The sequence below is a fragment of the Haemorhous mexicanus genome, chromosome 19 (genome assembly GCF_027477595.1).
Source record: "Haemorhous mexicanus isolate bHaeMex1 chromosome 19, bHaeMex1.pri, whole genome shotgun sequence".
In the NCBI taxonomy this organism is placed as follows: domain Eukaryota; kingdom Metazoa; phylum Chordata; class Aves; order Passeriformes; family Fringillidae; genus Haemorhous; species Haemorhous mexicanus.
The window spans coordinates 9,400,913-9,536,158 of NC_082359.1; the positions used below are offsets into that span (position 1 = coordinate 9,400,913).

At 56.6% G+C, this 135,246-nt stretch overlaps 9 protein-coding genes across 16 annotated transcripts; 4 read left to right on the forward strand and 5 right to left on the reverse strand.

Moving 5' to 3' along the window:
- Nucleotides 1-4,260: 4,260 nt before the first annotated feature.
- On the reverse strand, nucleotides 4,261-10,724 carry LOC132336334 (uncharacterized). The gene is made up of 2 exons (XM_059863732.1): nucleotides 8,731-10,724; nucleotides 4,261-8,465 (listed from the first exon to the last, which is right to left on the reverse strand). Exon 2 carries the CDS (start codon nucleotides 8,094-8,096, stop codon nucleotides 7,176-7,178), a length of 921 nt encoding a protein of 306 aa, XP_059719715.1. The 5' UTR covers nucleotides 8,097-8,465; nucleotides 8,731-10,724; the 3' UTR covers nucleotides 4,261-7,175.
- A 1,681-nt stretch (nucleotides 10,725-12,405) lies between these two features.
- CRYBA4 (crystallin beta A4) lies at nucleotides 12,406-13,536 on the reverse strand. Its single transcript, XM_059863616.1, has 5 exons — nucleotides 13,498-13,536; nucleotides 13,274-13,392; nucleotides 12,932-13,073; nucleotides 12,706-12,848; nucleotides 12,406-12,575 (listed from the first exon to the last, which is right to left on the reverse strand). The coding sequence occupies exons 1-5, from the start codon at nucleotides 13,534-13,536 to the stop codon at nucleotides 12,428-12,430; spliced, it is 591 nt and encodes a 196-aa protein (XP_059719599.1). The 3' UTR covers nucleotides 12,406-12,427.
- A 4,169-nt stretch (nucleotides 13,537-17,705) lies between these two features.
- CRYBB1 (crystallin beta B1) lies at nucleotides 17,706-21,353 on the forward strand. The gene is made up of 5 exons (XM_059863465.1): nucleotides 17,706-17,846; nucleotides 18,606-18,724; nucleotides 20,288-20,420; nucleotides 20,544-20,686; nucleotides 21,021-21,353. Exons 1-5 carry the CDS (start codon nucleotides 17,706-17,708, stop codon nucleotides 21,199-21,201), a joined length of 717 nt encoding a protein of 238 aa, XP_059719448.1. The 3' UTR covers nucleotides 21,202-21,353.
- An 871-nt stretch (nucleotides 21,354-22,224) lies between these two features.
- On the forward strand, nucleotides 22,225-38,042 carry TPST2 (tyrosylprotein sulfotransferase 2). Of its 7 annotated transcripts, none has more exons than XM_059863375.1 (8): nucleotides 22,234-22,293; nucleotides 29,639-29,704; nucleotides 32,417-32,509; nucleotides 33,091-33,993; nucleotides 35,424-35,622; nucleotides 36,301-36,351; nucleotides 36,467-36,515; nucleotides 37,483-38,042. In XM_059863375.1, the coding sequence occupies exons 4-7, from the start codon at nucleotides 33,158-33,160 to the stop codon at nucleotides 36,494-36,496; spliced, it is 1,116 nt and encodes a 371-aa protein (XP_059719358.1). In that variant the 5' UTR covers nucleotides 22,234-22,293; nucleotides 29,639-29,704; nucleotides 32,417-32,509; nucleotides 33,091-33,157; the 3' UTR covers nucleotides 36,497-36,515; nucleotides 37,483-38,042. The 7 variants fall into 7 exon arrangements, with proteins under 7 accessions (XP_059719355.1, XP_059719358.1, XP_059719357.1 ...); XM_059863376.1 differs by lacking the exon at nucleotides 22,234-22,293 and adding an exon at nucleotides 26,677-27,525; XM_059863377.1 differs by lacking the exon at nucleotides 22,234-22,293 and adding an exon at nucleotides 27,960-28,500.
- Nucleotides 38,043-38,167: 125 nt separating this feature from the next.
- TFIP11 (tuftelin interacting protein 11) lies at nucleotides 38,168-47,274 on the forward strand. The gene is made up of 12 exons (XM_059863203.1): nucleotides 38,168-38,511; nucleotides 38,867-39,020; nucleotides 39,699-39,855; nucleotides 40,338-40,465; nucleotides 40,933-41,085; nucleotides 41,792-42,301; nucleotides 43,095-43,201; nucleotides 43,435-43,603; nucleotides 43,795-44,038; nucleotides 44,625-44,767; nucleotides 45,249-45,414; nucleotides 45,974-47,274. The coding sequence occupies exons 1-12, from the start codon at nucleotides 38,315-38,317 to the stop codon at nucleotides 46,327-46,329; spliced, it is 2,484 nt and encodes an 827-aa protein (XP_059719186.1). The 5' UTR covers nucleotides 38,168-38,314; the 3' UTR covers nucleotides 46,330-47,274.
- SRRD (SRR1 domain containing) lies at nucleotides 47,208-49,061 on the reverse strand. The gene is made up of 7 exons (XM_059863204.1): nucleotides 48,896-49,061; nucleotides 48,785-48,825; nucleotides 48,575-48,705; nucleotides 48,401-48,499; nucleotides 48,170-48,324; nucleotides 47,890-47,935; nucleotides 47,208-47,607 (listed from the first exon to the last, which is right to left on the reverse strand). Exons 1-7 carry the CDS (start codon nucleotides 49,042-49,044, stop codon nucleotides 47,401-47,403), a joined length of 828 nt encoding a protein of 275 aa, XP_059719187.1. The 5' UTR covers nucleotides 49,045-49,061; the 3' UTR covers nucleotides 47,208-47,400.
- A 1-nt stretch (nucleotide 49,062) lies between these two features.
- On the forward strand, nucleotides 49,063-63,314 carry HPS4 (HPS4 biogenesis of lysosomal organelles complex 3 subunit 2). The gene is made up of 13 exons (XM_059863205.1): nucleotides 49,063-49,209; nucleotides 49,985-50,075; nucleotides 50,719-50,862; nucleotides 51,819-51,926; nucleotides 52,986-53,102; nucleotides 53,211-53,305; nucleotides 54,487-54,559; nucleotides 55,244-55,277; nucleotides 56,231-56,327; nucleotides 56,794-57,670; nucleotides 60,048-60,180; nucleotides 60,459-60,567; nucleotides 62,123-63,314. The coding sequence occupies exons 1-13, from the start codon at nucleotides 49,175-49,177 to the stop codon at nucleotides 62,292-62,294; spliced, it is 2,085 nt and encodes a 694-aa protein (XP_059719188.1). The 5' UTR covers nucleotides 49,063-49,174; the 3' UTR covers nucleotides 62,295-63,314.
- Nucleotides 63,315-65,182: 1,868 nt separating this feature from the next.
- On the reverse strand, nucleotides 65,183-73,554 carry ASPHD2 (aspartate beta-hydroxylase domain containing 2). Of its 2 annotated transcripts, XM_059863490.1 has the most exons (4): nucleotides 73,464-73,554; nucleotides 70,013-71,084; nucleotides 67,726-67,839; nucleotides 65,183-66,649 (listed from the first exon to the last, which is right to left on the reverse strand). In XM_059863490.1, the coding sequence occupies exons 2-4, from the start codon at nucleotides 70,890-70,892 to the stop codon at nucleotides 66,540-66,542; spliced, it is 1,104 nt and encodes a 367-aa protein (XP_059719473.1). In that variant the 5' UTR covers nucleotides 70,893-71,084; nucleotides 73,464-73,554; the 3' UTR covers nucleotides 65,183-66,539. The 2 variants fall into 2 exon arrangements, with proteins under 2 accessions (XP_059719473.1, XP_059719474.1); XM_059863491.1 differs by lacking the exon at nucleotides 73,464-73,554 and having other exon boundaries at nucleotides 70,013-73,228.
- A 4,922-nt stretch (nucleotides 73,555-78,476) lies between these two features.
- Nucleotides 78,477-99,750, reverse strand: SEZ6L (seizure related 6 homolog like). The gene is given in 19 exon segments (XM_059863863.1): nucleotides 78,477-78,905; nucleotides 79,160-79,262; nucleotides 79,415-79,529; nucleotides 79,653-79,685; nucleotides 80,021-80,215; nucleotides 80,437-80,628; nucleotides 80,793-80,987; nucleotides 82,069-82,265; nucleotides 83,884-84,022; nucleotides 84,108-84,302; nucleotides 85,285-85,451; nucleotides 86,157-86,322; nucleotides 87,082-87,267; nucleotides 87,763-87,955; nucleotides 91,731-91,864; nucleotides 92,471-93,190; nucleotides 93,193-93,232; nucleotides 93,235-93,287; nucleotides 99,705-99,750. Coding segments are annotated over 19 exon segments (3,099 nt in total). The 3' UTR covers nucleotides 78,477-78,875.
- Between the last annotated feature and the right edge of the window lie 35,496 nt (nucleotides 99,751-135,246).

Sequence of the window (135,246 nt, forward strand, 5' to 3'; positions counted from 1 at the left end):
ACCCTGGGGCAGGAGTTGGGCACACAGCCCTGCTCCCTGACCCCTCTAACCATGCAGGGGGACACTGCTGGCTCTGATGAGCACCCCAAGGTTGGGTTCCAGGGCTCAGGACCCAGTGGAGGATCCCTGTCCTTCACTCAGGGGCCAGCAGCTGCCTTCTCCAGCTCCCAGCCCCTGGTGGCACCAAGCAGGGAGCCTGCCCACAAATCCTCCACCTCCTGCCTACTAAATCTCCCAGTCTGTGCCTGCTGCAGGGCACTCTCTCCAGCAGGCAGGAAATACAGGCTGGGTGTGGGAATTTGCAGCCACTCAGCTCTCTTCATCAGTGCCAGGCAGGGCAGGGGGGTCAGGGAGCATGGCACAGGGGCTGGGGGCTCAGCCTGGCAGCTGGCACACCTCTCCCAGGAGAAGGGGATGCAGCCAGCCCTGTCTGCTGTCCCAAGGGTGGGTCTCCCATCCAGGGGGTTCTGAGCCCCAGGTGGGCTGGATCTGCTGATGGAGGCTCTTGGTATCTCAGAGGGTGCAGCCCATCCATCCCCATCCCAGAAGGGGTTTTGGGGTGTCTCAGCAGCCACCCCTGCTGGAGGTCTGTGTACCAGGAGGGATGCATCCCCCCAGGCCCCTAAGCTCTCCATCCCTGTGCACGGTTGCCATGGCAATGAGGGATGAAGGCTCCCTCGCTCCCTGGCGTTCCTCCACATGGCCACGGCCGCTGCTGAAATGCTCAGAGTTCATTGCCAGGGAGCCACCCCCGTGCTCTGTGCCAAGTGCCAACCCCTGGCTTGTCCTCCGTGGCACTGCCCTGTCCCCAGCACTGTGGCCTGTCCCCAAACCTGGCCCAGACCAGAGCCAGCATCATCAGGTTGGTCCCATCACTCTTAAACATCCACAGAGCTCCACACACCCTCTGCCAGAGAGCCGAGGCATTTCCCACATCTAAAAAAAAAGTAATTAAATGGAAAGGTCGTTCTTATTTATTCTTTTGTTACACAACCCTCGAGCTACCAAATAGCGAAATTAAGTCTTGGAGTGTTTAATGAAGGATCAGGGAAAACAGCTCATCATTTCAAAAAAGCTATTCCCGGTGCAAAGGCACCACACGGAGCGGGGCTGCTCCGCTGGGCACTGCGGGAGCTCCCGGGAAGTTGCCCCGGGGCACCGGGCAGGGCTGGGCACCGGCAGCGCCACGGCCGCGGCCCGGTGCTTTCCCTGCTATACTCACAGGGGAAGGATTTTTTTTAATAGGGCCCCATGGAGACATCAGAGCAATTTTCAAGGAGGTTTGAAGCCACCGGGAAGCTTATTAGATCCGTTCTGCAGAGTTAATTTGATGTTGGTAATCAGCGAGCAAGTTAAGCAGTTAAGGAGATGGTGGCTGCTGAAGGGTTGGGGTGTTTAGCCGCCTTTTAAGCAGTGGTTACTAATGAGAGGCTCATGAATATGGATGAGGGATGATTACAACGTGGAAAGGGCAGTCGGCAAACCATAAACCTAATTTTAATCTTTTTATTATCAAAGTCACGTTATTAATAATGGACTTTACCTTGAGACCGAGCTGCATCTGGCAATTCCTGTGCTCAGCAATGCCCAGCACCAGGGAGGGGACAAGGATGGGACCCACCACGATGTGATGAAGCCCCATGATTGGGGACCTCTTCCATCAGCACAGGATGGACCACCAGGGACCCTGACCCACCCTCCTTCCCTGTGCTTGGACAGGGGCACAAGGAGCCAGACACTGAGACCTCCTTGTCCCCTCCTTGCCCCAAGCACAGCCAGTCCTGTCCCACCAGCCACAAATCACTGGCACCATGGCAATGCCACATCACATCTGGGCACTGTCCCTAAGTCCTGGAAAAGGACAGTCCTAATTGTCTCCGTGTCTAATTAATTGTAATTATTTTCTTATGGCACCACTGATAGGGGCACTGGTGTAACGAGGCAGCAGCTCCTGTGTGAAATGCTGAAGCAAGGGATGTAGAACATGTTAAAAGATATTAATCTACAAATGAAAATGATTTTAATTGGATTCTGCTTTTGGGGTCGGGTCACTGCTCCATTTTCAATCAGAGTTGTCCAGTCAGCAAAGCAGCAGCACAGCCCTTTCATAGGGAAACAGCGAGTGGCTCGCAGAGGTTAATAGGAATGTTGGAAAATAAATAGGTTATTGATTGATAATAACAATAAGCTGACTCCAGTCCTACCTTGGTGACCTTCCCTCACCCAACTTAGAGAAAACTCAGTTAGCATCTAATTATGGATCGCCTCACAATCCCACATATTAATGAGAGTGTGGCTGCACGGGCCTGGAGCTGCTCCCAGTGGAGGGAAGAGCCCAAACATGGTTGATCCTAGAGAAATCAGGATCTGGGACCCTTTGGCATGACATGGAATCACAGAATGGTTTGGGTTGGAAAGGACCTTAGAGCCCATCCAGTGCCACCCCTGCCCTGGGCAGGGACACCTTCCACTGTCCCAGGTTGCTCCAAGCCCTGTCCAACCCGGTCTTGGACACTTCCAGGGATGGGGCAGCCACAGCCAGGGCTTCACCACCCCTCCAGGGAAGAATTTTTCCCTGGTACTCAACCTAAACCTGCTTTTTGCCAGCTGAAAGCTTCATCCTGGTGCCCAACCACGCCCCAGCCCCTGCCTTGTTCTGCAGGGTGGAAGAGGGAAGGACCAGAGGCGGCTCAGAGCTCTGTAAGTGATACTTTAATTGCTTCCAGATGTGCCAGGATGTCCTGCCTTCGGCTCCAGCCTCACTCAGTATTCCACATGTGACTCTTGGCTCTGCTCGCTGCAAGATATGGAATGGACAGAGCTAACTGGGGGAAAATGGACAGAGCTAGCTGGGCACGGGTGGAGTTAAGGAGGGTTTTGCTTGCACTGCTCAGCGGCCCCAGGGGAGCTACTGGCAGGGGGGATGCCCGCAGTTAGGGACTTTTCCCGCTTAAGGTGGCTCAAAGCCCCGCTCTGTCCCTGTGAGGTGCTGGGGACAGCAAACACATGATGCTTCCCGGGATAAAGCTCCAGGATCTAAAAACCTGGATAAGGGCGTGACTGTGTGAGAACTGCTGCATCGGCCCGCCGGCTGAAAGGGAAGGAGGGGAGAATGGAAGATCTGTGGGGTTTTCAATGCCCTATTTGCAGAAGTGGGAACAGAGACGCTGATCCCGCGCAGTGCAGGGACTCGGGCAGAGCTGTGGACATGGAGCTGCTGCCTGGGCTGGCTCCCTACCTGCTTCCCTGGCTCCCTCGGCAGCTGCACGGCCAGCGCTGGGGCATTTGGGAATGGGAACCGGGGCATTTGGGAAAGGGAATTGGGGCATTCCCGATCCCTCCGGCAAAGCCCTTCCCGCTGGGCCCCTCTGTGGCAGAGCCCCGCGCTCGCAGCCGCTCCCCAAAATGCCCCGGATCCATTCCACAGAGCCGCAATTTGATGGAAATGAACATCATTTCTCCTGCTCGTACGCGTTCTCTGTCACCACGGGCTGGGGGCACTGGCTGTGACACCGCAAAATGCTGGGGAAATAAACGCGGCAGCTCTGCTGCTGCTGTCCCGCTCGGCCGGGAGGGGATGGAGCCGGACCCCTCCCCACAGCCCAGGGTGTCCAGCCTCCCCCTCCGCAGAAAGGCAGGCAGGAGCCGTGTCCTGCTCTCCGTGTGCCAGGCTGGAATCGCAGAACCGTGGGATGGTTTGCGATGGAAGGCGAGAGGGAAATTGAATCCTTCCATTTCCCGCCCGTGGGCAGCGGCACCTTCCACTATCCCAGGTTGGCCGCTCCAAGCCCGGTCCAGCCTGGCCTCGGGCACTTGCAGGGACGCAGCGGGGCCACCGGGCTTTCCTGGAGCACGAGCTCCACCTGCCGCCGCCCTCCGAGCCCGGCCCGGTACCGCCGGGTGCCCCCGCAGCGCTCCCCCCGCCGGCCCCCGGGGCTGCCCCGGCTCGGAGGCTCCGTGGGCTCCGTGCCCGCCCTGCTCCCCGCGCTGGGTGATGGCACCGCACCCCCAGAGCCACCAGCCGGGGTGCCCGGAGATGCCCAGAGGTGCCCGGCCTCCTTCTCCCCTCCGCCCACCCAGGACCCCCCCCGGTCCCGCCACACCCCCGGTGACTCCGGTGCCTCAGCAGGATGCTGAGGTGGCCGCGGTGAGAACGGCCTGTCCTGGCCCCCCATGCCCCCCATACTGCACCCCCAGCCCAGCCTCACACGGTTCCCCTGTCCCCCATGCTGCTCAAAGACAGAAGACAAAGACAGCGAGGTGGTTGCACACTTGCCATGTTCACAGTAGACTTTACAGGCAGGGGGGACATCCTCGGGGCTGTGGGGACATCCTCGGGGCTGTGGGGACATCCTCGGGGCTGTGGGGACTTATGGGACTCGTGGCCAGTGCCCAGCCAGCGTGGCTGTGCCCACAGAGCAGGGGCAGCCCTGACCAGCTTGGGCTGGAGCAGCCTGGGCAGGACAGTGTCCCCAGGGCTGCACCTCTGCCCGTGTCACTGCTGGGCTGCCCTGGCCACACGTCCACCACCACAGCTGGAAGCCCCTCTCCACACAGCTCTGGGGACACCAGCAGAGAGGGATGGACAGACAGACAGACCAACTCCTGCCAGCCACGGAGACTGGGGAGCAGGGACAGGGAGCCCAAAGGTGCAGGAGCAGAGCAAAGAAGTGACCTGGTTTTTTGGTGGAGCCTCTCTGCCCTCCTGCCCTGCTCTGAGCGGGGAGCAGCCACCCTCAGGCACTGGGGGCCTGTCCCCACTGTGCAGGCTGTGCAGGGTGACATTGCCAGCTGCATCCTCTTGTGGTCCCACAGCTTCCCTGGATAATCAACCTGGGGAGGTCCCCCTGGGCACAGGGGGGCTGCTCTGGAGCAGAAAGGGGGGGTCTGTGGGGTGGGGAGGAGAGTCCTTCACAGAGATGGGCTCTGACAACTCCAACCCAGTGCTGGTGATGCTCCTGTCCTGTGCAGGAGCCCTGAACCTGCCCACTCTGGGCCCAACTTGGCTTGTCCTCCTGTCCCATTCCTGTCCCATTCCTGTCCCTGTGCTCCCCACTCTGCCCCGGTCTCCCCCTTCCATCAAACACAGGAGCATCAGTCCTAAAACCCATCCTGGTGGCAGCTGTGATGGGGGATCAGTGGGATAAGGTGGAGGTTGGACAGACATGGAGCTGGGTGGGGAGGGGACCCCCAACAGCCTGAGAGAGACCCCTCAGCTAAAGGAGCAGGCTGGGCTTAGTGCCTTGCAGGGGTGCCCAGGGGAGGTGACAGTGTCACAGGGTCACCCAGGAGACTCCTCTGGCTCTGCCTTCCAGTGCAGGCAGGAGAGCTGTGACAGTGACATCAGCCAGTGATAGTGGGTGGCCTGGGCAAGCCCTGGCCATGGGAGAGAGAGCTCAGGGCAGAGCCAAGAGAGAGCAGCCAGAGCTGGACCTTGCCTGGATCTGCCTCCCTGACAGAGCTGCTGTGACCCTACAACAGCCAGGTCTGGGATGTCCTCATGAGCCAGCAGCACAGGGCCACCATCCTCTGCTGGCACACAGGGACAGCTTGGCTCTGTCCTCCTGGTCATGGCACTCTGAATGCTGTCAGTGCCTTGTCATGTGCCAAACCCCCAGCAGCAGGCCAGGGCCTGGATCCTTCACCCTGGCAGGGTCCCTGGAGAGGCAGGGGACCTTCATCTGGCTGACAGATGGACAGAAAGCAAAGGCCAGGCTGTGCCCCCATCACCTGATGGCAGAGCCCCTGTGACACCCACTGCCCACCCCTGTCCTTGGCTGGGCCCAGGGGAGCCTGCAGTGGGATGGTGACACAGAGCTGAGTTAGTCAGGGCCACGCTGCCAGCAGCGGCTTCCACATGCACCAGGCACAGGAGAAACTGTGGAGAGACACAGGGGGGGAAGAGAGGAGCCCAGGAGCACCAATGCTGGGAGCAGGACGAGAACATTCCCCATGACAGGTGACCTGGGGCCTCAGGAGAGCCCCGAGCTCAGGCTCATGGCAACAGCTTTGCTCTGTGGCTGAATCTCTTTGCAAACTGGGTTTGCTGGGCCTCTACAGCCATTAATGGCTTTGTACTGCCCTATTGCCACTCAGCCTCTTCTCCTCATTGTGCCCACGTGAAATTTGTTGGAAAACAGGCCAAGAGGGAAATATTCAAAGTGCCCCAGGCTGAGCATCTATCTTCTTTCCCATGGTACCAAACAGGAGCCAGGGATGCTCAGCAGCACGGAAAATCGAGTGCTGCAGGTGAGTAAGTCCAGGAGGAGCCACTGTCACTTGTCATGGCAAACAGCACCCGAGAGGCAAAGTGCAAAGAGAGTTGTTAGTAGCAAGAGAGGAACAGTCAGGGAGAATTAGTACAGTGGGAACAGAAGTACAGGTTAGTAACAGAAGCAGGGCGCTGGTCTGCCTTAGAGGACACACACACTGGAAGAGAAATGAAGAGAAAAGCAGCAATGGTTAGTTTGTTTAATTCAGTTCAGGAATGTGTTAGTAACAGAGATCTACTGGCTTAAAAAGGAACTGAAAAGCTTCTGCTGATAAAACCGTTTTAGGCTCCTAGTCAGCAACAGGCTCCACAGGCAGGGCTGGGCAGGGCGTGTGGGGAGAAACCCTCTCCTCGTGCTGCCGAGGGCTGCCCGGGCCAGGGGCTGCTGGTCCCTTCTCCTGACCAGGGCAGGGGCTGCTGGTCCCTTCTCCTGACCAGGGCAGGGGCTGCTGCTCCCCTCTCCTGACCAGGGCAGGGGCTGCTGGTCCCTTCTCCTGACCAGGGCAGGGGCTGCTGGTCCCCTCTCCTGCCCAGGGACCAGCAGTCCCCTCTCCTGCCCAGGCCAGGGCTGCCTGCACAGGCAGGAGCTGCCCAACACCCCTCCTGCCCAGTGCTGGGCAGCCAGTCCTCTCTCCAGGGCTGCCCCTGCCTGTCCCTGCCTGTGCAGCCTGGCTCTGACACCTGGCACCTTCAAACCCTTTTCCAGCTTTTCTGTTCCCCTTTAAAGGCAGCGCTGCTGCCGTGGTTAGTGGGCATGAGGCAGGGCTGCTGTGGGTTAGTAGGGCATGCGCTGGGCTGGTTAGTGGGTTAGTCCGTGTGCCAGGGGCTGTGGCAGCCCCAGCGAGGGCACAGGAGTCCCAGCAGGTTAGTAGGTTAATATTGGCAGCATGCAGAGCCAGGCCTGTCAGCAGCAGGGCTCTGGCTCACAAGAGCAGGAGGCGGTTTTGGGCTTTGGCATTTGGGAAGGTGTTAGTAGAGGGTTTAGCTGGTGTAACAGAACCTGTCCCTGGATGAAATGCTCAGCAGGCATCTGCCCCTCTGATCCCTGCCAGGGAGGTACCAAAGGCTCCTCACAACACGGGCTTCCCATCCCTGGTGCTGGGAAAGGTGTGAGACAGGATGCATGGAGGACACAGCCCCAGCAGTGCCTAAAGGACTCCAAAGGAGCTGGAAGAAGCAGAGGAGGAGGGGGTGAAAGAATCACTGGTGGTGTCTGGGGTAAGGCTCCAACAGAGACCACGACAGCTGCTCCAGGACTGACCCAGCTCCCACTGCACGTGCAGGGAGGAGGAGGTCCAGCAGGGAAAACCACCATAGAGCAGAGGAAAGGTGACCCACAGCTTACCCCCTCCCCATCAGAAGCTGCCTCTCTGTGGGGCTGAGCAGTGCTCCAAGGGCTGCAGGAGGACTGTGCCCCAAAAAACAGGGCTGGGACGGGGCACCCAGGAAAGCCTCTGCCCCGAGTCCCTCTGGATCCCCTCCTCCCACAGCCTGAGCTCCTCTGGTCTCCAGGAGACACTTTTCCAGTTTGGGCTTCAAGGCTGTAACACCTGCCATGAGCTGTGTCTGCCCCCAGCCCACTGCACCCCCTGTCATTGTGCCTGTGTGGGGACACGGGCCCGAGTGGCTGCTTGGTGAGGACAGGGTCCCACCCACTTACAGGGCCACTGCAGAGGCCATGGCAGGAGGATTCACTGCCCCTGCTCCTCCCCAAGCCCCAGGATGATCCACACACCAGGTGTTTCAGAAAGCACCAGGACTTCACCAGGGCAGGATCAGTGGGGACAAACAGAGCCCCTTTGGGCTCTGCCCATCGTGTCACCATGAGGAGCTGGCACAGCTCTGCCCCCACTCCCTTTTCCTTCTTCTTCCTCCTACTCTGTGCTCAGGGGAGGGGACAGGCCTGGGGGGAGCAGTGGGAGGCAAGGACACCCCAGCACCTTGCAGGAGAACCGTGTGCATGCTCAGCCCCGTGTCCTCAGGTGTGACCACCGCAGTCTCCTGGGCCGTGTCCCCCGCAGTGGCCAGGCTGGTGGCTCCACGCCATGGCAGTGGGTACCAGGGTGCTCTGCTGGGGCCAGCCTGGCTCTGGCATCATGTCCTGGTGGTGATGGCAGCTTCTGAGCCTGGCTCCCCTCTGGACATGGTCAGTCTGGCCAGGCAGGAGCTGGGCCATGCCCCTGGGGTGGTGGCACTGAGGAGCAGAGATGCTGTGAGACCCTGGGCTGTGGAAGCCACCCCCTCCCCACTGCTGGGCACATGTGGGGGACACATCCTCTCATGCAGGTGGCCCTTGGGATGGTGTGAACCCCTGCACCCCGTTGGGGCCTGGGGAGAACCCTCCAGGAGATGGGGCCCTGAGGGGGAAGGATGATCCCGATTTCCCAGCACCTCCCTGCTCATGAGGGGTGGAAGAGCATGGGGCTGGCACTACCTGTGTCCCCTCCCCAGAGTCCTACCTGTGGTCACCAGCTACCGGAGTGCTGTGCAATGTCCCCTGTTCCACGTGGCTCTGTGCCCTGGGGGCAGCGAGGGGACTGTGTGAACAGACCTCAGGTCAGTCATTAGCAGCTGCAAAAGAAACAACCAACGCAGCAAAGGGAGAGAAACAGGGCACTGTCCTCAGGCACAGCCCAGCCAAGCAGGCAGGAGTCTGGCAGGAGGGTTGGACATGGACCTTCCTGTCCCTGTCCCCTTGCAGGGTGAAGGAGCTGAGCCAGGCACAGGGGGGGCATTGGAACCACCACACCAGAAATGGTGGCAATGCCCCAAACTGTCCCTACCTCACTGGAAGCAGGGATTGATTGCCACTGCCACTTCTGCTGCCACCTCTGCCCCTGCCCTGGGGTAAAGCTGAGCCACGGGGACCCTGTGGTTCCACAGGCACTGGTTAAACTGGGACAACTGGCAGTCACAGCCATGAGTGCTGCTCCATCTCCTCGGGGATTTGGGGACACGTGGCCGGTGCCAGCAGCCAGCCCACATCTCTGCCCTGCCCTGCCCTGCCCTGCCCTGCTTGCCTGGGCAGACCAGGACGGCAGCCGGTCCCGGGGGAGCCGGGCCGTGATGACTCTGCAGTTCAGCTGCGGAGCCGCTCCTGCTTCCCACGGCTCGTTGTCACCACACGCTGCAGGCGCTGCCGGCAGGACAGTCCCTGCCGTGGGGACATCACGTCCGGGCGGCGTTTGCAGCCCAGCTGCGGTGGGGCCGAGCAGAGGGAATGAGCTGTGGAGATGGCACTGAGCTTCTGGCACATGGATCCCCTGCTGGATTCGAGCGGGAGGTGCCTGTGCTGGGGCAGGATGGCCTCTGTGGCCTGGGAATGAAGCACATCCCAGGGGACAGGGAGGGAAAAACAATTTTGTGCAGACAGGACTCATCTAAACACTCGTCTTGGGCGTGAGCTTCAGCTGCCCCTGCCACAGTCGTGGGTGCCACATACAGTGGCCCTGGGGGCTGGACACCCGAATTAAATGGGGCTAAACCCCCTCCTCGAGTGAGGAGAGAGGGAGGAAGAGGAGCACAAGCTTCACTGCGGGCAGGAGCAGGGAGATGAGGGCACAACAGGCGAGAGATCCCAGAGAGATGATCTCTGGGATGTGGCATCCAGGCACCCTGAGCCCCACATCCCAGCAGGGTGGGCAGACACCCCGGCCCTGTGCCCTGCCAGCTCTGCCTGACCCTCGCTGCCATCCAGCAGAGCCCAGGCTCTGGCACAGCCCAGGCTCCGGTGCTGCTGCAGGGGTGCCGGGCACTGCTGCCTTTGTCTGCAGCTCTGGGGCTGGGCAGCCCGGCAGAAAAGGGGTGTGAGGGTTGTGAAAGGCTCCTTGCAAGCCCACAGCGCCTGAAAATCTGATTATTTCTGGGCTCCTTCTGGCTCCCAGGCAGGACCTAGCCGCACACACAAAAGGCTGCGAGACAATGAGGGAGAGAAAATGGCTCCGCAAGAAGAGCATCTGCCAGGTTAACGCTGAGGAGAGGGAAGGGCTGGGCTGTGCCCTGGGGCTGCTGGCCCCAGCCTCGCCTCTAACCCCCGCCTAGGATCATCAGCTTTAGGAGAAAATGGGGGCTTGGAGACAAAGCACTAAAACAGCATTTTGGCTACAAATCCTCCCAGGAGCATTGAAAATCAGGCAAGAATCCATTTACCTGGCAGGAGCCCTATTCTTGATGAGGATTCTGGAAAAAAAAAAAAAAAATACAAACAAGCGGTGCAGCAGTTAGTTCTGATTTGGGGGAGGGGGCTGCAGTCGGTGTCCGGGGGGGGGGCCAGGCTGCCCAGCGCTACCACAGGACCGGGATCACCGGGATCGCCCGCCGGGCCGGGATGTGCCGGGAACACGCTGCAGGATGCGCGGCTGCTCCTGTCCTAACAAAGGGAGGGGGCCCGGCCTGGCACCCCCGGGGAAGGAGGGGATCCTACCGGGGGGGAGCTCTCGTGGGGTTATTTATAACTAATGAATATTATATTGAGAAGGGGCGTATTTTCTGGGCATGGAGAGGAGGCAGCAGCCGCATCCGCCTGCTCCGCACCTCCCGGAGCGATGCCCGCAGGACCCCCCGTGTCCCGGGGCGACATCACCCCCGCTCCCGCCCGGAGGTGGGGGCGGTCCCCGGGCTCCCCGCTCCCCCAGACCCCATCCCCGTCCGCAGGGAGCGGAGCCATGTCCGCGGTGCGTTACCTGCTCCCGGGGGGCCGGGCTGGGGCTGGGGGGCGCCGGTTCCGCTCGCTCCTGCCCGCCGCGCCGCTCCTTTGTGCTGGAGCTTTCCCAGAGCATCCCTGAGGAAGAGGCGGCCAAGCAAACTCCTCCTCCAGCAGCCCCCGGCCCCCCCGGCCCTACCTACGGATGCTGCAACTCGCATTAAATTTTAATGCTGGAAATGCGGCCGAGTCACCTTTTCCCCGCACAGCTCCCGCGCCGCTCCCGCTGCGGGAGACCCTGGGGACCCTTTTGCTACGGCAGCCGCTGCAAATGCCACTGTCATCCCCTGCCAGGCATCGCTCGCCGTGAAGTCACGGGCTCCCCACAGCCATGGATGTGACCCAGGGGACGCGGGACAAGGGGGGGCAGGGGCTGTGGGGCACACCCCTGGGGACACGGTGGCAGGATGAGCCCGGGCTCGGTGGGGACAGATGGCAGACAGACCAGCCCGGCTTGGGGACACAGCCCTGTCCAAGGACAGCCCCCCCATGCTGGGGCCAGCTCCCCTCCCGTCCGGGGCTTGTGACAGCCCCTCCGCAGCGCTCTGCAGCTGCTGGGCTCCCGCATTGTTCTCCAAGTCCCCGCCGGCTCCCCGGGGACCCCCTGGTCTCGCCGCCAGCTGCCCACCGTGCCTGGCCATGTGCTGGCCCCGCTCCCGGACCCCGGGTCCCCCCAGGGCTCTGGAGCTGCGCAGAGACGGGGGGGTACCCAGGGCGGGGGGTGACAGGAAGCTCCGCTCCTCGGGTCTCCCTGGCTGCCGGCCCCGGCCGGGTTTGCCCTGGGGAGCAGGAGGCTTTCATTCAGCCCATCCCACAACTTTTTGTTTCTTCTTCTATTTAGCCTTTTTTAATTGTGATTTCCTGCGGAGAGAATCCCTTGCTGGGCAGCATTCCCTCCGCTGGTGGCCTTGCTGCTGCAAATGTCATGGATGGGACATTTTCACCACATCAAACATTTCCTCCAGAGCTCTTCTGAAATGAGGATTTTTTCCAGAGCAGCCTTTCCCGGCTGCATTTCCAGCTTTGGCTGCACACTGGGTGTGCAGGAGTGAGGGATGGGTGGCGGGATGGGTGCAGAAGTGTGTACAGGTGGGTGAGAGTGCTGGGATGGGTACAGGGTGTGCATGGACACAGGCATACGTTCACACTGGCTTGATCCTACAGCTCCTTTCAGCGCCTAGCAGGTGCTGGAAGAGCAGATGGTGTCTGTGGGGTGGTGGGATGCGGGGGTCCTGCAGAGCCCCTGCACCTGGGCAGAAAAATTCCCCTCCACCTCATCCCTGCCGCTGCAGAGCCCCACTCTGCCCCCGGGAGTGGCATCACTCCCGGCCACGCTCCCCCATGGCCCTCATCCCCAACTGCCAGCGCCGCCTTGGACAACTGAGCCTTTATTGAGCTTTGTCCCCGCTCAGGGGACAGACGGGGCCCGGGGCGGGGGGGCTCCGGCACCGCGGTCACTGCTGGACCCTGCGGATGGACTGGACCTGGCCCGTCTGAGCGTGGGACCCCCACTCCCGCACGTGCTTGTACTCGCCCGCGGGGCTGTCGCTCTCCAGGAGGTACTGGAAGCCCCGGTAGCCCGGGTACTGCGAGCAGACCCACCTGCGACAGAGCAGAGAGCGGCGGTGGCTCGGGGCTGGCGGCACCGCGGAGCCCCCGCAGCTGCCAGAGCGTCCTTGGCCCCGCTGCGCGCCCCGGCGGTCCCGGCAGGCTGCGAGCCCCGGGTACTCACGCTCCGGAGCGGACAAGGAAGGAGCCCACGGTGCTGCTGCCCCAGCCCAAGGCGGGCAGCGAGGGGCAGTCGTCGCTCATCTCTGCCCTCTTGCCCTGGAAGTTCTCCTCCTCAAAGAGCATCAACCTGCTCCGTCCGTGGTCCTGCGGCCGAGACGGGCACGGCTTTGGCACTGCCACCCTGGCCAGCGGTGGGCAACGGGGGGAGCCGGGGCGGGGGCACTTACGGCGCAGGCGATGGGGCGGAAGGAGCACATCCTCTCCACGTGGTAGGCGTTGCTGCCGCTCCACGCCTCCCAGCACGGGTACTCGCCGCGCTCCAGCACGAACTGCTGCCCCTGGAAGCCGCAGTGCTCGAAGCCTGCCCACCTGCCGGGGCGGGAGGGGTGAGACCCACGGCGTGCCCAGAACCCCACTCACAGCCGGGCTGTGCTCGCTGCGCCCAGCGGTGCCCACAGGAGGCAGCTCGGGTAGCAGAAGGCACTGGAGGCCTCCATGCTCCAACCCCCCTGCTATCCGTGGGGCCCCTCAGCACCGTGGGGTGGCAGTGCCCCGGGACCCCCACTCACGCCCCGCTCTCGATCTTGCAGGAGCGGACAGTGCTGAAGCCGTGCTCTGGGGTGCTGTAGCAGTCGGTGGTGAACTCGTGCTTCTTGCCCTGGAAGAAAGGCTCATCCCACACCACGATCTGGGGGGAATGGAGGAAGTCAGGGGGCTCTGGGGGTGCAGATATTGCAGCCCCATTCCTGGATGTTCACAGGGCATGGTGCTGGTCCTGCCTGGGCTCCTGTACCTTCCAGAGACCGGAGGATTTCTTGCAGCGGTGGCTCATGGTGGCTCTGCCAGAGCACAGGGGAAGGGCACAGTTAAAGCTGCCTCTCTGCCCAGATGAAAATGACATCAAGAGCCCTCGTTGTCCCCCTTCACCAGCAGCGTGGGGGACAACAAGGGGGTTGCTCCCTGCTGGAGTGGATGAAGAGCTCTGTGGCTCTCCCTGCCCAGCTGGAGCTGCAACCAGGGCCATGTGGAGCAGTGGGCATGTGGCCCAGTGGGCACCTGGCCCTGGCAGACATCCCTGCCCGTGCCCAGGGAAACTCCTCCTCCCACTGGCAGCTCCCTGAGCCAAAGCCCCGATGCTGGCAGGGCCGTGCTGAGCCGGGAGCACTGCAGAGGCGTGCCCACAGTGACCATCAACCCCTGCCACTGCTACAGCCAGGGACAGCCCCCGATACCCCAACCCCCACCACAGCTCCCGGTGCTGAGGAGAGGTCTAGCCCTGGATCTTGGATGTTCCTCCATCTGTTCCCACAGCTGCTCACTCCCAGGCCCCACCATGGGCATGGGGCAGCTGCCCCAGGCTCCAGCGCTTACCTGGGGTGAGGCACTGGTGCCCAGGGAGGTGACATGTCCGGCAGCCTCCGGCTGGGTTTTTATAGCCTCCAGATAGAGACAGAGCCCAGGGGAGCATTACTGAAACCCCTAACTCAGCACATGGCGGGGAGGAGGGACCGGCCAGAACAAAGGCGCCGTGTCAGAGACGCTGATGAGCCGGGACGTCGAGCTGGCCCACCAGGCACGGGCTCTGACCCCCACCCCACAGCTCCAGGGCTGGGGCATCGCCCCCAGGCCCTGCCAGCGCTCCTGCCATGTGCCCTCCTTGGCGTGGGGCTGGGCTGGGGCCGTGTCCCAGCTCTGGCAGCGCTCCCCCTGCCCGCAGGCAGTGCTGCCTGCACTGGGGGCGTGGGGAGGTTTCCTCACCCCTTTCTGGGAAGTGGGAGGAAGGACACATCTCCACTTGCTCTCCCTGCAAGGGCAGAGCAGTGCTACCCTAAATCTGGGGTGGCTTGTTGCAGGCTGGGCACACAACAGCCATGGACACCATAAGAAGTGGGGACCAGGGGCCTGGAAAGTGGTGGTGGGGGGTATAAAAGGCACAGGGGGGGGGGAAAAGGCACATGACTTGGGAAGTCATGCTCCCTGCAGCATCCTCCTGCCTCTGTGTGCTGGAAAGACCCTGCTGCCCCCACATTTTGGGGACTTAACACCTTCCAGCTTTGCTCACAGTGACCCATACACTCACAAAACATCCCGGGGTGGTGCCAGGGCTCCAAAGGCTGGGCAGAGGCACCCACTCAACCTGCCCCTCAGAGCAGGCAGCAGGCAATGGAAGGTCTTGAGTCCAATGGGAAAACCCGTGTCCACAGGGAGTGCTGTGTTTTGGGACAGAGTTTGCTAGAAAACTGCCAGGAGGCTGAGGCAGAGTCCCCCTCATGCAGCTGCAGCAGCCCTGTGAGCCCTGGGCACCATGGGGGAGGCAGAGCAGGGCAGCTGGGGAGGCTCAGCACAACAGGCTGCCCTAGGGCACAGCAGGGCTGCACGGGCTGTCCCTGCCACCTGCAAGCCCAGCAAAAGCCCTCTTGGCACTGGCACAATTTGTCCCTGGCCTCTCGCTGTGGCCTGAGCTAAACTCAGCTTGTGCTGGTCAACAGTGACCACCACTCACTCGCTGTCCACGCCATGTCCTGGCAGTGTGACATGGTCACTGGAGCCTGTGCCCCCACGGTGGCACTCAGTGCCAGGCAGGGATGCAGCAGCAGGAAATCCACAGGCAGTGGGACTCACCAGGACAGAACAAACCCTCATGCCCATGGCCTCTGTGGCCACACTGTGACAGCTCTATCTGCTTTTAGGGCAGCTCTTTGCTGTGTTGATGCTGTGCATCTCTGTGCCAGGGAGGGATGGGGCAGTGAGAACGCAGGGTCCATGGCAGGGCAGAGATTTTGGGTCTGGGGTCTCAGGAATGGCCAAGGATTGATCCCTGCTGTCAGCCCTGGCTCAGGGAAGCCTACAGGGATGTTGGGTGCTCAGTAAGGAGCAAAGCAGCCTTCAGGAGCAGAGCTTGGCCCCTCTGAGCTGGTTTTCCAACACCAAGGTTCAAAGGTGCTGGGGATTGGGAGGGGAAGCAGAGCCAGGAGCAGGGGGTGGGTGAGACCTGGTGATTAATGCCCAGGAGGCACAGGGGAGGCAGCACAGGGAGAGCACCCATGCTGGCTCTGGGAGGAAGAGAGGGCAGATTAAATTAGAAATCTGGATAAAAACCATGGAAACGAGCACAAATTGAGATCGTGAATCATAAAACACTGCTCAGTATCAAGATGAGAACCAGAGTGATCCAGTGCCCAGGGTGACGGGGCAGCAGACCCCACACCCAGCCATGTCACAGGCACAGCACACCTCCTGAAAAACCTCGGGAAAAGAAGGGCTCAATACATTCTTTTTGTTGGGGATTTTGTGCAATGGCCCAGAGGGTGCAGCTGGATCCCACCACTGCTGGGTGGCACATGAGAGGAACAAAAGAGGAGGGCAGCACACGGGGCTCTGAGCCCTGTGCCTGCACACCCCCGGGTGAGGCACTGCTGGCGCTGGAAGCTGCGGGAAGCTGAGGGTGCTGGACGGGGTGTGGAGATGAAGAAAAACTGATCAGAGGCTCAGAGGGACTCAGGGGAAGGTCCCCTCGAGGTGCCATGGGGTGGGGGAGATGTGGCACCAGAGCTGCTGCGGGGACTGGTGCCAGTGCATCCCCAACCAGCCACCTCATGACCCTCCTGCACCAGTCAGTCAGAACTGATGCTCCAAAACCATGAATGTGGTGGTGGCAGAACCAGGGGTGGTACAGGGTGACCACATCACGGGGAAAATGGGCTAAAAAGCAAAGGAAGAAGCCTGCCAGTGAGCAGGGATATTCCCAAGGGAGAGCAAACACTGTTTTCAGGCACTCAGGTGGTTCGGAAAGTGTCAGCTTCGATTACACATCCTTTGGAAAAAAACCTGACTTCTGAAGCATTTCAGAGCATTTCAGGTCTCTCTTTCTGGCATCTTCAGGGCAGCGCTGCCGGTGCTTGCGGGCACGGGGAGAGGTTCAGTGTTTGGAGGGGAGGACGGGGCACAGCGCGGCCTCAGGCCGGGCACGGCGGGGCTGGGAGCGGGGTGTCGCCGCGGGCCCGGGGCCGGGGCGCTGGGCACGGGAGGTGTTTCTGTGCCGGTGCCGGCGCTGGCCGGGCCGTGCCAGGGCTATATATGCCCTGCCGGGGCGGCCGCACGCGGGGCAGCGGGTGCCGGGCGCGCTGCAAAGTGGCACGGTCAGGTCTTCTGTTGTGCCGGGGGCACAAAGGAAAGTGCTGGGTTCAGCGGCTGGGCACGGGGCCGGGGAGAGGCTTCCAGCTCGCCCAGCGCTTTGCAGGATGTGATGACTGGGCGGCCGCGCAGACACTGATGAGCTGGCAGTTCCTTTGTGAGCCCGCCCGGGGGTCTGCCCTTGCCAGGCTATAAAGTGGGGGCCTCGCGGCGCCCCGAAACACAAGCCCGCTCACTCCAACAAGAAGCAGCAGCTGCCCAGGTAAGAGGACTAAGTCCCCGGACACCGGGCTGCAGCGGACCCGAGGTGGGGAGAGGGAAACTCAGGGTCTAAGCCATGACCACCGCTGTGGTGGTCACGTCTGGGAGCACCTCTGTGCCCAGCGTCCCACCGCCCTCCACTCCCCGGGGAGCTGCTGCTGACACTCACCTGCGGGGCCACAGCAGGGTGCCAGCTGCAGGGCCTCAGCAGATCAGGGCTGTCCCCTTCCCACTGCTCACATGCTTCCCCGGTGCCCCCCGGGCTCCCAGGTGCACCCCGTGCGGGATGGCCCTGGTGCCCCGCACAGCATCAGGCCCCATCCCTGGGCACTTCTACAGTGCTGGGACCATGCTCAGGGCTCTCCTGACCACAGAAGGAGAGTGTGGATTCCAGGACCTCCTGTGATTCCCCTGGTGAAGGCAGGATCCTTGCCTGTGCCTGCTGGAGAACCTTCCAGCAGCTCCTCTCATGGCCCTGCCCACCCACCCCATGGAGAGTCCCCATCCAGATGTTACCGTTCCTGGGGTGGGTTGTGGGTGCCCACATCCATTCCTCCCTCTAACCTGCTGCTGGTGCCCTGTCACAGACTTGAGCCCACCACCGCGATGTCTGAGACCACAAAACCCGCTGCTCCCGGCCAGGCTGCGGATGACAAGGAGAAGGCAGCTCCTGCTCCAACCCCATCCCTTGACCCTGCTCCTGTCGCAAACAGCAAGGGCGAGGAGCCCTCCCCAGAAGCCTTCAGGGTAAGCCCTGTGGCTCCCCATGTGCAGGGACACGCTCCGGGCTGAGGGACAAGGGCAGGAGGAGATTGTTCCAGGGGGAAGGACTGAGGAAGTGTGGGTGATGCCATCCCTGCTCTGTCCCTCTGACAGCAGGCACGGGATTTGGGCAGCTGCTGCAGGAGGAACAGTCTGAAGATGCCTTGGCCAGGACAGCTTGTTGGGGACCTCAGGCTTTGGAAGTGCTCTCCCCTCGGTTGTGGTGTCAGGGCTGGCTCCTGTCACCTGCTCCCTCTGGTCACCCCCTGCATGCAGGGGTCCTGTGGGGAGGTGGAGGGGACACTAGGGGTGACAAGGCCAGCACTGAAATGCTACAGTGATGGCAGCATGCCATCAGGGCACTGCAGCAAGGCTGGCATGTTGGGCGAGTGATACGAGGGCTCCGGTGACACTGTGCCAGGCTGAGAAGGCCAAGGTGCAGACAGAGCACCTGGAGAAGCAGCTCCTTCCCACCAGTGTGGGCACCAGCAGCAGCAAAACCAGGGGTAGGATGAGGCCATCTTGGAGCAGGATAAGCTGTTGGGGGGAGCCTTCCTGTGCTCAGCCTGTGCTGGGCATGCCTGTGCACAGAGCCCAGCTCAGCATGGGTGGGCACCAGAACTGAGAAGCTGCAGGAAGGCTTGGAGAGCCGAGGAGCAGTGGGCTCAGGCAGTGGTCACCCAGGACCAGCCTGCCCTCCCTGTGAGTGCCTGTCCTCATCCAACCCTTTCCTTGCACCCCCAGATTGTTGTCTTCGACCAGGAGAACTTCCAGGGCAGGCAGATGGAGTTCACCGCCGAGTGCCTGAACCTGGCTGACCGTGGCTTCGACCGGGTGCGCAGCGTCATTGTCACCTCCGGACCGTAAGTGACCCCAGCCACGGAGGGGGCTGTGACCCTGGGGATGTTCCCGGTGGGTGGGGACACAGCCCTGGGTACAATGTGATGTTCAGGGACATTTCCCTGCTGCTTGGGCAGAGTGCAGCAGGGCCAGAACAGGAGCAGAGTGGGCATCCCGGATCTCCTTCGAGGAGAACGGGAGGGCCAGGATGGGTGGGAAGGATGCCAGGGCCACGTGCAAAGCAAAGGGCACCAGAGGCAAAGCCAGGGGCTGAGGAAACATGTCCATCATTTCAGCCACCTGGAGCTGTGCATGGAATACAAGGGACCTGAAGATTTTAGAGAAGTCAAGGTGAAATGAGGTGGGACCCTTGGGCCAGGATGGAGCAGGCAGGGACGGGCAGGGACAAGCACCCGCCTGCACCCAGGCAGCTGAGCAGCAACAAGGGGGCTGGGCAGGTCTCAAAGCCGTGGGAACAGTTGACACAGGCAGGGACAAAAACGATCCCCAAAGCAGATAACTGAGCAGACAGATGATCTCCATGTTGAAAGAGCATCCCACCGTGCCGTGCCTGGCTGGAAACAGCATACCCAGGAATGCAGGGGGCCTGGTAGAGCTGTGGGGAGGATGCACAGGACATGGCTTGTCCTGACAGTATCCCTGAGGGACCAGGAGGGTGACCTGGAATGACACTATGCAGAAGCTATGACTTTTTTATTAGAATACCCAACTCTTCTTGAAACAAATGGGGGATGGAACAGCCTGGAAGGAGCTCAGATATGATACCTGGGAAGCTGCATTAGGCATAGAAAGGGTGAAAGTGGGAGGAGAGATCTTGGGTATCACTGGGGTCCTTAGAAGCTTCTTGAGAGTCACTGATGGAACTCTGCACCCAAAAATGTGCTTAGGGAAAGACAAAAGCAAAACAACCAAGCTGAGCTTTAGCAGCCAGCTTGAAGCTGTGCAGCCTGAGGTACCTGAACACATCTCCTGCCAGCAGGAAAACCCCTGCTGGCATCTGCAGGAAGAGCTGTTCTGCAGGGAAAGGGGAAGCAGCAAATGCAGAACTGTTGTGGTGCTGGGGGCTTCAGGAGCCCCACACCCATGACATTCCCAGCACCACAGCACCTCGTGGCTCTGCTGAGGAGGTGACATTGCAGCTGGGTGAGCCCCACTCCCAGCAGTGGGATGGGTGCCAGTGCTGGCTGGGCTGGAGCAGTGAGGCGTGTGGGCTTGCCAGGGTTACACAGCCCAGGCAGGAGGGACAACAGAGTCCTGAGCTGACTCTGTGGGGTCACCAGCTGTGCAGGGGTCCTGCTGCTCCCCTGCTGAGGAAGAGGAGCACTGTGAGTGCTGGTGCCTGCTGCAGGTTTGGACACTCACACACCAGTGAGCTTCCAGCCAGGAGCCCACAGATCAATGCTGGCTCTGCACAGGCCACAGTGCCTGGTCCATGAGAAAGGTGGGAGCAGGGTGGTGGGGCCTCAGCCTTTCTGGAAACTCCTCCACTGTCCTGCAAGCTGGCTGAGTAGGAAGGGAACACCTGGGTGGCACCTGACCCACTCTTTGCCCACCTCTCTCCCCAGCTGGGTGGCCTACGAGCAGGCCAACATGCGTGGGGAGATGTTCATCCTGGAGAAGGGCGAGTACCCTCGCTGGGACACCTGGTCCAGCAGCTACCGGAGCGACTGCTTCATGTCCATGCGTCCCATCAAAATGGTGAGTGCTGGGGAGCAGAGATCCTGGTGGGGTCTGCCCAGGGCTGTGTGCTCGATGCCTCACTGCAGCAAAGCTCCATGGCTTTGGCCACACTGCCCAGCACCCTCCCTCTGTCTTCCCCAGGAGGCTGAGGACCACAAAATCTCCCTCTACGAGTCTGCTGACTTCAAGGGCAACAAGATGGAAATCCAGGAGGACGACGTGCCCAGCCTCTGGGCTTATGGCTTCTGCGACCGCGTGGGCAGCGTGCAGGTGCCCAGTGGAACGTAAGCTGGGCTGCACTGGCAGCTGCCTCGTGCCAGGCTCCCTGTCCTCCCTAACCAGCTGCTGTGGGCTCTCTGGCAGCCAGAAAATGCTGCATGGCTGGTCTTGGTGGCACGGCTGTTTCTGGTGGCATGGCAGTTTCGGTTGGCGTGGCTGTTTTGGGTGGTGTGGCTGTTTTGGGTGGTGTGGTTGATTCTAGTGGTGTGGCCCATCCCCCAGAGGTTGGTGGCCAGCACAGGGATGCCCCACCAGCCCCCCTGAGCACCCACCAGCCATGTGGCTGCTGCCTGGAGTGGCCGACCCCACTCAGGTGCCCTGTGTTTGCTTTTCCCACAGTTGGGTCGGGTACCAGTACCCTGGCTACAGAGGCTACCAGTACCTCTTTGAGACTGGAGACTTCCGACACTGGAATGAGTGGTCTGCCTTCCAGCCCCAGATCCAGTCCATCCGCCGCATCCGGGACATGCAGTGGGACCAGAAGGGCACCTTTGTCACCCCCGACGCGCCCTCTGACTGAGCGTGCTGCCTGCTAGCTACGAGTCCCGGGCCCCGTGGGGCACCCCCGCCTCCCCTCGCGCTCGCCTGCCCAGCACTTTCCTTGTACATTGCACATTCCCTGGATGTACTCTACCTTGTGAGGCAAATTAAAAAAAAAACAGAAGATTAGAACTGCTCGGGGGTCGGTGGTGCATGAACGCGGCTCCGCTTGTCCGGGATGTGCCAGCCTTGCGCTGGAGCCGGGGGGGACACGGAGGAGGGGGGTTTTGCCAGGGAATTGTCTCATGCAGAAACTCCCCGCGCTGGGGTTGGGACACAGGAGATCCTCGATGTGGGGGAAGGGTAGGGCAAAGGCTCTGCAGCCCAACCCCATCAGCCTCCGTGGGTACCCTCTCAGTTGGGAGACTCGGGGTGCCCCGGGAGCTGAGGAATCAGGGCGGGTTCCTGGCTCTGTCCACGGAATCCAGGACGGGCTCCTGGCTCCGTCCACGCCTGCGGGACCGGGGGGATACGAGGGGTCCTGGGTCCCTGCCCGCGGGATCCACCTGGGCACGAATTAACAGCCGATATTGCAGTCAATCAAAGACCGATTCACTTTCAAGGAGGTTGTTTTTACCCCTCGGATGCTGTCCCTCCCCACCGAGCACTTCTTTGCGGCCTCATTCCCCCTTCCCATCCCGTTGCCTCCCGGTGGGGCACCTCGGGTGGCATTTCTTTGCGCTCCCACGCCGCTAATTAGCGACGGCGGTGATTAATTACAGCGATAGCAGTGACGGCAGGGCGCTGCACACAGGCAGCACCGGGACTGGGGCGGGGACCGGGGATAACGGTGAGGCCGCGGCAGCGCGGTGCGGAGCGCTCCCGGCAACTGGCGGGGACGGCTGCGGAGCCACGGCCGGTACCGGCAAGGTCAACAGGGCAGGGGGGGGGGGGCGGCAGGCAGGGGGACGAGCAGGGACACGGCGTGGGGCTCGCTCCCGGGCTCGGTTCCCCGGTGTCGCCCGCTGCCCAGCGCGCGCGGCGCACGCGCGGAGCGGCGGGCGGGGATCCCGGGCCCGCGTGCGCGTGACGTCGCCGCGTCTCGCGCCGCTCCGGGCCGGCGGCGGCCCCGGTGAGTGCGGGGGGCACCGGGGGCAGCGGGGGGAGCGACCCGGCCCGGCCCGGCCCGGGAACCGCGTGTGCCTCTGCCGTTTGTCCCCCCAGCGGCGCCGGCTGGCAGGTGACAGCGGCCGGGCTGTGCGGCGGGCGGTGCCTGGCACCGGCGGGCGCCGCCTGGTAGCGGCTCGGGGCTCGGTGGGTGGCGCGGGCGAAGCGAACGGAGCGCGGAGCGGCGGGGGATGCTCGGTGCGCAGTGCGGGGGGTTCGCGGTGCGCGGTGCTGGGGACACCGGGTGATGATGCGTGATCGGAGCGGTGCTCGGTGTGCGGTGCTGGAGACACGGAGCGGTGCTCGGTGTGCGGTGCTGAGGACACGGAGCGGTGCTCGGTGTGCGGTGCTGGGGACACGGAGCGGTGCTCGGTGCTGAGTGTTCGGTGCAGAGTGCTCAGAGTAGTGCTAGATGCCCAGGACAGGATGCTCGGTGCGGAGTGCTCAGCGCAGGATGCTGGGTGCAGGGTGTTCAGTGCAGTGCAGGGTGAGCTGAGGTGCCCACAGGGTGCTTAGTGCACAGAACACAGTGCAGGATGCACGGCAGGTGGGACAAGGTGCTTAGTGCAGGGTTCTCCTCGTACCTTTGTCCTCCCATTCTACTCTTTGGCAGACAGTGCCCTCTCCTCCCTCCCGTAGCTCCCCTCTGGCAGCCCGGCACCAAGCTGTGCTCCCATAACCTGAGCACTGCCATACACAGAGGCACCCATGGGCTGGGACTGTCCTTCTGTCCAGGTGTCCAGAGCTCAGTCAGGGTTGGGACTGCCCTGCTATACCAGGATGAGCATGGTGGCCTGGGCAGAGTGGGTGCCCAGTGAGAGGCTGCACCTGTGGGTCTTGGGCAGCGTCAGCCTCTGCAGAGGCTTGAGAGGTGTTGGCAGCACCGAGGTCAGGGTGGCTGTGGGATGTGGGTCCCTTGGCAGGGGGTGCAGACGGGCTCCTGAGCAGCTGTGTTGGCACCTTGCAGCCCACACAAAGCACTGGCACTCTCCTGGCAGTGCCCATCTGTTACTGTGCCCTGTGTGGCAGGGATGTGAAATCCACGCTTTGTCCGGCTCAAGTTCCTTGGGACTCGTGGCTGGAGTTGCTGGCACTGGGGCCAGCAAGCATGAGCTGGGCTGCCCTCCTGGGCAGGCAGGGGATGGTTTGCATCACAGAGGCCTTTGCTCTATCCCTCTCTGTGTTTGTTTGCATGCTCAGGCTCTGTCCAAAAGTCATCTCACAGCTTGAAACCCCTTCAGACACCTCCCCTGTGCCAGGCCCCGCCGGCTGCTTGGACTCTGTTTCAGGAGCAGAGTCCCCCCTCAGCACAGCCGTGCTGCTCCCTCCTGCTCAGGCACTGAGCAACGGTGAGTGGGGAGATCCCAATGATTGGTGCCAACAGGTTTCCAGATTTGCTGTGTGTTTTGTGGGGATGCTGCAGGCTGCTTGTGGGGAGCTGTCAAGTGCCAACGCGGGCGCCTGCGAGTGGGGTTTGCCATCACATGCCGGTGGCAGCTGGTGCCCCGAGGCTGCTGCATGTGGCACCACAGGAGCAGCTGTGCTGCAGAGCCCTAGGGGAGCCCAGGGTCTGTGTGGAGTCACACGAGGGAGGCAGCCTGGAATTTGGGGGACAGCAGCTGAACTGGGCACTGTGTGAGTCCTCCCCAGCATCACCCACAGCAGCTGGCATTGGTGGGCTTCACTGTGGGGGGATGTGGCAGGCTGAGGCTGGGCTCTCTGCAGGACACTGGTGGGCTCACCAGCATGGTCAGGCTCATGCCATGGCTATCCTCTTCCTGTAGGCTTTACAAGCGGTATTAGTAATTTCTGTCACTATTTTAAGGAGATTTTTCCAAAGGCAGTTTGCATTCCGGGTACGCTGAGCCTTTGGGGATGTGTGGGATGGCAGGAGCGCTGTTAAAATGCGGGGACTGTCAAGAAGATTTTTGGAGAGAGAAAACAAACCCCCAGCAGGTGGTTTTATTTGGCACCGTGCAGATGTGCCTTGTGATGAATTTGTGATGCCTTAAGGAACCTCAGCCTCACGCCTCGGCCCAGCACATTTCCTTCCAGATTCCACAGGCAGCGGGCACACAGAACCCAGGAGAAGCTTGCACTGGTGTTGGCTGCCCACTTTGGTTCACTCTGTTTTCCAAGCCCTGTCTGCCTCCAGAATTCCTGCAGGAATTCTCTCAAAGATTTCCCCTCTCAAGGTGAATGATGCCTTTTTACCCTCTTTTGGTCCCCAGTCCGTGCTGTGGTGCCTCACGGTGTGGCTGCAGGCAGGAGGGTGGCCCTGCCGCAGGAGCCCCTTGTCCCCTCCCAGGGACATCAAACAAGAGCAGCAGTGGGGGTTGCTCAACACAGAGAGCTCGGAAGTGAAGCAAGCAGCTGCTTCCCACTGTGCATTCCCAGGCAGTGACCCCAGAGTGAGACTGAGGGCTCTGAAGGGGCTGAAGCATGCAGGTGCTTCTCCACGGAGGAATGGCCACAGGCACATTGGCTCCGGAGCCACAGGCTGCTGTGCTGGGGCAAGGGAAGCTTTTCCAGCACTCCTGTTCCTCGGTGCTGGGAGGGATCCTGTGGTGTGAGCAGCTGTTGCCGGCAGTGGCTGAGCTGCCAGGGGGGTGGGATAACAGCAGCCTCCCTCAGGCAGCTGTGCTCACAGCTGGCTGCGAGCCAGCATGGCCGGGTGGCACTCAGGGCATGGGCACAGGCCTTGGTGTCCCAGCGTTTGCAGATGCAAGTGGCAGCAGAGGAGGAGCAGGGCTCCAGCTGGGCCGGTGCAGACAGGAAGGAGCTCGGATGTGCTGTGCAGGGTGCTTTGGCTGATGAGGCAGCAGCGGCGCAGGCTCGGAAGGACCCGGTTCCGTTTCTTCCACCAGTGGTTTCACAAGGGCTTCACCCATGCCAGAGCCTGGGAGTGGTCAGTGCCTGTCCTCGGTGGAGCTGGGAGTGGGAGGCCACAAACACACATTGCTGAAGTGGGTGCTGGTGCTTCCCAAAGTTTCTGGCTTTGTGGAGATGCCAAATGTTTGCCTTTGTGGCATCCATTGTGCTGAGGATGGCTGGGCATTGCTGGAAATCCTGAGGCTCGTCTGTGCTTGGGTCTGTGCTCCTGAGAGAGCTGCAGGAAACAGGACAAGAACGAGCAGAGGAGCTGGAGAAGATGGGGAGCAGTGTCCCCTCTCCCATCCCTGCATGCAGGGTGAGCAGTGGCACCTCCATCCTTGCTGCCCTGCCCTGCCCTCAGGCAGTGCTTCCAGGGCTGCTGCTGCTGCTGCATGGGGAAATAAAGCACTTTGATTTTGTTTCTTAAGCAAATTTGAGGTTTTGGGGTTTGTCTTGCAGAAACAATTTTTTATTTGCAGATCCTGATCTTTGTGCATGCAAGAATGGAGCTTGTTGAGACTTAGGGTTTGGCGTGTGGATTGGGAAAATATTTTTTGAAGATACTTGGTGTTTTTTCTAGCAGTTCCTCTGACTTCTCTTCCTCCCTCTTGTATGGCAGGCTCTGACCACCCACATTCCTGCAAGGGAATATTTGTGCAGTTTTGTGAGGGCAGAGCTGTGTTTGCATCAAGCGTGGTGAGTGAACAGGGGGGCTGCAGCCCTCGGCAGCCCTCACCCAGTACCCCTCTCCCATGAGGATTCCCAGGACATACCCTGGACGAGGGGTGAGAGTTGGAGGGACCTGATCAGAGACATGGAAAGGAATCATAGAATCATCACAGAATTGTGGAATGGTTTGGGTTGGAAGGGATCTTAAAGATCTTCGAGTTCCACCCCCCTTCCTTGGGCAGGGACACCTTCCACTAGACCAAGTTGCTCAGAGCTCCATCCAGCCTGGCCTTGGACACTCCAGGGATGGGGCAGCCATAGCTTTCCTGGGCAAAAGGAGCTGGGGGAGAGCTACGTGCTTTCCCAGAGCTCCTTCCTCCAGCAGGACAATGGAGTCACTGGTCAGGGCACAAGGGGAACCAACGTAGGAATGTCACCATCAGTGGACCTGTGCTGGCTTTGCCTTTGTCCCCCTGAGGCAGCAACTGCAGAGTAATTACAGAAGGCTGAAGCTCTGTGGGTTAATTAAAAGTCAGGAGCTCCCTCTGAAGTGCAGAGCTCGTGTCCCATTTCAGCACAAGCGTGTCTGACGTGCCTGAGCCTTGCTGCGGTGCAGGCACACGGTGCCAGGTGCTGGGGAGTGGGTAGGTGCCTCCATCCCTGTGTCCTGCCAGCAGCTTTCCCCTTGGGCATTCCATAATTAATCTGCCACTCTGAGCTGAAGGCCGTGTCCCTGCGAGGCTGGCAGGGTGAGTGCTGAGGTTTCCATCTCCCAATGATAAAATGCTGTTGCCGTGCTCAGAACGAGGGATGGGCGGAGGGAAGTTTCTGTAAATTGGTGGGATTTTTATTGTTTGAGGAACACTGTACCACTGAGCAGGATAATAAAATGTTTTGCTAATCATAACAGCCTTGAGGCGATAAACCAACAGTCTGTTTGTGCTGTGAAATGTCTGTGGATCCTCTGCTGATGTGATTTAGAGCCTGTTGGAGCTGGCTGGCACACAGTGCCCCATCCCTGGCTGGGCTCTTTGGGATGCTTGGCTGGAATGATTGGTGTGGCTCAGGGCTCTCACCTTGCAGGCTTTTTTCTGAGCCAGAAAGTGTTTGAAACTGACACACGCTGCCTTAATCCTCAGGGCAGCAGGTTCTGCTGGTTTATTTTTCTTGGTACTCAGCAGTGAGAATAAATTCCCCTTTGCCTCCTGAGCCTGTTGGGTGCTAAGATGCAGCTGGAGCAGCCTCTGTGTGGTTTGGGTGCTGAGGTGGCTGCTTGAACACTCATCCCTGAACTCTTTTGACTGTTATTTTTCCCTGGGATGATGGTGGCGGTGCAAGTGTAAACCACAGGGTTGTCAGTGCTGTTTGGGGATTTTCCAAGGGACACAGAACTCCAAAGTGCTCCAGACCCAGGTGTTTTTGTTGGGATTGGTTGTGTTTTCACTGGAATTGGCCTCTGTTCCAGTGGATGCCCTGGGTTCATGACCTGCAGTGCAGCTTCAATTTTAGTCACCAAACCCGTCCTGCTGTCAGTGGTGCTGCTCTTGCCACGTGGTGGCTGACAGCAGCTTCTTTTCTGTTGTGTGTTTTTTTTGAGCACTGCAACCTAATTTTCATATCTTCTTTCCAAGGCCATGGCACACCTGCAGCAGAGGTAGGTGCAGAGCCCCTGTCCCACCCCTGGGGTGGGTGGGTTAGACTTTGTTCCCACTGTCCCATGGGATCAATCCCGATCTGTGCTGGGGTGGAGGAGCATGAGCTGGGGGTTGTGCAACAGGGCTGACGCTGCACTCAGTAACCACAGCCACCCCCGTGGTGCCTCTGTGTGCTCCTGGTGGAGATTGGGCTGGCCCTATGCTCTATGCCCCATGCCCTGTGCTTGCTGCCTTCCAGTCCTGCTAAGAGAGATACTTGGGAAATGTTTGGAAATGTGCTGTACAAGGTGCCAGCAGGAGCATCCAGGAGGAGCAGAGCTGCCATCAGCAGTGCCAGCGTTGGACTGAGCTCAGGTTGGGATGAAGCAGTGGCCCTCAGGCAAGCTGTGTTTATTTTTGTAAATGAACTGCAGACTATCAATTCAGTAATTAAATACTGCTGATTTGTAAAGATGTGAGTTGGATATGTTGGGACATTTCTTGCTGACCACAGTTTCTGCTGCTGTTCTGCCACAGGGGCGTCTGCAGATCCTCATCCTTTTATTAAGCATCAACAAATTGAGCTCAAATTTTCCAGGCCACACCTATGTGTTTTGGGGAGGCTGCATTTCATGACACTCATTTCTGGGAATGGTTTAAAGAAAAATGCAGCCTTAGATCTTATGGGGCTTCTCATAGAAACTGTTTCTGTGGTTGTTTGTAACACTTTAACAAATATTGTTTCCTCATTGCTGAGGGTGCTGTGCCAGCTCTGGGGCTGTTCTGGGGGTGGTTTTTACCCGTTCCCAGCACAGGTGCCAAGGTCAGGGGTTTCTCTCTGGGGTTTTGGTCGGGTTTCGGTCAGAGCTGCTGTTGGAGCCCAGCTGGTGGTGACGCCCTGCACAGCATCAGGAAGGAAGTCACAAACAAGTGCGTGTCTGTGTGTCTGTCCATGTCTGTGCCTGGGCAGGATCTGGAGCTGTTTCTGGAGCGGGGTGAGTCGGGTGGGCTGTTGGACCACCTCTGTCCCTGCACCTCAGCACTCAGGGCACTGCAGAAGCACATCCAGGGATGCAGCTGCTGCTCCGTGGAGCTGCAGCCTGGTCTGGAGCTGGAATCCTGTAGTCCATGGAGGCCAGGCTGAGCAGGAAGCCTCGCAGGGAAGCGCCTGCACTGCGGATAAGCCCTTGTAGAGTTCCTGCTGGGTGGAGTTTCCCTCTGGTTTCTCTTTAGTGCTGAGGTGGAGGGGCCGGTGACACTCGATGGCACGAGAGGAGACTGGAATAGCCATTAGTGTCACTGCTGGAAATGTTCTTAGGGACATCCTGCAAGGCCAGGACCTGCTGCGCAGCCAGGGGGAGCTGACTGGGAATGTCCCAGCAGCAGTGACCCCAAGATGGTCCCATGTCCATGCTGTGATCCTGCGAGCAGAGTGACATCTGGTGATCTGCCAGGTCCTGGCCCCTCGGGGTGCTCTGCTGCAGCTCCATGTCCCAGACTGTCCCCAGGATGCTCTTGCTTGCAGGATGGCTTCAGCCAAGGCTGCTATGCTCCCTGGAATGGAGCAGTCCTTGTGGGAAACCCAGTGTCCAGGGGTTTGGTTCCCAACCTGGAGGTATTTCCAGGCCTGCAGGTCCTCTGGGGTCAGTCTCCTTTCACTGTCACTGATTTGGGGGCTCTGGTCATAGTCTGACGTGTGCCTGATTTCAGCATTTGCAGCAGGCGAGTCTGGAGCTGCTTCCTCTGGTCAAGGCTGTTGTGCCAGCCAGTGTGCACTGGAATTGTGCCCAGCTGGATTGTCATCCCCTGGGCTTTAGACATCCAGGCTCCTAGGGTCCCCCTGAGACCTCTCTCCTTTCCAGCAGGCTGCATTTCCTAAGAGAGCAGCAGCCCTGCTGCTTCCCTCTGTGTCTCCTGGCTTGGCTGCGCTCTGTCAACAGTGCTGGTGTCTCAGGACAGGTGTGCCAAATCCAGCTGCCAGCGCTGCCATGAGCTGGGGCCACCAGCTCCAGCAGGAACACCTTTCCCTGGGGCTTGGAGGAGGCTGTGGGGAGGAGTGGAAGGTGCTGAGGAGGAGAGCAGATGTGTGTGCTAAATAAACAAATCAGCACTGTGGCTTCTCTTCCCCATCAGGTGTTTTGATGGCCACGGGTTCAGCATGAAGCTCAACTAGAAGCACAATGACCGTACGGGGAAAAGGTAAGAGCAAGCTGCTGGATGTGTGATTCCCCTGGGAGCTGGGTGGCTGCTGCACATCTGTCTCATGATGTTGCACATCTGTCCACACCACCACTGGTGCCCCACTGATCCTGTGCTGCTTTCACAAGCTGGCACGACACAGTGTCAGTCTTCTTCATGTTCAAGTCCCATCAGTATGGGAATACGGAAGACTTGCTGCCTCTAGGACCTCTTGTCACTCTGCTGTCACGTCCCCACTGGTCCCCATCCTCCCCCATGCTCTGGGTGCCAGCCTTGCAAGTGCTCAGCCTAGGGTTAGGGTTATGCCTAGGGTTAGGGTTTTGAAAACCACAAAGCCCAGAGCTCCAGGCTGCAAAAGGCATCCCAAAGGGAACACAAAACTGCCACAACATGGCTTCCTCCACGGCTTCTTCTTTGGAACCAGCCTTGGCCCCGTGATGCTGGCCAGGGACACAGCCCCTGCCCCTCTGTGATATCCCTGTCCTTCCGTGTCCAAGCTGTTTCAGCCCTGGATTGCTGCTGGCACTTTGCTTTCTGCTCCCGTGTCACTATTCCCTGCCAGAGTAGCCTCTGAGAGCTCCCTAATCCTGTTCAAGTGGGAAGCTCTCAGAGCCGGCTTGGGCATTTGAAAGGGTGCTGTCTCTGGAAAGGCTGTCTTGGCTCAGACAGCCCTGCACCTAATTACACCCTGAATCCTGTGCGCGAGTGTCAGTAGAGTGCAAGTGTGCGTGAGTGGGAGCAAGTGTGAGTAGTGTGCAAGAGTGTGCACGAGTGTGCGAGATTGTGTGAGAGTGTGCGCGAGTGTGAGTAGTGTGCGAGAGAGTGTGTGAGTGTGAACAAGTGTGAGTAGTGTGCAAGAGTGTGAGTGGATGTGCAAGAGTGTGAGCAAGTGTGAGTAGTGTGCGAGAGTGTGCATGAGTGTGCACAAGTGTGAGTAGTGTGCATGAGTGTGCAAGAGTGGGCACGAGTGTGCACAAGTGTGCACAAGTGTGAGTAGTGTGTGCAAGTGTGCACAAGTGTGCAAGAGTGGGCACAAGTGTGAGTAGTGCGCAAGAGTGTGCATGAGTGTGCAAGAGTGTGCGACAGTGTGCACGAGTGTGAGTAGTGTGCGACAGTGTGCACGAGTGTGAGCGTGAGCGGCCAGACGCTCTGCGTGTTGTTCAGCCCTCCCAGCACATTGGGGTGATCCCAGGGTGATCCCTATGGAGAGGTTTGTCCCATTCCAGCCCTCCTGGGCCCAGGGGCTGCCGTGCAGGAGCAGAGCCAGTCCAGAGCTCAGCAGTGGAGAGTGGCCATGCTCCTCTGGGCACCTGCCTTCCCGACTCCCCACACAGAGTGAGAGCTTCTCATGCTGGTGGCGTTGGGTAGGAGCACTGAGGACTCAGTCCCTGCCTGCCGGACAGGCAAGGTAGTCCCCAGGGACTTCCAGAATCCCAGGATGATTCAGGTTGGAAAAGCCCTCCCAGACCATCCAGCTGGAGTCCAACCTGTGCCCGGTCCCCACCTTGTCACCAGCTCAGAGCACGGAGTGCCACATCCAGGCATTCCATGGACACCTCCAGGGATGGGGACTCCCTGGGCAGCCCCTCCCAAGGCCTGACCTCTCTTTCCATGAGGAAATTCCCCCTGATGTCTGACCTGAACCTCCCCTGGCACAGCTGGCAGCCCCATCCAACATAATATGAGAGTCCCTTTGTTCCCTCTGCAGCTCGGCCGGAGCTGCTGGAGCATCTCGGTGGGAACTGCTCCCTGTCAGCTGGCTCTCCTGGAGAACAGAGCACTTCTGTGCTCCAGCCTCCTTTCACGGTGCAGCCTTTGCTGCTAATTAGCCTGTCTTGGTCTGCATCGCCCTAATTATTCCAGTTGGCCCTAAATCCTGCCTGCTCCTCTGCCATCCATTGAAATGGGTCTTGTGGCATTTGCAATTATTTTGGGGTGAATATTTGAATATATTTACATGACAGAAACAGATGAAGAGAGCAGGAAGGAGCAGCACTTGTCTTGTTAATGGCCCTGACTCTGCTTGGTGCTGCAAAAATGCCAGAGCTGTTGGGTGTCCCTCTGATCTACATCCCAACAAATCCACCCACTTTATCTCATAAGTGGGGATGCAGCTGAGGTTGTTCAGCTTCAGATATGTTACCAAGCAGCTGGTCAGGGTGGACCAGGGAGTAAAGAGCCACAAAAATACTTTTGGTGGTGATATTGCTGTGCTGCTGGGTTGTGGGAGGGCATCTCTGGGCCGGCAGAGAGGCACTGCCTGTGCAGGAGTGGATACAAGCCAGTGGGTGGAGTCCAGGATGGTGGAGTGGGATGTCAGGGACTGGAAGGGGGGAGCAGAGTGAGGCACTCCTCCTGAGTGCCTGGCAGGAGGAGCAGGAAAGCTGCCCAGCTCCAGGCTCTCTCCTGCCTGCTCCCTGCTCTGCATGGGCTGCTGCACAATGTATTCCTTCGTTGCGGGGGGAAACTCTTTTCTGGAGCAGCTCTTTGGCATGTCAGCAAAACAGAATCCATGGACGGCCCGTTCCTTCCACTCCATTCAGCTCCTGCCCCAGCCACATAATCACAAAGAACTGGAAATCCCGGGGTGAGCCCAGGGGAGGATTGCAAAACCTGCACTCTCAACTGGGGCGGACGGGGGGAGGGGGCAGGAAGCGGTGCCAGCATTCCCGGGAGTCCCTCCGGGCACGCAGCTGAGCTGGGCACTTGCAGAGGCTGCAGCCTTCCTGCTGGATGTCCTGCCGAGCCGTGGAAAACCCCGAGAAGTCTCGGTGCCAGATGAAGTTTCACGGATTTCTCTGTCAGGTCAGTTCCCAAGGCAGGGCAGGGTGGTGAACGCTGCGTGTGGCTGTTCACTCTCAGATGGTTGAATCTCTCAGTGTTTCATTCTAACGGTTTCTCCTGACTCAGATCCTTAAAGCTGGCATGAGAGGCTTTTGTTTTTCTCTTATTTCAGCTTCCCCCTCCCCTGTGACCGTAGGGTTAAACTAAACAAAATGTAGAGAGGGTGCAGGTGGCTGGGAGGTGATCAGTGCTGGAGTGCTGACTTGGGTTTGGGAGGAATAACCTCAGCTTGGGTCTGGGCTTCATCTGGGATGGAGCAGACTCTCTGTAAAGATTTTAAGGATCTCTGAATACAGTGCTCCTCCTCTCCAAAACGTTCCTGGAGCTTTGCTCCAGCTGTAAACCTGTGTTTCTGGGAGCACAATGCAGAAATTCTCTCTCTGGGTGTGCACTGAGGCAGACTTTAATTACCTGCTGGGTGTAGGGCACCAAGCCTGGGAGGTGCTGATAAATGAAAGAGGTGCTGATAAGTGAAGGAGGTGATGAAATCTGGGATGGTGTCAGCATCCCATCGCTGCTCTGACAGTGCTGTTCTCTTGCAGATGCCCGTGGGGTTGGACACTCGCTAGCGGAGAGCTGAAGCCCCCAGCCTGTGCCCAGGAGAGCAGGATGCGGGTCACCACGCGCAGGGTGCTGCTGCTGGTGGGTTCGGTGGCGGCCCTGATGGTGACCCTGCACCTCGGGCAGCAGGTCCTGGAGTGCCAGCAGGTCCTGAGCGAGAGGAGGCACAGGCTGATGAGGCCGGAGAACGAGGAGCTGGTGATGGTAGACGCCAACCACGTGGAGTACCGGTACAGCAAGGACATGCCCCTGATCTTCATCGGCGGTGTCCCCCGCAGCGGCACCACGCTGATGAGGGCCATGCTGGATGCCCACCCCGAGGTGCGCTGCGGGGAGGAGACCCGCATCATCCCCCGCGTGCTGGCCATGCGCCAGGCCTGGTCCAAGTCGGGCCGCGAGAAGATGCGGCTGGACGAGGCGGGGGTGACGGACCAGGTGCTGGACGCGGCCATGCAGGCCTTCATCCTGGAAGTGATCGCCAAGCACGGCGAGCCCGCCAGGTACCTGTGCAACAAGGACCCCTTCACGCTCAAGTCCTCCGTGTACCTGTCCCGGCTGTTCCCCAACTCCAAGTTCCTGCTGATGGTGCGGGATGGGCGCGCCTCGGTGCACTCCATGATCACACGCAAGGTGACGATCGCTGGCTTCGACCTGAACAGCTACCGGGACTGCCTGACCAAGTGGAACAAGGCCATCGAGGTGATGTATTCCCAGTGCCTGGAGATCGGCCGCGCCCGCTGCCTGCCCGTCTACTACGAGCAGTTGGTGCTGCACCCTGAGCAGTCCATGCACAACATCATGAGGTTCCTGGACATCTCCTGGAGCGACACGGTGCTGCACCACGAGGAGCTCATCGGGAAGCCCGGCGGGGTGTCCCTTTCCAAGTGAGTCTCGGCTCTTTCCTCAGCTTTTCGTTGCACAAAGCAGGATAAAACTGGGGGCAGAGCCGCACTGCTGGTGTTTGTGTGTGATTTTGGGGGAGGAGGGACAGCACATTGTACTGCAGTGGGGTTTATGTTCCTGAGTAAGAGATGGCTTTAATGCTCCCAATCTGTTGTACTCCACAGAGCAGCTTGTCAAGCAAGGATTTCAGGAGCAGGTGACTGTTTAATCTCTCTTGACACTGCAGAAATTATTTCAGTCTCTAATTTGCAAAGAACTGCTTGCTCTGAAACGTGAGCTCTTTAATGTCTCTTTCTCCGCCCGTCCTCAGATGCCTCCTTGATGTGATTAGTTGTGCTGCTAATGAAGATGAGCTGCAGTTCTTGCCAGGTCTGGGGTTGGTATTGCAGAATAAAAGCAATACCTGCTCAGTGGAGGCACACCCAGCCCTCCCTCCTGCCCTCTCCATGTGTAGGGGGTGTTTGCCTTCTCCCACTTTCTCTTCCTCTTTTAATGCTTTTTCTTTTCAAATGGAGGCTTAAGTCAGGCTTAGCAAAATTTAATCAGCTGTGTAAGGGAATTATCCAAGTCTCTGTATCAGTTACTGGTGCCCCGGTGGTGAGGGCACAGGAGGCACGGGGGGATGTGCAGCTGCTCCAGTTTTCCAGGATGCCCTGGGAGTGCAGCCAGCTCTGCTTCCCTGTTTGCTCAGAGTAAATTGGTCCTGGTTGCTTAGATCAGGTTTTGAATATTCATAGGGGTCACCAAGTGTATCTGTGCTACAGCTCACACATCTTACATTGTTTTCCTCTGCTAAGCAGAGGTGTCATGGTGAGAGCCTCTGTCCCAGTGCAGGATAGATACCTCCTGTAAGAAAAGAGGAAGCAGCCTCAAGTTGTGCCAGAGGAAGTTTAGGTTGGATAAAAAGGAAAATTCCTTCCCTGAAAGGGTAATTAAGCATTGGAACAGAACGGTGGTAGAGTCCCCATTCTTGAAGGATTTAAAAGCTGTGTGGATGTGGCAGTTGGAGATACGGGTTAGTGGTGGCCTTAGGAGTGTTGGGGGAATGGTTGGACTCGCTCATCCTAGAGGATTTTTCCAGCCTTAATGATTCCACGATTCTAAACAGGAGGACCCAGCCTCTGGGGCTGTGGAACCCCCTGCCAGGGTCTGCTTTCCCAGAGCAGGGCTGTGAGGGACAGAAACTGTGGCTACCCCATCCAAGGAAGTGGCCAAGGCCAGGTGGAACAGGATTTGAAGCAACCTGGGATAGTGGAAGGTGTCTGTGCCCACGGCAGGGAGTGGGACGGGATAGGATTTAAGATCCCACCCTGTGGTTCTCTTTGGAGGTGGCAGCGAGCTGTGTGTGAGCCCAGCAGATGTATGAAATCCAACCATTGTGTGTTTTGCTTTTTTCCTTTATTTTCCCCAGGATAGAGAGGTCAACAGACCAGGTGATCAAGCCGGTGAACATGGAGGCTTTATCCAAATGGATCGGGCACATCCCGGGGGATGTGCTGCAGGACATGGCCCACATTGCCCCCATGCTGGCCAGGCTCGGCTACGACCCCTACGCCAACCCCCCCAACTACGGCCACCCCGACCCCCTGGTTGTCAACAACACGCACAGAGTGAGTGGCACTGCCATGGAGGGGACAGAGCAAAGGAAGCTCCTGAGCCGAGTCAGGATGGAGCAGGGGGGGAAAGAGCCTCACACAGGGAAAACAGAATCACAGAATTCCAGAGTCATTCAGGTTGGGAAAAGCCTCTCAGAGCCACTGAGTCCAACCTGTGCCCGATCCCCACCAGAGCACTGAGTGCCGTATGGAGCATGTTCCTTGGACACCTCCAGGGATGGGGACTTCAAACCTCCCTGGGCAGCCCCTTCCAGTCCCTGACCACCCTTTCCATGAGGAAATTCCTCCTGCTGTCCAACCTGACCCTCCCCTGGTACAGTTTGATGCAGTTTCCTCTCCTCCTGTCCCTGTTCCCTGGGAGCAGAGCCTGACCCCCCAGCTGTCCCCTCCTGTCAGGGAGCTGTGCAGAGCCACAAGGTCCCCCTGAGCCTCCTTTTCTCCAGGCTGAGCCCCTTCCCAGCTCCCTCAGCTGCTCCAGCCCCTTCCCCAGCTCTGTTCCCTTCTCTGGACACGCTCCAGCCCCTCCATGTCTGTTTTGGAAAGAGGGGCCCAGAGCAGACAGGGCACTCAAGGTGCAGCTTTTTCCCTGGGAAGGCTGGGAATGGCTGGCAGCAGTGACCCAGAGGTGATTCCACTGCCCCAGGAAGTCACTCCAGGTTCTCTTTCCCACAGGTTTTAAAGGGGGATTATAAAACACCGGCCAATCTCAAAGGTCACCTGCAGGTAAGAGCACCCTGAGGGTTTGGGGGTTTGGGACACACCAGGGTACCTGGTCGCTGCTGCCTTCCCTGGGGAATGCTGGCTCAGAGCTGACCCTTCTCTTCTGGGGCTCTTCCAGGTGACTCAGAACACGTCATCTTCTCACTAAGAAAATTAATGATTTCCAGGTAAGACCCTGTTTACTTAATTTTGGGATTTGGGCAAATCTGCCTGTGTTGCTCCAGGACCAGCAATTGGTTTGCGTGATTTTTGTGGATCTGCTGGAGTTCCAGGCACACTGCTGGTGCCAGGGATCCTTCCCAGTCGCCTCAGATCTTCCCACACAATGCTGCTGTGTGGGACCATTTGTAAGGAATTCTTTTCCTGAGCTCTGGGAACAGGATTAAAGCTGCAAAATGAAACTCAGCCGCCTGGGAGGGTTATTGCAGCCCATCCCCGCGGGCAGCAGGGACACATGGAATGTGTGGATGAGCTGAGCTGCTCCCCAGCTGCCTCCAAAGACGTGCCATGGACCTGAGGAAGGGGATAGAAAACAAAGGAAAACATGATGGAAAACAAAGCTGCTGCCTTGGGCTGCTGCTCCAGAGACAACTGTTGATGTGTTGGACGTTCTTCCTCCATGCTAAAGCATAAAATACCATTCTTGGTACTAAAACCAATCCTTTAGGAGCAACTTTCTGTGTACAAGCAGTTGGTTGGGTAGAAAAAGATCAGAAGCACTGAGGGAAGATCAGGAATTGTGTGTTCCCTTGTCCTGGGCTCAGAATTGGTTTGTTTCTGGCCATTTTTTGTGTCACAGGGGCTTTAAACCCTCAGTCGGGCCTTGTTGTGCCAGTCTGAGGGGATCCTGCTCCGGAGGGAATCCTTTTCTGAGGGGGTCCTGCCCCTGAAAGGATTCTGTTCCTAAGGGGATCCTGTTCCCAAGGGGATCCTGCCCCTGAGGGGATCATCTTCCTGAGGGGATCCTGCTCCCGAGGGAATCCTGTTCCTAAGAGGAGATCCTGCTTTTGAAGGTCTCCTGCTCCTGAGGGGATACTCTTCCCGAGGAGATCCTTCGCTGAGGGGATCTGCCCCTGAGGGGATCCTCTTCCCTGAGGGGATCCTGTCCCTGAGGTTCTGTTTTGTCTCTTCCAGAACGCTGCCAATGGCCTGTTGTTGCCCGAGAAGGACGAGTGTGCAGTGGGCCCGTGGAAATCTGTTCTCCAAGCATATTGCTTGCTCCTACTGTTGCCAAATGACTGCGCTCCAGGAATGTATTTGCATTTATTTGCAAAGGCCAAACGTGCTCCACGGCGGGAACGTCCCCGGCCCGTCCCAGCGCTCTGTGGGGAAAGCAGCTGTGGAAACCCGGGCGCGGGGGGCACGGGAGGAGATTACCTGTGCCCTGGCTGGAGGACTCCGTACATCGCGTTTGTGTCTCGTGATCCTGTTCACCGTTCCCGGTGTGGGGAACAGCCCTCCCATCCCCGCTGGTCCGTATTCCTGGGATCGGGAAAAGCCACCCCGGTCCTACTATTCCCAGCTCCCAGGGTCAGGAACAGCCCCCTGGCCCTGCAGAGCCTTTGTGGTGCGTGTGCCCTCCCCCCAACCCCGTCCCCGACCCTGCAGAGGCTATTGCAGAGTTAATATATGCCCTCCCCCCCTCCCCCCATCAACGGTGTCGGACACCATTAAAGTGTTGATTTGATATTTAATATTTTAATTATTTATCGCGCGGGCTCCGCCCCCTCTACTCCGTCGGGCCACAGGGCGGCGCTACCAGCGCGACCTGGCAACTCTATGGTTTGGGCGGGCGGGATTTGCGCGCTGCTGGGAGCGGACCGGAAGTGAATGAGGCGCATCCGGTGTGGCGGCGCGGCCCGGGCCGGTGCTGGGATCCGTGAGCGGGGCCGGGGGTCCCAGGTCAGGAGTTCCTGAGGGAGCTTGGGGGTCCCTGAGCGGGCCGGGGCATCGCGGCGGTGCCACGATGTCGATGTCGCACCTGTACGGCACGGACGGAGACGATGGCGTGGAGATGGAGAGCTTCGAGGTGTCGGACTGGGACCTGCAGAACGAATTCAACCCGCACCGGCAGCGACACCGCCAGACCAAGGAGGAGGCCACCTACGGCGTGTGGGCCGAGCGCGACTCGGACGAGGAGCGGCCCAGCTTCGGAGGGAAGCGGTACGGCCGGGCTGGGACCCCCGGCCCGCTCAGGGACCCCAGGAGCTGCCCCGGCCACGGAGCTTTCCCGTTCCCTGGAGCTTCCCCCTGTTCCCTAGAGCTTCCCCCCGTTCCCTGGGCCTTTCCTGGCTGTGAATACCCACCCGAGCAGCACGGGCTACTCTCGGGACCCCCTCACCTTTAGAGATTTTCCCTGTGCTCTCTCCCTGCAGCGCAGGGGGGAGGATGGGGATTGCCTGGTAAAAGCAGGGTTAAACAGCTCGTCGGCCTTTAATATCGCATTTTTGGGGGGGTATATGGCACAGCAGCCCCCAGGCTCCTGCAGGAATGAGCAGAATTGCCTCTCGTTTTGCAGCTCCAGGGATTACTCGGCCCCCGTGAGCTTTGTGAGTGCTGGGCTGAGGAAGGCGGCAGCCGAGGAGCTCTCGGATGAGGATTCAGATGACGACGAGAAGCCTGTGAAGCAGGAGGAGATTCCCAAGGAGTTTGTGCCCAAGAAGTTAAAGACAGTGAGTTCTCCAGGAAATTTACTGTTCTCTGTTTTACGTTTATGAAATTCAGGCTGCGGTTGAGGGCAGTGAGACTGTAACAGAGCCTTAAAAAAGGGAGGAATAATTAAACCAGGGACCCAAATGTGTCAGTAAGAGAATTGTTTGCTCTAGATTTTGTATCATTGATACAAATACATTGATAAAAAAAATCAGGATAATAAATCATTGGTACAACTGTACATTGATACAATAACTGTGTGTCCTTGGGAATCAGTCCTTTCATTTTTTCTCAATATTCCCTTTGGTCAATGGAGGTTTAAAGAAGAGAATTCCTGTGGTTTCCTGCCTTTCAGAGACTTTATTTTTCTGCTTTCACAGAACAGACAAATCCAGGCATGTTATTACAGATTAAAATTGAAACCCTTATTTTCAATTAAAACCTGAAAGAACCTGGATTTAGCTTCAGCTAAATCTGGTGGTGGACCCTGAGAACTGTCAGGTTGTCAGCTGGAGTTTTTTCAGGATTTCCCTTTCCCATCTGAGGAATTTCAGGGATCTCCACAGGTGCTTAATGGATGCACAAGCGAGGTTCCAGTGAGCTGGGCGGTGTGGGAAGAACCTTCTGAGGGGAGTTTTGCACACTTTGGTTATTTGAAGCCTCAGGGCTACAGGATTTTGTGTGTTTGTTTTTGACAGGGTGGAAATTTCAAGCCCAGCCAGAAAGGCTTTGTAGGGGGCTCCAAGTCCTTCGTGGATTTTGGCAGCTGGGAGAGACACACTAAAGGAATTGGGCAGAAGCTTCTCCAGAAGATGGGATATGTCCCTGGAAGGGGTCTGGGGAAGAATGCTCAAGGTACTGTCACTGTGTTTGGTGGTTTATTATTAACTGGGGATTTGGGGGAGAGGTTGGATTCCTTAAAGAACTGCCAGCCCCAGGTGGCTTAAACTTCCTTCTTGTTTTCCTGCCAGTGATCCGGGCCCTGTGGTGAGAGTCAGGGATGTTCAAACTGACCTGTGGTCATTTGCAAGAGAAAAAGAGCAAGAAGAAAGGCAGTAAATTCCAAAGGTGGTCATCTCATGGGAAAGGAGATGCTGTTTTACATGGCAGAATAACAAGGCAGTGAAATGTGGCTGGGAGTAAGGCTTTGGCAGTTTGGTGTGTGCTGGGAGGAAGTGATTTTACAGGGAATTGGTGATGTTGAAAACACTACAGTGCTGCAGGCAGTGCCAGGGAGGGTGTTGGTGCTGATCTGGTAACTCATAGGGAAAGCCTGGCTGTTCAGCTCTCTCCCAGCACACAAACTGCTCCTGCTGACCCCATTCCCATCCTGCCAGGAATCATCAATCCCATCGAGGCCAAGCAGAGGAAAGGCAAAGGTGCTGTGGGTGCTTATGGCTCCGAGAGGACAACGCAGTCCTTGCAGGACTTCCCTGTGGTGGACTCAGAAGAGGAAACTGAGGAGGTATTTCTGGAGTTCTTGCTGTTTCGCTCCTGTGCTGTGTGTCCAAAATTCAGTTTTCTTAATTTCTGTGTCAGAGAACTGTTTGGGCTCATTTTAGATAAGAAGCCAAACACAGAGCATGTTGGTTTCATTTAGGCAGATCTTCCTTGTCACTGTAATGTTCTTTGTTGTTTCTGACTCACTCTATTTCAGTAGCTTTGCTAGAATCCCTCCTTTGAGAAGTCCCCCACATAAATAGTCTTTGTCCTTTGTTTAAATAAAAAAAAAGACCAGAACATCCTCTTCATTTAATCCATAGGATGGGTGACTGGCCCAAAGCATCCAAGCTGGTTTGGCATGAGCTTTTCCACTTCCCATTTATTTCCTGTACAAATTCCTCATTCATCTCATGGTTATTTTCCTGTAAAAAGAGGCAGATTTGGAGTGTGACAAAGAGCAGCCACCTCAACTCTGCTGGTTTTGTCCAGGAATTTCAGAAGGAGCTCAGCCAGTGGCGGAAAGACCCGAACGGAGGCAAGAAAAAGCCCAAGTACAGCTACAAGACAGTGGAGGAGCTGAAAGCCAAGGGCAGGATCAGCAAGCAGCTTGCAGCCCCTCAAAAGGAGCTGTCCCAGGTCAAGGTGAGGTTGATGAGCCAAGAGGTGACCCCTGAGGAACCCCTGAGTTTGGGCCCTTTAGTGTCACCAGCACATTTTAGGCACTGGTAACCTCAGTAAAGCCAGTCCTAGGAACTGCCTGTGCAGCCTCATGGAGCTCATCCCTGAGCCATGTAACAGCTCTCTGTCACCTGGATGTGGTGACAAGTTATATTAAATGTCAGTGTGTGTAGAGGGTTAATTGCAACTTAAGTTTAATTGTTTCACATTTGTCATAATCAACACTCACCCACTTCTGAAAGCACAGTTGTCCTTTTTGGGATTGTTTGAACCATCTTCTACCTCAAAGGGACAGTAAGGGATTTGTCTGGTGTGCACTCAATAAAATTATGAATTTGATATTAAAGTATCTTTATAAAATTATAAAAGTTCTAAGTGCAGTAACTAATGGCAAGATCACTGCTTGTAGAATCATTCAGTAAAACTGGGATGAGATGAGGAGATTCCTCTGGCTCTGATTCCAGACTGGCTCTTATTTGTTCTGACTCCTTGTGTCTGGAGAAGGCCATTGTGGAGGCAATCCCCTTGTTCAAATACAGTATACACTAGTAGCCTCCTGGAGTAATTAAAGTCCTTGGAAATCTCCAGATTTCAAATTGGAGTCAGGGATTTTCTCCTTTTTTGAAGATGAGAGGTTTTTTGTTAGAGAATTTGTTCTGTGTGCTGGCAGGTGATCGACATGACAGGCCGGGAGCAGAAGGTTTATTACAGCTACAGCCAGATCAGCCACAAGCACAACATCCCAGATGACAGCCCCCAGCAGCCCCTGGGCAAGGACTCCAAGCCCCAGGGCTTTGCCCTGCCTGAGCTGGAGCACAACCTGCAGCTGCTCATCGACATCACGGAGCAGGAGATCATCCAGAGCGACCGGCAGCTGCAGTACGAGAGGGACATGGTGGTCAACCTCAGCCACGAGATCCAGAAGATGGCTGAGGTGCTGTCCCACGAGGAGAAGGCCATCAGCAACCTCAGCAAGGTGCTGGACATGGTGGAGGAGTGTGAGAGGCGGATGCAGCCGGGCTGTGAGAACCCTCTGACCCTGGATGAGTGTGCAAAGATCTTTGAGACCCTGCAGGACAAGTACTACGAGGAGTACAGGATGTCAGACAGGGTGGACCTGGCAGTGGCCATAGTTTATCCTCTCATGAAGGAATACTTCAAGAATTGGGATCCCCTCAAGGTGTGTGTTGGTTTGAGTTATCTGCAGTTCTCACTTGATGGCTCCAGGAATCTTTGTTACCTAGTCCCTGGTGTGGTCTAGTGGGAGGTGACCCTGCCCATGGCAGGGGGTGGAATGAGGTGAGCTTTAAGGTCCCTTCACATCCAAACCAGTCTGGGATTCTGGGATTCTAAATTCCTGATCAGTCTGGAGAAAAAGAAAAGAGAAAATGAAACTCTGTACTGTCCCCACTCTCAGACATTTTCTGGGTAAAAATTTAGGCATTTGTAAGGCTAAAACCAATCCCTTTTATGAGTGTTGGGATGAAAAATTGGTGAAAAACAAATCTCTAGCTGTTGTTCTTTAGCAAAAAGCAGAGGAGGTTTGTCTGTCAGGTACCAGAGGTGCGCAGTCTGTTCTCAGTGCCATTTACACTGGAATAGAGTCTGCATCTCTCTGTACACCTGCAAAAGTTCAGACTGTCCTCTCCCTGCAGGTGTGTTAGTACTCTAAGGTGGGATTTTTCTCTGGCAGGACTTTACTAAAAGTCATTTAAGAAATGACAGATGTGGCACTTGGTGCTCTGGGCTGGTGACGAGGTGGGGAGGGGCACAGGTTGGGCTCAATGGTCTGGGAGTTCTCTTCCAAATTCAGTGATTGTGGGATTCTGGAATTAAGACTGCAAGCTCCTGGCTTGCCCTGAGAGGAGGTGAAAATGCTGGCTGTGCTCAGCACACCCTCAGCCTGCTCTGTGCAGATCCCAGCTGGAATTAATGGGGAAGGATATGGATCATTTGTGCCCTGTCATTCCCAGGACTGTACATATGGCACAGAGATCATAGCCAAGTGGAAGAGCCTTCTGGAAAATGATCAGCTGTTATCCCACAGTGGGCAGGACCTGTCAACAGATGCTTTCCACAGGTAAAGAACAAATGATCTGTACTTTGTGCAGCATCTTCCTGTGCTGCTTCCTTGGGGATGGAAAAGAGCAGACACAAGGGAGCTTTTCCTGAGGATTCCCTTGCTGGGTCTGTTTAAATCCAGTTTGCACCTATAGAAAAGAAGCAGCTTTAGCTAAAAGCTCCCATTTCATTTATTTAGGCCCAGGCTGTAGCTTTGAGCTTCACATTAATTTATGTGGGGTTTCTTGCCAGGCTGATGTGGGAGATCTGGATGCCATATGTCAGGAACATCGTGGCGCGGTGGCAGCCGAGGAACTGCGGATCCATGGTGGATTTCTTGGATAGCTGGGTGAACGTTGTCCCTGTGTGGATACTGGATAACATTCTGGATCAGCTCATCTTCCCCAAGCTGCAGAAGGAGGTGAGAGAAGAGGGCAGGGGCGAGCAAAGCCATGCTCTGAACCAGTGTTTGAATTCCAGCTGGAACTCCGAAACACCAGTGTGCAACTCCTGCCGATGGATTGAGGAGTCGGGGGTTGCAACAGAGCTCTTTATGCTTCAAAAAAACTTGCTGCTGGTGGCTGGATTTAATCTTTGCTGTTGTGCCCCAAGGTGGAGAGCTGGAATCCTCTGACGGACACAGTGCCGATCCACTCGTGGATCCACCCCTGGCTGCCGCTGATGCAGGCGCGGCTGGAGCCGCTGTACTCGCCCATCCGCAACAAGCTGGCCAATGCCCTGCAGAAGTGGCACCCCAGCGACTCCTCTGCCAAGCTCATCCTTCAGCCCTGGAAGGATGTGTTCACTCCTGGCTCCTGGGAGGCTTTCATGGTCAAGAACATTGTGCCAAAACTCGGTGAGACAATAGACACTGCTGGCAGTGGCACCTTCCCCCCAAAAGGAAAGGTCCTTGCTAATGTGGGTGCCAGTGTTACATCAGAGATTGTTGTTAGTGAGGTTATACCAAGCTTGCCTCTGATTTTCTGCTACCAGTCCTGTGCAGAAGCAGAAAGATAGAAAAATACAAGGAATTACTCTGGTTATTCTCTAGGTTTTCTGTCTTATAATAAGTCATCCATCTTCAGCTGGTAGGAATATCTGAGAGCTGTCAGGTAGGACCAGGCTGTAAGATGTCTCTGTTACTCTTGAATTCTGTGGTCTGTTCTAATTTTTTTCTTTTTCACCATGAGTTTCATAATGCAAAGAGGCTCAAAGGTTAAAAAATAGTCAAGTGCTTTTAGTTTCTCAGTTCTGGCTACAAATTGTAATCACTGGAAGTGGAAATGCACCATTTTGTGGCAGGAATAGCCAAAGATCCCCACTGTCCTTTAGGATAACAAAAAGGTGCTGCTCAAGTTCTGTGTGTTGGTGGTGAAAGAGGTCAGGGCACTGAGAGATAAAACTGAGTGAGGCTTTTTTTTAACTGTCCTCTCCTTTCCCAGGAATGTGTTTGAATGAGCTCATCATCAACCCTCACCAGCAGCACATGGACGCTTTTTACTGGGTGATCGACTGGGAGGGGATGATTTCTGTCTCCAGCCTCGTTGGGCTGCTGGAGAAACACTTCTTCCCAAAGTGGCTGCAGGTGAGACACTTGGGGCTGAGGAAAGAGGTTTGATTAACTGGGGAGTGTTTTAGTGATTCCTGTCCAGGAACTGCTGCCCTGGTGCTGAACTGGGCTGGTTCCCACTCACAGCTCAGTAGTCATTGGAACAGTTCCTCCTTTTACTGACAGTAATAAACCAAGTGGTACATTATGCCAGGAGAGATTCAGGTTGGATGTCAGGAGCAATTTCCTCATGGAAAGAAAGGGTGGTCAGGCACTGGAGGGGGCTGCCCAGGGAGGTGATGGAGTCCCCATCCCTGGAGGTGTCCAAGGAGTGGACACCTCCAGGGATGTGGGACTCAATGCTCTGGGCTGGTTGATAAGGGGGTGATTGGTCACACATTGGACTCAATACTCTTGGAGTCTTTTTCATGTTAAATGACTCTGGGATCCTGTGGCAAAGAGGCCTCTCCTGCACAGATGTCCCTGTGCTGCCTTTGACCAGTCCCTTGCTCTGCAGGTGCTCTGCTCTTGGCTCAGTAACAGCCCCAACTACGAAGAGATCACCAAGTGGTACCTGGGCTGGAAGTCCATGTTCTCAGACCAGGTGCTGGCACATCCCTCCATCAAAGACAAGTTCAATGAAGCCCTTGACATCATGAACCGGGCCGTGTCCTCCAGCGTGGGTAGGTGGCTCGTGGGGGTGGCTCTGCTGCTCTGGGCTGGCAGCACTGGGAGGCTGACTGGGGCATGGCCCTGCTGGCACCATGGCAGGAACTCCCATGAGCAAAAGTCAGTGAGCTCTGCCTTGCTCTGTCCTTAAAGAACACCTCTGAGGTGCTGCTCAATAGTTCTGGACTGCACTGAAGCACTGAAACAGATTTTTGGTGGCTTCCTGAGCTGTTGAACTGATCCTCTTCCAGCCTTGCCCTGTCAAGTCAGACATCATCTTTTAGGGCTTGACTTCTGAGGCTGTCATTATTGGGTATTTTTTTCTTTATGGTGAGGTGAAGGGAACCAGCAGTTCCCTTCCACATGATTCTCCCTACTACCTATAAGTGATAGTTGGGAGTTACATGGTGTAAAAGAGAAGGGCATGCCTGAGGGAGCATCACCTGAAATCTGCCCTCTTTCCAAAACTGAGAACTCTTTCTGAGCCCAAACTTGACCACCACACTCCCAATTCATGTCCTGGGTGGAGCTGCTTCCCTCTGGCAGCAACTCAGGACCGTGTTCTCTCCCCAGGCGGGTACATGCAGCCGGGCGCCCGGGAGAACATCGCATACCTGACGCACACGGAGCGGCGCAAGGACTTCCAGTACGAGGCCATGCAGGAGCGGCGCGAGGCCGAGAACATGGCCCAGCGCGGCATCGGCGCCGCCGCCGGCTCCGTGCCCATGAACTTCAAGGACCTCATCCAGACCAAGGCCGAGGAGCACAACATCGTCTTCATGCCCGTCATCGGGAAGAGGCACGAGGGCAAGCAGCTCTACACCTTCGGCAGGATCGTCATCTACATCGACAGGGGCGTGGTGTTCGTGCAAGGGGAGAAGACCTGGGTGCCCACCTCGCTGCAGAGCCTCATTGACATGGCCAAGTGAGGCCTCTGTGCAAGGGGAGACCAACTGGGTGCCCACCTTGCTGCAGAGCCTCATTGACATGGCCAAGTGAAGCCTCTGTGCAAGGGAAGAAGATCTGGGTGCCCACCTCGCTGCAGAGCCTCATTGAAATGGCCAAGTAAGGCCCTGCTCGGGACTGAGTCACCAGCCAGGAACAGCCTCTGGGTAACCCTAGAATAAAGTTCCAGGTTTGTAAATAGTGACACTGGAGCTGGATGCCAGGATGGTTTTATTGGAAGAGGTGTTCAGGCAGTGGTAAGAGGGTGGAGGACCAGACTTCCCAACCTGAGAAGCCAGGCTAAGGGAGAACAAGCAGTGCTGACACTTGTAATTGCCACCTGGGACAGAGGTTTACCAGCAGGTTAGGAGGGATCACATTCTCTGCTCAGTGAGGGCTGGCCTAGCTGAGGCCCCTGAGTCTGTAGTGACAGATGTCACAGCTTGTGCTGGCAGTGAGTTACTGTCCCCACAACATCCCTCACACAGTGGGCTCCTCTCTTTGCAGCACACAGCCAGGACCTGTCCAAACTCTCTCTGCTGTGGTTAAGAGCACAGAGGTGAGGGAAGGAACCCTAAGGCTTTTTTTTCCTGGAGGGAGCCAACCTGGTAGTTCTCAGGACTGATCAAGAGCTGATCTCAGCAGCAATGAGAGCTGGGAGCTTTTTCCAAGCATGCAATGGGAACCAGACCCCAACACTTCCCACTACAAACCCCACTGATAATTTCCCTTTCCTGATGCTTTGCAATGTGTGTAGGACATGCAAATGCCTTGAATTGTTATGGAAGGTGAGGGAATCAGAGCAGTCACTGCAGTGTGAATGGCTCCCAAGGCAGGTCTTGGTGGAATTAGTTTGCTGCAGTTTAGTGAGTGTAAATCAAAGCTCTGCTTTACTTTTTTCTTAAATAAAATACAAAAATGTCCTATCACCTCAGCATTCAGGTGCTGCCACTTTGGACAGAGCCTGATGCCACAGTTGCTACTTGAGCTCCATCTTAGCTGCACAGAAGCTTCCATGGGAAGAGATGTGGATCCCAGCCCTGCCACAGGGATGGTCAGGACTTGGCAGTAGCTTCCTCCCCCTTCCTGATGATCTCCAGGTCCTCACAATCTTGGTACATTGGCTCCTCCATGAAGTCCCAGACCTCAGGGGAGAGCTCCTGCAGTTTATCCAAGGGAAACCAGTGCACAGAGGTGTCATTGAAGGTGTCCAGGTAGCGGGGGTGACTGGGGAGTGCCACTTCCTCCACTCCTCTCAAGACCTAAAGATCATTTGGGGAAAAAGTTACAGACAATGCAGTAGCCCCTTCCTGCAAAGCTGAGCCAGTGAGGATGAGAATGGTGTTACATTACCCTCAGCCCCTGTGTGCAGGATGTTCTGCAGATGTTCAACAATCCTAAAGTGATTAGCTTTTATATTATAGTGTCTAGGAAAAGGGTTTTGAAAATAACCCCCCTGTTCTTTCCAATGGCAACTCATTTCCTTTCTCATTAAAAGGTGTGTTGTCAACATGGAACAATAATGTTAAACTCTTGCCTCATACCTTTGCTATGTAAGAATAATCTCTCTCCAAGATTCTGGTCAGCAATCTGCAATAACAGAAGATGTCCATGTTAGACATGACATTCCTGTGGATTTAGACAGGTTTTCTGCATGGGGGTGGGACAGAGGAGTGGGGAGAGGGTTCATGACTGAAAATTTTATGGCAATAAAAATGCACAAAACAGGGAAATTGCTGTTGGAAGCAATAAAATTAAAGTGGGGGACAGAGAAGAGGAAAGCAGGGTGGGAGGCACTAGAGCCTGTCCAGGCTGTGCCCAGACCTCTCCTCGATTCCTCGGAAGCTGTTCCCGATGATGACCAGCTTGGAAAGCGCCGCTGGGCTCCAGTTGCTCCACAGCAGGTTGTTGTACAGGGCCTTCCCGCAGTGCACCATGTAGAACAACGTGGCCGCGCCCTCGATGCCGTGTTTCCCCTCCTGCCCGGGAACCACCGAGCCCGTCACGGCCGAGCCCTTCCGCGGGCCCCGCGGTGTGACCCGGGGGTCTCCTCACCTCATTCTCCGGGAGCAGGCACAGCCCCAGCGCTCGCAGCGCCGCCGCCTCCCGCGCCGAGAAGGCCGGGTCGAACAGTGCGCAGCGGGCGGGCGGCACCTGCGGGGACAGCGCGGCGTGAGCGGGGAGCGCCCCGGTGCTGCCCCCGCTGCTCCCCCCGGTGCCGGTGCTCACCCGCAGCTCGTCCAGCAGCAGCAGCAGGAAGGCGAGCTGGTACCGGGCGATGGGGCAGCGCCCGAACCGGCCCAGCCCGTAGCACACGCAGCGGGCGGGCGGCTCCGCGCTCAGCGGGGCCCGCACGGCTCCTGCGGGCGGCGGGGTCAGCGCGGCGGCGCCGGGGGTCGCTGTCCCCGCTGTCCCGCACCCCCCGCTCCCCGCACTCACCGGCGCTCGCCGCCCAGAAGCCGGAGCTCAGCAGATCGTCCCTGCGGGGAGAGCGCGGCGTTAGCGGGGCCCGGCGGGGAGCGAACACACGGACCGGGGCCGGGCACTCACCGCGCCTCTCGCAGCCGCCGCAGCACCGCTTCGGTTCCGGGACCCCCTTCCTCCTCCTCCTCGTCCTCATTCTTCTTCTCCTCCTCGCCCCGGCCCCGCCGCCGCCGCCGGGCGCGCCCCGCTCGCCACCCTCCCGCCACCGCCGCCATGCGCGCGGTCACGTGCGCGGTCACGGGACCGGGGGCGCGCCCGGAACCGGCGGCGGGAACGAGCGGAGGGATCCCGGAGCATCCCGGAACAGCGCCGAGCATCCCCGAGCCGCCGCAGCCTCCCGCAGCCATGTCCCGCCCCGCCGCGCCCGGCCCCGCGCCATGGTGAGCCCCTTCCCCGCTCGCCGCCCCCCGCCCATCCGTGCCGGTGCCCCGGGAAGCACCTCCGGCCCTTCGCTGATTCTGTCCCCGGTGGTGGGTGAGGTCTGGCAGCTCCCGGGGCTCAGCAGCTCGGTCCCGGGCCGGGGAGGGGCGGTCCGGGAGCGGATCCAGCCTTCCCCTCCTGGCCCGGCAGCTGCGCGGCTTCCTCGGTGCCACCTCTGCGCCAGCCTGTGCTCCAGACCCGGGCTGTTCCTAGGGCAAAACTCCCGCACGAAGCTGGTTCCGAGCCTGTGCTGACTGACAGGACAGGATGGAGAGTGTTACTGAATACGTGCGCTCAAGAAATTCTGAGCAGAATGATATCACATCGTCAGGGACCCTGCTGTCTCCTGATTTTTGAGTGCAGACAGCACCCGGGAGCTGCTTGAGATGCACATGGATAATAATTCTCGATAATTATAATAATTATTGTACTCTCTTAATTATAATTATCCCCTGTGCTGAGGGTGCAATATCTCATAAATCCACTTTCTTTCCAGTTCTTCCACGTGTCTGAGAGTTGGAGTTATGGAACCTATTTTGAACTCATAGAAGTGGTCAAATTTAGTCCTGAGGAACCTTTTTGGTGCTGCTTTTGGGTGTAAACTCGGTGTGATTGTGCAAAGAACCACGTCTCTCCATTTGCAATAACTTTTTTTGCTCTTCTGTAGAAATAGACAGGAGAGGGAGAAGGGTAACAGTTTTCAAATACACAGTCATTTCTGCCAATGTTTTTTAGGTGGAATTACTTTTTCCTTTATGATGGCTCAAAAGTGAAGGAAGAAGGGGATCCTACAAGTGCTGGCATCTGTTATTTTTACCCTCCCCAGGTAATGTCTGCTTTAATTCAGTACCTGTAAAGTAGAGCTGATGGTTCCTGATCGGGAGGGGTCGGGCTTCCAGGTGGTTTGAATTAATCCTTACTTAGTAGTCACAAGAGTTTTAATAAAATTTTTAAGAAATCCCAATTCTCAGTTAGGTCCAGGTGGAGCAGGGTTGGGCTCTCGGGGGTTAAACTCTGCTCCCTCCCTGAGGAATGGGCCAGCACAGCCCAGCTCTGTCCTGGTGATGTGAACAAGCACACATCAGGGATGGAAGTTCCTCTCCATAAGCCCCAGGACCTTGTGCTGCCTGGAAAAAGCAATCCAGTTATTTTTCTCCCAGAAATTTGCCTGTTCAACTGCGTTTGATTTATAGAATCCCAGAGTTGTTAAGGTTAGAATAAAATCAAGTCTAGCCATGAACCCAGCAGCCCTAAACCTTGTCCCCAGGTGTCACACCCACACATTTTCTGAACACTTGCAGGAATGGTGACTCCACCACTGCTCTGGGCAGCCTGTGCCAATTCCTAACAACCCTTTCTCCAAATTGAGTTGAAATTATGATTACTTTTTATTTATACCTGAAAACAGCAGTGATTTTTTTTTTTCTGAGTTCTTTCAATGGGAAGTTAAAGCCTTTGCTCCCTGGCAGACCATCCCAGAGCAGCAGGAGCTGCTGTGTGGGCAGATGGCCGGGGTTGTTCGCTGCCTCACCGAGATCTCCGGGGCCCCTCCCAGCCTCGTCCGCCTCAGGAAGCTCAAGTTTGCCGTGGTGGTGGATGGAGACTTTCTGTGGGTGAGTTCAGGAGCTCCAGAGCAGTCACAGAGTGAAAACAGCCAGGGGCTGAAGGACGGGATCAGACAAAGAGATCTGATTCTTTTTCAGGGTGTGAGCTGCACCCAGGGAGAGCTGGGGAGGGTCCTTGCAGTGCACAAGTTTCATTTCATTCATAACTTAAATTCTGTTTTCTGTGGCCTGGCAGTCGCTTCAGCTTCCTGCAGATAAATTTCCAGTACTTCCTTTCTGTGCCCACAGCCAAGGGAATTTCTTAAGATGTTCCTGGCTGGAAACAGAATCCCAAAATCCCAGACTAGTTTGGGTTGGAAGGGACCTTAAAGCTCATCCAGTTCCACCCCGTTTCACTGTCCCAGTCCAACCTGGCCCTGGACACTTCCAGGGATGGGGGATAACAGGATTCCATGTGCTGCAGTTTGAAAGGACACAGTCACTGTTTGATAGTCTGATTGTTCTTTCCTTCTAGCCCTCAGCATCCCCAGAGCTTTGTCAGTGTCCACAGACATTTAGAATATAAAGAGCAGCGTGTGGCAGTTGTGACAAAAGTGCCCCAAACCATCCCCTGGGAACTGGGCTGAGGCCAGTCAGCCCCATTTAATTGGCACTGCTGCTTCTGTTCAGCAATTCAAAAACTAGATGGAGCATCCCCATAACATTAATAATGAGTTAATTTGAATATTTTGAAGTACTTAGCTATTAAAGCACCAAGTTAGGTCATCTAACGTGGGAAGGGAGTGTGTCTGAAGCGCTGCATTTCTGATATTTATTTATCCTGTCTGTGCCAGGGCTCTTGTGTGGGTATGTTTGCATTTCCTTTTCCTGTGACTGTGATTCCGAGGGGTGTCTGCTGGCACAGAGCTGTCTGTCCTTGTGTGAAAGCGATGAGAGCTGTTCTCACTTGTCGTGCCCGAGTTCTGTCAGGCAACCTTCTGCATCCCCTGCTGTGTCTGCTGCAGGTTCTGGGCTGTGCTGTGGAGCTGCCTGACGTGAGCTGCCGGCGGCTCCTGGAGCAGCTCATCGGCCTCTTCACCTTCTACCACGGCCCCGTGCGCCGCGCGTACTCGGTAACCAGGACTGGGGACATGGGGACAGGGTGACAGGAGACTGGGACACAGTAGTGAGTGACTGGGGCATGGGGACAGGGTGACAGGAGAATGGGACACAGTAATGAGTGACTGGGGCATGGGGACAGTGTGACAGGAGACTGGGACACAGTAATGAGTGACTGGGGCATGGGGACAGGGTGACAAGAGACTGGGACACGGTAACCAGGACTGAGGACATGGGGACAGGGTGACAGGAGACTGGGACACAGTAGTGAGTGACTGTGGCATGGGGACAGGGTGACAGGAGACTGGGACATGGTAACCAGGACTGGGGACATGGGGACAGGGTGACAGGAGACTGGGACACCGTAACCAGGGACTGGGGGCATGGAGGCAGAGTAATGAGGGACAGGGACATGGTAACCAGGGGCAGGGACGTGGTAACCAGGGACTGGGGGCATGGGGACGAGTGATGAGAGACGGGGACACAGTAATGAGTGACTGGGGATGTGGGGACATGGTAACAAGGGACTGGGACACAGTAACCAGGGACTGGGGGTGTGGGGACACAGTAATGAGGGACTGGGACGTGGTAACCAGGGGCAGGGACATGGGGATGTGGTAAGAAGAGGCTGGGACATTGTAGCAAGGGACTGGGGACATGGGGACACGGTAACAAGGGACTGGGACATGGTAACAAGAAACTGGGGACATGGTAACAAGAGACTGGAACATGGTAAGGAGGGACTGGGGACATGGTGACTTTTGGGGAGATTTAAACACTTCCTATGATGTTGGAGCTCTGCAGTGTTCCCTTGTGTTGCCTTCCTCCTGCCAAGGGTCACAGATCCAAGAAGTGGGACCTGGAAAAGTGAGCAGGTCATCCCTGCCATTGCTCTGAGGTCCTGGGGGGCTCTGCTGAACCTTTCCCAGATGTTCACCCTAAAGAGTTTCCCCTCCATATTGTCTCCCACCTTTTCCTGACCTTAACCTGGCAGGCCCTGTGGATTGCATCTCCCATCCCAAGTGCTTGGACACTTTGCAGTGACAGTGTTTGTGGGGGCTTTGTCACCACAGGCATTTTCCCAGGAGGAGCTGAGCAGGGAGTGGGACAAGTACATTGAACACATCCTAAAAAACACCAGTGAACTCCACAGGATTTTCAATTCTCTCTGGCATCTGGACAAAACCAAGGTAAGAGCCTGTCCTCTGCAGTGCCCCAGTGCCACTGTGTTTGTTTATTTGCTGCTTGGAGCTTTCCCAGGATGCTGTGGCCTCACTGCCCTGGTTCTCCCTGCCCAGGTGGATCCCCTGCTTTTGCTGAAGGCAGCTCTCATCCTGCAGACGTGCCAACGCTCTCCCCATGTCCTGGCAGGCTGCATCCTCTACAAAGGCTTGTAAGTAACCAGGTGTTTGTTCCCTGGAGGGTTAAATCCACCCCTTTCCAGGGCTTGGGTCCTGGAGTGCATCCAGGGAGCAGAGCAAGGGCTGCTCTTGGTTGTTCAAGAGCTTCAGGCCAGGCAGTCCCTGGCTGTCTGTGGGTCACTGAGACTGAGTGGTTCATGGAATCATGGGATCATGGAATGGCTTGGATTGGAAAGGATCTTAAATCCCATCCTGTTCCATCCCCTGCCATGGGCAGGGACACTTTCCACTAGCCCAGGTTGCTCCAAACCTCATCCAACCTGGCCTTGGACGCTTCCAGGGATTCAAGGGCAGCCACAGCTTCTCTGTGCATCCTGTGCCAAGGTCTCACCACCCTCATGGGAAGAATTCCTGTGGCAGTTTGAATTACTTGCCTCCCTGTCCTGCCACTCCAGACCCTTGTGAACAGTCTTTCTGTGCTCATCACCGTGAAGGAGTTCAAGACTTGGGTTTTAGTAGAAATCTGCTGGCTTTGATACTCAGCAGGATGTGAGGACTGATTTTCTGAGAATTTTTAGGGGGAAGTCACCCAGGAAAAGGGAGATGAGTGGATGTTGTGCTCTCCCAGCAGTGTTCCCTCTGCAGGTGTGCAGTTCAGTGCAGATGTGTCCATGTGTCCCTGGGTTTGTCTGACCTGCTGGCCAGGACCACTGTCTGTACTCACAGGAAGTGCACAGGGGGATGAGCCAGGATTCCCCACAAGAAATTCCAGCTTCCTTCAATCAAAGATGACTTCAAGGAAAGCCTCCAAGGTGGCCCTGAAAGACAGGAGGTGGGGAATTCCGAGAATTCCTTGGCAGCGGGCGCTCAAGTGCCATTTTTCTTTGTCATGAACTGTTCCAGTGACACCTTTTACAAGCACTGGAACTGTGCCACAGGGAGAGCATCTGCCAGGGAGTGACCTCATAGCTGCAGGCAGGACACTGGAGTGAGTCACTGCAGCACCTGAGAGTGAAAGGACCTGGACATTTGACTTGAGGAGGGACTTGGGAGCCTTGTCCTGCACCAGGGTGTGTCACCTTGTGCCTCTGGTCTGTCTGGTAGAGACATTTTGTCACCAAATGTCATCAGAGTTGTCTGAGCTGATGATCTCTAAGGTTCCCTCTCAAGCCAAACCGTTCTGTGTTTCTCTGACTTTGCTTTGTCCTTTCAGGATTGTGAGCACCCAGCTGCCACCTCCACTCACTGCCAAAGTCCTCCTGCAGGGCAGCAAGTCCCCAGGCCAGGTATGGTACTGAACATGTTCCCTGCAAGCAGATTCCTGTAAGGATGTGGTGTGGGAGCTCCTGTCACACAGATCTGGCATGAGTCATCATGGGGAAGGACAGATATTGGTGATGGTGCTTAAAGCTTTTATTACTTATGATTTAAAAAGGTTCCAAGACTTCTGCACTAGGAATTAGCTTTTTTTTTTTTTCAGTCTTTAACTTACTGAATTCATGAGTTCTCATTTATGTGGTGTTTTGACTTGCTTTTTACACGAGTTTTGGTATTTACTGGGAAATCCACCAAATGAGTCTCTGACAAACAGCAGTTTTCATTTGCTTTAAAACTTGTCAAAAATTGGTATATATGTGATCAAGATGTTCTATAAAAGCCATCAGTAGGCAGATATGAAGGCAACCTTTGCTTTTCTTCTGCTTGAATGAAGGGAATTTCTGTTCCCTGAGCAGGTGGTGATGATAAATCTGGGCTCTGTCCTGAATTTTAGGTGTATTTTGGTTCTTGGGAAGCTCCCTTGGCTTTGAGAGCTCCCTAAGGACCAAAACATTTCCCAGCACCGAACAGTCCCAGCGTTTGCTGGGGAACTAGTGTGGGGTCTGCTGCAGCCTTGGGGGACTGGGAGGGTGACAGAGGTGCCCTGGTGTCCCTGATCCATGCACTGAGCTGATTTTTGGCTTTTGTTGCAGAGTGAACCTGGAGCTGAGGAGCTGCAGGAGCCTGGTGAGCATCCAGCTGCATCCTTTGGGCTGCCTTCCCTGCATGGGAGCACGGGCTGGTTCTCTGGGATTCACACCCAAGCTGTTCTGGGTGCTGGAGTAGCTCCAAAATATCCCAGAGGGTGTTGCTGCCACCAGCCAGCCTGTGCTGTGTGATCAGAACCAGCTCCTTCTGCTGGGTTTGCTCTTTTGGGTTTGATTCCAGTTCTGCAGTTCCCAGCCATGCCTGCCTTGATTCCAATTCCCCATGTGGCCACTTGGCCACTGCCAGGCCCTGACAACAGATGGCTGGTGCTTGCAGTCCAAACCTCCAGCCATCCCCTCTCAGCATCAGTGTGGAGATGATCTGCCAGGATGGAAACACTGAGGGGGAATTTAACTGTGTCAGGCATGAAGGGAAAATGCTGGGAGGGTGGGAGCAGGCTGCCCAGCTCAGTTGGGATGCAGGATCATGGCAGGCCTGCAGCTCCTGCAGAAGCCTTTGGGCTGATGAGGTTTGGTGTGGTGGTGTTCATAGGGGTCCCAGAAGGAGGGAAGACATGAGAATCTTGACTCCATGTTTCAGAAGGCTGATTTATTGTTTTATGATATATAATTAAGAGAAAATGGTATATTAAAACTACACTAAAAGAATAGAAGAAAGGATTTCATCAGAAGGCTAGAAAGGAATAGAAAAGAATGATAATAAAATTTTGTGACTGACCAGAGTCCCAAAACAGCTATACCTCTGATTGGTCATCAAGTAGAAGCAACTCACATGGACCAGTCAAAGATGCAGCTGTTGCATTCCACAGCAGCAGATAATTATTGTTTACATTTCGTTTCTGAGGCCTCTCAGCTTCTCAGGAGAAAAATCCTGTCAAAAGGATTTTTCATAAAATATGTCCTTGACAGTTTGGATTGTGGTTTAAAGCTGGGACATGTTTGTTGAATCCTCCCTCTCCCCTGCTCTTGCAGAGCCTCTGCTGCCGCCGGGCGTCCGAGTGCTGCCGGTGTTCCTCACAGCACAGGAGGTCTCTGCTCTCCGGGACTTCCCCGTGGAGTGGATGGCCAGGTAGGAGACCAGCCTGACCCAGAGGCAGGATTCACAGCAGGAGCTCACAGTGTGTCCCTGTTGTCATTGTCACTGTTTTCCCTGGAGCTAACTCAGGCTCTGTCAGTGCCTTTGGAGCTGCCTGAGCCCCTCAGGCTGGGCAGAATTCCCGTGTCCAAATCCCTGCTGGGAGCAGCCTGGAGCAGAGCTGCTTCCCCAGACCAGCTGTGAGCTCTTGTCCCTCAGCACTACTTTGTGGACAAGGGAGGGACATTCCCAGGAGCCTGCAGTGTAAGATTCCCAGGCTTTTGACCTGTGTATGACCTTGGCCCATCCTTTTCCCAGGTCTCTTTGTAGCAGGGGATGGATCAGCCACTGATCAGTGATCAGCCATTGATCAGTGCCAGGAGCCAGTGGGGTTAGCTGCTATGGGATTACTCCACACAGATCCTGCTCAGTGTTTCATCCACTTGTCATCTCCCACTAGGTCACCCATGTCCCCAGCAGGCCCCAGAGGAGAGGAGAGTGCTCTCTGCTCCCAGGCAGTTCCAGAATCAACAGGAGCTCATGAAAACCAAGCTCTGGATGGAATCTCTGTGCAGAAGTCCCACGAGGACAAATCAGGAACACCTGCCCCAGGAGATGCTGTGCAGTTGGGCAGCCCTGCAAGTCCTCTGGTGGACTTTTCTGGAATGGGAGCTGGCTCAAGGAATTATCCAGCTGCAAACCTGAGTGGAGCAGGCAGTGAAAGCTCAGAGCTCAGCAGGAAAATATCCTTCCCCTCAGAGAGCGACACAGAGCAGCTCCCAAGCCCTTCCTCACTCCAGACTGAATGTACTTGGACTACAGGTCCATACCTGGAAGGCTTTTCCTTTCCCAACCCTTACTCCTGGGAGCAGGAGAGCCAGGACAAGGGGGAATCCCCTGTGGATTCTGATGTTGGTCACTGTGCTTCCCAAAATTCCCTTTCAGTCAGCCACAGTCCAGCTGTTCCCTCTCCTGCCCAGGAGCTGAGCAGAAGAAAATCCAGTGAGGAGGACAAGCCATGGCCTGTGAGCCAGGACCGTGTGTCTGGGGGAAGTGACAGCACAGCTGGTGACCACAGATGGGGCTTGGATTGTCCAGGTCCTGCTGGACACACACAGCTCCACAGCAGGAGGCAGCCACTGGTCCCTGAGCTTCAGGAGGCTCTGCCCAGTGCCCCTGCAGGGGACAGGCCATGTGCCAGCAGCAGGGACAGGCTGGGTGGCAGAGGGGGTGAGCCAGCCCAGCTGAGCCTCTACGTTCACTGCATCCAGGGCTTGGTGCTGTCGCTGCTGGCTGAGGAGCAGCTGCGCCGCGACCGCAGCGCCGTGGAGGACGTGGTGAGTGGGAAAGCTCTGCCCCACTGCAGCTGCACTGCTGGGGGGCACGGGGCTCACAGCTGAGGAGGGAGTGTTGAATCGTGCTCCTGGTGCCTCCATCACCTGCTCCGAGCTGTGGCGGGCTCGGCAGCCGCGGCTGCGTGGGAGCTGTCGGAGCGGAGCGGGGCCAGCCGCGTCTCACAGGCGGCTCCCGGTGCTGCTGTTGTCTGGCACTGCCGGCTCCGGAGCAGAGCGTGGGGGTGTGACAGACACCCGCGGGCTGCCAGGGGCCCGTGCTGGAGCTGGGATTCGCTGGGGATCCCCGTCAGTTTGGTGGTTTTTGGGAAGGGAGGTTGGTTGTGGTAAAGCCCCAGCCTGCACGTCACTGCCTCTCCCTCGGGGAGCACCACAGACGTGGCTGGCAGCAGGACCCAGAGAGGTTCCCTTGGCTGTGGGAGCTCCAGGCTGCCTCCTGGGGCTGGGGACAGGGATGCCATGTGGGCATTGCACCCAGGTAACACCAGAGAAATTCCAAATCTCCCTGTGGTGGGATTTGGGTGCCCAGACTCCCCTGTGAGCAGAGATAACAGGGCTGCAGGGGCAGGATGTGCTGGCCCCCCGTCTTTCCCTGGAAGCATCAGCTGCAGAGCTGCTGCCTGGCCTCTGCCTCCCTACCAGCAGCTGAGTCAAAGCTGCAGAGCCCTGTTTGATATGCCAGTTGCCATAGGAACAACCTAATTTCCTTCCCCAGCCAGACTGGAAGGTGGAGGAAAGCTCAGACTAATGCAGAGCCTCAAGGTTGCTCCTTCCCCTCGGAGCTGTAGGACACCTGGGGCCCCGGGAGCTGGGGAATGTCTGCTCTGCACAGCAGGGCTGATGTGCCTGGCTTGGGATTGCTGCCAAATCAGCTGAGCCCCGAGGTGCAGCCAGGGTCCTTTGCACCAGACATGGCACTTTGTCCCCTTTCTGCTCGTCTGGATCAGCAGGGGGGACACAGGCAGGTGGGAATTGTCAGGCTGGAGAGCGGAATCCCTATTGCACAGGGATTGCACAGTCCATCTTCCTTGATGTCTTGCCCTGGGCTGACAAGCTCTCATTCCATTCAGGTTCCTCTTTTCCCAGACATCCTGCTTCCATCTCACGTACCCTTGTTTTGGATCTCGCCAAAACTGCACTGTCACACAGCTTGGAATTCAGCTGTGGCTGGGCTCTTTTGCTGCACCCTCCCGTGGGTGCAGGTGTGTTATCCCTTAGGAGAGGGGCCCTGCATGTCCCATTGTCCCAGAAGGAGGGGCAGTGTCTGAGGAGGGGCAGCTGGGCTCTGCTGCTGGTGGATTTGAGGCACAACCTCAGCTTGTCTGTCCCTTTGTTTATCTGTAGGTTAAAAATGACCCTCAGCTCTCAGGGATGTCAAAGCTTAGTTATAATTAATGTTTTTTTGAATGCTTTGAGGCCCCCAAATGACACCAAAGAAGGGTAAAATATGCTACTTGTGCAGCTGTGAACCTCTGGGAGGGCGGGTTCCATCCCAGATTTTCCCTGTGGAGTGGGAGGCTCTTGGCCTCGCCTCCTGCTGCTCTTTAGGTCTTATCCCTTCATTTCACTGCACAGAAAGGAAAATCTGTGCCCTGACAGGGGTCAAGGATAGGCCAGGCACTGCCATCCTGCTGAACAAAAGCTTGATCCTCTCCCCAGTAGGGGAAAGCGCATTGGCAGGATGAGGATTATGGAGTTAATCTTCCCAGGAGTGGTCGGGGACCCCTGCCTGTGCCCTGCCTGTGCCCAGGGAGCCTCAGCATGATCAAGGCCTCTGGGCTACTGAAAATCCATCCAGAATAGCAGCTTGGCATTCATTCAGTGCTTTGTTGTGTGTGTGTTTGTACTGCCCAGTGTAAGCAAAGGAATGTCCCTTGCTGGGGCTGTAAATCATGTGAAATGAGCCCTGGAGAGTAATGGTTGATAGTAAATTAATGGGGCCTTGCATTTTCCTGTAATTAGTAGCATCAGGTGGCTTAATGGCTGATTGTCAGGTTGGAGGGCTCTTTTCTGAGTCGTAGAACCCCAGACTGGTTTGGGTTGGGAGGGAATTTAAAGCCCATCCCATTCCAACCCCTGCCATGGGCAGGGACAGCTCCCCCTGGACCAGGTTGCTCAGAGCCCCCTGAGCAACTGCAAGCAACTGCAAGCAACTGCAAGATCCCAAGCAATCACTACCTTGGGATCTCTGTGACTTGTCTGTTCCCTCCATGCCAAAATTTCCCAGCCAGTTTAGGTGGGAGCCTGGACAGCAGAGCGAGGAAGGGTCCAATCCTTCTGTCACCTGAACTCCCAGGACCTCCTTGAAGCCCAGGTGAGGCACAGGTGAGGCTCTGAGCTTTGCCTTTCCCTCTGCCTGCAGTACCACAGCAGCCTGGCCTCCCTAAACGGCCTCGAGGTTCACCTCAGGGAGACCCTGCCCAAGGACTCTTCAGCCTCAGCCAGGACAAACTACAGCTTCACACACTATGACTGTGTCCAGAACGTCCTCACAGGTGAGCCTTCATCTTCTGGGCCTGCAGGAGGGAGCAATGAGGAGAATGGGGTTTATGGGAACCCTTTCTCACGCCTCAGACACCATTTCTCAGCAGAGCTCCCACCACAGAGCCCATATCAAGGGCCCTGTTGGGGGAGCTTTGTTGGGATTGAGGGTGTTCCCAGCCTGTTCTGCAGCTGCCCAGGGTGTGTGGTGAGCTCCAGAGCCTTTTCCTGCTCAGTGAACGGGAGCACACTGCAGAGTGGGTTTTTAACACCCCTCTCTCCTGTTGTGCAGCCAATTTGCCCCACAGCCCCGGGCCCCTGGACCGGCACTTCCTGAGGGCGGCCACACTCATCCACTCCGACTTCAGCCAGCTCCCCACGGCCTCAGAAGTGATCATCAGGTAAGGGGTGCTCACAGCCCTCCTGCCCCAGGTGGTCACAGAAGGGCAGAACCCCTTTCCAAGGCTGGATGGGTTCTGACCAGGTTGTTACCACACCCAAGGACCAGTCACATTGCTTTATTCCATAAATTTCCTTTGACTTGTGGGTTCCTGGATGTTGAGAGGCTGCAGTGGCACCAGGAGGGTGGACTGAGGGCACAGCTGAGTGGTGCCATGGCTTGGATTAAGATGCAACACTCACACAATTGCCAGTTCCTGGCACTGTAAGGTTCTAAGACGCAGTTTTAAATTTAGCTGTTCCTAATAAATTTGTGTCTCGGCAGGGAGCCAGAGGCGCCCAGAATTGGCAACCTAGATATTGTTTTCTTGCACGGCTTGTTGGGCTGGAAACACACTGTGATGTGCATGGCAAACTCAATTGTGATGCACCAGGCAGGATGGTCTTATCACAGCCAGAGCCCTCCCCAAAACCCAGAGCTTTTCCTGACATCCAGAGCCCTTTCCCAGGCCATGGGACACTCCTTTCCTCAAGTGAGCTGGGAGTGCACAGATTCCACCCACCTGGTCCTGCTTGTTTGTCCAAAACATGATGAAATAAAGATGCTCCTGGGAATTACACAGTAACTCTGGCACTGCTTGCCAAGGGAATGTGAATCACACACTTCAGTGCTGGAGAATTCCTTGTTTAGCATGAGCTTCTCTGGCTCCTTAAATCCAATCCTAAACTGACTGGCTAAGCTGGCATGTTCCCTGTTACCCCGAAAAAAGCAACTCCATGTGTGAATCAGCCTGAGTAACAAGATGACTAAAACTGCTTTCTTTTATGGAGAGTTGTCACAGAAGGGTGTCAGCAAACATAGCAGTTGCTGCTTTCCTCCTTCGAGGAGGAATCCAGGGTCCTTGGCTTTGCTCCCTGCCAGCCCTCCTGCAGGCAATACTCTGGGAGGGGGCATTCTTAGTCTTAATTAATGTTTTTAATCACAGCTTTGGTGGTGACTGAGTCTGACTCTTGTCTGAGCTTCATCACACCTGTGAGTGAACATGTGGTTCCTGCTGCAAGGTGCTGTGCTGGGTTTTGGTTGTGGCCAGCAGCAGTGGGAGAGGAGGAATGTCAGGCACAAGGAGTGTTCCAGGCTCGTGGTGTCCTGGGCTGGGCTGGCAGCAAGGGGAATCTTTGGAGCGTGGCCACACACGGAATCCCAGAATCACTAAGTTTGAAAAAGCCCTCCCACACCATTGTGTCCAACCTGTGACCAATCCCCACCTTGTCACCCAGTCCAGAGCACTGAGCTAGACTCAGTCAAAGGTTGGACTTGATGGTCTTGGAGGTTTTTCCCAAACTAAATGATTTTGTGCTATCTCACTTTCCCTTTTAAGGATGCCAGGACCCTTTAGAAGTTGGATCTGGTTCCCTGTGGCCTTCAGGGGTTTGGTGCCTGTTCAGCTCCATGCTGAGACACCTGAAAGTCCTTCTCAAAACTTGGGAGCCCAGTGCCCAGCTGTGAATCTTGCCCAAAGCTGTCAATCTGACCCCTGCCTTTCCCTGCCCCACCAGGAACGCCTCCACAGCCGTGTATGCCTGCAGGAATCCTGTCCAGGAGACCTACTTCCAGCAGCTGGGAGCTCCACTCCGCAACTCAGGCGTCCCCAACCCTCATGACAGTGCCTTCAGCCTGCCCAGCAAGGCCAAGCAGAAGCTGCTGAAGCATGGGGTGAACCTGCTGTGAGCTGCTGTGCTCACAGTACAATGGCTCAGCCCTGTGGAATTTTCATCTCCAGTAAGGAAAATCTCAGCTGTTTGTTCCTGCAGAGGCAGGAGGCCCTGCCCTGCCACTGTGGGGGCTCCAGCCTGCCTGGCCCTGAGGAAGGGACACTCCTTGCCCTGTCCTGCAGTATGTTTTGGGCTGGTGCAGGTGTCACTGACAGCATTTACCAAAGACTGAGGACAGAATGCAGTGTCTTGTGGCTCTTGGTTTACATGGACTTTACAGGGACTCCTTGGTGATCTGCACATTCCCCACGTGCCTTAATCTGAGGTAAAACCTCACCTTGCTGTGAGTTACACAGCCCCCATGCACTGCTGCCTTTCAGAGATGTCAGTCAGCCACTGTCTGTGCCTGCACTTGCCCTGGTCAGGCTTTGCCTTTATTTCTGTCCCCTAATCCATGGGAATGATCCTTCCATGACGTCGTGCCTTACCTTGGTTAGCAGTGCCTGCCTGTTGTCACGTGGGAGCAGAACAAGAGCTGCAGAGCTACAATCCCCCTTTGGGTGCTCCCATGAGGTTTTTATGCCACAGGTGACTCTGGAGGGATGTCCCTGTCCCTCCACACCTCCCAGGTCAGTGATGGTCCAGCCCAGCCCTGCCCTCCTTGTGCCCACCTGGCCATGCAGTCTCACAGAGGCTGGGTGAGGTGGTGTGAGTGTCCCTCAGCCTGTGCTCCCTCCCTCCTGCTCAGGACCTCACTTCACTGCTCTTTCTGCTCTGTTTCTGTTTGCCCACACTCTGCAGACCACAAAGTTGCCTCTTAGCTGATAGGACCAAAGAGGTTTTGTATCCCCTCAGCATCTGTCCCCTTTCTGTTCTGACAGTGTCCCCAGTCAGTGGTGGCCGGGGGGACCCATGGTGGTGGCTGCTTAGACTGAGGGATGGATAGCTGTGTTTGGAACCTGCTGCTGGTGCAGACACACCCCTCAGTGTGACTGTGGAAATAAAGGAGTCTCCCAGGCTCATCCCAGCAGAGTCACCTTGTTGTCATGTTTGTGGTTCCTGGTGTGATGGGCTGGGTCGTGGGAGCTGTTCCCTGTTTACCTCCTCCAAGGGTGGTTCCTGCAGTGCTGGGGTTGAACAGGCAGAGCCTGTTGGTTCAATCAGCCCTGCAGAGCAGCTGCTTGGAAGCTTCCTGATGGATAGATGTGTGACTGGTGTCACCAAGAGATGGTGAGCAGAGACATGAACGTGGGGAGGTGCTAAACGGGCTCGTGCTAGAATCAGAGCTGGGATGGGAAGGTCACCACTGCCACAGCTTCTGCTCCCACTCCAGCACAGACAGTTCCCAAGGTCGCTCTGTCATCCCAGGGCTGCTCCTCAGACATTGCTGGGAATTTCAGAGGACTCCAGAGGACGAGCCAGCTGCTTGCTCAAGGGTAGCTGGGCACAGATGCCACCTGGCTGGCGGCCCTGGCAGCTGAGGAGGTGTTTCAGCAGGAGCAGAGTCGTGTGGCACTGCTCCCATCCTGGGCATGGAAGGACTGTCAGGAGCCTGTTGGCAGTGCAGGAGTGAAAACTCCCTGGGATGCCTGAGCTGGAGCCACCCTGGTGCCCTCCTGTTTCAGTTCCACCCCTGTGGAAGATGGCACAAGGTAAGGTGCTGCTTCCCTGGTGACTTCCCTGCACATTTCCACTGGATGATGGACAAACTGCTCTGATTCTGGAGTGAGCACAGGGAACATCGTGAGGAAGAATATCAGGGAGGTTTTGCAGGGTTGGAGAAGGCAGGAGGGATGAGGGTTGTGTGCTCTGGGATCCCTGCTCAGCTGAGCCAAGTGACTCCTCTGGGAGGTGCTGCTCTGCCTGTCCCTTCTGTGCCCTCAGCAGATCTGGATTCCCTCTGCAATTCCCAGGAGAGGAAGCCTTGGAGCACCAGGAGCAGCTCCAGCCTGCTCTGCTCCTTGGGGAGATCCACCTGGATCCTGCCTGGGTGCTTGAGAAGTGGTTGTGTGCTTGAGCAGGAAACACAGAGAAGTGGAAGGAAAAGCCTGAGAGGGACAGGAGGGAGATTTGGCACAGCAGCAAAGCACAAACCGGATGGATGCTCCTGCCTGCTGCCGTCAGGGATCCTGCGCTGCAATCTGCTGAGCCGTCTGCCAGCCAGGAACAGCTGGGCTGGCTCTGCTCCTTCAGCTGCTCAGGCTGAATCTGCCCACCCAGCCCCTGCCTGCCCACCCAGCCCACCCCAGCCCTGTGCTGGTCATGAGGGAACAGCACACAGAGAGCTCCCAGCCCTCAGGGCAATGGCTGTGCTGGAGAGGATGCTAAAAATGGGGCATTTTTAATCTGCTCCATCAGCTGGGCCTGTCTGAGTGCTGCCAGGGGGGGCTCATGGGGAGAAATTCCTGCCCTGCCAAGCTGGCTTTGTGCTTAAGGGGGTGAGGCATTGCTTTGCAGGCAGTTGGGTGGGATTTGAGCAGCACCCTCTGCCCTGGAACTGCTCCTGGGAAGCTGCTGCCTTTGATGAATCAGTGCAAGCAGCTGGAAGCAATTCCTGAAATGGTTTGTGGATGCTCTGGCAAGGCTGATGGCTTCTGTGAGGAGCTTTGGGCCTGCAACTGCTCCTGGGGATGGCTGGGGAGAGTCTCTGCTGCCCTGGGCCAGGCAGCAGGGCTGGAACCCACAGCTGTCCCCCACCAGCAGGCTGTGGGAGATGCTCCCTGTGCTCCATAGCAGCCTGAGCTCCACTGACATCACAGAATCCCAGGATGGTTTGGGCTGGAAAAGAGCTCAAATATCCATTTGCAAGTTCCTGCCATGGGCAAGGACTCACCCACTAGACCAGGACCCAACCCCTCGGTGTTTGCTTGACCCTGGACTCGTTAGAGCAGCAGCCAAAGCCCATTCTGTTTTCAGCACAACTGTTTATTGATAATCTTTGCTTATCCACTGTATGAATGTTACCAACCTTTGGACAGAGCCAGCCTGCTTCCCCAGGACCTGTGTCCAGGTAGCCAATGCGTGTAGAAATCATGCACTTCAGGTAGTCTGTAACAAGACGGGTGTAAAAAATATCTCAGATGTATTTGAAATCTCTGCCTTCTCTTGCAAATGACTCACTGAAAAGTCTGTAAAGAAGTTGTTGGGGGACAGGGCTGGTCCCTCCCAGGCAGGGCACAGAGACAAAGGGTCCCAGCTAGAGCTGTAAGTATCCACAACACACTTTGCTTTGGGGGGTGTTATAAACCAGCCCCCAGACCCCAAAAACAGACTCTGGTGCTGGGGGACTTCAGGAAAAGTGTGGTGGTCCCTGGGTGGCAGGACCTCAGGGTGGGGCCTCATTGTTCAGGCTGCAGAATTAGCCCCCCTTGGGAAGCTGTCTTGTGGTGTCAGGTCCACGGGAGCTGCCGCTGTGTGTGCCTGCCCTGGCTTGAGAAAAGGAGAAGATGGAGCAGCAGAAGGAATGGTGACCTCCTTTCTTCCTACAGACAGACAAAATCCCCATTCTCTGTTTCCAAACAGCATCCCTGCCCCTGCAGGGCCTCCCAGCTGGGAGCTGGGAAAACTGAGGGTTGCAGATACAGCAAGGAAGGGATTTGAGCAATTGCTAACACCCTTGGTCAGACTGAAGAGCACAACTGTGTGTGCTGTTCCCTCAGCAGGGTGGAGGTCAGGGCTCCTGCCTTGCTGGGCTGGCGATGGACTCTGCTCCCTGCCTGGGTGACAAAGGGAGTTTCTGAGGGCAGGAGGGCTGGGGAGCCCCAGCTGGCACATGGAGGAGGAAGCAGGAGCCCCAGAAGGGTTCTTTGTGAGCAGAGCTGTGCCCTGCCCAGCCCATCAGACCCAGCCTGGGGGGAGCACAGTGCCCATGGCAGCCCCAGTGTCCACCTGTCCGTCCATCCCGGGCAGGGCAGGCTGGTTGGCTGTTATGGTGTGTGTGTGTGTTGTTCCTTTAATGACCACGAGAAAAATTTTACATTACATTCAAACGAGCACCCTTGGGTTTGTTACTCTACTTCTGAACACCGCAAAACACAGTAGCAACAGAACACGACGGAGCAGGGGGGCAGCGAGCACCGGCGGGGCCAAGGTGCCGGCGCTTGGAAAAGAATCCCTGAAGCCAACGATGGAGGAAGGAGATGGGCGCGGATACACGTCACAGTTTCCATTTACAAGACCCCCCGGGAGGGAGCACCGAGGCCGTGTGCCGGGAGAGGGCCCCGGCCGAGCTGCCCTGAACCCACCAGGCCGGGCAGCGCCGTCATCGTCCCGGCGCGAAGATGAAGTCGAGGGCTTGGCGCTCGGCCGCCGCCACGTTGGGGTGCCACAGGTCCACCATGAACACCACACGGGGACCTTCCTCCGGGGCACCTGAGGGAGTGGAAACACACAGTGAGGGCAGGGAGGCACCTCCCCAGTGCCTCCCAGTAAACAGCTGCTTACTGGGAATTCAGGGACACAGGGCACGCTCCTCCCTGCCAGGCCTGCTTTGGGCATGGAGGATTCCTGAGGCAGGGCCTTCTTGGAGCTGCGTCCTGGATCTGTGCAGGGAGTGGCTGCTGTGCCTCTCTGGCCTTCCCGGCCCTGCACAGAGCTGTGCTTCTCAATCCCACAGCAGGTTTGATGTGGAAGCAACAATGTGTTCTCCCACTCTCTCCTCATACTCCCCCCTGTGTAGAACAGCTCTGCCTGACGCTTTTATGTCACGGGCGACTAATGCCGGGTAATCCGGGAGAGCTGGAGCGGAACAGGCTCCGTCAAGAGGGAGGAGGAACTATCCAACAATCCAGTGGGCGTGAGGCTGCTCCCCTGCTGGCCTGTCAGCACCGAGCAGCAGCAGGGCTGCAGATAGAGCAAGGAAGGGATTTGGGCAATTGCTAACACCCTTGGTCAGACTGAAGAGCACGACTGTGTGTGCTGTTCCCTCAGCAGGGTGGAGGTCAGGGCTCCTGCCTTGCTGGGCTGGCGAGGGACTCTGCTCCCTGCCTGGGTGACAAAAGGGGTTTCTGAGGGCAGGAGGAGGAGGCCGAGGCCATGGCACGGCAGCTGGAACTGCCCTGCAGAGCTCGGTGATGAAGGAAGCCGAGCTGCTATGGAGGGGAGAGGGTCAGCAGGCCCTGTGCTGGGCTGGTGCTGCTACGACAGCACCACGAGCAAGTTGGGATGGGAGTGAGCCATGGGCTGGCTGAGGGGCTCCAGGGGTGTGCCAGGAAAGGGTGTCAGGATGTCCCAGCACTGTGAGGCAGAGGGAGTGTGTTCATGGGGAGCCCTGCCATGCCAGGGACAGGGCTCTCCCATCTGGGGCAGGTCAGAGCTCTGAGCCCCTCAGGACACAGGGACCCAGCCCTGCTGGGGCAGCAGAAGGGACTGGGCGTGGGCACCCCCCTGACTCATCCCCAGTCCCCAACACAAAGGGGACACCACGAGGCCCCACACACTGAACTCACCTTCGTGGAACGCCGTGTGCAGGAAGGAGTCGTCGAAGAGCAGGCACCGGCCCTCAGCCCAGCACTGGGGCTCGCCCCCCACCACCAGCTCGCAGTTGCTGGGTGTCTTCAGACCTTCAGGCACAAAGAGAAAGGACAGGGAGGGTCAGGCCGTGCCAAGTTCCCTGTGGTGGGGCAGCAGGGAGAAAACTGAGCTCTGTGTGAGCCCCATGCTGCTGCTGAGGGGCTGCTCCCCTGCAGGGAGTGACCTGAACCCCAAGCCTGGAGCAGCTCAGCCCCTGCCTCACTCCCTGTCTGCTCCCTCCTGCCTTTTCACTGTCCTCAGCAAGCTCAGCCCCGCAGGCACTACTTTCATATCTGGAACAGCTTCCCAGTCCCCAGAGCCCATGGCCCTGAGGTGTGCACAGGGAGCCAGGCTCCTGGGATATTTTCCAACTTCAGGACCAAAGGCAGATCCTACCTGCTCCTTCCTCCAGCCCTGCAGCAAGACCCTGTCCCAGGCAAGACTTGGAGAACAGGAATTATACTAGGGCTGGAAAATAAGGGCTCAGTTGTGGCTCTGCCTCAAGCTCCCCAGGGACCTGCCCCATCCCTCAGTCTCCACCCAAGGTGCTGCCTCAGGGTGACCCATGGGGCTGCAAGGACAGAAATCTGGGGGAGTCACAAAATGCTCGTAGGGAAGCAGCTCTGTGAGGGCCACATGAAGGACAATCTTAGAAATAAAATGGGTCTTTTCCTAAAATACCAGCACAAGCCAAGGCAGTTTGACAGGGGTTGTTCCCATCACCTCCTGCACCAGGACTGTCACCCCCTGCAGTGCTGGGGACACTGGAGCTGCTGCAGAGACATCCTGCCCTGAAGATGTGACCATGGTGGAGAAAGGGGTCAGGGCTCACGTGGCTCCCGAAAGGTAACGATGCAGCAAACGAGCAGGATGGATTCAAGAGCGATGCCAAACCCAGCCAGCGCAGCAGGGACTCCCAGCTGCCCGGCAAAGCTGGGACTACAAAGCTGCTGTTTCAAAGGCTGCAAAACCCAAAGCCATTTCGCTGCACAACAGCCTCAGCTGGAGATGCTGGAACAGGGAAGCTGAGCTGCTGGGGATGGAGGGAGGGAGCAGCCTGCAGCCCTTCCATCCCACCCACACCCTCGGGATGCTGCCCTGGCCCATGGAGTAAATCCTCGGGAGTGACTTGCCCCACTGATGGCTGTGCTGGCTTTGCAGATCCAGCTGCCAGAAAGGGCAGGTTGTGTCTTTAACACGTCCATGCCCTAGGCACAGCAAGAGCTGCATTCCCAGCACCAAGATAGGGGTGCCAGTGTGCCCCCGGCCCAGTGCCAAGTCCCAGAGGAAGGACAAGCAAATGACCCCTGTGATTCCTCTGCCCAGGGCGTGTGTGCTCCAGGTGTGCTCACCTGAGCCCACTCAGACACCACTGGCTCCTCCCAGGAACCTCTCCCAGCCCTTCACGAGGGGAGCACATCCCCCAGTGCCCCAGAGAGAGGGGTCAGTGACAAGCTTCCTCCTGGCACCAGCAAGGGCAGCTCCTGGGATCAGCTCTGAAAACAATTCCCAACAAATGGCCAGCAGTGCCTGGGTGTGTTTACCCGAGCTGTTGGCTGAACAGGCACAGTTGGTGTTTGCCAGCCGGGCCCGTGCGGTGCCTCCCCCGGCACGGCCGGTGCTGTGCCAGCCCAGCCATCTGTGCCGTGTGGGCTCTCCCCGTCCCTGCCCGCCGAGCAGGGAGCACTGTGCCACCAACCCAGTGCCTGACCGACCGCAGGGGACACCCCAGGACCCCCCAGCCCTCACTTGCAGCTTTGCAAACCCCAGAGCAGCATCTCTGCTCCCGTCCACCCATGTCCCATGCAGAGCAGCCAAGATTCCAGGAGAGGGGAGCTGCCAGTGGCACAACACAGTCCTGGAGCAGCACCCCAGGCTGCCCCACATCCTGGGATGAGAAAGGGACCTGCCTGCACAGAGGGGGATGCTCAGAGACCCCTATGTAAAATCAGCCCTGTATCACACACCAGTAAGAGTCCACGGCCCTGGGTCAGCAGGAGGAGGAGGAGGTGAAACCCTCCTGCTGCTGATCTGGAGACGCTGGGGATATCAGGTACCCAGAGACTGTCACCACCAAAGCCCCCAAAACCTTCCTCAGGCCAAAGGTGTCTGAGCCCCAAGAGCACAGGGTGCCAGAGACTTTTTTGGGGCTCCTGCAGCTCCAGGCACAGCTGCCACCCTCCACACCCTCTCAACACATGAACCATGGTGCCGGACACTCACCGAGGTGGCAGCGGATGCGGATGTTGGTGGGCCCGTAGTGCTCGGCGATGACGGTGCCCGGGCTCAGCACAGAGATGCAGGCGTTCCCAAAGACATTGTTGCCAATGCAGGTACGGAGGCTCCCGAGCAAGCGGTACGTCCGTGGGCATCTCCGGCAGTTCCTGGGCACGCACATGCCCTGGTTCACCAGGTAGAAGGTGAACCACTCCCCGCTGGGCGTGCTGTTCATTTTCCATCCTTGCGGGAGGCTGCAGTTTGAGAACGCCTTGTACAGGGTCTCAAACTCGCACAGGATGGTCTGGAAGTTGCGCTCCAGCAACTCCACGTCATGCTTTTGAGCGTCCCGGGAGAAGTAGGGCGTGGTGGGCAAGTCGGGCAGGAAGAAGACTTCTGGCTTCTGGATGGAGGGCCGGCTGTTGAGGTAGCGGCCCTGCTCACGGATGCCCTTGTGGATCCTGCCCATGCCGGACCAGGAGTAGCGCTTGGCGTACTCCTGCAGGTTGTGGTAGAGTTTTTGGTTGAGGCCGTCGTGGTGCGAGCAGCGCACGCACTCGGGCGACTGGCAGTACACGAACCCGTTCTGCACCCCGTTGGCCTCGGCGCTCTGCATCAGCGCGTTCACCGTGGCGTAGGCGCGGGGCTGCTCCCGCCCCACGTGGTAGCAGTACCACACGAAGAGGACCAGCAGGCAGGCGACGGCCACCAGGGCCGTGGCGTCACAGTCGCGGAAAGACTGGATGCCCGTGGCAATGAAATCCCGGAGTCCGTCCAGGGACCAGCTCCAGTCTGTCAGCCACTCCAAAGACATGGTGGTGGTGCTGGGAGCGCGCAGCGGGGCCCGGTGGTCACTGCTAGTGGGGCTCAGGGGCACCCACACCATGCAGCCGGGCCGGGGCGCGGAGGGAAGGGGCTGCCATGGGTGAGCGGAGCAGCCGCTCTGCCCTGCTCGGCCCTGAGCTCTGCATTGGCAGCGGTGCCTGGCAGCACCCCTGGGTCAGCAGCCACGTGGCCGGAGGGTCCCCGCTGGTGTTCCTGGGCCCATCATCCTGAAAGGCAGTGCTGGAGGGAGGTTCTGGGGAGAGAAACCCAGAGGTGTTAGGGAGAGGGCCACCCTATGGGGTCCCTGCTGGGGTCAGTGCACAGGATACAGCTGGAGCTGTGCGCTGGGACTGTGTGGGGCACTGGCTCCTCAGGGAAGGGATGGTGGATAAGGAGCGCAACATCAGCCCATGCTGAGTAAATTCCCCAGTGCTCTCAACAACATCTTCCACAAATACCCAAATAAAAGGCCCTGACCCAGACCCCATCTCCCACTGGCACAGTGACAATGTCCCCTCCTGCTCGTCCTCCAGTTTCTCTCCTAAGCTGCTGCCTTATCATGTCTGAAATCTGGCTGCTAAGTGAATATACACTGAGAGTACACACTTCACTGCCCTATCTGGCAGCACATCAGCTTATCCCTTCCATCTGATGGCTCTGAAGTGACTCTCCCTCCAGAGACTGAGCTGTGGGAGAGCCCAGAGCTCAGCCAGCACATGGCCACAGGGCCAGTACCTGGCCACAGGAGCAGGTCGGGGTGGTGGCAACAGAGGCAGCTCAGGTTGGCTTGTTTGATTTCACCAGCTCACCGGTAAGAGCACTGACTCTAAGTAGCAGGATGGGTTTATGAGCCAGGAAAGCCATCCAAACCCTCCCCAGCCCTTCCTGCCAAGGTCCTGCAGCCTCTCAACGTGTATTTCCTTATCAATAGTGAAGGAGACGGGCTGCAGATGGGATCTGACCATACAACAGGGACATGCTGCAGGGCTGGAGACCTGGGATTCCAGGCAGTGTAACTCTCCAGGGAGGAATGTCCACACACCCTACCTCCCTCCACCCTACTTCCTTGTAGCGTGCTGCCTGCATGCCCCATCCCGGGATCTGCAGTCCACGTGGCATGTCACAGCCTCCCGGGAATCTCAAGATAACTTTCCTCCATCTCCACGGCTGGCATCCCTCCAGACACTCCCGCTTCTCCCGCCCAGGCCTCCGTTCCCGGGGTGCAACCACAGAGTCGGTGCCAGGGATGTCCCCCGGGGCCAGCACAACCCCCATGCTACCTGCAGGACTGGAGCATGTTAGGGAGGGAGCAGAGCCCTGGGTGATGGGCATTCAGGGTGGCCCCTGCCCTACAAAGAGAACTGCTCAGGCACAGCACGCTCGGTCAGAGCTGATGGGAACACAAAGGGGAACAGAGCTCAGGGGGTCCGACAGCCTCGGGGTCCCCAGTCAGAGTCACACCCTGCAAGGGTGGCACAGCACAAACACGGCCCCAGTGCTGCCCCAGGGATGCAGGCAACACCTCGGATCGGGGGAAACCATCAGAGCAGCAAGAAATCCAAGCCCCCATGCCCATACACTGCCTGCCTGACCCCAGAGAGACTGGGAGCCTCGGGCTGCAGAGCCCTGGGGTTCTCTGGGCACAGTCTCCACGGGACCAGCCCAGGAGCTGCCTCCTGTGCCAGCACGGCCACCCCACTGCAAACCTAACCAAACCCACCCCCACAGGGGCTGTGCCAGTGCTGGGGCAGGGCCCCAAACATCGGCACTGCTCCCAACACACATCGTATAGCTCGGGCTGCACAGGGCACCCAGTGGGTGCTGTCACCTCCCAGCCACAGCCCTGCACCCACACGGGTCACATCCAGCACTCCTGGCCTGAGATGCCAGAAAAGGCTCCTCAGCTAATGATAATGGCAGAGCCATTCCAGGGAGAGGAGATCAATTCCACGTTGCACCGAAGTTGTGCAGGACGTGGAGGCGAGCACCGTGCCAGCAGCAGCCGTGTTACATAAGGAAGGCAGAGGCTTCGATGCAGCACAAAGTTGCATCTCGGTGACTCCGTGGTGGCCACGGCATCTCCTGGAGGCAGCGGGTTCGGCTCAGCCCAGCCAGGGTCCCCGGGCCGTGGGCCTGCAGTGACGGGGACGCGTGGCGGGGATGTCCTCGGCTCGGCACGGCTGGTGTCGCCTCTGGGAGCAGCATGAGGAGCAGGAGCCTTGGGATGAGGCGGGATGCCCCCTGCCACTCCGGAACGGGAGCAGTGGGTGCTCCCTTCACCCTCTCCTGAGCATGCCACCCCGCCGGTGCCACCAGAGTAAGTGTCACCCGCGCGCTGCTCTCACCCAGTGTGACGGTGTCACCCGGCGTGGCGGCGTCAGCGGGCATCACCGCTGTGGCCGCATCACCCGGCGTGGCAATGGCACGGCCGTGCCGGTGTCCCATCACCCGGCGCGCCGGTGGCACCTGCCGCCGCGCTGTCACCCGGCGCGGCCGTGCCGCCCGCCCGACGCCGAGCCCCTGCCCCGGCCGGGGAGGGGGGGTTCGGGCTGCGCCCCCGCCGCGGGCCCCGCTGCCGCCCCGCGCCCCCGCGGCCCCCCCGCGATGCGCTGCGGAGCGCTGCGGTACCGACCTGCCGCCCGCGCCGGGCCGTGCGGGGCCGCGCGGGGCCGCGCTCCCTCCGCGCCGCTCCGCCGCCGCCGCGGACCACAACTCCCAGCAGCCCGGGCAGGAGGGGCCGCGCCGCCCCCGCCGGGACCGCGCCGGGCGGCAGCTGCGGCCCCGGCCCCGCACAGCCCGCCCGCCCCCGCGCCCGCCCCGCGCCGCGCCCGCCCCCGCCCCGCGCTCCCGCCCCGCGCTGCCGGGAGGGGCCCGGAGGGGCGGGGGAGCCGCGGGGTTGCGGCACTCGGGAGGGGTCCCGGGGATGGAGCGGCGGGAGGAGGCGGCGATGGTCCCCGAGGGAGCGCCCATCCCTGTCCCGGGCACCCCGGGACGCGGGGGCTGGGTGGCGGCAGCGCGGGAGGTGCGGGGGCACCGGGGGTGCAGCGGGACGCGCAGGGACAGCGGCTCCAAGGATTCAGACGCTGGGGGCTGCAGCAGTCTGGGGATGCTGGTCCCAGGGGTGGGAGCACGCAGGGATGCAGCCACCAAGGGAATGGAGACTGGCTCCAGGGACACGAGCTATTAGGGATGCAGCAGTCGGGATGTGCAGGGTTCTGGCTCCAGGGATTCAGGAGCACAGGCATTCAGGGAGCAGGGAGCACTGGCTCCGGGGATTCCGGCCCCTTGTGCTGCAGACCTCGGGTTGCAGGGGCTGCTTGTCTCCAAGAATAAATGCATCTGGCATGCAGGGGACAGGAGCTCCCAGCGAGGCAATGCCCAAGATGCAGGCAGCCAGGGAATGCCTCAGCGAGGATGTAAGGCTGTGCTGCGGCACCAGGGATGGGGGGAGACTGTTCCCATCTTGGAGCGTCCCTTTACAACTCTTTAGTGCTAGTGGAGAAACTGTCGGGAGTCCTCCTGGTTGCTTTTTTCCTCCCCAACCCATTTCCTGTTCCCCTAAGCCAATGCTGTCGGTTCTGGGAGTCCCAGGGGATCCAGAGCTTCAGTCCTTCCTCCTCCATCGCCCAGGTGCAGACAGAGCCCAGTGCAGGCAGGTCCTGGGTCCAGGCAGAGCCCGGGTGGCGCTGCCCTGCTCTGCCCTGCCCTGCCCTGCCCTGCCCTGCCCTGCGGCGCTGCCACGTAGAGCCGTGTGGGACACGTGTCACCGCCACAGGGCACAAGGAAAGCCCTGCCCTGTTTTGCAGATTTTGCCATCCGGTGCCCACGCATCCTCCCCTGGCACTGCTCAGGGCTCTGGGAGTGGAAGCAGAGCTGTCCTGCACAGCCCCTCAGGTGTGCTTGTGCTTCCTCCGAGCAGCTTCATCCCTGGCAGTCCTAAAATGCACTTTGTTTTCCATCCTGGCACAGTTTTTGCCTTCTGCTTGCTGCTGCCGCTTCCCCGTGCCCCCACCAGCACATTCCCCAGCCCGGTGTGCTGCTGCAGGATCCTGGCCGTGTTGTGTGCTACAGGGTGGAAGGAACGGGAATTTTTTCCACCTTGCTCCTTCCCAGACACCCCCAGCCTCAGGCACAGCTCCTGCTCCTGGCAGACAGCACATGCATCCCTCTGTCGGCACTCGCAGTCTCCGCGGCTCTGGGCTCTCCCTTCCTTTCTCCCCTGCCTCTGCCTTCTGAGCTCTCTGCTGCCTCTGGACCAGCCCCTGGTCCCCAGCTCCACCACTCATCTCTTCCCTGCAGATCAAACTGGCTTTCCTGCAGGCTCCAAGAGAGCCGGAGAGGGAGTTTTGAAGAGGGTGTGGAGGCACAGGACAAGGACTGGCTTAAAACTGGGAATAGGTTTAGATAGAATATTGAAAAGAAATTCCTCCTGGGAGTGGTGAGGCCCTGGCATAGGCTGCCCAGAGAGCTGTGGCTGCTCCATCCCTGGAATTGTTCAAGGCTAGGTTAGATGGGGCTTGGAGCAACCAGGAATGGTGGAAGGTGTCCCTGCCCATGGCAAGGGGTTGGAACAAGATGCACTTTAAAAGTCCTTTATAACCCAAACCAATGTTTCCATGATTCTGTGATTCCTCAGCACAGGGAAGACCCCTCCAGGAGCACTGCCCCAGCTCCAGCCTAAACATTCCAGGAAATCCCAGCCCTGGCAGAACACAAGCACAGTTTTGGCAACAGCTGAGGGGAGGACACTGGCAGTGTCTGCCCCAGGAGGACAGCTCAGGAAAAGGGAGAAGGAACCACTGGAGCCAGGAGGCTGCCCACAGACTGGGCTTCTGCCAGGGTGTCGCTGGTAGAGCTGTGCCAAGTGCATCCCAGGGCTTTTCCCAGCCTTCTGGGCTGGGCAGGGATGCTGTGCCTGACCTGGAGTGGGCAGGGATGCTGTGCCTGATCTGGGCTGGGCAGGGATGCTGTGCCCAGTTTGGGCTGGGCAGGGAAGCTGTGCCTGATCTGGGCTGGGCAGGGATGCTGTGCCCAGTTTGGGCTGGGCAGGGAAGCTATGCCTGATCTGGGCTGGGCAGGGATGCTGTTGCCCTCACCAGCTTCCAATGCAGCTGGCAAGGAATCAGGGGGTCCCTGCTGCTCCATCCCTGACCTCGGGAGTCCCCCAGCCCTGTGACTGCCGCGGCACGACCCCGCTGTGTCCCCGCCCAGCCCCAGGCAGGGGGAGGCGGTTGTGGCCGAGGCTGCTGGGCGCAGACAAAGCTCCATCCGCAGCACAACGCCTGAGGCCAGAGATTGGCTCCGGCTTTACGTCACCGAGGAGGAACGGCAGCATGAAGGGCTTTTTTTTTTTCCCCTTCATTTTAATTCTCTTGCAATCTCTGTCCAAAAATAACCCAATCTCCCTCCCCCAGGAATGCTCTGCATCAGAGCCTTGGCTCCCTCGCCCCCTGTGCATTAGCCTGGCAGCTGCTGAGCAAAGCCATTATCGATGTCACAGCGTAACCTTGGTTAAAAGCACGCCTGGGGAGGGCAGCGCTGTTGCATTGTTTTGGGTGCGGAGGGGCAGGGACAGATGGGAGGCCCAGTTTCCTCGGCCGGGCATTTCCCGGGGTGTGGGGTGGGCTGAGCATCCCCCTCCCTCCCCGCTGCCAGGGACACTTGGGGCTGCTGGCATCAGGGAATGCTGTTCCAGCTGGGGTGTCCCGGTGGCGCTGCTCCTTGGCGAGGTGACAGCCACCGTGCTGCCACCACTCTCTCAGGCAGGGCCGTGCTCAGGGTCCCCTGGTCCCCCCTCGCGGGACCTTGCCCTGCCCACACCTGATGCTGGAGGAAAACCCCGCAGGGGCTCGTTCCTTCCCCCACCGGGGCAGCTCAGGCTGGAGAGGCTCTCAGGGAGCAGGGGTGGACTTTTCCCACCCAGCCCCAGGATTCTCCCAAGCTGTGTCTGCCTGTTCCGCACGGGATGCTGAGCCCTGCATACCGGGGGCAGATGAGGCAGCCCCCTCCTGTCCCCACCATGGTCTCCCTGTAGTTTTGGGGAGCTGCCAGGTGACAGCCGCAGGTTGTTGGGCAGCCAATGGGTGAGCGGGGCACAGGCAGGGTGGGTCCCCACAGACCCCCTGCCCAATGGGGTTGGGCTACCAGGGCTCCCCAAAACTTTCTGCATGTCGTTTGTGACAGGGCCAAGAGTCTCCAGTGGGGGCCCAGTGTCTCAGGGCAGCACCCAGACTCCCACCCACTCTGTGAGACATCACTGGGCTGGGCTGGCACGGGAAGGGGCAATGCTGTGGGGTGACCCAGAGAGGGGAAATGTCCCCAAGGCCATGCCAGGTCACCTCATGTCCCAGCAGGGCTCAGATGCCTCTATCCCACAGGAGCAGAGGGCATTGTGGGGCTGCACCAGGGCAGGACCTGGCACTCAGAGCCAAGCCAGTGGCTTTGGGCCACAGCAGGACATGCAGTGTACCTGGCCCTCACCCACCCTGCATGGCTGCAGCCTGCGGCCAGAGCGTCTGCAAACTGATTTCAGACATTTAAAAATACAGAACAATTGTTATCAAGGTTATACTGAATGCTAGAGCTTCCCACGGAACTACTTTATCATGTTCAAAAATATTTAATCCCATCAATTTTCACATTGTTCTTATAAAAACAGACATGTATGAAGGGAAATGAAATGCTTCGTACATTTTTTTGGCACATTTTTTTTTTCCTCTTTTTTTTTTTCTTTTTAATCATTACAAATTACAAACACACATTCGTTGTTTTGAAAGGAAAACCCCTAAACCCCAGCTGTACACTGCAGAGCTGCACCAACCACCCCCAGCTCCCCCAGCCTCCCGCGCTCGCGATTGTTCTACAAGGACAAAAGAAGGACACCAGCAGCCAAGGACGTGGCGGTGGCTTCGCTGCCCTCCCCAGGGGCTGGCTGAGAGACAGCAGGGACAGTTGTGACCCTTTGGGGTCTGTGTCCCCACTGCTGTGTGGCTCTGGCAGGGGTGATGCAGTGAAGAAGAGCAGGGGATGGTGAGGGAGGTACTGAGGGCGATTTCTGCCTATTCTGCTCCCCACAGAGCTCCTGTGCTGAAGCCTCCACACATCCCACCTGCCTCTCCTTCCCAACAGCTCCACCTTCATCCCCTGCACAGCACAGCCCGCCAGGGTCCCTCCTGCAGCAGGAGCCAGGGAGCCCAGCCCATCCTGCTTACCCTGAGATGCTGCCAGGGGCACAGAGTGACCCTCGGCCATGCCGGGTCGGGGTGATCCTGGCAGGGTGACGGGAAGTGCTGCTGGACAGGAACAACGGGCAGAGAGCAGAGGGGCACCAGCTGGGTGCTCTGCTCGCTCCAAGGCAGCTTCCAGGATGACTTCCAGGGCTCCCAGCTGCAGGGTGGCACTCTCCACAGGTGGCTGTGGCTTCTCCACAGAGCATCACCCCGGAGTCCTGGTTCGCTGCCTCTCCACATCCAAAGCGAAGTGGGAAAAGAAAGCAGCACGTACCTCGTGTGTGCCAGGCTGTCCCTGAGCCGTGCAGCGAGGACGGTGCCTGGGCCAGTGCCCCCCGAGCCCCCTGGGAGCTGCGGGGTGGGACCCTGTGGGGGACCCTGAGCTACCTCAGCTCCCAGCAATCAACCGCAGGCTCTTGCAATGGAGACATCTTTAATTTTTAACAACATCAGAACCGCAAAAATCCCCCTGCGTCTGTGTGGGCAGTGCCGAGGGACAATCCGCCATGGAGGGGGACATTCTGCCATGGAGGGGGACACAGCAGTGCCCCCGTGCCCCCCTGGCCTCACCAGGACCCAGCTCTGCCCCGGCTCCAGCTGCTGCCTGTGCCCAGGGCTGGGCAGCACACCTATCGCAGTTTAAATAGAATAAATACAGTGAAGAAAACAGTAAAATCTTCAATAGAGAGGCAAAAGGAAAGACAACAGCAGGTCCGGGGGTCCAACCAAACTCCACGTGGTCTCTGGATTAGTTACTGAGGAAGTTCTATGAGAGCACATTAAGTTCGCTGCTGGAGACTCTCTTACCGCTGTCCTTATATCGAAACCTCGTATTCTCGTGTTTCCTGCAAGCAAGGAAAAACCAGTTGAGGGCAGCAGCTGCATTCCAGGATCGTCTCTCCATTCCCAGGCAGCAAGAGAGATCCTGGGTGTTGTTTTGTTCCCAGAGGAACAATGCCCTCGCAGCCAGGACCCCTCAGCCCCCTGTGCCTCCCATCCCATTGTTCGCACGGAGCCTGGCTGGACTCATCCCATGGCTTCCCAGCCACTCAAGCCCCTCAGGAGTGTCCCTAGGGAGGACAGGCACAGCAGGACTCACCCCTGTCTCATAAATCGGGTTGTCAAACTCCGTTTCTACCGTGATCTGGCTGTAGGGGTGGGAGTACATGAGGGGCAGGCGGAGGCTGGAGTAGTACCGACACCTGCGTGGGGGAGAGGCGGCGTCACTGGGGATTCCAGAACCACATCCCTCCATCCCAGCTCCTCCCAGCGCCCCGGGGTGTGTGGCTGGCGAGGGCGGTGCTGAGCCAGCCCTGGCCGTGCCCCCGCTCTGTGCCAGCCCCTGCAGCCCCACCTGGTGAGATAGATGTACGCTCCTCCCAGCAGCAGGGAGATGATCAGCACCGGGATGAAGATGGCCAAGGCCATATTTCCCCCCTCGAGTGACGTCTCTGCAGCAGCTTCTGCTACTGAAAGGACAAGATCTATTGTGTTGGCATTTGCAGGCACTGGGTGATCCCCTCTCTGCCTCTCCCCCTCCTCATCCAGGCTCCACCAGGATGTTGTGCATCCAGGAAACTCACGTCACTCACCTTCCAGAGCGTGTTCAAAACTGTCTTGGTTCACTGGAAGAGAGATGGAGAGTTACTGGTCTGTAGCTGGGTTTGGCTGGGTGCTGGCAGCTGTTGCCTGCTGGGAAACCCAAACCTGGGATCTCCTGCCCCATTTGGTCCCAAACCATGCTGTGAATTCCCAGTTTTTAATAAGCTCTTGGTGACTGTAAGCGTGTGGCCAGGACTGGGCAGGCTGGGCTGAGCAGAGCCCAGATCCAGAGATGTTCCAGCTCTCAGCTGAGTTCAGCTCCCAGCCAGGGCTGCAGCCAGACGACGGTCCCTGGGCTGTCCCAGGCTGGGGACAGAGGTGTTGGCTGTCCCCTTGCCCCCCTCCCCTTCCCTGTTACCTTTGCAGATGGGAAGGGGGCCGCTCCAGTGGGATGGCTGGCCCAGGATGCATTTGATGGTCACCTCCCCCATCAGTTCAAATCCCTCATAGCACATGAAGGTCAGGGACTCTCCTGGCAGGTAGAGGCGCTTATACAGAATTTGGTACCCGTTTTCTGGCAGCCCTGGGTTATCACAGGCCAGCGACTCCTCAGCTGAAAGCGAATGAAACACATCCAGGGTGAGCCCGGGGGAGAGAAGGAGCCTGGGGGCAGTGAGGAAGCACCCAAGCTCTCACTCCCCTCTGCTTCCAGATGGCTCAAGGATCTGCACCACCCTCACAGCTGGGCAGAGTCCTGGCTGCAGGAAAGTGCTACCCAGAACCTCCAGAGAGAAGCTGGACTGCAGGGGAGCAGGAGAGAGCACCCAGACTTACAGACACAGTGCGGGAGCCGCGAGGTCCAGATGGGGGTGCCGGTCTCGCGGCTGTAGCAGGTGAGCAGGGAGCTGCCCTCCAGCACGAAGCCAGGGTTGCAGGTGTACTGGATGGTGGTGCCCACCAGCAGCACCGGGTCCGAGATGAGGCGGGTGGAGTGCTCCACCTCCCCTGGGTCCGTGCAGTACATAACTGGGGAGAGAGGAGGGCTGAGGGGAGCACCTTGGAGCAGGAGCCCTTGGAGCAGGAGCCCCTCAGAGCTGGAAGCCCCTTGGAGCTGGGAGCACCTCAGAGCAGAACCAGTGCTGTTACAGGGTGTGGGACAGGGACAGCAGCACCTTCCTGTGGGCACTTACTCTTTTCACAGAAGGGGGGGTCGCTGCTCCAGCTGAGGTCCCACTGGCAGGTGAGGGTGTCACTGCCCACGATGTCATAGCCCGGGTCACACTGGTAGGTGATCTTGGCCCCTCTCACCAGCTCTGTGTGTGACGTGGTCTTCCAGCCGTTCTGGATCTCGGGCAGGTCAGAGCAGGAGTCGTTGCGGGACACCTCTGCAGCCAAGAGGGATTCTGGCTGTCACCCACCAAGCAGGACCCATGGCACAGCCCTCCCCAGAGCCACTCCAGCTGGACACACGGCTCTTCCCAAGGGCCTGTCCCTCCCCATAGCTTCACAAATGGCACAGCTGTTCTGCAGGCAGCATCCCCTGGCCACAGGGAAAGGGCAGCAGTGGGGGGACAGGGGACTCTGTGAAGCCTCCCCAGCCCTGACCCTCCAGGAAGGCAGAGGGCTGGGCTAGTGAAAATGGGGCAGTGTCTGTGCTGGGGTCAGGATAACCTGGGAGCACCAGGCTCAGCTCCAGCTGTGGGTCCAGGAGAGATGCCAGCAGCACAGTCACAGCACAGCTGGTTTGCTCATAGGAGGATTTGTTCCCTGCTTCCCCCAGGCTGGTTTGCTCAGGTGAGGGGTTGTGGCCTGCCCTCCCCAGCCCCGTGTGCTGCAGAGCACTGAGGAGGGCCCTGCAGCCTCCCAGGTGCTCTGCATTGCAGCTTGCTCTGTTTGTCGTAGCCAGGGCTGTCAGCAGTTCAAGGACAACGTGCCTGGAAAGAGCCTAGCACGGGAAGCAGGGTGGGGGACAGGCAGCCATGGGGATGGAATACCCCTCACAGTCCTTGTCCCTGCCATGGGCACCCACAGCCCCAGCCTGGCAGGCATAGCTGCCCTGAAGGACAATGGAACAGATGTCTCCAGGAGCTGCTCTGGAGCTCAGAGATGGGAACATCCATCTCAGGAGCCCACCCAGGGATTCATTGACCACCCCTGCCTGACAGGCTGTCTGTGGGGATCCTGCATCCCTGTTTCCAGCAGTTTCTTTCCCCCTGGGCCAGACCAGGGCTAACAGGGACCAAACATGCCTTGTTGCCAGCCTGAAGGAGGGGACACATACAGGGACACCCCAGAAGTGACTGACCCAGAGACCTGCAGCTGGGCTGGGGGTCCTGCAGGAGGTTCAGGGTGGGATGAGGAGGGGGTGTGGTGCCACAGTGACTGTCCCTGCTTCTGGGCCCTGCAGCTGGACATTCTGTGCTGGCTGTGTGTGACGTCCTCACACCAGCACCCTGGTCCCCGTACCTATGTAGTTCATGATGAATCCTTGCCCCTTCCCAAAGATGAGCCCAGCAGGATCCGAGTGGAACTGGATGGTGAGGTCGGGGCTGGAGGAGTAGAGCTTCTGGGGGCCGCTGCTGCCCACGTACTGCCCCAGGATGCGGGAGGAGAGCTCGTCCCCGTCGTAGATGGTGAGGATGTCACTGTTGGTGATGTTCAGGCTGAGAGGAGAGTTTGGTTAGAGAGCAGCGTGTGCCGGGAGCCCAGGCAGGACACAGCAGTGTGGGGCTCAAGGGACAGCCAGGTGACCTCTCTCCGGGTCACCTCTCTCCGGGTCACCTCCCTCCGGCGGTGCCGGCGGCTCCCGGGACCCAGCGCTTGGAAGCGCCGGTCCACAAGAGCCGCGCTTGTCCCCGCGGCCACCAGAGCGCAGTGGCGGCCCGCGGATGGAGGGGACGGCGGAGGACAGCTGCAGCCTCCGTCCACCCCGGGAATGCGACTGCCCTGGAGCAGAAGGGGATGGGGTGCTCGCTGCTCTCCTCCCGCTCCAAGGCCAAGGGCAGGGGATGGATGCACACGCCAGGGGACACAGCTCTGGTGTCGGGAGGGTTCTCTAGGTGCCCGGGGGTGGCAGCGTGGGTGAACGATCACATCAACCCCAAGGGTGGGCAGTGACAACCCTTCCCTGCTCGCTGTCCTGCCGTGTCCAAGCCCCAGCAAGGCTCCCCGGGGCTGGGAGCGGTGGCACGGGAGGGACTGGAGCAGGGACAACCCTCCTCCCCTTCCCTGAGAGGAGAGCACCAGGATGCTCCCTGCCACACAGGAGATGCCTGAGCTGATCCCCAAACGTTTTATTAGGAATGTTCTTGGAGGGAGCCCAGTTAATCCCCATGGCAAGCTGACATTTGTAGTAAATCTCTGCTTTCTGTCAAACACGATTTTCTCAGTGACATTTATGCTTCAAATCACTTGGCCTCCAGTTCTGCTCAGCCCCAGCACCCACAGAGCTGGGAGAGGTGTGCTGGGAGCTCCAACTTGGGATTTTATGGGGAGCTTTAAAATCTTTATGACTCTAAGCCTCTACTTGAAACACGTCCTCCTCTTGAAAACCCAAAATAGCATCAAAGGAGGCTCCCGCTGCAGCAGCAGCATTACCATGCCAAGAGCTCTCAGCCTGGCATTGGATCCCATTCCCCTCTGACCCCAGCATGTTCAGCCTGGGCTTGCTGAGTGGCTCTGCTCCCTTAGTGCCTGGATTTCACATTCAGCCCAAAGATTGAGCTGTTTCCATCTCATGGATGCCTCCAGGCTTTCCTAACCCTGCATGACCCAGTTCCTGACGTGCTGGGTGTCACCCCAGAAGCACATGGCCACATGCTGCTGTGGCACTGCTCCCTGTGGAGAATTCCAAAGCTGTTGGAGCAGCAATTCACTGCTGCTATGGATCATGTAATGGTGCTTTGAACTCAGAGAGCATTACTCAGTCCTGCCCAGGGTGCCAAGTGCATCAAAGGGGATTATGGAAGCTCTGTGGGGGAGAACAGGGCACGGCAAGACTCTTCCCTGTGAGGGTGGTGAGGCCCTAGCACGGATTGTCTGGATATGCTGTGGCTGCCCCATGACTGGAAGTGTCCAAGGCTGGGTGGGAAGGGGCTTGGAGGAACCTGGGATAGTGGGAAGTGTCCCTGCCCATGGGAGATCAGCTTTAAGGTCCCTCCTACCCAACCTGTCCTGGGATTCTGTGATTCCCCGGTGCAGGAAAGGGGAGTGGGACACTGCAGCAAAATGAGACGAGCGCTTCTGGGGCAGAGACAGACACTGAGCTCCTGGGCTACTCACAGCTGGATGTCCAGGAAGAGCCTCTTCTCCTCGCCCACATGGATCCTCCAGATGCAATCCTCCCCCTCCGTGTAGGGCTCCGGCCAGTTGGGGGACAGGATCACCCCAGCCACAGCAGTCAGCTCCCCTCCACACGTGGCTGTGGGGGCAAAGGGGTGGGCAGAGCTCAGAGAGGACCCAGGGGTGCCACCCTCCACCCGGCAGTGCCCACGGGCAGGGCTGACCTCGGCACAGTGGCTCCGTGTCGTTCCAGTAGGGGTCCCGCATGTTGATGCACTCGATGACGGCAGGGCCCTGCTCCAGGGAGTGCCCAGGGTCACAGGTGAACTCCACAGTGGTGCCCAGGTTGTAGGTGGGGTCAGAGGTGGTGAAGTTCCCGTTCTGGATGTAGGGCTCATAGCAGTGGCCCCGCTCAAAGGCTGGAAGAGATCCCTGTGAGCTGTAGGGACACGGAGCCTCTCCCTTCTTTCTGAGCTTCCCCAAGCCCTGCTGGTGTCCCCATGAGAACCTGACCCCTGCATCCCCACCTGCATGGATGGCCTCTTCCAGGGAGTGTTTTACAGGCAATTAGGATTAACAAAAATGTACCCATTCTGAGCCACACAGGCCTCGCCAAACCCCACTCCCATGGTGGTTCAGCACCAGGGATGAGCTCAGGGGCACTGCCAGGCACTGTGTTTCCAAAGCTGGGGATGCCAAGCCATCCACCCTGGGATTGCTCAGGGCCACAGGGCTCCTGTGGGAACAATCCTGCAGCAGGACCCACTTAAATGACAATGAAAGCCACAGAGGGGCATCAGGCCTGCCCGTGCTGGGGACAGCCAGCACCCTTCCTGCAGCCACATATCTGTGGCTGACCCTGGGGCTGGCTGTCCTGGTGTAGGCAGGCACAGGGCCTGCACAGCCTCCCTGGCCTTCAGCAGCCTAAGATAGGAAATGCCAAGTCATGATGACTGGACCTAAGAAGCCCCTTTTTCTGCCTTCAGACCCTTGCTTATCTCTCTGTAAGACTTTAGGTCACTTTCCTTTTGACCCTTACTATTGAACAATTCCTAAAACTCCTGTACCCTATATAAAGAGCTACTTTTGCCCGGTTTGGCAGAAGAGCTGTCCCTGACACCTCCGCAGAAAGCATCAATAAAGACTTCCCCGTGGAACTTCACACAGGGCTTCTCAAGAGCTGAAATCACAAAATGAGCTGAAAATCACTGAGAGCTGATCTCACTTAAGAGCTGAGCTTGCTAAGACTGCCTGAGGGGCTCGGACAGGTTGTGCTTTATTGGACGTCTCTGTCTTGGGCACCCACGGCAGCCAGGGTTGGGGAGACCCTGAAACACCAGAGTTGCCTCATCCTGGCTGAGCTGGGCACTGCCCTGGGGCCCCAGCACGGGGACACAGCACCTTCGAAGCGGATGTTGAAGGCGGTGGCAGCCGCGGGCTCCTCGGCGAGGAAGTCGATCCTGATGGAGGAGCCGTCGCTGATGACGCCCTCGAAGGGGACGCTGTCGGCGCGCAGCGAGTCGTAGAGCACGGCCGAGCGGTTGGTGTCCCCGCTGTACACCACCATCCTGCAGGGACACGGGGCATGGCACACGGGACAGCGCCCCTGAGTCCCACCTGAGCATGGTGGGGGGAGCTGGAGCAGCTGGGATAAGCTGGGGGCTTCCAGTTTTTGGTGTATTCTGGGGTTTTCTCTCCAAAATAGACATGGAGAGGCTGGAGCGTGTCCAGGCATGGGAATGGAGCTGGGGAAGGGTCTGGAGCACCAGGAGCAGCTGAGAGAGCTGGGAAAGGGGCTCAGCCTGAAGAAAAGGAGGCTCAGGGGAAATCCTGTGGCTCTGCACAGCTGCCTGACAGGAGGGGACAGCCAGGGGGGTTGGGCTCTGCTCCCAGGGAACAGGGGATAGGATGAGAGGAAATGGCTCCTGTCAGGGAAGGTTTAAACTGGATATCAAGGATATCAGGGAAAATTTCTTTCCCAAAAGGGCTGATAAGCATTGAAACAGGCAGCCAAGGGCAGTGGTGGAGTTCCCATCCCTGGAGGGGTTTAACAGCTGTATGTAAATATGGAGACATGGTTTAGTGGTAGCCTTGGCAGTGCTGGGGGACAGTTGAACTCAATGATATCAGAGGGCTTTCCCAACCCAAATAATTCCATTTTTTCCATATTTAGTGCCCAGAAGAAGGCCCCGCTCCTCACCCCATGCAGAAGAAGCCCCCTGGGATCTCTCTGCAATCCCAGGGCTGTGAGGAAACAGCTCCTGGAGCCTCACCTGTCCTTCTCAGTCAGCAGGAGCTTCTCAAAGTGCAGGTGCAGCTTCTGGCCGGGGGGGGCCCTGATGGCCCAGACACAGTACATGCTGCCAGACTGGTTCCCGCTGTAGCTGGGGGACAGCACGCGGCCGATGGTGGCATTGTGCACTGTCCCTCCACAGGGAGCTGCAACACAGAGCACAGCCCCGCTGGCATGGGCACAGTGGCATTTGTGCTCCCCTCAGAGTGCCCAGGGCACAAACCTCTTGCCTGGGCTCTGCTTTGCTCTGTCTGTACGTATTTATACTCACACACAGACATAAAATCCTAATTTCCTTTCCCTTTGCTGCCTAACGAGGGGACAGATTCTGCTGTCACTGCCTGACCACCTGAGGCATTGCTCTCACCCCCTCCCTGTCACCACATTTCTTTTCACAGAGAAAAGCAAGGCACAGTTCTTCCCAAGAATATTTCTTGGGTTTCACATTCTCTGAACCTCAGAGAAAGAAAAAACAATTCTTATCTCATTTACTGCTCCTGTGTTGTTCACAAGTGGAATGCATCGTGGAAGACTGTTTACCTGAAGGGATTGGTAATTGGATTCTGGCGTGAGTGTTTTGATTCACTGACCAACTGGATCCAGGTGTGTGTATGTGTTGGGACTGTGGGCTGACAGTCATGAGATGCTGTGCAGGGGAGTGCAGTTGAGTGCTTGGCAGATTCAGTTTAGATGTAATGTAATATAGTATAGAATAATATAGTATAATAAAGTAATTAATCAGCCTCCTGATAAGATGGAGTCCTCCTCATCATTTCTCCTGGACGTCGGGCAAAAATATCACCGATACCTCCCAGGACCACATTCATCTCATGGGGCAAAGAAAGGGCTCATGTTTTCCTCATTGAGGCTCAGTTTCCCACCACGGGGCTGGGATGTGCAGGTACCTGAGCAGATGGGCTCGGGGCTGCTCCAGTGTGGCCGGGATGCGTTGATGCAGGTCAGCATGCGGGGGCCCTGCAGCTCGTAGCCCAGGTGACAGTGGAAGTGAGCGATGCCACCCGAGTGCAGATCCATCACCGTCACATCTCCAAAGTCAGGCCTCCGTGGGAAGTTGCAGCTCAGCATAAACACTGGAACAGGCACACGTTGGAAGCTCGGGGCTCAGCTGCTCCCAGCCACCCCGTAGGGACGTGCTGGATGTGCCCACGTGTCACACAGAGCAGTGGCAGAGCACCACCAACCCCCCACTGCTGCTGCTTCCCCACCTGTTACTGCTCCTGCCCAGACCCAGTTTCTATTTTAAAAATAATTTGCTGGAACTCATTTATTTTTTAAAGCTTTTCGAGGTAAAAAATAGACTGGCAGTGTGAGTGTGTGCAGGAGGAACTGCTGCACAGGGACAGAAACAGGGCAAGGCGGGTGTGAGAGGCACAGCCAGCACTGGGGTTGGGGACATCAGGGCACACTGAACCCTCTACCCTGGGCACAACACCTTGACCTGCCCCAGCCCATGCTCTGAGCAAGGAGCGTGGCTGGTCTGTGGGGGCACAGCCCGCTGGTTTGACCCTGCAGCCAAGTGGGACTGACCCCAAACACCCCCTAACCCACGCTGGGGACACACCCACCCTGGTAGTGGAGCTGGAAGGTCCCCACCACGTCGTCCTGGAAGGTGCGGAAGTAGACGGAGATGGTGTTGGTGGGGCTGCGGATCACCTGGCCTTCCACCAGAAGGGTCTGGTTGGCCAAGACCACCAGGGCATCGCCATCCACGCCACGGATGGACAGCACCTCCCCATCTGACAGGTTCACGCTCTTCACCTGCGGGGAGCAGACACCTGTGAGCTGTGAGGGCACAGTGGGGACCCCAGGGTCACATCCCAGCCCATCACACACACACAGAGCATCACACCAGCACAGCGCTGTAACAAAACCAGGGCACTCCTCAGGCTTTGGTGCTCACCACCCACCCCGTGCACCACGAAACCTCCCCAGGATCCCTCACCCCACTGGGGAACACTTGGGGAGCCACACAGCAAGTGCATCTAATGAGCAGTTCCAAAAGGCTTTAATTATTATTTGGAAATAGCTGAGCAGTAACCTCACATTTACATTTCACGTCCATTTAGCTTAATAAATGGGCTCATATTTCAGCAGAAAGATGCTCATCAGACCGTTTGTTTCCCTGAGTGTGTGAGGCCTGGGGCTCTATATTTAGCATCAGCCCAGCCGTGATTGGGAGCGCTCCCGACGATGTTGTGACTGCAGGGATTTGTGGCTGTTGTCACCGCTGTGCCCACCTCCCCCTGGCACACGGGGCTGGGATATGCCCTGCTCCAAGGGCACTGCATGGAGCCACCCCCAGCCCTCAGCATCCTGAGCCTGCTCCTGAAGGAAATCCATGGAAAAGCTCGTTCCTCACTGCAAAGCTGGTTAACATCCCCATGCCTGGGTTCACCCTAGCCCATGTTTCAATCCAAGAGGAGCTGATTTTGCCTTATTTTTCCAGCTGGGTCCTGTCAGGGAAAAGCATTGTCTGGAGTCTGGGCCATGTGCAGCTCTGACCCCCAGCCTGCCCTGGGTCATTTCTTCTTTTCAGAAAATTGTCCCAAAACCTGCTCCCCCCCCCCAGCATGGCCTGCACACACTGCGACTGGTGGGATGGCTCAGATCTGATTATTAATAAATGGGATGAATTAAGTGTTATTTGGGTGAATTATTTGGACTCCAGGAATCCAAGCGGGCTCCATACGATGCCAACAATTTCCCCCAGCTCCCACTGGGACAGAGCTTTGCTTCTCCAGCTGGGTCTGGATCCCTGCAAAGATTTTTCCAAGGTGTTTGTAACAGATTTTGTTCTGCAATCTCTCGAAGCCAAACCTGTTCCCCAGCTGGGTTCCTCCAGTGCTGGTGGCACCACGCACATGACACAGAGCCAAATCACTCTGGGAAATTGGGAAGGGGATTCGGGGGAGCAGCTGGAGCAGGCAGAGCTCTGCAGAAGGGAGGAAGCTGGGGATCAGTGCTGGCTGTCACGAGAGACACACACACACACTCAGTTCCACCATCAGCCTCCCCTCGGTGGAGCCAGGGGAGCAGGGTGTCACCACGAGTGCCATTCCCTGTGCCAGCCTCAGGCTGGCATTCCCAGAGGAGCCTGGAGTAAGCAGTGAGTGCAGACTCTGCCATGGCCCCGTGCCAGGGACCGTCAGCCCCGCGAGAGGGACCATATGTGCGAGCTCCTGCCAGGGGCTGGGAGCACGGGCTCTGACTTCAATCACTGCCTGCACCCACAGCAGCTCCTCCAGAGCCTTGGGAAGGCAGGAGGGATCCTCGAGTCAGGCTGCCAGCCTCGCTCACCCACTGGAAAAAAACTCTTTAGGGAAATTCTATTTCGTGCCAAGAAGATTCAAGAATTTTAAAAATAAATATAATTTCAACGAGGATTCGGAGAGCTGGCTGCTCCCAGCTCCCAGGGCTGCCGTGGCACAGGCAGGGACACAGCTCTCCCTGGAATTCTGAGAGGTGTGCAGGGAGGGGCAGTGAGCTGAGCAGGGACCTTGGGCTCTCACACAGCCCAGGGCAGCTCCCAGCCTTTCCCAGGACCATGCCTGACATCCAGGCTTTGTGTCCTCCCTGCAGTGAGTGAGGGTCTGCCTCCAAAGGAAGTGGAGTGTCCCTGTTTCCTCCTGCATGGCTCCCAGTGCCTGCAGGAGCAGTTTTGGGCAGGGCTGGAATGCCACAGGCATTCCTGCCACCACCAGGCTGTCCCACAGCCCCATGCAGGGGCTCCTGTCCCAGGGGCTTCTCTGTGCTCCTGCAGATGCCTTTAATGAGGTCCCCAGGGTCAGAGGCAGCACCTCCCTGCTACAGGAGCTGGGAATCCAATCCAAACCCCTCTGATGGGACCCCACACCCCACACCACGGGTTATCCAGTGCCTTCCCTTTGGAATTCACCCCCGAGCCCCGAGCCCGTGGTGCTGCAGCACAGGGCACTGCCAGCTGCAGATGAGGCCATGCTCCACCAGTCCCGACCTGCTGTTGTGATTTAATTTGTCTGAAACGCTCCAAAGCATCAGCAAAGCCAAATGCAAAGCTTGGTGGGGGGGTGGAGAGGCCAATTTAATGCTCCATTAAAACCTCAGCTCGCAACAGAGTGAGGTCAGGAGTGGTGTCACCTGATGGATTATGGACAGAGGCAAATTTACAGCAGAGCAGCCTCTCTTTAGCACCCTGTGGATCTGAGGAGACAGGTGCTGTGTCCAGTTACTTTTCCACTGCCATGGAGAAGTGGCTGAGCTGCTCAGACTCTCCAGTGCTCAGCCTGTACCACTGCTGCTCCCAGGGCAACCTCCCCACCAGGGCTGGCAGCCACGGTGGCCTCGTGGCCTGGGGACCAGCCACTGCCTGTGCCCACCAGGGGGACAGCAAAGACAACCCTGCTGGAACTCCAGCTCATTTTAAAGCACACCTTTAATTACACAAATTCAAAGTGAAGGGATTTAAATCGGATGCAAATGGTGACCTGGGAAATCACAAGAAGAAAGGATTGCAGGCAGCATGGAGACCCTGGGCTGGTTTCACCTGGAGAGGGTTTGGAATGGGCAGAGGCCCCTGCCCTGCTTGCAGCCTCACCAGGCTGAGGGATGATCATTTTGGGGGGGAGCTGATGGTGCAATGATGCACATCAGCTTGGTGAAACCCCCTGCTCTGATGGGTGGGCATTTGCTGGGCACCTGCCCCAGCCAGAGAAGGAACCTGGGCTGCCCTCCTGGGCTTCCTGCACCCTCAGAGCCACCCAAACCCCTCCCAGCCAATGGGGGGTGCAGAGGGCAGGGAACTGGTGCCCCCATCCCACCAAGTGCCTTTTTAACAACCTGCTGCCAGCGCCTCTTAAATTAATTGTGTGACATTTAAAGAGTTTGATCATCGCTGACATTCAGGATGTTCCAGCTCCCTCCTTGAGTTCATTTATTACAAAGCCTCAGAAAGAAATCTATTTTTTTCCCCAGAAAGGGCTATTTTATCAAGTGAAGGTGACTGGGGCAGAGGTGCCCAAAGCTTGGCATCATTTGCTGCAGTGACCAGTTCTGGTATTCACATTCTCTGGAAAAATCCCTTTGCCCAGGATTTTTCTCCTGGGAAGCTGAGAAACCTCAGAGAGAAGGGAAAAAAATTCTTATCTCATTTGCTTCTCCAGTGTTTTGCAGCTTTGGAATGTGGTTGGAGATTGTTTACCAACAGGTGGTTGTTTCATTGGGTTTCTGATGTGAATTGTTTTAACTCAGTGGACAACTGAGGCCAAGCTGTGTCAAGACCCTGGAAAGAGTCACGAGTTTTCATTATTATCTTTTTAGCCTCCTGTAAGTATCCTTTCTGTATGGTATAGTATAGTATTCTTTAATATAATATAGTATCATAAAATAATAAATGAGCCTTCTGAGAACATGGAGTCAGATTTATCCTTCCTACCTTCATCTGGGGGCAACGCAAATACAAAAACCAGTGGGTCTGGCTGTGGGGACAGCCCAAGGCAGGAGACATTCCAAGGCAGGGGACAGCCCATGGCAGGGGACAGCCCAGGGCAGGGCTCACCTGGAGCTCGACGCCGTAGCCGGTGTAGACGGTGACGTTGTAGGTGCACTGCAGGTACCCGTGCAGGGGCAGGGGGGGATAATCCGTGGAGTCGATGTAGCCCTCGGGCTCGTGGAAGCTCATACTGCAGAGCACTGAGGGGACATACAGCAGGGTCACACCAAGGGCACTTCACTCCCACACCCCAGAACCCAGCAATCCCGGCCCCACCAGTGAATTACAAGATCCCAGAGTGGCTTGAGTTGGAAGGGGCATTAAAGCCCAACCCTTGCCATGGGAAGGGGCACTTTCCACTAGACCAGGTTGTTCCAATCCCCATCCAACCTGGCCTTGGACAATCCCAGGGATCCAGGGGCAGCCAGAACTTCTCTGGGCAACCTCTGCCAGGGCCTCACCACCCTTATAGGGAAGAATTTCTTCCCAATATCCCATCTAACCCTGCCCTCTGGCAGTGGGAAGACATTCCCCATTTCCTGATGCTCCAGGCCCTTGTCTAAATTCCCTCTCCAGCTCTCTTGAAGCCCCTTTAGGAACTGGAATGAGCTCTAAGCTCTTCCTGAAGCCTTCTCCCAGCTCTCCTAGCCAGGACAAGTGTTTCATCCCTCCAGTCACAAAGTGCATGAAGAGCAGAAGATTTTAGGCAGCCCCCAAACCCAGATGGTGGTCTGATTTTGGGGGGCTGCCTAAACACAGGCGTGCCACAGTGCCACAGCCCCGTGCCTATGCTCAGCTCAGCTCACCTGGGGTGGGCTCTGTGGTGGTGACAGTGGTGGTGACAATGGTGGACGTTGTGGTTTCCTGGCTCTCCTCCGGTGCAGAGCCGTGCGCGTCCCTCTCCACGCCCTTGGTTGGGATAACGCCAGCTGGAGCCACGGTGGGAGCCTCTCCAGCATCCCCTGTGCTGTCAGGGAGGGCTGGGGGCAGGCTGGAAGGGGAGATCTGCAGCGTGGGGTGGCTGGTGGTGGCCTGGTCCACCCAAGGCAGCTCAGAGGGGCTGCGCTCCGTGTCCTCTGCTGGCACCCGCAGCCCTGGGGCAGCCGTGGGGAGTCTGGAGCTCCGTGGGCTGGCTGGGGAGGCAGTCCCAGGGGGCCCTGCTGGGGTGGGCTTCAGCCTTGGGTGCTTCCTTCCTGTGTTTACTTGCTTTAGAGTCGGTAGCTTTTTCTTAACAGGGGAAGTTTGTTTGGCATCAGGTCTGGGGACAGCGGTGGCCGTAGGCAGGAGTGGCGTGGTCTCCTCCGGGGCCGGCAGGAGGTTGAGGGCAGTGCCCTGCCCCAGCTCCCCAGCTCCAGGGTCTGGACCCACAGCATGCCCAAAATCTTCAGCTCCACCAGTCAAACCAGGGCTGTGCCCCAGCTCTGCAGCTCCACCGCCCATCTTCTCCACAGGCTCATCCACAGCCAAAGGGTCCGGGCTGGCCGGCACCAGCGCTGCCCCCGATCCGCTGTCTGCAAGAAACAGGGAAAAGTAGGACTTGGGCAAAGCTGGGCATGAAATTAGAAATTTTGTGTGCTGCTGGTGTGAAATCAGCCCCCTGGGAAGCTGCAGGAACACCCACCACTTCCCAAAGAAGGAACAACCGGCCCCCACAGCACAACACACCCGCCTCGGCAGAGCCCCCCTCCTGCCCATCCCTGTTCCCAGCAAATGTTGGGTTGGGTTTGCCCGTATTGGGCAAACCCAACCCAACATTTGCTGGGAACAGGGATGGGCAGGAAAGAGCCAATGACCAAAGCTGCCCAGCACTGCTCTGGCCAGGGTTTAATTGCACAAATACAGATTTATCCCCTCTGTGGTGTGACCCAGGCTGTGATCCATGGGCTGGAATTCACCGTGAGCTCTGTGAGATGCCGCAAAGAGCTCCGAGCACCCGAGAGTCAACGCTTTCCATGGAAACAGCAGTTGCCAGGGAAAGCACTTAATGCACGCTACCTAAAGACCATCATTCCAGCCCCCTCATGTCCCCTGGGAGGGTTTGGAGCCCGTGGATCACAGGGTGTCTGTCCCTCTGTGGGCACAGGGGATCTGCAATCCCCCAGCCCCACTGGTGGCCGGGGGCTGCACCAACTGAGCCCTAAAGCAGCTCCAGCTGCTGTGACATGACTGTGGTGGCAGCCAGGACGTGTGGCCACCACAGCACCAGCTCTCCATGGCATGGGGGCTGAAGCAGCAGTCAGACTTTACTTCCCAAGCAGACTCCAGGTAAACCTCAGCTCACCTCGGTGGTACGGGTGCTTTAAACAAAAGCACAACTCCTGGGTTGCATTTAACTTGATGTTTTCTGTTTCAAATTCTGCTAATTAAGGTAGGACTGGAATGAAAAGGGGGAGGGGGGTAATGGAGCATTTGTGTGTGAATCCTGAAACACGGGGACACTGTGGGTGCCACTGCCCAGGGGGCCTGAGGGAGGGCACAAGCAGCCTGTGCAGAGGGACTGAGCAGAGCTGAAAACTGACTTTGCTCCATCTCCTGGAAAACAGAAGCAGTTTCGGGCAAGAACCAAAGATAAGGAACACAACAGGGAAAGGCAAAAGCTGGTGAATCAGCCTGAAGGATAGAGCTGCCAAAACTCTGGCAGTCCCTACACTGCTCCTTGGTCCAGGAGAGTCCTTGGATGCTCTGCTGGTGCCTGGGCTGGTCCTTTGCCCCTGGAACACAGCTGTGCCTGCCCCGAGCCACTTCACCCTGCTGCCACCACCCTGCTGCAGCCACCAGCAAACCTGTCCCACCCCCGAGGGCTTCCTGGCCTCTCCTGCTGTTTGCCACAAGTTAAAGCATTAATTCTTTAATTACCAAGTGGCTCAGCAAATCCATTACCCATTCCCTGAGCCCATTAGGAGACATTTCACACACATCATCTGCAACCATGAGCTTGTGCCAGCTCTGAATAATCTCCCTCCAGGAAGGCTGGGTGCCTCAGTATCCCCACAGTTCTGGGAAGCACCAGAAGCTTCCACACCAGGAGCTTTCACACCCTCTGCTTGTTTCTTGGTGTCTCTGATTCCCTCTGCATCCCACCCTGGGCTGATCTCAGCCTCCATGGACACCCTGCCATGGGGTGATGGGGAGAATGTCTCCAAGGCCATGCCAGTGGCAGCTCTCCTTCCCTGAGAAGGTTTGCAGGGCTCTCCAGGGCTCTTCTCTTCCTCTCCCACCCCAAGCCCAGGAGGAACAGTCGGTGATTGCTCTCCCATGGCCCAGGTGACAATTTTAGGGCTCTGCAGCTAAAGGTTTTGTCCATGATGGGAGAAGATGGAGCTCTCAGACAGAGGGGAGGAAGCACAGCCCTGGGAGGAGAGGGTGCTCGCTGGCTGGTAGGACACAGTGGGACATTCTGGGACATTCTGGAACATTTTGGGACATTCTGGGACATTCTGGGGCACTGGCTCACAGCAGAACAGTCAAGGACCCGAGTCCTTAAAGCCAACACATTCCCAAAAACACCAACCCTGCATCCCCGGGTTATTTGTCATGTGAACCCTAATTCTTAATGGATTGTGCCTTTAAACCATATTTTATGCTTTTGGAAAGCTGACTAATTCCTTATTAGATCCTTTGCCAGGATGCATTTACTCGATTCTGTCCTTAACAAAGCATGAAATAAAACACTCTGTAAAGCGACTCCTTAATGAGCCACTAAACATGCTGCAGTTTGTAAAGGGCAAATGCATTCCAGGGAAGGGAGAAGGCGGAACACAGCCGGGCTGGAGCAGGGGAGGGGCAGGCACGGGGCATCCGGGATCAATAAAGGCTTATTCCACATTATCAGAAAGAGAATTAATTGTGGATCTCAGCTCCTGATTGATCACCACCCCCCAAAGCCGGGCTGTGCTCCAGCACCTCACTGGACTGCTCGGCTCTGCTCCCTCCCCATAGAGCTCGGTGCTGCCCCACTGCCCCCACAGCCTCCTGATTCCTGCCTGGAGCCCGTTTGGGGAGCAGAACTGAGTATCCCCATCCTTAGGGAAGGATTGCAGTGCGTTTCCATGTTTGCAGGGCCAGGGTGGGATTTGGTGAGATCCTTTCCACACTGATCTGAGTTCCAACAGCCATTCCACCACCTCCAAGGCCCATGGGGTGATCATGGCCACACAGGACCCTCCCCAGGTGCCAAAACCCATCCTGCTCTGCACAAGTGATCAATCCAGAGCTGCTGGAAGAGAAATGGTCACGTGTGACCTTGATCTAATCTGGAGGAAATAAACACTATTGAGATGCACAAGGGGTTTATCTTGTACCCCAATCAGGAGCTCTCCAAGGGCAGTTTGGCACTGGAAAGCCTTCTCCAAACCCATGTGTGAAAAAATGTGTATTTTGTGATTGGCTTTTCGCAAATATTAAAATGAATATTATATGTGTTATGTTAGAAAGTTATGCTGTATTCATTTTCTTCAGTAGTGTGTTAAATATAGTTTTAGGTTATAAGATAATGTTAAAATTAAAACTATGCTGTGTAAGATACTTTCTGTAAAGAAAGGACTTGCAGCGAGGTAGCAGCCACAGGACACCTAAATTTTTCAGAGAAAAAGAATTTATTGCTCCCTTATCAGAAGAAATGAACTTCTTTCTGCCTCACTCAGCTCTGAAGACACTGCCAGGATTAAAATGAAGAAGTTGACACTGATCAGACAGAATTCTTTGTTTGAATGGAATTTATGCATCATGTATGAAGTGTATGAATAAGCAACAGGCTGTTGCTTTCAAGGGTTAATCCTCTGCTAACGTGGGTCCTTTTTCGGGCTTATTTTGCCCAGAAAAAGATACCCAGACTGTCCATAACTCTTTGTTTTTATTGTCTCATTATTGTCCTAATCCAAACTGTCCAAATTATTATTACTCTAATTATATTGTTATTTTATAACCATTTTATTATTATTAAACTTTTAACATTTTAAAAAACAAGTGACTGGCGTTTTTCACTCATGGAAACCTCGGAGGTGGCACTGCAGCCCTCGCTACCCCCGAGGGTGGCACGGGGGGTTCTGTGCTTTGCCCGGCAGCCTGGGCACAGCAGCTGCTCCTGCAGGCTGGGCCAGGCAGGGCCGGGACAGTTTGGAGCACACAGTGACCTTATCAGAGAAGGACAGCTGGTCTCCAGGTCTATTCTGGGCCGTGCCTGGGTGTGTGCAAAGCCTGCAGGAAGCTGGGCTCCGGGGAGGGAGGATGTCTCCATCCAGCCTCAGCCCCCACGGTTTATACTTAGCCGAGGCGGAAGCGCCGGTGCCGAGCCTGGGCTGTGTGTGGGAGCTGCCAGAGGGGCACAGCCCCATCCCAGGGCTGGGCTGGTGGCACCAGGCTCTGGAGAGGCAGCAGGACAGGAGGGGTGGCAGGGCAGCAGCTCCCAGAGCATCTCCTGTCACGCAGACACGGCGCTGGGTGTTGGCAGGGCACCAACACACAGCCACCCCAGCAGCAACAGCACAGAGGCACCAAAATCCTCTTCCCCAGCCCCAAAATGCTCCTTCCCAGCCCCAAAGCTTCGTCCTCATGTGAGAGGGTCCCCAGGACCCCCAGTCAGGCCCGTGTCCTGCGGGCAGCCGTGGCCAACACGCACCCAGAGGTGCCGTGGCACCAGGAGAACCTGATTGCCAAGATACCTCGGCCAGAGGGGCTTAGAGGAATTAGAGAGCTGCAAATGCCTGATAAAAGGCTGCTGGAATAATCACAAAGGCCTCATTTCTGCTGCTGTGCTCCCGAAAGAGCCAAAGCAGGAGTAGCCCTATCAGGGCTTCCATTACTAATGCCGATGGTATCGCCGTGAGCACTCGCTCCAGGGAGGGCAAGGATTGCTCCAGCTCAGGAATCACTGTCCAGAAGGGTTTAGGATCTGATTGCAGCAGAAATGAATAAAGCTGATCCAGGCACTATTAGTGGTGGTGTTTAGCTCTGCCTGTGTGATGGGCTCAGGTGCATTCAGGGGTGCTGGGCTGGGATAATCCTGCCCAGAGATGCTGCTGGCATCATGTCCAAGCCCTTGTGGAGAGCTGGGATTTATCCTGCACTGCCCAGCACCCTCTGCCAGCAGGCTGAGCCCCTGGAGTTCCCTTTTCCCACATGGCTGATGCAGCAGGGTTGGCAGGAGCTGCCGTGCTCCTCTGTGGAGGAATGGGATCACTCCTGCTGGGCATGAGTTCATCCAGATCTTGGATAAAGCAGGGAGGTCGAGGCAGGTCCTGGTGTAATCCTTCCTCACCGGGGGGCTGGGGGGTGGGAAGGGGCACCCTGGGCACCTTCTGCCCTCCCACCTCTTCCTATGCCAGCCTCCAGCATGTGCAGCACACATTTCATCCTCAGGGAGGAAAACAGAGGGCTTGGGTGGGAGGGGGCTACTGAGAAAAAACGGGTTGTGTCCATCAAAACACTCGGCTGTGATCGGTTTAGTTTCAGAATTTAAAAGCTTTTAGCCCTGAATCTTGAAGAGCAGAAAAACCTTAATTGAAACAATCTTTCACTCCCCAAACGTCCCCGCAGGCGGATGCAGCCTCTGCCTCCAAGCAGGAGACGCAAATCCCAGCTTTTCCTGCAGCTACAGCTCCAGCAGATCAAGTTTTTCCAACAGGAAAGGAAAAAAAAAACCAAACCAGTTTTCCTCAAGAGCATCCTGTCAGCTCCCCCTCTAAGCAAATAAAAGCGTAGCAACCCGCTGTGGGTGAGTCATGCCCGTGGGAGCTCCGGGAAGCGCAGCCGGGGCCGGGGCTGCCCGCGGCACCGGCGGCTTCGGAGCCGCTCTCCCGGCAAAGGTGAGACGGGGACGGGAGTGTTGAAAACAGGTTAGAAACTGTTGGGAAAGAGCTGATAGATCGTTAAGCGTGTGCTGTTAGTCGGGTTATTATATTGTAAAAGGGGGTTTAAAAGGGTGGTTGGCATTATGGTATTTTATGAAAAATCCCTTCGCCAGGATTTTTTTCTCCTTGGAAGCTGGGAAGCTTCAGCTTCTCCCTGTTTTGCTGCTTTGGAATGTGATTTGGAGAATTGTTTACCCAGCATGTGAATTGTTTTTACTTGATGAATAATCCCAGACAAGCTGTGTCAGACTCTGGTCAGTCATGAGTTTTTATTATCATTCTTATCTAGCCTTCTGATATATCCTTTATTTTTCTTTAGTATAGTGAATAGAATAGAATAGAATAGAATAGAATAGAATAGAATAGAATAGAATAGAATAGAATAGAATAGAATAGAATAGAATAGAATAGAATAATAAATCAGCCTTCTGAGAACTTGGACTCAAATTCTCATCTCTCACCTCGTCCTGGGGACCCATTTTTAGGAAAATTAATCCACAAACACCAGAGGTGGATGTCCAAAAAAAGAGACAGAGGAGTCCTTTGACTTTATTCAAATAAAGGCAGAGGCCATGGGGCATTCCCCTGGGGTGTCTCCAATTTTTGGAGGACTCAGCCTCCCTTTTTATCCCAATTTCCCATCTGCTTTTCTCTTCTCTCTTTCCCCATTGGCTCAGGTACTTGAGAGGTACAGACTTCCCAATACACCTGATCCCAAAGATTTCCCTCTAATGTACAACTCTCCCTTTTAATTTTTAATTCTTACAGAATTTAGGGGTTTTTCTTCCCCACTGCTTCTTTCATCTTTCAATGCCTAATTTCATTGATCAGCAAACCTAAAGTTTATTTGTAAAAGCAAATATCTTTTCCCATTCATCAATCAGTGGAATCCTTCCCATTGTTTCTTTTATCTCCCAGTGCTGATTTTATCTCCCAGCAGACCCACAGCTTGTTTGGAAAGACAAATTTGCTATTCTTCTCACCATCAGCACCACAACAGGCAGTTATAAGAAATAAGGCACTCAAGTACCACAACACACCCCAGTAAAGTGCACCACGCCCCAAGCGAAACGAGCCAGCCTGGACAGAACTGTAATGGCCAATCAAGCGCCTTACACCTTCATGCAAATGAAGGATCCCAAAAGAAACCAATCCAAAGGGACAAAAACCAGGATAAAAAGGGGCTTCTCACCCACTAATCTGTGAATCAAGAAGCCCCAGCGCCGGCGCTGCCGCATCCTCGACAGGAACGCTGCTGCTCGGCCCCCTTGCTTTCGGCCTTTGTTTTAATTATAATAAATGCTGAAATCCCTTTAGCACCAGGAGCCTGCTCTCGTTTTCAACAGGAGGGCTGTGGATGGATTGCAGCCGAACGTTCCCCTTGCTGCTGGAGGAAACGGAGCTGCTCTCCTCTGTGGCACGAGGAGGAAGGAGAGGTGCCTGTCCCAATGCAGATGACAGCCTGGAAATGCTGGGAGCCTCCAGACCCCAATGGGAAAACCTGGACTGTTCCATGGAGTAATTAATGGGAGACAATCCAGAAGGAAAAAGATGCCCAGGTTTTGCTCAGGAAGACAGTGCAGCAGAGGCCAAGAAAGTTTGGAGCTGTTTTCCTCCCATTCCAGGGGACACCTGGCTGTCCCTCCTGGGCTGTCCCTTTGTGCCACATCCTCTGCAGGGCAGGTGTGACCAACACCTTGTTGATTTGCTGCTGCTCTGGACTCAGGCTGGGATTCCTGGGGCAGAAAGAGGTCAGGACGCTTTTCCTTCCATTCCCATGAATTTCCCAAACCCACAGAGACTCCTCTGGCCCTGGGGAGTTGTGGATCTGCTTTAAAATGCTGTTAAATTGCCCATGTGCAGGGGTTTATTTATGCTCATAGGACTGTGGTCTGAATATTTCATTTTAAAATTTACATCTGTGTCACTCGAGATGCTCAAATAAGGTTGCCATGGAAACCCCTCATTACTGGGTGAGGATGTTGGCAGTGGTGCCCAGCCCGAGGAGCCGTGGCCGGGAAGGACCAGGCTCTGCTCCCACTGCCCACCCAGCTCCCGCTCCCTGCAGCAAACCCATCTCTGCTGGGCAGGGCAGAGAGGAGAGAATCACCAAATCCTGGAATGGTTTGGGCTGGAAGGGACCTTAAACATCACCTCATCCATCCCCTGTGCCATGGCAGGGACACCAGCCACTAAACTGAGTCGCTCCAAGCCCTGTCCAGCCTGGCCCTGGGCACTTCAGGGTTAGGAGAGAGGATTTTCACCAGGTCCAGCTGCCCTGAGGGGATCAGGGACCTGCTGTGCTGGCAGGGGACCCAGAGCTGGAACAAGGTTAGGGGGACACCAGACACCCACACCCACCCTTGGTTCCAGCCCTGGGATGAGACAGGGGAAAAGAGTCCTGGTCCAGGTGGGAGCAGGGGGTTTGGGCTCCACATGGGGACTGCTGCAGCTGGGAGCAATATTCCAACAGCAAAACCCTCCTGGAAACCTCCTTTAGTGGCAAATCCATCCTGTTTGTTCCTGACTGGAGAATCCAAGCTGCCTGTGCCTGGTTCGCTGGGCTCGGGAGCAAGGACACCACAAGGAATTCAGGAATTGAACTCACAAACCTCTCCCCCCTCTGCCGGTGCTCCCGAGGAGCTGTAACTGCTCTAACGATCCTCCCAGCCCTGACACATGCCGGGAAATCACACGCTTCTCCGAGCTAGGAGGAAAATGGATTTTCCTCCCCACTGCTGCTTCATGGAGCTGGAATCAATGAGACTTTGACTCCCAGGTGTCTGTTCTGGCCACGCCAGCTCTGCACGGGCACCTGTGGTTTGGGGGACCTGCCCGTGGTGCCCTGGCTCCACAGACCCTGTGTCCCCAGCCCTGCCACCTTTCACTGCAGCATCACCCCCAGCATGACCCAAATCCCCAGGGATGAGCCCAGTCAGGCTGGGAATTGCCCAGCTCCTTCCCGAAGGAATGTGGGAGGAGGAAGAGGAATTTAAGAGGATCTCCAATGTGGAGGAATCGGGAGATTTGCAGCATCTCTGTCCCATCCTGGTTGGATCCCACTGTGTCCCCAGCTCATGGGGGCAGGAATTATCCTGGTATACCTGAATGGTGGGGAGCAGGGCAGCAAAGCCATTAGAAAGAGAGGAACTTTGATGCAGGTGATAATTTGAGTTTATCACAGGGTTTTATGGTACCAAGTGTAAGAAAGGCACATCTGCAGACAGACCCAGCTGAAAGGAATTAGCAGGCTGGCTTCAAGGGGGAATTCATTTTTTTGGAAATTAATTGGGAAAGAACTTTAAAGATCATCCAGTCCCACCCCTGCCATGGGCAGGACACCTTCCACTGTCCCAGGTTGCTCCAAGCCCTGTCCAGCCAGGCCTGGGACACTTCCAGGGATCCAGGGGCAGCCAGAGGAATGAAGGAGTAGAAGAAGATCCCTCCTGTGCCTCTCCTGGGCTCCCCAGCTGGAACATTCACTCCTCAGGGCCCACCTGGGGAGAGGAAATCGAGTGTTTTGGCAGCTTTTCAGGCTAAAAATTGAAGAGGGGGAAGAGAAGCTCCTTCTTTCTTCACCAATCATCCAGCCCAGCCGTCTACATCAGGGCATAAAATTAAATGGGTTCCTAAAGAGAGAGTATATTTAGCTACAAAACCCCGTTCTAGTCAGCTCTCTGCAGCTAAAATAATTAATCTCCCATCACTGTTAAGATGCAGCGGAGCAGATCTGGAGGAGACAGTGCTGGGATTAACTCTTTGGGAGCAGGTCAGCCCAGGGAGAGCAGCTCCTGCCATGCCAGGGGAGATCCTGGGAGCTCCTGGGGGTCCTGCCTGGCTGGCTCTGCTCAGCTGTGTCCCCTGCTCTTGTATGTGCAGGGATCCCCGTGGCAGGGAGGAAGGAATGATGAATCTGACTCCATGTTCTCAGAAGGCTAATTTATTATTTTATGATACTCTATTATACTAAAGAATACTGAACTAACTCACTAAAGAATACAGCAAGGATACTCACAGAATGCTAAAAACATAGTAATGAAAACTCTTGACTCTCTCCAGAGTCCTGGTCCTGATTGGCCAATGAGTGAAAGCAACTCACACCACAAACAATCACCTGTGGGTGAACAATCTCCAAGCACATTCCACATGAGCACAACACAGGAGAAGCAAATGAGATAAGAATTGTTTCCCTTTTCTCTGAGGCTTCTCAGCTTCCCAGGAGACAAACCCTGGGCGAAGGGATTTTTCAGAGAATGTGAATGCCATACCCCACCATGCCAGTGCTGCAGGAGCCAAGGGCTTGGCAGGGATGCTGTGCCCTGGCACTGCCTCTGGGGTGATGGAGGGGACCCAGGAGGGATGCAGGAGCTCTGGCAGGGATGCACCAGTGGGTTCAGCCAAACTCCCTGCTCCTGAGGGCACTGGGAAGCACCTCCTGGACACACAGCCCTGAAACATCTGCAGAGACAAGGTTTAGCCTGGTCACAATCACTGACTGTTCCTGTGTCTGGCCACAAATCATCCTCGCTCCCAGGCAGTCACATCCATGGAATATGTGACCATTCCCAACCTCCCCTGCTGTCCCAGCTCTCTGCAGAGCTGGGTTGGATTGCATTTGCACTCCAGCACTGGAAATACGAGGTGACAATGTGACATTCGAGGTGACAATGTGACATTTGAGGTGCAGGTGAGCAGAGCAGCATCACAGCCTGGCTCTGCCTGCCTGGGGCAGCTGCAGGATTCAGCTCCTGCCTGAGCTCCCCCTGCAGCAGCTGGGGGAGAGCTGAGCTGCCTCTGCTAAATCTGTTTGGCAGCTCTTTATATTTCTTTCACAGGATGGAACAGGAATCACAGCGTGGCTCCAGTCCAGACTCTGAGAGAGGAGCAGGGGCTGGCAGCACCTCGGGGCTGTCACTTGTCCCCTGTGGCCTCAGCATTGCTGCCCATGGCTGCTCTCCTCTGTGGGTTTGTCCAGGGATACCCCAAAAGATTTTTTTTATTTTTTGAGTGCCCTTAAAGCTGCCCTGGGGCATCTCAAGGCAGGATCTGAAGCCCATCAGGTCCTGGCCTCTTTGCCAAGGTGGAGAGGTGCCTCAGAGATGTGAGGTGGCACAGGTGACATCTGGCACAGGTCAGACACAGAGTTTTCTGCTCTCCCCAGGAACTCCTCTGGGCTGTTCCCACCATGGGATTCAGCTGCTGGGATCCCACAGAGGCAGCAGAGCTGGAGCTGCTCAGGAGGAGGGAATGGAGCAGTCTGGGGATTCCCAGGCTGTGCCTCAGTCCCCTGCACCTCCCAGCCCATGTGCTGGGCCCATTTATCCCTCCTGGGGACCAAGTGGGATCAGGACAGGCACTGGGGTTGGTGAGTCCCAGCTTGCAGGGGGAATCTTCTTTGCATTTTCTCCCTTCAGATTTCACATTTTCTCACTACTGATTGTGTGATGTCAGTCACTCCCTTTCCTATTCCTACCTTTTTTAGGTGTTTTAGAAGATTTTCAACCCCAAAAATGTGTGTTTTCATGTTTCCTCTGAGCTAGCTCCTGAAGGATCAGGGGTGAGACTGCAACCTGGTTTGCTGGTGTGACTCCCCATCCACTTTCTGTGATCCCAGCCTCAAGGAACTTAATTAGTTTGTGGTCTGCTCGGTCATAATTTGGGGTGAACTCTGACAAATCAACCTCTTTTTGTGGAATTACTGCAAGAATCCCTTTTTGTGCAACCCATTTTGCTGCTTTATCAGCAAAGCCATTTCCCAGTTTTCCATTTTTGGCCACGTAGGAGCCGTGCAGGAACTGGTGCTGCCTGGTGCCCTTGAAAGGACCCTGCTGCCTGCTCTGAAACGCTGCAGCTCCGGTGCCTAATGACTCCTGACAGCTGGGGAGGGGCCCTGCTGCTGGCAATGGGGGAGGCAGGGCCAGGGAGGGTTACTGATGGCTCTGCTTATCACGGTTATTGGGCTCCATCGATCACCGAGGCTGGCAGGAACTGGGGCACAGCCCAGCATTCCCATTCCTGCTGCCAACCCCACGGGCCCTGGCACAGCTCAGAACTGCCTGAGATGGGGCACACTGGGCTCCCAAATGCTCCTCCACAGCCTGGAGTGGTGCCAGATGTGATCAGAGAGCTGCAGAATCCAGAATGGTTTGGGTTGGATGGATCCTAAATCCATCCAGCTCCTCCCTGTGCCACGGGCAGGGACACCTTGCACAGACCAGGCTGCTCCAAGCCCTGGCCCTGGTGCAGGCTCTCACCCCCTCCATTCCTTGGTTTTTCCTTCTAAAAAAGCAATATCCTGCAATTTTTCATTGCTGGATCTCTTTTAAGTCAGGCCAGTCTGGGGGGTGGCAGCAGAGCAGCTCCACTGGCACATCCTGCCAGCAGCTCCAAGTGGGAACTGCAACCCCCAGCACATCTCCATGTCCAGCCCCCAGATGTGCCCTGCTCTGGCTCACTCCTTCAGGAACAAACCCCTGTTCAGACAAGATATGGCTGGAGCTCAATTTTTAACTGTACAAAATTTTTCTCACTTAAACCAGAGCTGTTCTGGGGGCAGAGCAGCACTTTGGGGCTGGCACAGGCTTTGCCCCCTCCCTGTCCCAGACCCTGAGCCCATCCCTGGGCTGCTACTGGTGCTGCTCAGCCCTCACCTCATTCCCAGTGACACTGGTTTTTATAGAATTAATTGTCAGCTGTATCAGCCATCAGTGATTTGTGTTTTAAAGATGGCCTGGCAGAACTAATTCCATCACTGCACGATGCTGTGCTGGGTGATGATAACCCATGTACAGCTTCTCCCACCGAGCCTCCTGACGAGCTGCTGCACTTTATTTTAATTAATACAGATAGCAAATATATTTTCATTAGCCATCAGAATGTCAGGAGAGAAGCAGGGTCCTCCTGCATGGTGAGGAGCAGCTTTGGTCCTGGGTGCAGCGCTCAGCCCTGCTGGGTCTGCTGCTCCAGCCACCTTTACATCCATCTGCACCCCTCCTCATCCATCTGCATCCCTCCATATCCTCCTGCATCCCTCCACATCCTCCTGTGTCCCTCCACATCCTCCTGTGTCTCTCCTCATCCATCTGCATCCTTCCTCATCCTCCTGCATCCTTTCTCATCTTCCTGCATCCCTCCTCATCCTCCTGCATCCCTCCACATCCTCCTGCATCCCTCCTCATCCATGTGCTCCCACCCAGCACCAGCTGGGCAGGCACAGGGCAGAGTTTCCTCCCAGTCCAGTATGGGTGGCACCATCAACCCTTGAAAACCAGGTTTTTTGGGGGGATTACAAGCTGATTTAGCCCTGCTGCTCCATGCTTCCATCCAAAGCTCTCCTCCCTCTCCAGCACAGGAGGACACACAATTATCAGGCACGTTCATAATTTCTCAGATTCAGAACAATTAAGCTGGCTCCCTGGCACTTCTGACAAAAGCAGCTCCTTGTTCCCTGGGGAAGGAACAGCCTTCCTTGACCTCTGCTCCATTATTCCGTTTGATTGATCTGAATTCCATCAGAAAGGGTAATGACAGGCTGTGCTGGGGGTGCAGGAACACTGGGAACAGAGAGGACAATGCTTTGCTGAGGGCTGCTGTGCCCAGCTGATGATTCTGATGGGCTGTGGGACACCCAGACCCCTCTCTGTGCCCACTGCAGCACCCACAAAATCCCTGGATTCCCCAAAACTGAGGAATAGAAGGCTAAAAGGACACAATCAACAAGCAAAGGGGACTTGGTGACCTGCTCTGCAGGGAATGTCCCTCCTGTGTCACCTGCCCTGCTGGGGGATGTGTCACCTTCCCCTGTGCCCATGGGGCATTGCTGGTTGCCACCACCTTCACCTGGGAACAGCTCCAGGGATGCTGATGGAAAGGCATCTCCTTTGTGAGGCAGTGTCACCTTCCTCTACCCCCAAAAACTCCCTAAACATCAACATCAGAAACCCATGGAAGGGATGGGCTGGCTGTTCCTGAAGCACAGCTGGGCTGAGTTAAGAATCCCACCCCTGGAGGGTGGTTTGTACCCCCAGCTCTGCCTCGGGGGAGGAGCTGGACCTGCTGCAGAGCACTGCACTTCCTCGTGGGCAGCTCTTTGCTCTCCTGTCGCTGCTGGCTGGGCGGATTTTCTCCTGATGTTATTTCTGCCCCACCCTGGTGATGGGGGAATGTGGTGAGGAAGGGCCTGGCTCTTCTCCCCAGCAGGTAATGAATTGGCCAATTACACAAACTCCTGTGCCACCCGCCTGGGACGAGGGCTTTGTCACTGCTGCCATTGTTTATGCTCCTGGAGGGTAATCATAATTTTTAATGTCCTTTTGATAGCAGTGTAGTGTGATTAAAACAGGCACATCTGAGACATAAATCTGGGTTTAAGCACTGCCTTTGTGACACACGATGTTGAGCACTCAGGGATGGGGCTGAAGGGTTCCTGGGCTGTGCCACCACCACCTGCCTCTGGCAAACCATGGTCACATCCTGCCCTGGGTGCTGGGCAGGAACTCTGAGGGGCAGCAGAGCCAGGAGCAGCAGCTGGATGGAGGCAGGAGGCTCCAGGCTGGGGCTGTTGGCTCAGGATAAACACAGCACCCGATTTCCTGGGAGCAGCAGGAGGTCAACATCAACCTGTAAGATGGATTTTCCATGAGAGAAGGCTCTGGGCTGCAGCTGGGGATGGTGCTGGGGGACTGAGGAAGGAATTTTCAGAGCTGACCCCCTGTTTGAGGTGACTGGCTCTGGGCAGGCTCCTGCCCCTGCTGCTCACTCGGGTTTCTGGTTTGGAGCAGAGATGTGACACTGTATAATTTAAGAAAGGCTTTGCTCTTGAGGCTGGTTTGGTGCACGTGGAGTGGAAATGTGGGAGAATCCAGCCCTCCCCCATGGAAGCTTGAGTGGGTACCTGAGCCACTGAGGGAGATGATATCTGTGTGACTCAATTCAGGTTGTGCCCTTGGAGGACAATGTGCCCTTGGAGACAATGAGTCACTATCACCCTGTGGATGCAGGGCTGGAGCCCCTCTGCCAAGGATGGGGGAGCTGGGGGTGCTCACCTGGAGAAGAGGAGGCTCCTGGGAGAGCTCAGAGCCCCTTCCAGAGCCTAAAGGGACTCCAGGAGAGCTGGAGAGGGACTGCGGACAAGGGATGGAGGGACAGCACACAGGGAATGGCTTCCACTGCCAGAGGGCAGGGATGGATGGGAGATTGGGAAGGAATTCTTCCCTGGGAGGTGCTGAGGCCCTGGCACAGAGTGCCCAGAGCAGCTGTGGCTGCTGCTGGATCCCCAAAATTGTCCAAGGCCAGGTTGGATGGGGCTTGGAGCAACCTGGGACAGTGGAAGGTGTCCCTGCCCATGGCAGGGGTGGAACAGGATGGGCTTTAAGATCCTTTCCAACCCAAACCATTCCATGCTGAGCTCTAGCAGAGCTGTCCGGGATACACGGGATGTGTCCAAGAGGTACCAGAACCCGGTGATGCTGGGGAACAACTGCAGGGCAGGCCCCTTCTCCTTCTCCTTCTCCTTCTCCTTCTCCTTCTCCTTCTCCTTCTCCTTCTCCTTCTCCTTCTCCTTCTCCTTCTCCTTCTCCTTCTCCTTCTCCTTCTCCTTCTCCTTCTCCTTCTCCTTCTCCTTCTCCTTCTCCTTCTCCTTCTCCTTCTCCTTCTCCTTCTCCTTCCCCTTCCCCTTCCCCTTCCCCTTCCCCGCTGGCTGCAGATGAGCCCTGCTGGAGGAACAGAACCACCTTCGGATTCAGATCTTGCCAAAGACGTTTTGCGGCGGAACAACTCAAAAGCTCTTCCCCTGGGGAGCAGCGAGGACTCTTGTTTTGCTGCACCCTTCCCTCCCTACCTTTCCTAATGAATTCCAAGAAAGCCTCAATGCATTCCTAAATGGGAACACAGCCTGTGTCCTTCACAGCGATCTCCACAACAAAGCCATCTCGCCCGCTGGCAGCCACGGGCTCCTCTGCGAGCTGGAAACAAAAGCTGAAAAGGAGCCTTTCTACTTGTGATTAGAAAGCTTGAGAAGTTTGGCTTTTACTGGTTATTGCCTCACTGATTTCATCTCCGTGGCAGCTCGGAACCCCTCGGGGGACAGCAGAGCAGCCCCAGTGCCTCGCACCCATCCCGCTGGGGGAGCCGCGGAGCCGGGAGATGCAGGAATTGGGGGTTTCTGTGCCTTTGGGGTGCTGTGCTGGGTTTGGACACGGTTTGTGCTCGGTCCCTAAGGAAGGAGCAGCGCCGTGGCCCAGCTGGTGCCAGAGCTCGGCTTCCCCAGGAGAAGAGCACAGCACCAGCAGCATCCCCCCGTGCCTGAGCACATCCCTGACCCCTGCGCCCAAATGGCCCCAAAAGTGCCAGTTCTTGTCCCAAATCCATCCCCCAGCCACATCCAGCCCGGGGGGACGCTCATCCCCCCCAGGACATGCAGCCTTCCGGGGCCTCTCCAGCAGCGAGGGGTGCGGAGGAACGGAATTAAATGATTCTTTTTTGTTGTTGTTCCTGAAAAGGACTAGATGAGGAAGAGCGATTATCGGGGAGATTTTCTTCGGGGGAAATTCTGGCACAAAGACAAACTGCAATATCTCAGCTCAGGCTGGGCGCTGAGTCTTGGATAAAAATAAAGCAGGAGGCGGCAGCACCTTCCCGATGACATTAACTCCATTCATCTCCCGCCGCCGCCGCCGCCAGCGTGCTCAGGCATTAGGAGTTACGTTTTCCTCCACTATTTCTCAAATATATTTATGCTGGGAGATGTTTGTGGAGGTACATCCTGTGCCTGGGGCAGAGGATTAATTCCAAACTGTCACCTCGCTTTTTGATGGGTTTGTAAATTCTGTTCTGTTGATTTGCACTCGCGGTAAATTGATAAAATCCTCTTTCCAAAAAACCTAATTCACCATTTAGGGCTCACCAGGGTTTTAGACCTCATTGGCTCACATATTTATGGAAATATAGTGTCCAGCAGCAATTTAAAAACTGCTGCGTGGATAATGGGGATGGATAAGGAGTGAAGGGAGACACATTGTCTGGTGGGGGCTGCGTGCCCTGGAAAGGAGCCTTTCCTTGCCTTGGAGCCCCAGATTTTGGGGTGGCTTTGCTGTGGCTGGCTGCTTTGGGCAGCCTTGCTCCAGAATCTGGTCCCTGCACCAGAACAGATTAACCCTGACAATTCTGGGAATAATCTGAGCTCTCCAAGGATGGCATTGGATGTGTTCAAGAGGACTTTGTCAAGAAAAAAAGAGTTTACCACTTCTCCTGCAGTGGGCAGGGATGTGCTGGTGTACTGGGAGCACTGGGAGCTCTTAGGGGTCATGCCAGAGTGGTCTGTCAATTTAGGGACTCGGTATCTTTGCAAATGGAAGTTCAGGACTGTCAGGAAAAGCCTGTTTTTTTACTGAAATTACATTTAAATCAGCATCAGGAGATGCAAGCCCTGTTCCTGTGCAGCCCCATCACCATGGAAGAGATGCAGGGTGGCAGAGGGGACATCAGCAGCGATGTCCTCAGCATTGTCCCCCAGCCACCACTCTACCCGAGATGAAGCATCTCATCCACAAAATGTTGCCATGCTCCATTAATCCACCCAAAAACGTCAGATGGAGATTCTCTCTTGAATTTTAAATATTTCCAGCCGTTCTGACTGGCTCTGAAGCTGCCCCGAAATGACCTCTTTCCAGAACATTCCCTCATTCCCCCGTGCTGTTCCTGACCCTGCTCCCTCCTGCCTGCTGTGCCCCAGCCCCCCATGGCAGTGCCAGCTCTTCCCTTGCCCTTGGGCTGCAGCACATCCCTGAGTGACCCCTGGGGACCCCGTTTGTTGTGGTCTCCCTGCAGAGCCACCCTCCCCGGGGTGCTCCTGGCCCCTCAGCTGCTGAGTTTGGCACATCCCACCCCAGTGTGCAAGACAGAGAGACGGGGCCGAGCGTGAGGATCCTCCTTGCCGAGCAGATGACGCCGCTCTGGGATCCATCCCACAGCTATCCCTTCTGTCGTGCTCGAGTTTTTTTGGATGCCTTTGCATTTGGCACCAAATTTCCTTCCTAGACTAAAGCTTTGCACTTGGAATGGTGCCCTGGGAGCCAGGCTGAGTGGCCAGGCTGCTCATCCCATCCCTCTGCACCGCCAGCAGCTTGGATTGAGCTTCCATGAAGTCTCCTTGCACCTTCCTGCTGCAGCCATCTGTCTTGGGGTGCCAGTGCCTTCTCCTCCCCCCCAAGGAGCAGGCACAGAGCCAGGCCCCTGCCCAGCCTTCCGGGCTCCCTGGGGGTTGAAAATTTACTGCAGTCCATGGGCTCCTGGGGCCAGGAAAAGGGAGAAAGTTCTGGACAAATCTGTGCTTGTCCCTGCTCAGAGCAGACCTGAGAATCCAGGCAGAGCCTCCTCTCAGGAGAGCTCCAGGCTCAGCCAGTGCTCAGGGCTGGTCAGCTGCTGCTCTGGCCTCTTCCCAGAGAAAGGAAAAGGAGGAAAAAGGAATAAAAGAGATGTCTGAGTCGGGGCTGTGCCCTGGGAGCGGGCCAGCTGCAGCTGCACCACTGGTGGGAGCTCCAGCAAGCAAAAAGATGGAACAGGGGAAATCAGCTCCTCAGCACCCTGGGAACACCATCCCCCAGACTGGGGACAGCCCTGAGCCACCACGGGACAGAGCTTTGCAGCAAAGGGGGGCTGGATCGAGGTGCCCCTGCTCACTCCCTGGAGCAGAACCCTGGGCTGGATCCCTGATGTGGAGCCCAGTGCAGCTGTGGCAGTGTGACACACTCCCTGCAGCACCCTTTAAAGGGCTCCTTATCTCACAGCAGTGACACCCAGCAATGACACCGGGGCAGGAGTGAGGTGACTTCTCCACAGTGCCAGCAGAACGCTCCCCACCAGCCACAGCCTCCACTTTTACAGCTCCTGGCAGACCCTCCCTGACATCCCCTGGTTTTTGGGGGCTCCTGGGTCTGTCCCAGGTCACATGCACTGATTGTGGCTGCTCAAGAATCCCCCAGCCTCAGGGACCAGGGGTGTAGCTCCAAGGCAGAGATCACCAACACTTGCACTTGGTTCTGAGCCAATGCCAGGGCTCTGCTGGGCACCCACAGCACGTCCCTCTCTGGGATGGAAGATGAGGCTCCCCTGCTCCCAGCTTTGCCCTTCAGTCCCAGACTCCTGTTGGCTCCTCCAGCAACCCATGGTTCTCCTCTGATTCTGGAAATCCTTATGGATGAAATCCTTACTGATGAAATCCAAGATGTAACAGAGCTGAGCCACAGAGGTTCATTTGTTTCCCCTTTTTGTCTTCCCAGCAGCACAGCTGACCCTGTGGATGTGCTGGGTTGACACTGGATAGATCCTGGGTGCCCACCAAGGAGACATTCCTCCATGAACTTCCCACCCTGAGTCCTTCCGACAGGCTGCAGTCCTCCATGGACTTCTCCAGTGTGGGTCCTTTCCACAGGGTCAGTCCTTCAGGAATAGGATACTCCAGCCTGGATCCCTTCCACAGGGTCATGAGTACTGCCAGCAGACATGCTCCAGTGTGGGTTCCTCTCTGCATGGACACACAAATCCTGCCAGGATCCTGCTCCAGCACGGGCTCCTCCACGGACTGCAGGTGGATCTCAGCTTCCCTGTGGATCCCCATGGGCTGCAGGGGCGCAGCTGCCTCACCCTGGGCTGCACCACGGGCACCTGCAGCACCTCCTCCTCCTCCTCCTCCTTCACTGACCTTGGTGTCTGCAGGGCTGCTCCTCTGGCAGGTTCTCCTTCCTCTCTCTGGCTGCCGTTTGCATTGTGCAGGTATTTTTATCCGTGGGTAGAGCAGGATGTGGATCGAGCAGGATGTGGATAGAGCGGGGCTGGCCCCGTGGGACAGAGCGAGAACATCCTTAACAACTTGTCGGTTAACAAGCTGTGAAAGGAGACAGACAGCCAGGAGCTGGCAGCCTGTCCCCTGGAATGAAGGACACCTTCCCCCCCTGAGCACCTCGGCAGGAAGGGCTCCTGCTGCAGAGCCCTTCTCCTTCCCTTCCTCCTGCAGGCTGAGCTCCCTGCCACTGCAGGGACAGCAGCTGAGGCACCTGCACCAGGCAGATCTGCTCCCTGCATCCCATCAATCCAGCAGCACTTGTGCAGCAGCAGGAAAAGCCATCTCGTGGAGCAGCTCCTTTTGGGAAGGGCTCTGGAAAGCCGTGGAACACAGCTCTGAGCAGCAGCTGAAGGGCAGCAGCCTGAGCCAGAGTGATGCCAAACCTTCTCTCACCCCACCAGCCTTCCTCACTCTGCCTTTGCCCCCCTGGCAGCGTTGGCTTTAGCCCCACATTCTGCCCTGCCAGAAGGGGCCTGGCAAGTGCTGCCCTTGGTCCCCAGTGTGGCTCATCCTGGTGCTCATCCTGCTGAATCCCTGACAAGGGCAGAGGGCTGGGTGCTGTTGGGGTGCCACTGTCCCCTTACTCGTCCCCTGACAGGGACCAGAGCAGGGACAGGCACATCCCCACCTCACAGAGCACCCTGTGCCTGGCAAGTCAAGTGGTTAAAGACACACAACTCTCACCACCACATCCAGCAATTTCATAGCCCTGACAAGAGAGTAAATCCATCCTGATGGACTGGAAAATTGGAAAGCTGGTGCTCACGCCGTGTCTCCTACAGACACCTCCGAGCTCCTGAAAGATGCACTTGGTGGCAGCCCCGGTTCCAGCCGTGTCGCTCACGTCATGCTAATTAAAACAGAGCCTGTGTTTTGTAACAGGATTTCCTTGGAGCCTATTTCACTGCTCAGTAACCACTTTCAAATATTTGAGAAATAAAATCGCATCAAGCAAATAACTTTTGGATTGCTCACAGAAGGTTACTCTGGTTTGGGTTTTTTTGTTCCCAAAGCCCACTGGAAGCAGCTGCGCTCATCGCAGTGACAGAGGATGGAAAATACACAGATTTCTGAGGCTGCTTGTAGTCTACATCAAAAGCTGTGTGTTATTTAATCAGACAAAGCCTATTTCATTAAAAAAACAACTGTCTGTACAAAATGGGATAACAAAGCACCCCAGCACTCGGCACTGACCTGGAATACCCAGGGAACATCCCTTCCTGCTGGCAGGATGGGCCACGCTCACACCAGCCTGTTTTGATGCCCACGTTACCTTTCCAGAAATGTCCTGGCACTCCTCTGCCTCATCCATCACTTATTACCCATTAACTTCCGAACCCAGCACCACCTGACTTCCAAGGATGGATCACACACTTCCCTTTTTCCATGGTTTGCTATTCCAAGATCTCTGCTGCGGTTCTGGATGCCAAGGGAGCACATTCAGCTGACTCGGCGCAGCCTGGCTCCTCAGCCCGAAATCCCGCTCCCAGATTCCTCAGTGAAGGAGAAGTTAAAAATGTACAGAAGGAAATGTCTGTGACACTGTGACATCCACAAAACTGCGCTTGAAATGGCATCTTTGTATATTCATAACGACAAAAAATACCGGAGAAGCAGAGGGCTGAGAGAGACTAATTTCATTTACTCCCGATCCCGGCTCTCCTCGTCCTTTCAGCCAAGGAGGAGAGAAGGAAGAGGAGCCATTTGCCATGGCCTTTGATAGCTCTCCATCAGACAATCCCCATCCCTGTTATCTGTGCTGGCAGCCTGGCTCTGTGCTGTTATCTCGTTGCCCAGGGTGCTGCCGCGAGAGCTCACCACGCACTTGTTGCAGCCCTCGCCGAGTTCACGCTCGGTTTTCCTTCCTGCCGGACACACCTGATCCTCTGGAAACACCCCCCGTGGTGCTGTGCTCACCACAGAGCCAGGGGCATCTCTGTCCTTGCTCCTGGGCTGTGACAGCCACCCCAATGCCTCGAAGAAGAGAAGGGAGAGTGCAGATTTTGGGGGTGCAGAGGAGCCCGAAGTTCAGCACCCCCAGCTGCATTTCTGCTCCCAGCACTGCAGCCTCAGGCTGGTCTCATCACAGCCTATATTGGACCCCCCAAATACATTTAGAAACCCTGGATCTCCCAGGGGTTCAGCTGTGCCCCTGCCATCCCCAGTGCCTGCATGGGCAGCAGGGGCAGCGCTGCCCTGTCTGCACTCAGCTGCCCACACCCCCCCTGCATCATTCCAGGGTACAAATAGTTTGCCCACTGCATCCTTCCAGGGTACAAACAGATGCCCCTGTTGGTGCCCACGTTCTCAGGGTGCCACTGCTCCAGCACAGGCTGCCCAGAGCCTCCTGGCACGAGTCCCTGTGCAGGGACGTGCCTCTGCTGCCTGCTCTGCGCCCGTGGGTGGGTGTGAGCGGATGCTGAGAGCAGAGGAGAGGCTTTCACACCTCCTCTCTGGTGATCTAAATGGCTTCACCAGTGCAGAGCACCCAAAGCCACCAGCCAAGCGCCCGATGGGTGCGAGTCATGTGAAGATGGTTTTTTCTTGGACGCATGAACAGAAAGAGCAGCAGATGGAGCAGAGCAATCTGTCTCTACAGGGTCTGATCCTGCTTCTCCCCAGCTGGAGAACAGCAGGATTCTCTGCTCTGGGCCCTTGGCTGTCTGTCCCCCTCCACACAGATGGACAAGACTCCCCCCAGGCACGGGCAGAGCTGCCACGTCGCCACGGGCTCCAGGCTGCGTAGGCAGGAGTTGGGATTTTACTGCAATAATTCACCAAACCTTGTAAAGGGTCAACAATTTATCAGCTCCCTCTCTCTGCCAAGGAAAGAGGAGTTCAGCACACTGTGTTCTTCCACCATGAGATTTACAGCAGATTGTGCCAAATCCTGTTCCCGGGAGCTGGACTGCCTGCTGATGCTCCCAGTGGGACTGGGGCAGCCCTCCTGCCTCAGCACACGAGGCAGTGAGGGAGCTGAGAGCCCTCGCTGGGCCTGTGCTCTCTGGCTTTGCTTCCCAGCTCCCCCGGGAGCCCGGGATGGTTGCTGCTCTCACACAGAGCAGCCTGGACCAGAGCTGGGTTTGTGTAAAACCCCAGAGGAACGTGCCTCCCTGTGTGTCCCCAGGCTGGAACAAGATGCCAGAACTGGCAGGGACTTCGCATCTGATTCCTCCACACGTATTTGCACGTACACAGAGCACAAACCCATGCAGGTGAGGGAGAAATGCCACCCTCTACATCCATTGCTGTTCTGCTGCCCAGAAAAGGAGGATTCTGTAACACCATCCCTGTCTGGAGAGCCGGATTTCAAACGGAAAAGTCAAAGTCATTTAACGCAATCTGACCACGAGAGCAGGGACTGGAGAGGGCAGACAGCACCGCACAGCACTCCTGACACCAGGAGCTGCTTGTGTTTGCTACAAACACCCTGCCAGCCCCGGAGGGCAGCCTCAGGCCCCGGCACACTGCAGAGCCGGCACACACCGGCCTCTCCCTTCTCCCACCGAACAATCCACAGTGGGAACCCCACCCAGACGCGCACCCGAGCCCGGCTGCCTCGTCCTGGCATCCCAGCGGTGCCGAGGGGCTGGGCACAGGCGCCGCTTCAGTCGTCCCCAAGCCCCAGGCGAGTTTGCGGTGACTTTGCCAAGTCACCCGCGAGCGCATCCCGGAGCCTATTCTTAGGTCTGGCATCGTGGCAGTGGGAGAGGGAGCGGGTCTGCGTGGGGACGGGGGACACGTGGAACGAACAGACAGCCCCTGGGTAAACACTCACCCCCCACGGCCACCCCCTGAGCGAGACGGTGGGGCGGGAACACCAGTGGGGACATGGAAGTGGGCGCTGGAGGGACACCGGGGGCTTGTGACACACGGAGGGCTGGGGGCACATGGGGCTGCTCTCCCTGCGGGAGGGAGGCGAAGGGTCCGGCACGGCTCCCGGGAGGCCGCGCCCCCCGGGTCGCGCTCGGTTCCCGGGGAGGACGCGGCTCCCGGAGCGCACCGGGCGGCGGGAGCTGTCCGCCCCGCGGTGCTGAGCTCCGCGCTCCGCCGGGCCCCGCTCCCGGCGCCGCTGCGCTTCTCCGCAATGCCAGAAGTTTCATCCCGGCCCGGGGTGCAGCAAAAGCGGGGGGTCCACGGTCGGGGATGGCACGGCGGGTTCCAGCAGCCCTTCCCGCTCCGACCGCCCCCTCCCCGGTCTCGGCTGCATCCCCCCGCGCCGGGCGGTGCCCCCTCCCCGAAGCCGGGAGCCGGCGGGCCCAGGGGAGCCCCGCAGCCCCGCTCCGCCCCGCTCCGCCCCGCTTACCTGGGCGCGGGGCCGCGGGGGTGCCCAGCAGCAGCAGGGCGAGCAGGCAGAGCCCGCGGGGCCCCGGCATCCTGCGGCGGGCGCGGCGGAGCCTCCGCGCCGGGGCGAGCTGGGCGAGCCGAGCCGAGCCGATGCGATCCGAGGCGATGCGATCCGAGGCGATGCGATCCGAGCCGCTCCGCGCCGAGCGGGGCCGGGCCGGGCGGGGGCGGGCGCTGCCGGCGGAGCGGAGCGGAGCGGAGAGCGCGGGGGCGCGGCGGAGGGCGGACCGGAGCGGAGAGCGCGGGGAGCGCGGAGCGGCGCGGAGCGAGCGGCGGGGGAGGGCGCCGGCGGCCGCTCCGGCCCCCGCGCAGCGCCGAGAGCTCCGGCCCCGCCCGCAGCTCCCCCCTGCTCGCCCCGGCCCCACCGAGCAGCCCGGGTACGGCTCCCGCAGCAGCCCCGGGCACACGGTTGACCGCGGTTTCCTCCGTGCTCTTCGGCCTTTTCCCGCTCCGGGTGCCCCCCCCCCCGCCCATCCTGGGCAGCACTCCCACTGCAGGCCCCCCATCAGCCTGTCTCTTGTCCCTTGTCCCCAAGCCCCCTATAGCATCCAAAGCCCCGCTCGGCACTCCAAGCCCTTCTCACTCCCTCCTCAAGCCCAGATGTACCCTCCTTCCCTCTCCTCCGGCTCCCCCAAAGCAGGCTGTGAATAGGGCAGAGGTGCTGTGGGGAGGCTCCCATGGCTCCCTTGGGATCAGGGATGCTCCAGGGCTTCTGGCCCTGCTGCTGGAGGGAGCTGCAGCTGTGACCTGCCTGACCTCAGTGAGGTGGGGGCACTGAGCATACAGAACCCCACAGTTTGTGGGTGCTGCTTAGGGCCCCCCTGTAATGTTGGTCTGGCCACGGGTGAGCACTGGGGTACCCTCAGTCCTGTGGCAAAGGAAGCAGCACACAGGCAGTCCCCCAGAGCTCCTCAGCTTCCTTGCCTGCAGGGGAACCATGGCCTGGATGGCTCCCAGGAACCCCCTGCCCATCCCACCAGCAAGAGCAGTGAGCCCAGGGCTCCCAGCAGGCCCCTCCTGAGCCCGCAGAGCACACGGTGTAATTACACTGACTTCGAGAAGAACAGGAAGCAGAGGTTTGGCTCTCCTGAAATCCCAGATGCTGCCCTGAAATGTTTACTGTGAATCACCTCCCGGGGAGAGCGCCTGGTCCTCTCTGGACCTGTCAGCTCAAACAGCCACAGCGATGTCACGAGTGCACACCACCAGTGTCAAACAGCACGAGACACAGCCCAGCCTCTTCCCTAAAGAGCCAGTTTGTTGATGCTGCCATCTGAGAAGTCCCCCGCTACCTTTGCGGGAGCAATTACACTGATCCCGTTACCTCAGCAACAATCATCGCGCTCTGGTGTCACCACCAGTGCCACCACGCAGCACGCACCGAGGCAAGGAGCTGTCCAAACACGGGGACTGATCCTGCTGTGTTTTCCCCGCCGGGCTCTGCTGAGCTCCCTCCTGCCCCGGCGCCGCTGGAAGCAGAGGCAGCAGCCCGGGGATGCTGGGGAGCGGCCGGCAAATCATTTGCATTCCCGGTGTCACTCCCAGCCGCTGCCAGCTGGGAGCAGTTGGGCAGCAGGCTCGAGAAGAACAAAATAAGAAAGAGAGAGAAAGCAGCGAGAGGTGCAGCGTGTTATTTAACACCGTTACTCTCATACCCAACTGGGACTCGCCTGCTCAGAGGTTTAATTTGGTCGAACAAAGCTTGTGGCACAGAGAGCCCAGCCTGCACTGCTCCCCCTCTGCTCCAGCCTCGCTTCCCTCCCGACCTGCCGGTGCTAAAGATAAGAGTTGTCTCTCATTTAGCAGTTCTCCTTGAGTGATTTTTATTGTGCTCATCTGCATTGTAGTAAACTCCTAAGATAGCCAGATAATAACAGCAGTGCCATGGAAACAGGCAGGAAAAGAGACCAAACACCTTATTTGTGATGCAGAAATGCCCACGAAGTGGCAAAAGTTGTTAGTGATGGAGAGGGAACGGCGAGGCTCAAGCCTCAGCTGCTCAGCCAGGTTTAGGGGGTGCAGGTGGGCCCAGCTCCCACGAGGCTGCACCCCACGGGCATCACATCACTGACTCCAGGGCATCACACCTGAGGAAGAAGGGACCTGCTGCTGGAAATTGTTCTGCCTGGGCTCCTCCTGTCCCTCCAACAGCTTTGCTGGGGGCTCAGGTGAGCTGGGAGGCAGGAATGTATGTAGGGAGACGGGCTGGGATGAACCACAGGATGAGCGGTGGGATGCACTCCCCAGAGTTGCTTTGATTTGAATCATTTCCCTCCCGCAGCGGCTCCGGGGCCTAATGGGCTGTGAAATCTCACCCTGAGGACCAGCGGGGTGTGTGCGGAGCAGCCTCGGTGCTCCCGGGATCTCCGTGCTCCTGCCGCTCCTGAAACACCAGGGCCTGGCTGCCTGCAGCTGGGACCTGCCACCCTGAAACCCCTGCAGCTGGAGCAGCTCCTGCAGCCCTGGCATGGCTGGGCACGGCTGGGCACGGCTGGGCATGGCTGGGCAAGGCTGGGCACGGCTGCATGCACAGCCCAGCTCCACAGCACGGACAGCACCGGCAGGAGCAGGCAGAACGTGTGGCCTCTTGAGCTCCTTCAGCAGCACTCAGGGCCAGAGATGTCTGCGTGGTCAGAAACCTGAGGTATTCCAAGGAATAAGACAAACATCTCCCGAGGCCACTTTATGGGCATTGCTCTAATTAGCACCGTGTTCATCGGCCATTACCTCAGACCTTTGATTAACAGTGGAGAAAATCAATAACTCCTCTAAAAACTCAGATAAGTTTCACAGCTAATTTTAATTTCACATTTTAATCTTGTATTAATGTCAATCTTAATTACCATAATTAAGTCAGATGTGACTTAGCAGGAGCAGCTTGGAGATAAGATGTTAAAGGCAGACGGTGCCTTTCTGGTGCTGCTCACTGCAGTTTGGGAAGGGGCTGATGACAGGGGGCAGGGAGATCCCACAGGGAGCACAGGACACCCACTTCCCTGTCCTTCCCAATGTCCCCAGCCCTGCCAGCTCCCTGCCTGGGGTCTGTCCCCTGAGTTGCTTTGCCCTTTGGCAAAGAGTCGCTTTCATTTTGGGTGCCCCCAGCCCCTGCACCGGGCAGCACAGGGAGGTGACAGCCCCACGGTGCCAGCCATGCCTGCACTCCCCTTGTCACAGCAGCTGAGATCCATGAGATCCGAGCTGCCCAGAAAATCAATCTCTCATTTATTCCCGCGCCTGCGGTGCCGCAGCCGCCGGCGCTGCCGCGTTTGCTCTGCAGTTGTGCCCATGGATCGATCGCCGCCCACCCGCAGCTCCCCGTGCCCCCGGGGCAGGGGCAGCGCTGCCAGGGGCTCCAAGCAGCCAGTGGAACCCTGCACACATCCAGCCTGTGGGATCCTGCAGCAGCTGCCCTGCAGCGGGGTGGGACAGACCCCACAGGCAGCTCCTGTCCCCCCACACTGCTGCAGCCCCAGGTGGGACATGGGGACAGAGGTGCTTTGGGGACAGACCCCACCAGAACAGACCCCACTCCCCTGACTCTGTGTGAGCCATCCCGAACATGCTGGGGATTATTTCGAGGATGCAGCTGCTCCTGGGGCTCCTGAGGGCACAGAGGGCATGCAGGGTGTGCCAGGCTGCTGCCCCTCCTGCCCTCTGCTCACACAGGGGAGCAGCCTCCTCCCTGCAGCTCCCTTGGGAATCTTTCACCCCTCCTCCACTGTGCCCAGAGGGGCTTCAATGGCACCAGGAAGCGGAAAAATAACCTCAGCTTTGCACTTGGAAGCAGAGGTGCCCTGTAGTGCAGCTGAAAGGCAGCTCTGAGGAGCCGTGCCCAGGCTGGGGGCACTGCTGCTGAGTGGCAATATTGTCCCAGGGCAGAAAAGGCCTTTGTGCCTCTGAGATGGCAGAGCCACTCCAGCCTTTGGCTTTGGGAACGGGGCTGATTCCCTGCTTTGCCTTCCAAACACGCTGCTGAATGGGGGGTTTGAGCTGGAGGCCAGGCTGGCACCCTGCCCCTCTGAGCCAGTGCCAGGGGGCACAGCTGGGGGCCCGCTCAGGAGGGAAGCCCTTGTTCCTTGTCAACAGAAGAAGACTTTGCACAGCCTGAAAATAGGCTCCCTGTTGCCCACCGGGGTTTAGAAGGGGCTGAGGGAAACAAACCCTCTGAGGGGAAGGCAGGCAGCAGCATCCCTGTGGAACTGGAGGGAAGGGACAGCCTGCCCGGGGTGCTGTGTCCCCAGGGTCACCTCTGTACCCCTCAATGTCCCTGTGTGGGCCACTCCAGCATAGCTTCACAGTCCCTTTTCCCCCCACGGAGCAAAAGCTCTCCTTGTGCACCAGGTCTGAAGCCTGGGAGCACCTACCTGAGCCCATGGCTCCTCAATTCCCCAGCCAGAAATCAGGACATTGTTTTATGCTCCATGCATAATTCATCATTCAGAGCTTAATTAACTAAAGCTCCTCGTGGCAATGCCTGGAGAGGCTCCCACCAGCTCCACTCTTGGCACTTGCAGCCACTCCAGTCCATGGCTGCCAGGCTCCTTCCCAAGGCAATGGTGCTGCTCTGGCTGCTGTACCCATGTGTCACTGCTGTGCTGTGATGTCCCAAAAGTTTTCAAGACTTTTCTGTTGTGATTTTCAGTTCTTTGCTCCAGCAGAATTTGCATCAGTCACAGAGCAGCCAGTGGCTCCATGGTCCCCCCATCCTGACCATCCCCACAAATCCTGGAGAAATCTGCCTTCTACAAAATCTGCCTTCTACAAATCTGCCTTTCAGCTGGAAAATACCTGCCCTGGGGAGGCTTTCCTACCTTGTCCTGCATTCCCTGCATCCATTCCAGAGTCGGTATTCCTGCCAGGACTGCTGGTGTTTGCTCATTGCATCCCATATAAATTGCAAGAGAGATTACACTGATACATAAAACAGCATTTGTAAATCCAGGAATGCACAGAACTGTTGTCCTCTCTTGCAATTCCTCCTTGAGGAATAACAAGAAGTTTTTATGAAGTGAGGCAGAGTGCAGCATGATTTTACTGCTATCCCACTGCCTCTGGAGAGAGGGATTTCTTTGCCTCTGCATTACTCTACACTCACTGTAATCCATTTAATTGTCTTCAGGAGAATGCTGGGGCTCTCCCCCTCACACCAGTGTCTCCCTGTGCATTTCAGAATCCCCTGATCCAGGCAGGAGGGCTCAGCACCAGTGCTCAGCACCCTGAGCCAGGCAGGAATGCCCAGGAGGGCTGGGGGTGTCTGTAGGACAGGATGAGCTGGATGCAGCCCTTGGCCCTCAGCACCAACCACAGGTAAATATTTTTTCATTTGTCTGGCTAAAATAATTTCCCCATGGGAACCATAAAAGCATTCTGTGAGGAACTGATGCAATCAGCACTCCTCAGTGATGCTGATTGGGAATAATCCCCGAGTTGTTGGAGCCACTGGAGAGAGGGGGTGAGCACCAGTGGGTGGGAGGGAAAGGAACAGGAAATAAGGGAAAAGAAGGAAATCACAGATTCCAGTCGGCACCAGTAACCATGGCACTGTGAAAGGCAGGCTTTGTCCAACAGCTGATTGTGATCTTTGAGGGGATGATGCATTGGAGGGAGGGAGGGAGGGAGGTATCCCATGGCTGCCGTGGGTTGCTGTGATGGATTGGATGTGGCAGCAGGCACATTCTCCTGGAATCAGTGTGATGCAGTATCAGCACAGCGCTTCCTCAGTGGGAATGAATGGCTCATGGACAGATCCCAGGAACAGACAGATGAGGAGAATCACCCTCACAAGGAGGAATTAGTCATGAGCCCGCTCAGACCTGGTTTGCCCTGCCACTGCTTGAGTTCCCAGGGCCTGCAGGCAAACACCAAAGCCCTGGAGAGGCTGCACAAGCCAGGATCAGTGGCTGGTTACCAGAGCGAGGACCTGCAGCCTCACAGCACAGCCCTGATCACAGCACACAGTCAATTACTCTGCCAAAGCAGTGCAGGCACTCACATCAACTCATTTCTGTGCCATGAAATGAGAGCTGGGGGTCCCAGGGACTGGAAGGTCCCTCTGCAGTGGCTAAAGCAGATGGCATCACTCGGGTCCCAGAAAGCCCCTGCAGCTGGAGCAGGGAGTGGTGCTTTGCTCCCCCCCAGCTCTGCAGAGGCAGTGCCAGCCCCACAGAGCCCCTCCTGATGGTGTCTGTGGCCTGGCCAGCAAAGCCTTGGGCCAGCAGGGCCACCTGCACCTCCCCTGCTTTGGGCACCACCCAGGGACCAGAACCCACCAAGTGGGTGGCACAAGGAGGAGGACAATGGCACTAACTGTGGCTGTGCCTCACAGGGGAGGTGACAGCCCCCTCCCAGCCCACCCCTGTGTCCTCCCTGGTGCCCCAGGCTTGGCTTTCTCTGCAGAGTCTGCTTGCACTCTTTGTGGAGGGAAAAGGGATTTGTACTAAAGCTCTTTGCATGAAAAAATAAAATCCATACTGTGCTGCTTTGCTCTGCCCCGGCTCCCAAGCTGTGATGTTTCATTGATTAGCTTGTAAGAGCTTGGAGCAGAGCCCGTGCTTTGCTGGGAGCATTTCCGCAGCTCCCGCAGGTGGAGAGCCATTAACCGCCTCCAGTCCGTCCCTCCGCCTCCCGGGAGACTTTGGGCGGAGGCTCTGGGCTTGTTTAAAGAGGAAAATCCCTAAAACACAGCCCCCACACCGTGGCTGGGCTCCTCACACCTTACCCTGGGCTGGGGACATGGTGGGGGTCCCCACTCAGAGCGTCACCCCCCGGGGCAGAGCCACTGCCCATCCCGCAGCTCTGCGAGCTCCCAGGGATCACAACTCCCAGGGATCCTGACAAAAACACAACGTTTCACTCGTGCAGAGCTGTTATGGAGCTCGCTGGAACTTCCTGCTGCTGCTGCGGGTGTCAGGGTGATGAGAGGCCGGCAATAACCCCGGGCACTCCCCGAGTGCTGCTGGATAAACGCCGCCTCTGGGGCAGCCGGGCTTGGCTCCCAGCACCTGCTCCGGGGTCTGTGCGGATGGGAGGGCTAACGTGGCTCCTGGTGCTCCATCCGGGCACGGGATTTCCTGGAGGGGCTCATCCCTGTGTGTGCCCCTGAGCTCCAGGGGGTTGCTCTGAGTATTTTGGAAAGGTGGGCAGAGATCCCGGCACGGTGCCGAGGGATCCGCAGGGATCCGGGCAGGATGGGAGCAGTGGGAGGGAGGCTGGTGATAAAAAGGAGAGCAGGCTCCCGGTGCTAAAGTGATCTCAGCATTTATTATAAGAAAAAGAAAGGCCTAAAGCAAAGGGGCCCGAGCAGGAGCAGTCCCTCGAGGGTGCTGCAGCACCAGTACTGGGGCTGCTCAGCAGCGATGGCCCCGATGTTCCAGGGGGAGCAGCACACTTTCCCTGGGTCACAAGCCCCTTTTCATCCTGTTCTTTGTCCCTCTGGATTGGTTTCTTTTTGGATCCTTCATTTGCATGAAGGTTGAAGGCGCTTGTTTGGCCCATGACAGCTCTGTCCAGGCTGGCTCGTGGTGCACTTTACCGAGGTGTGTTATGGCACACTGAGAACAGTATTTCTTACAACTCCCCTTTTAACCCCTTTTACAATATAATAACCCAACTAACAGCACATGCTTAACCATCTACCAACTATTTGACAACACTTTTAAACTTATTTTTAACGCTGGGGAGGAGGAGGAGCAGCAAGCAACACGCGTGGGGCGCTGGCAGAGCTGCAGCACAGGCTGCCACGGGATTTAGGGAATGCACTGCAGGAATCACCGACCTCGCTGCCCAGGGCTGTGGCTGCTGCTGCCCGTCCCCCTGCAGGGGCTTTGGTGAGTGTGCAGCCCTCCTCTGGTGGGAGAACCCACGGATTCCTGCGGCTGCAGCATGCTGGGAGCAGCGCCTGTGGCTCCCGGGAAGGTGCTGCCTCTCCATGGCACAGAGCTGCCACTCGTCCTCTGCCACCTGTCCCACCTGGCACGGACTGAGGCAGCACCCCAGGATGGTTCTGAGCATGGTTCCCATCCCATCCCATCCCATCCCATCCCATCCCATCCCATCCCATCCCATCCCATCCCATCCCATCCCATCCCATCCCATCCCATCCCATCCCATCCCAATTCCAGCCCTGTGGGAGACATTTCCAGCTGCAGATAATGAGTGTGAGGCACCGACTTGCTCTGTGTGTGTGTCAGCTGAGTGACAAGGGCATGTCCCACAGCAGCTCAGCTCTCTGTGAGGCCCGGGGAGATGGCCCTGTCCCCATCCTGTCACCCGGAGATGGCACCAGAGCTCAGAGCTGCTCAGGCTGTGGCTCAGGCAGGGCTGGGAGAGTGGGAAGGAGGCTGCAGGTTAAAAGAGGTCACTTTATTGCAGTCAGCACTGCTGAGATCCCTGAGCAGCCACGGGGTTAATGGAATAAACCAGGGAAATTTGTAAATGTCTCCCCACACCCAGGAGATCGGTTTTTGTTTTTGTTTTGTGTTTGGCAACGGAAGCAGATCCTGCTCCACTCTCCCTGAGCTGGCTGTTGAGATGACAGAGTGAGGACTGGTTTTGATTCCCAGGAGGGTTTTTTGCACCTGGGAAAAGCTCCTTGGGAAAGGTGCTGCACCAGCCCCGGGCCCCCAGACACTTGGTGGCCCTGAGGCCAGCATGTGCCAGGGCTGGAGGGACATGGGACACACAGCCCAGCTGAGTGCAGGGAGGACACAACATCGTGGGGGATTTAATAGGGGAGAACCCTCCTGACAGCCCAGGTCTAGGTCTAATAATTTACTATAACTGCTTTTAAAAAATCTAAAATAAGGCTGGGAATTGTCAGAGAATCCCACATGGAGCTGAATTTTTGCGTAATCAGAAATTCTGGAGGCACAGTTTTTAGGCTCCAGTGCCTTCCTCTGGAATCTGAGGTGTTCCCCAGGCTCCCACAGTCCTGGTGATGGGTGATCTTCTCTGATGAAGATCTCCAGTGCTCCTGTGCAGCCTCAGGGATTTTGGGAGCACCCAGGAATCCCTTCTGTGCTCTGACTCTGGAGAGCAGCCCCCCAACCCTGCACCCTCCTGTGAAAAATGCATATTTTATGATTGGCTTTTCACAAATATTAAAAAGAATATTATATGTGTTAAGTTAGAAAGTTATGCTGTATTCATTTTCTTAAGTAGTGTGTTAAATAGAGTTTTAGGTAATAACAGAATATTAAAATAGAAACTGTGCTGTGTAGGATACTTTTTTTAAAGAAAGGAATGAGGTACTCGCACCAGATAGCAGCCACAGGACACCAAAATCTTTCAGAGAAAAGGAATTTATTGCTTCCTTATCAGAAGAAACGAACTTCTTCCTGCCTTGCTCAGCCCTGAAGATGCCGTCAGGATTCAGAGGAAGAAGCTGACACTGCCCAGACAGAATCCTGTGTTTGAATGGAATTTATGCCTCATGTATGAGGTGTATGAATATGTAACAGGCTGTTGTTCTTAAGGGTTAATCCTCTGTTAACCTGGGTCCTTTCTCGGGCTTATTTTGCCCAGAAAGAGGTACCCGGACTGTCTATAACTCTTTGTTTTTATCATCTCATATTGTCCTAAATCCAAACTGTCCAACTTATTATTACTCTAATTATATTGATATTTTTATAACTATTTTATTACTACTTACTTTTAAAATTTTAAAAATGGTGTTTTCACACTCCTGACCCCCCTCCCACTGTCCCAGCCCCTCTGCAGGGCCCAGCACCCCAGGGAATGCCCGGAGGGGTTTTGTTTCCCAGGCCCAAGCTCTCCAGTCCCCTCCCCGAGGCACAGGTCTGTCCCTGGAGGGTGACATTAAGCACCGAGGTAATTCTGCCTGCAGTGCTAACCCTGAGCCGTTATCACAATTACTCCCAGGGCCACGGGATGATGCCTGGTAATTACGTGGCTTTTTCATCTGGGATCTCAGAGCACTTACTGATCAATTAATTACACTTTCAGCAGGCTTTGGCCCCGGTGCCAGATGCAGATCAATAATCCCTCTCCTGAGAGAGGCTGGCTCTGAGTGACACAGCCCTGCCAGCACAGGGCTCACCCAGCAGGGTGGTGTCCAGGCTCTGGGGTGCCCAGGGAAGGTGGAGGATGAGGGCATGGAAAGCTCATGGGTGAGAATCACAGAATTTCAGTCGGATAAAACCTCTAAAATCTTCGAGTCCAAGCCTTAACCAAGCTCAGGAGGGTCCTGAGCACTGCCAGCTCTTCCCCACCCTCCACAGGCTTTGTTCCCCTGCTGTTGGAGACAGATGGGAGAAGGGAAGTGCCAGCAGCTCCTCCTGGTCCTCACAGCCCCAGGACAAGCTGTTGACTTGTTGGACACAACAGCACTGGGAGGAGTCCTGGCAGGAGCTGCATGAGCACAGGTCATAAATCTCCTCCCAGAGGGGAGCCCGGCTGCACCCAGGTCTGGATTTATAAATATAAATAAGATGGAAAGCAGGAATTGCCTTCAGGGCAGGCAGGGCTGGAAAATACAGAGTCTCCTGCTGAAAACTCTTCAGGGTTTTCATTGGTTACTGCAGGAGGAGAAAACTCACAGGGCTGGGAGGTGCTGGAGGAGGGAAGGACCTGCAGGAGGCTTTGGTGGGAGACTGGGAGGGCAGAAAGCTGCCAAAAGCTGCAGGTCCATGGCAGAACCATCCCTCCTGGCAGCAGGGGGAGGATGGGGTCAGGTGAGGACCTGAGGTCCTCGGGCAGGGTCGAGGATTAAGCCCAGCTGGATCTGAGGGTTTCTGGGCTGTCAGGAGCCAGCCAAGGGCCAGCCATGCTGACATCCCACAGGGCTTCTCACCTCTCATTACAACGGCCTTTTCCTCACACACTTGTCCTGTGCTGAACTAAATGACACAGCTGGGGAGAGTTATTGCTCTTATAAAAGAGTTTTCCATTGCATTTCCCCACTCTGGACTCTCCAGAGTGGAAATCAAAGCTGTGGGGCTGTCCCTGGGCAGGCTGTCAGAGCCACCTCACAGCTTGGAGCAAACCTGCAGCGTTTGCAGCCTGTCCCTGCCAGAGCTCCCTCCCTGTCCCAGCTCAGGGCTGAAAATGACAAGTCAGAGGTGGAGAAACCCTTCCCTGCCTCCCCTGGAGCCCCAGGGCTCTGCCCAGCTGCTCTCGGTCCTCTCCTGCTCGGCCAGAGAGCTGTGTCACTGTGGTCACCAATTGTTGTGGTGTTGAGGGTCCTCAGGACGAGGTGAGAGATGAGAATTGACTCCAAGTTCCCAGAAGGCTGATTTATTATGATATGATATGAAAATGATATACTAAAACTCTACTAAAGAAAGAGAAAGGAGACATCAGAAAGCTAGACAAGAATGAATAAAAACTCGTGACAGACTCAGAGAGTCTGACACAGCTGGCTGTGACTGGCCATTAATTAAAAACAACTCACATGCTGGCTAAACAATTCTCCAAATCACATTCTAGAGGAGCAAAACATGGAGAAGCTGAGGATTCTCATCTTGCCAGGAGAAGAAATCCTGGCAAAGGGATTTTTCAGAAAATATCACAGTGACACACAGGCAGGGTGGTGATTTTTGCTTCCACCTGGGGCTTGTTCCTGAGAGCTGCTAAAAAAACAGGTTTGCCCCTTGCAGGGCTGCTGCTGTGCAGGAGGGAGAGGATGAGGAGGATGAGGATGGCTTTTACAAGGGTGTGCACTGCTGGTGTAAGTGAGAATGGCTTTTAGATGAAGGAGGGTATGTTTAGATTAAATATTAGGAATAAATTATCTGTGACTGCTCTGAAAGCTGTGGGTGAGGGGGTGGCTGTGGGGATGTCCAGGCAATGGGATGAAGCTGTGCCAGCACAGGGATAGAGGGATGAGCCATCAGCTGGGATTTCTCCAGTGCTTAAAAGCCTCCTTCACATTCTGTGCCATGAAACACAGCCGTGATTTTTGCTTTACAAGTGTGATTGCTTATAACAGCATGAAATTACAGCCAGAGCTGGTCAGCCTGGCAGCAGATAAGTGGAACTGGGAATGTGGCACTGTGTTGGTACTTGGGGAGGGAGGGAGGGAGGGTGGCAGCCCCTGGTGAGCCACATCTCTGGGATATCCTGGTGGGAAGGCAGTGGGGAGCCCAGAGGAGATGGAAGGGCAGAAAGGATGAGGCAAGGGGCTCAGATGGGGAATAAGCACGTGGCTGCCCTGTCCAGGGCATGCTCAGCCTCTCATTTGGGGAATCCAGCTCTGAGTGCTGCTTCAACACTGCCCTGTCCCCCACCTCCCTAAATCCCTGTCATTCCTGGCATTTTCCTCACTTTGATAAGCTTTTTTAGCACTCTGAGGAAAAAGGTCTGCATTTACTCATCACTGCTCTAATTCCATTTGTGAGCTGTGGGTGTCAACCAGAGGTGGGCCAGCGGGACCTGGGGAGGGTTCCTGGCAGAACCAGCCTGTGTGTGCTGGGTGGGATTGATTTCATGGTGCAGAAGCCACTGAGCAGCAGCCCCTGCCTGTCCTCCTGCCATGCACAGCCCTGAGGAAAATGCACTTATTGGCATATTAGACCGATTCTCTGAAGTTCAAGCCTTGCAGGTATTTCTGGTCCCTCCCAGTCTTGCCGTCTGCTTTCATCCCCTTTCATCCTCCCTGGTTCTGCTCTGCTTCCTGTGTTTGTCAGAGGGCAAATCCATCAGCTGGGGGCTGGCCCAGGGCTGGGAGCCTTTTCCTGGCGACTGCGCTCTGCCAGGCTGACCTTTCCAGGGAGCAGCCCGGGACTGCTGCACATGGCATTCCCTGTGCCACAGCAGCAGCAGCACAGCCAGGGAAGGGGCCCTGCCCAGGGCCTGGGTGTGCTCTGTGCCCAGAAAGCCTCGAGCATCATGGCACGGCAGCAGAGGCCTTTGTGGGGTCTGCAGGGCTGCTGGTGGGACGGGGCTAGGGCTCAGGGCAGGGCTGCTCTGGGAAGCAGTGAGAGCTTCTGCCAATTCCTCAGACCCTGATGGATCCCTGTGGCTGATGGCTGAGTCTTTCAGCCTGAACCAAGCTGACAGCTTCCCAAAATCCTGTTGATGGATGATCTCATTAACCAGGGGTGCACTGCGAGGGAGGGAGGGGAGTAAATGACTTATTGCCTTCTCTGGGGGCTTTGCTGGCAGCGTGGGGATGGTTCATTCCCTCTTCCCCAAAGCCAGGGAAGGTGTGTTCACCACTGCAGCATGGCCTGGCAGGTCCCTGAGGCACTGGAGCAGATGCCAGACAGAGGCTGGGGTGCTCCTTGCTGGTCCCTATCCCACTCTCATGCCCAGAAGGAGCCAGTGAGGTGACCCAAAGCAGCCAAGGAAGTCACAGGCACAGAAATGTGCCTGCAGCCAGGGAAGACACCTCAGTGTGCTGGAGAGCCATTTCCATGCTGAGCACTCATGGTTAGTTCATCCCTGCGTGCTCACAGCGTGGAGATCCAACAGGGGGATGGATGATCCAGCACAGGAGTGGGAGGGACTTTGATTTTTCTTTCAGGGATCATGTTTATTTTCTTGGCACGCTTCAAGGAGTCCTGTGCAGCAGTGTGGAGGATGCACAGGCTCTCCCCAGGGGTGCCTGGGTGCAGTTTTGGCTGGGATCAGGGATACAGGGACTGAGTGGAGATGGGCTCTGCCCTTCAGCACTGCTGAAGATGCTGAGATGCTCTGGGGCTCACGGCCCAGGGGGACACACTTTGGTTTACCCAAGTTTGTCTGCTCTTGACGTGAACAGTTAGAAGGAGAATGAGAGTTGGAGCAGGGCAGGGCTCCTGGCTCTATTAGAGGGAAGATTTGCAGTGCTGGCTGTGGCACCAAGGACTGCATTAGTATTGACCTCAGGTGTGCTGAGGTTTCCTAACTCAGCACAAGGCTGTGCTGGACTCCAAACCTCACAGAGCACTGGGCAGACATAGCCTTGGCCTTGCAGGAGTGTTCAGGGTCTTGATTCATCAGTGACTCCTCAACACCCCATTCCCAGAGGGCAAGGATGCCCTGGCAGTGCAACCCACAGCCCTGGCTGCTGGCTGTGCACCAGGCACCAGTGTGGCAGCTGAAACCCAAGGTTGTGCTGAGCAGGATCCCAGCTCCAGTCCCAGGGAGGGAGGGAGATGATTGAGGAAGGCTGGAGCAATAAAAATCCCCTCTCCTCTCATTCTTCTGCTGCAGCTCTGCCTTGGCACAGCAGAAAGGCCTCATGCTGGGCTCCAGGCAGAAAGAGCAGGTGATGGTTGTAAAGTCAGGTGCTGCTTGCAGGAATGAGTTATCCCAGGAAAAATGCAGGTTCTCCTCCCTGTGAGCTCCTGAAGCTTTGATGTGCTCCTTCTGCAAGTGAGAGAGCCAAAGGGAGCATGGAATCAGCACCATCTTCCCCCTGGAGTTCTTCTTCAGGCTTCACTTGGTGTCATAATGATCCAATCAATCCCAGGAGGCTCCGAATAATTATTAATTAAGGCAATGATTGGGTGATTTGGCCGTCATTGCAGCTGTCTTTCACAGGGAGAGAGAAAAGCCTGTTCCTTTCTTATTTTTCCCTAAAGCCTGACTCTGATGGCACGAGGCTGCTCTGCAGAACACAATGTAATAGCAGGGTGAGTCACAGCCAAGGATTTGTATTCAATATCGGTTCAGATTACATTAGCTTTGCCTAATGCCTGAGCAATAAAGTGCCTCTTCATTGTATAGCTGCAATTTATTTCGGCTCCTGGGTCGGTACAGAGCAAACATCCATCACGCAGCAACACGTGTGCCCTGCCAGGGGAGCAGGCTGGGGGATGCCGGCTCTGCCTCTCCTCCTGCTCCCGTCAGGAGCTCCTGTTGTCGTGGAATGAGCTCCTATTGTCATGGAATGAGCTCCTATTGTCATGGAATCCTGGGAACGGTTTGGGTTGGAAGGGACTTTAAAGCCCATCTTGTCCCTGCCGTGGAGAGGAGCACTTTCCACTGGAGCACTTGTCTCCAAGGCTTGTCCAGCCTGGGATGGGAAATCATCCATTTGATGATTGGGATGGGGAATCATCCATTTCTTCAGCCATAAAACCTGCCTGGCTGTCCCACCAGAGAATTTTATTATTATTTTATTTTACTATCATTATAGTATACTTTATTTTATTATAGTCAATATTACTGTTTTCTTTTTCTATTATTATTTAATTTTGTATTATTATATTAGTATTTTATTATTTTTATTAAATTATTATTATTTTATCATAATATATGAAAATTATATACTAAAACTCTACTAAAGAAATAGAAAGGAGACATCAGAAGGCTAGACAAGAATGATCATAAAAACTCACGACTGACCAGTGTACCAACAGCTGGACTGGGATTGGTCATTAATTAAAAAAAATTCACACACTGCCTAAAAAATTCTCCAAATTACACTCCAGAGGAGCAAAACACGGAGAAGCTGAGCCTTCTCATCTTGCCAGGAGAAGGAATCCTGGTGAAGGGATTTTTTATAAAATATCACAGTGAGAGGAATAGTGGATTTGTCTTTAAAACAAGCTGTGGGTCTGCTGGGAGATAAAACCAGCACTGGGAGATAAAAGAAACAATGGGAAGAATTCCCCTGATCGATGAAAAAGACATTTTCTTTTACAAATAAACTTTAGGTTTGCTGATGAATGAAATTAGGCATTGAAAGATGAAAGAAGCAGTGGGGAAGAAAAACCCTAAATTCTGTAAGAATAAGAAATTAAAAGGGAGGGTTGTACATTAGAGGGAAATCTTTGGTATCAGGTGTATTGGGAAGTCTGACCCTCTCAAGTACCTCAGAAAGGGGGAAAGAGAGAAGGGGAATTGGGATAAAAGGAGGCTGCGTCCTCCAAAAATCTGAGAGATCCCAGGGGAATGCCCCATGGCCTCTCCCTTAATTGCAATAAAGCCAAAGGACTCCTCTGTCTCCTTTTTGGCCATAAACCTCTGGTGTTTGTGGATTAATTTTCTCAACAGTGGCACGGGTGCTTTGGCAGAGGAGGAGAGATGCAGGAAAGAGCCCCAGCACAGCCAGGGCTCTGCTCTGCTGCAGCTGCTTGGCAAAGGCTCCCGTGCTGGGCTCCCAGCTCAGCCCAGAGCAAGGGCAAGGGGACAGCCAGCACTGCTTTTTTTCAGTTTACAGAGGTCTGGGAAAACGTTTTCCTTGGCTGCCCTAACGGGACCCAGCTGAGAGGAGTGGTGGATTTGTCTTTACAAATGTGATGAAAGAATTGGTGCTAAAGGAAATTAAAACCCACAGCATTTTGTGTACTAAAGCCTGTGTTGGGCAACAAGCAGTAACAGGCTGAGTGATAAGGATGGAGATTCAAACACCAGGAGGACACTGTCTCCAGAGATGGATATTTCCAGGGATTTTTTCGTCTGACAAGACCCCAGCAGGAGGCATTGAATCATCAATAAGATAATATTCGAAGCCAGAAGTTTATCCCAGAAGATTTTCACCTGGCATGCTTTCAGCAATTGTTCACCAGTTCTGAGAAACAAGGCAGCAAGAAAGGAAAAACTATGATTATGTGCTAAAGAAGGGCCCCTTCCAGAGCCCAAAAGACTGTATAAAACAAACCCCTTAGAAATGGCATTTGGAGACCCACGAGGACTTTGGTGCAAGAGAGGCCAAATCCTGGGTTTCCCTGACTCTGATCACCTGCCTCAGAGTTGAATTGCTTGTGGCTTTTTCTGAATTTATACTTTGATTATTTAATAAATTTCCTTAATTATGAAATTGGAGTATTCATTTATAACACAAACAAGCTGTGAGTCTGCTGGGAGATAAAACTAGCACTGGGAGATAAAAGAAAGAATGGGAAGGATTCCACTGATTGATGAATGGAAAAAGATATTTGCTTTTACAAATAAACTTTAGGCTTGCTGATCAATGAAATTAGGCATTGAAAGAAACAATGGGGAAGAAAAACCCCTAAATTCTGTAAGAATTAAAAATTAAAAGGGAGGGTTGTACATTAGAGGGAAATCTTTGGTATCAGGTGTATTGGGAAGTCTGAACCTCTCAAGTCCCTCAGCCAGTGGGGAAAGAGAGAGTGGAAATGTGGCCGGGAAATTGGGATAAAAAGGGAGGCTGCGTCCTCAAAAATCGGAGCGATCCCAGGGAATGCCCCATGGCCTCTCCCTTTATTTTAATAAAACCAAAAAAAGGACTCCTCTATCTCCTTTTTGGCCATAAACCTCTGGTGTTTGTGGATGAATTTTCCTAGCAGAGCGATGATTCACGTGGGCAGCAGTGAGTAAGAGCCTTATCTTTATTTACTCGATGCTTTCGTGCCGGTGCTGTGGAAAACCTCGGAGGAGGAGGAGGAGGGGCAGCTCCACAAGGAGCATCCGTGAGAGGAGAGCTGAGCAAGTCACTGATGATTTATGAACTCTCCCGTGCAGGGTAGAGGTCCCTTTGTGCCTGGCCCAGAGGCACTGGAACTGTTGAAGGAGGGAACATCCCCAGCTTGGCTCGGAGAAGCTGCCAGGGATTTTTATTGCCTGGGAAACACCCCTGCATCTCCTCCTGCCGTGGGTGTCCCCTGGTCCCTTCCTGTTTGTCACCTGGCCAGGGAGAAGGAGCAAGGAGGAATCCATGAGTGCTCCCAGGGAGCTCTCTGCAGTGTCCCCAGGGGAGTGGACAGATCAAAAAGTCACCACCTGGGACAGATCAAGAAGTCACCACTAAACAGGGACCTGGTGTTGTGCCACTCACCCGGTGGTGACACAAAGTCCTGCGAAATGTGGGGTGAAGGAAGTGGCTCCAGGGCTGTGCTGGGAGAGAGGAAAGCCCCTGGCATGGGCTCCTTGGGGCTGAGTAATGCCACCACCATTGGTTAGCCCGTGCGCTCGCAGTGTCCCCTGGGCTGGACACTGCCGCTGTCACCACCCTGGGACACTGAGAGCTGTGACGCCACTGCTGCCAGCTGGAGACAGGGTTAGAGGTGACATCTGATTGCTGAGAACACCTCAGCCAGCCTGTGACTGCCAGCAGGTCTGGGCCAGTGCCAGGGCTGGGCCAGTGCCAGCTCTGGGCTCTGCAGCCACCGTGGGCGCATGCCCGGCTCGGGCTGGGGCTGCTCCGGTGCCCGTGCTGGGACATCCACCTGCAGGGCACCTCCAGCACCCACCTGCATTTCCCAGGAGCCTCTCTGGGAGCATTTACTGCTGGTGTGCTGCAGCACCACCTCACCTGTGCTGTGTTGGCCAAGCCAGAGCCCTGCAGGGTGCATTGTCACCCTCTTGCTCCTCGCGTGGCAGGATGTGCCGGTGGCATGGCTATGGCAGCAGCTGTGGGAGAGCCACAAGGACTGAGCAGGGCAGGGAATTCCCTCAGTGCTTCCCAGGCTGCTGGGATGGGAAGGGGGAATCCCTGAGCCCTGATCTTCCCACAAAGCCAGCACTGCTCCCTCTAAGGAGATTAATCTATGGGGCTGATGGTAAACCTGTTAGTGCTGGCAGCAGCTGATGGCTCCATGCCCAGGGTGGTTCTCTGGGATTAAAAAACTCTTCCCATCCCACAAAGTTGGGGTAAAAAGCACTGTTTTCTGGGACTGCTGTCGGGATGGTGTCC

Bases quoted from the DNA above. Each gene is read 5' to 3' on its own strand.
- LOC132336334 (XM_059863732.1), bottom strand. From the start codon at position 8,096: ATGGTGACACGATGGGCAGAGCCCAAAGGGGCTCTGTTTGTCCCCACT.
- CRYBA4 (XM_059863616.1), bottom strand. From the start codon at position 13,536: ATGAGCCACCGCTGCAAGAAATCCTCCGGTCTCTGGAAG. The intron at 13,074-13,273 runs GTGAGTGGGGGT...CCGCCCCGGCAG, and splicing joins TGCAAGATCGAGAGCGGGGC to GTGGGCAGGCTTCGAGCACT. The intron at 12,576-12,705 runs GTGAGTACCCGG...GCTCTGTCGCAG, and splicing joins TTCCTTGTCCGCTCCGGAGC to GTGGGTCTGCTCGCAGTACC.
- HPS4 (XM_059863205.1), top strand. From the start codon at position 49,175: ATGTCCCGCCCCGCCGCGCCCGGCCCCGCGCCATG. The intron at 49,210-49,984 runs GTGAGCCCCTTC...AATGTTTTTTAG, and splicing joins GCGCCCGGCCCCGCGCCATG to GTGGAATTACTTTTTCCTTT. The intron at 50,076-50,718 runs GTAATGTCTGCT...GCTCCCTGGCAG, and splicing joins GTTATTTTTACCCTCCCCAG to ACCATCCCAGAGCAGCAGGA.
- ASPHD2 (XM_059863490.1), bottom strand. From the start codon at position 70,892: ATGGTGTGGGTGCCCCTGAGCCCCACTAGCAGTGACCACCGGGCCCCG. The intron at 67,840-70,012 runs GTGAGTGTCCGG...TTGTGCCTGAAG, and splicing joins CCGCATCCGCTGCCACCTCG to GTCTGAAGACACCCAGCAAC. The intron at 66,650-67,725 runs GTGAGTTCAGTG...CCACTCCCTCAG, and splicing joins GCACACGGCGTTCCACGAAG to GTGCCCCGGAGGAAGGTCCC.
- SRRD (XM_059863204.1), bottom strand. From the start codon at position 49,044: ATGGCGGCGGTGGCGGGAGGGTGGCGAGCGGGGCGCGCCCGGCGGCGG. The intron at 48,826-48,895 runs GTGAGTGCCCGG...CTCTCCCCGCAG, and splicing joins CGGCGGCTGCGAGAGGCGCG to GGACGATCTGCTGAGCTCCG. The intron at 48,706-48,784 runs GTGAGTGCGGGG...CGCCGCCCGCAG, and splicing joins CTTCTGGGCGGCGAGCGCCG to GAGCCGTGCGGGCCCCGCTG.
- TFIP11 (XM_059863203.1), top strand. From the start codon at position 38,315: ATGTCGATGTCGCACCTGTACGGCACGGACGGAGACGATGGCGTGGAG. The intron at 40,466-40,932 runs GTATTTCTGGAG...GGTTTTGTCCAG, and splicing joins CAGAAGAGGAAACTGAGGAG to GAATTTCAGAAGGAGCTCAG. The intron at 41,086-41,791 runs GTGAGGTTGATG...GTGTGCTGGCAG, and splicing joins AGGAGCTGTCCCAGGTCAAG to GTGATCGACATGACAGGCCG.
- CRYBB1 (XM_059863465.1), top strand. From the start codon at position 17,706: ATGTCTGAGACCACAAAACCCGCTGCTCCCGGCCAGGCTGCGGATGAC. The intron at 20,421-20,543 runs GTGAGTGCTGGG...TGTCTTCCCCAG, and splicing joins CCATGCGTCCCATCAAAATG to GAGGCTGAGGACCACAAAAT. The intron at 20,687-21,020 runs GTAAGCTGGGCT...CTTTTCCCACAG, and splicing joins GTGCAGGTGCCCAGTGGAAC to TTGGGTCGGGTACCAGTACC.
- TPST2 (XM_059863372.1), top strand. From the start codon at position 33,158: ATGCGGGTCACCACGCGCAGGGTGCTGCTGCTGGTGGGTTCGGTGGCG. The intron at 35,623-36,300 runs GTGAGTGGCACT...TCTTTCCCACAG, and splicing joins TTGTCAACAACACGCACAGA to GTTTTAAAGGGGGATTATAA. The intron at 36,352-36,466 runs GTAAGAGCACCC...GGGCTCTTCCAG, and splicing joins ATCTCAAAGGTCACCTGCAG to GTGACTCAGAACACGTCATC.